Source organism: Giraffa tippelskirchi, chromosome 13 (assembly GCF_054371585.1).
Source record: "Giraffa tippelskirchi isolate mGirTip1 chromosome 13, T2T-mGirTip1v1.2.pri, whole genome shotgun sequence".
Taxonomy (NCBI): domain Eukaryota; kingdom Metazoa; phylum Chordata; class Mammalia; order Artiodactyla; family Giraffidae; genus Giraffa; species Giraffa tippelskirchi.
Window position 1 is genome coordinate 100,508,056 of NC_137287.1, and position 121,896 is coordinate 100,629,951.

The 121,896-nt window shown below is 51.4% G+C and overlaps 1 protein-coding gene and 1 long non-coding RNA gene across 12 annotated transcripts; both read left to right on the top strand.

Moving 5' to 3' along the window:
- Positions 1-62,896: 62,896 nt before the first annotated feature.
- Positions 62,897-117,964, top strand: PMEPA1 (prostate transmembrane protein, androgen induced 1). 11 transcript variants are annotated; one of them, XM_081552927.1, is made up of 4 exons: positions 62,897-63,168; positions 113,375-113,529; positions 116,472-116,525; positions 117,026-117,964. In XM_081552927.1, the coding sequence occupies exons 2-4, from the start codon at positions 113,419-113,421 to the stop codon at positions 117,572-117,574; spliced, it is 714 nt and encodes a 237-aa protein (XP_081409053.1). In that variant the 5' UTR covers positions 62,897-63,168; positions 113,375-113,418; the 3' UTR covers positions 117,575-117,964. The 11 variants fall into 11 exon arrangements, with proteins under 11 accessions (XP_081409053.1, XP_081409061.1, XP_081409051.1 ...); XM_081552935.1 differs by lacking the exon at positions 62,897-63,168 and adding an exon at positions 63,825-64,156; XM_081552925.1 differs by lacking the exon at positions 62,897-63,168 and adding an exon at positions 64,018-64,196.
- A 515-nt stretch (positions 117,965-118,479) lies between these two features.
- On the top strand, positions 118,480-121,183 carry LOC145531167 (uncharacterized). Its single transcript, XR_014072246.1, has 2 exons — positions 118,480-118,732; positions 118,822-121,183. It is a non-coding gene; the product is annotated as an uncharacterized LOC145531167 (long non-coding RNA).
- The last annotated feature ends 713 nt before the right edge of the window (positions 121,184-121,896 follow it).

A 121,896-nucleotide genomic window follows, 5' to 3' on the forward strand; every position in this document is an offset into this window, starting at 1 on the left:
ACATTCACACACACTGACACACACACACACACACATTCTCACACACAAACTCCAACTCCTACAGAGACACACACTCACACAGATGCGCACACACTTATATACACTCCCACACACATACACCATGCGTGAAGAGATGGATGAATGAAATGCTCGCTTACCACCAATTGCACATTCTTGATTTCACATGCCTGGATCTCTGTCCCAGAGGGGACCAGGCTGGCTGCTGAGAAAAGAAGGACTCTCTGGTCCTAACCACGCTTTGATTTACTCCGTGACCTTGGCTGCCCCTGTTCCTGACCAAGGCCTGTTTTTCTGTTAGTCAGGGGGTGGACCATATGTCCACCTCTTTCTGGCAGATGTGTTCATAACTTAGAACAAGCCCAGACCGCAGAGGCAGGCAGACAGCACAGCACCCATCAGCTGTGTGACTCCAGCTGGACCACTCCATCTCCCTGAGCCTCAGTCTCCTTAACTGTAAACGAGCATAGTAATGACTTCCTCATAGGTCTGCATGTTGTTGTTGAGTCTCTAAGTCCTGTCTGGCTCTTTGCAACCCCATGGACTGTAGCCGGCCAGGCTCCTCTGTTCATGGGATTCTCCAGGCAAGAATACTGGAATGGGTTACCATTTCCTTCTCCAGGGGATCTTCCTGACCCAGGGATCTGAGGTGGAGCTGATGCAATAATAATAGAAATAAAGTGCACAATAAGTGTCAAGCCCTTGAATCATCCCGAAACCACCCCCACCCTGGTCTGGGGAAGAATTGTCTTCCATGAAACCAGCCCCTGGTGCCAAAAAGGTCTGCATGACGTTTGCATACAAGTTTCTGGGAGAAAGCACAGACCCAGCCCCTATCATTGGGCAAGCATCTGATTTTTGCCTAGGGTACCCCAAACACAGAGCCTGAGACAAGGATTTCGGTGCAAGTAGTTTAGGGGAGGTAGCCCAGAAGGGGAAGGAGTGGGAACCAAGGCAGTGAAGCAGGTAAATCAATACAAGGTATGATAGAGTAGTCACTCTGTGGTGTGGGACCCGCTTAGAGACTATATAGGACATTGTCCCACCAATGGCCTTCTAGCTCCTTTCTGTTGTTGACTGAAGCTGCCCCTGGGGAGGAGAAAGGGGGATGTCTTAACTCCCCAGCACTCTTGCTCTGTTTCTATACTCGGGTTCAGAACACTCCTCCTGTGGACAGAGAAATCCTGTGGTTGCCGAAATGCAGGAAGCCATCAGCAGTCACCAACCTCCAGGGTGGACCATTGGCAGCATCTGCTACAGCTGCTAACACCACTGTCATCATCATCACCAGTATCATCAGCATCACTGTTATCACTATCACCAGCATCATCAGCATCATCACTGTCATCATTTTCACCAGCATCATCAGTATCATGGTCATATCAACAGCAGCAGCATCATGGTGATGATCATCGTCATTGTCATCATCATTTCCATCATTTGCCAAAATATCAACCCAAACAAAGACCTTCACTTTTCACTAAAATTACCTCAAATGGGATCATAGACCTAAATGTAAAATGCAAAGCTATGAAACTTTGGGGAGGAAGCAGGAAAAATTCTAGGTGACCCTGGACTTTTTAAGTATAGTTATTAGGTTATGGCCATGAGTTATTAGGTATAGCACTGAAAATGTGATCCATGAAAGAAATAATCGATATGCTGGACTTGGTTAGTATTAGAAACTTCTGCTCTGTCAAAGACGCTGTCAAGAAAATGAGAAGACGAGCCACAGACTGAAAGAAAACACTCCCAAAGGACACATCTGATAATGGACTGTCACCCAAAATATATGAAGAACTCTTAAAACTCAGCAATAAGACAACAAACAATTCCATTTAAAAATGGGTCAAAATCTTAACAGATACCTCACCAAAAGATATATAGATGGTACATAAGCTTATGAAAGATGCTCCACATTATATATCATCAAAGAAATGCAAATTAAAACTATAAGATGCCACCACACACCTATTAGAATTGCCAAATCCAGAACACTGACAACATCAAAAGCTGGTGAGAGTGTGTAGCAATAGGAAATCTCTCATTCAGTGCTGCTGGGGATGCAACCTGGTACAGCCACTTTGGAAGACAGTCTGAAAGTTGTGAAACCAAACTCTTCTCGTGGGATCTGGCCATTGAACTCCTTGGTATTTATCCAAAACAGCTGAAAACATGTCCACACAAATACCTGCACTTGAATGTTAATAGCAGCTTTAGTCATAATAGCCAAAACTTGGAAACACCAAGATGTCCTTCAGTAGGTGGATAGATAAACAAATAAACCATGGTGCCTCCAGACAGTGGGATGTTACTCAGCATTAACAAGAAATGAGCTCTCAAGCCACGAAAAGACATGGAGGAGACTCAAATGCATGTTATTAAGTGAAAGGACCCAATCTGAAAATGCTACTTATTATAGGATTACAACTATATGATATTCTGGAAAAAGCAAAATAATGGGGAAGTAGAAAGACTGGTGGTTGTCAGAGGTGGAGGGAGAGGGCAGTGAAAATAATCTGTATGATACTAAAATGATCATTTTTTGTTGTTCAGCCGCTCAGTCATGTCCAACTCTTTGCGACCTCATGGACTCCAGCATGCCAGGCTTCCCTGTCCCTGGAGCTTGCTCAAACCCATGTCCATTGAGTGGACGATGCCATCCAACTATTTTGTCGTCCCCTTCTCCTCCAGCCCTCAATCTTTCCCAGCATCAGGGTCTTTTCCAATGAGTTGGCTCTTCACATCAGGTGGCCAAAGTATTGGAGCTTCAACTTCAGCATCAGTCCTTCCAGTGAATATTCAGGGTTGATTCCCTTTAGGACTGACTGGTTTGATCTCCTTGCAGTCCAAGGAGATCTTATGTCATACATATAACATCATGCTGCTGCTGCTACTGCTAAGTCGCTTCAGTCGTGTCTGACTCTGTGTGACCCCACAGACAGCAGCCCACTAGGCTCCTCTGTCTTTGGGATTCTCCAGGCAAGAATACTGGAGTGGGTTGCCATTTCCCTCTCCAATGCATGCATACATGCATACTAAGTCGCTTCAGTCGTGTCCAACTCTGTGTGACCCTATGGACAGCAGCCCACCATTCTCTAGGCAAGCATACTGGAGTGGGTTGCCATTTCCTTCTCCAATATAACATTATATATTTGTCCAAACCCAGCTGCCTGCCAGTGTAGGAGATGTAAGATGTTCAATCCCCGGGTCAGGAGGATCCCCTGCAAGAGGTCATGGCAACCCACTCGAGTATTCTTGCTTGGAGAGTCCCATGGACAGAGGAGCCTGGCAGGCTACAGACCATAGGATCTTACAGAGTCGAACATGACTGAAGCGACTTAGCATGCACGCATAGAATTTACAGCACCAGAGTGAACCTTTGATTACAAAATAGAATGGTCAGGGAAGAACTGGTCCAGAAGACGTTTGAGCAAAGACTTGAAGTGGCCAGCGTCTGCACAAAGAGCATGCCAAGCAGAGGGAACAATCAGAGCAAAGGTCCCGAGGCCAGAGTGCCTGGCACATTCCCACCTCTGCAAGGAAGCTGATGGGGCTGGATGTCGTGAGCAAGGGAGGTGTAGAAGGAGGCGAGTTTGGACAGGTGGCACAGGTTTCATGAAGACAGTTAGAGTACGTCCCTAAGACCATAATATTAAGAGTTTAGGATTTTACTGTGAATAAAGTAGGAAAATTGCAGGGCTTTGAACAGAGGCTGGTCACGTGCGGACCTATAATTTAGAGCATATGGGGTGGGGACAGAAGGAGAGAGATTAGGGAGGGGGCCACAGCCACAGTCCAGGCTTCAGAGGCTGTTGGGGTGGTGGCCATGGGATTGGCAGGCTTGGGAAATAGAACCAACCGGATTTCCTGACTGGGTGGAGAGGGTCTTTTCCACGGGGCGGGATCTTAGGGAACCTGCGGCATGACCTTGGGGAGCTTGCATTTCCCAGGAAGGTCCCAGCTGGGCAGGTTCCCTCTGTATCAGTGTCCAAGGTCTGGCACCCTTGGGAGGCCGTCCAGGGAAGAGAATATGTTCCCTGGAGGGGATGATACTTTCCCACATGGAGCCCCTGACCCAGAACAAAGCTCCAAGAAAGGAGAGAGGCTGGCATTCTTTTGTCCCGAGGAGAACGTTCTGTGGCCATGAATCTTCATTCAGCCATCCGCAAGTGACAAACATCTCCCACCTCCGAGCTGCAGCAGCCCGGCAATCGCTCTGTTTACAGGATGTCTAGACAGTTTGGGGGGGGAGGGGTTGGGGAGTAGAGTCCCACGGCGGTTCTCAGACTGGGCACAGGGCTGTTTCTGCAGAGAAGAACTAAGCCAAGGGGCAGAAAGCTGCCTCTGTCTGGAGAGTTCGTTAAAGAGGAATATGCCTAATTCTTTTTTTTTTTTTTAACCAGTTGACAGCTTCCAACAGATAAAGCTTATTTTATTTAAGCTTTCACATGCTCAGAGAGATAAATATCCCTGAATTCCAATCTTCACAGAGAAAAAAACTTTAAAAAAAACGGACAAAATCAGAATCTTGAGTAGGTTTCTCGAAACTTGCGCAAGGGTGGAGCCACGTGACTGAAGCTGTGGTGAGCATGGCGGGGTGGACAGGTCCCTGGAAAGGACAGAAGAGAACCTACCAGTGGAGGCCCTTCTAGGGAGGATACTTCCTGGCTTTCTTCCCAGAGGATGGGGAGGGAGAGGGAGAAGGGGCCACAGGTTCAGTCCTGGCCCGACCACTATGAACCGCCAAGTGTGTGCAGGTCACTTCGCCCCCTGTGCCTGGTATTCTGCGAGCTCACTGACAGAACGTGAGAGCAAGTGCCTGGCCCAGAGAAGGTGAGCATGCACTGTGGCCTCCCTGTGCTCTGAGGAAAGAGATCAGGGGTGGAGCTCTGCCTATGAGTAGCACCTGGGCCTTGATTTTGGCTTCCAGTCTGAGCCCCGGAGACCCCTCACAAGGCCCAAGCCCCTCTGAGCTCTGCACAGAGATGGGGGGCCACGTGATGGAGAAGTGGAAGCTCTAAGGAGCAGCAGCAGACACTGACGCTAAACTCAGCAGAGAAGGAGCTTGTCCATAGGAGCCCGGGGACTCGCAGGACTTGCAGAACCACCCGGGTGGAAGGAGATGTGGGCTCCAAAGGGGGTGGGACAGATAGGGGTGGGGTTAGGGCAGTGGGAGGTGAGGTGGTGAGGGAACCTGCCAAATGAGGCCAGTGCTTGTGGCTGCCAGCGCTGGACCGGGACCTCTGCTCCCATCCAGAATTCTTCGGGCTGGACCCAGGACCACTCCCACCCCCCCACCCTGCTCACCTCCTGGGCTCCCAAGGAAGCACCCAGGACCTCAAACTCACACCCTGGGCTGACAGAGCTGGGCCCTGGACCCCTGGCTCATGCCCAGTCTCTAACTACAGGTCCTGGGACCACCCCCTCTGCCCCACCTCCAGCTCACACCCAGAAGTGAGCCCTGGACACGGAGTCCAACCACTTCCATGGTGAATTCCCCAGATCCCAGCTGCTTTGTGTCATATCTCCTGATCCCCAGCCTATTTTGAGAGGGGGGTGATGTCTGACCAAAAAGGTGGGCAAGGCCTGCAGGGGCTGCAGAAACTGCCACAGCCCCATGAGCTCACTTGCTCCTGACCCACTTGGAGTTTTGCATAAAATCAACTGAAAAAAAATTGCTTTAAAAAAATAGTACAAGGGAGGGAATAACAGGACAACTCAGGGTCCTTTGTGGTATTGAGGGGGCTTGGTGTCTGGGCTGAGCTGGTGCATTTAGGATTGTGCACAGGGGTCAGGATGACATCAACACATAAAAGGAGCGTGTGGAAACCAGGAAGCACCATGAGTGTGGGACTTCTCTGCTGGTCCAGTGGCTAAAACTCTGAGTTCTCAATGCAGGGGGCCCAGGTTCAATCCCTGGTCAGGGAACTAGATCCTACATACCACAGCTAAAAGATTTCACGTGCCGAAACCAAGACCCCATGCAGCTAAATAAGTTAAATAAATAAAAATAAATATTCTTAAAAAGAAAGCATGATGGGTTCATCTTGGTTGTGATGCCTATCATTGGGCAGAAACCCTGCAAAACTGCACAAAGGATTTCTCTGGGTTGTTTATTACAGTTGCATTTGGATCTATAATGAGCTCAGAAAAAAAAAATATATATATAAACATGTTTTAAAATGAAGACCCCCCCGAAGTAGATAACTTTGGAAGCTTTCAAGCACTTATTAATTTATTCCAAAGATTCAAACTTTTATCCAAAAAATATACATTAAGCACCACATTAGTCAGTGGGCTGCCACAACAAGATACCACAGACTGGGGGCCTTGATACATGATCTACATCACAGGAAAAATCCAACCTGAGAAGTTCAGGACCAGAAGATTTCAGAAAAGAGGAAACTGCAGGGCGTGGGTTGTGAGGTAGGAATAAGCCAGCCCGTTGGAGGTCAGCAAACACCAGGGTAGAGAAAGACCTGCATACGAGGAAGGCGGTGGGGGCTAGACTCAGACAGAGCTGAGGGACCCACATAGCACAGGTGAGTCAGTGGCCTTTGTGCCTGGTGATATGAGGCGTCCCCAGAGTGTTCTGGGTGGGGGTGTGACATGTGAGCTTTTAGAAGATCATTCTGGGGGCTTCCCTGGTGGTTCAGTGGTAAAGAGTCCACCTGCCAATGCAGAGGACACGGGTTTGATCCCCGGTCCAGGAAGATTCCTTATGCTGAGGGACAGCTAAGCCCATGTGCCACAACTACCAAGCTGATGTGCTGTGACTACTGAAGCCCACGTGCCTAGAGCTGGTGCTCTACAACAGAGAAACTATGGCACTGAGAAGTCTGTGCGCCGCAACTAGAGAGTAGTTCCTGCTCACCGCAACTGAAGAAGGCCAGTGAGCAGCAACGAAGACCCAGGGCAGCCAAAAATAAATAAATAAATCTTTAAAAAAGAAAAAAAAAGATCATCCTAGCTCCAAATCCCTTCCTGCCCACAGTCTGCAGTGCTAACTGGTATTTGTAAAGTGTCTACTGTGTGTCCAGTCAGAGCTAGGTGTGGTCAGACCCAGGAGAGGCCCAGCCTCTGACCCATCTAGCATCTTGTTGTTGAGACTGGACATCAATAATGGTCAATGCAAAGGGAAATGTGAGTGCCCAGGGCTCCCACAAGTCCCGGCAGAGGGTCAGTGACTCAGCTCCCGGGAGGTAACACTAGCCAATGGTCCACCCACGAGCACCCAGGCCCTGTCTACCCACCTCCCACCCAGGTCCATAAATAATCCCACCTCCCAGGGACAGGCACAACTGTGGCATCTTGATCCACGCGGCACCCCTGCCACGGGAAGGAGTCACCCACAAGCTGAGAGCCAACGATGGGGCCAGGCCGAGGAAGGTGGCCCCCAGCTTTCCCCACCTTTCACGGGTGTTCCGGGCCGGGGCACCCGCCTCCCGAGAGGCCCAGGGCTCACTCCTTGGCGGAGAATTCCCAAAGTCATCTGTTGGCAGCCGGATCAAAAGCAGCACAGAATTCAGACAGCTTTTCGTACACGGCTTATTTCTAATTAATTCCTCGCTGGCACATGCAGAATCTGCACTTTCTCTCCCTCCCGGCTCTCCCAACCCCATACATATTTAAGAGCTTGACAGCTTTCCTCGTGCTAAATATAAATCACGTTTTAAGCCGGGAGTTCAGGATGAGTCGGTGGTCTCCGCCCGAGCATCTGAGGGTGTATCTGCCCTGCTACTTTCTGCTGACCAGGCGTGTGGGCACCCTCCACTCAACCATCGTCGCCCAGTCCATCCATAGACTCAAACGGCAGTGGGCATGTGTCTTTTTGTCTGTCCAGCACTGTCCCTTCTCCTCTGGGAACAGCGCCCCATTTTTCCTCTGGAGAGTAGAGCTAATACCACTTGTGAGTCTAAGGGTGGTGCCTGACACAGATTTGGCCAATCAGAACACTGGTTCCCTCCAGCCACAGTGACTGGCTCAGGGATGTGCCCATCATTCAAAAGAGGCCAATGAGAGGCTTCTCTGGGACTTCCGCCAGAATCCCTAGACTAGAGGTGTTCTCTTTTCACTTAAACCATTATGTGAATCAGAGGAAATCCTCAAGTTTCGGGCAGCCTTCTTGTCACCAGGAGGGGAAAGCTGGACTGTGACTGAGACCAACAAAGAGAAAAGCAGAGATAGTGAGAGAGACTGAGTCATAGCTGCATTGTTTAAGGCCCTTGATGCAACCACTCCTGAAGCTTAATCTAGTTAGATAAGCCACTTTATAGGAGTAAATTCCTTTTCTTGCTTAAACTAGTTTGAAACAGAAGCTAAAATTATGCCAGTGGTTGTTTCCAATTAATAAGATTCCTGGTAGTTTTCATTTTCTTCTTATGGCTTTTTAAATGTCTGTTTGTTTTTGTTTTTTAAGATGAGCATACCTTATTTTCATATCTAAAAGCTTTTCAGGGGCTTCCTTGGAGGTCCAGTTGTCCAACTGAAGACTCCATGCTTCCAATACAGGGGACACAGGTTCAATCCCTGGTCAGGGAGCTATGATCTCACATGCCACGTGGTGCAGTATACTCACAAAAAAACCAGCTTTTCAGACATTTCCATTCTACAATAAAATTACAAAAACAGCTACATTTGCTTTTGTTTCTCATCTATTTCCCAAGCCCCCTCACCCAAATCAGGTCATCAAACTCTCCTCTAAACACACACACTCGCGCGCGTACACACACACACACACACACACACACACACACACACACACACTCATAGGTTTATTTCCTGACCCCGTCAACTCTCTATTTCAGTTCTATTTATTTATTCACAGGATTTGAACAAGACCCAGCAAACAGCTGGGGGCTCCCACGCCGAGGGACAAAGCCAGAACCATTTCACAGAGCACAGGGTGGAGAGGGAGAGGCAGACAAGATGGCCACAGGCCTGCAAAATAAATAGGGAGCGATCTCCTCCAGACAGAAAGCAAAATCAAGTCCAAAACCGTGACAGCTGTGTTCCAGAAACTAATCACAATGGTAGCTTACTTTAAAAATAGGAAAACAACTTTTCTAGGTCAAAGTGAAGAGAAGCTTCCCCTCAACACTCAGCCATCATAGATGGAGTCAGAGGGAGAGACACAGAGAGATGTCTGGCTATCTGTCTCATCTAATCCTCACCACAAATAAGCAAATTATATTAGAATCCTGATTTTTCAAAAACCCGTAGGAGACAACATGAATATGGTACTTAATACGTGCCAGAACTAGTCTAGTGTTTTAAAATATGATAATGCTTCTAATCTGAACAAACATGATTGTTCTTAATGTATAGATAAGCAAGCTAGGGACAGAGAGCTTTAGAAACTTCCCAAGGTCACACAGCAGCTGAACAGTGAAGCCAGAATTTGGCCTTTGTCCACATCCCTGGAGCCACCACTGATCCACACTGCCCCCACTGTCCTGGGGAAGGAAAAATGGCATGAAGATAATTTACAAAGCTTGCTCAAGGTCTCAGAGCTGCTGGTTCCTAGGGCAAAGAGGTAAACCCAGGACTGTCTTACCCAAGGACACTACCCACCTGCCACATTATCCCCTCTTGCTGGTTCTAGGTCCTTCCTCTGTAAAATGGTGATGACAAGACCAGTTCACTGCATAGGTGCACACAGCACCCTGGGATGTATTTGGAATTGAGATCACTCTGTTTTATACTCCCTTCCTCTATTGCAACAGTACTGAAGAAAATCTGTCTTTACAACTTTTAAGTAGGGTCAGCCTCTGTTTATCTTTGGCAGGGCCCAGCAGCTTTGAGTGCTTCCCTTTTTTCTTTTCCTGAAGGGAAAACTCTTTGGACAGCTCATTGTCCTGTCCACCATAGATACATTGGAATTTAATCACCCAACAAGTAGGCAACCTCCTTGAGAGCAAAAGACTGGAGTTCACCTTGCCTCCCTGGTCTGAGAAACTGGTTACCAATGGACAAGTGAATGGACCACACTGAGGCCAGAGCAGATGGGACTTTTAGAATGGCATCATTCACCCACCTGACCCAGTGCCATGGCCACTGGCCCACGGTGGAAGGCCGAGAAACTTGTCCTGTTCTGTCTGCCCCTCTTGGCCCTTCAAACTCGATGCCTGAGTCTGTCTCTCCATCAGAGAAGGCAGCAAAGCCCTAAAGGAGATTTGAACAGTTCTTTGTCATCAACTGGCCAGGTGGAGCATGAACACATGAAGACCCACCCTCCTAAGACCCACCCTGAGCTCCAAGGGTGTCCCACTGGGACAGAACCTGGGGGAATAGAGAGGCAGCCAGAGGCACAAACTAGAAAAGCCCACAACTACAGCTGCACAAATTCAAATGTGAACTGCAGAGCTGCTGCCCAAGAGCCTTCACCTCAGCTCACCGCTCTGAGCCTCTGTTGCACATGCAGGATGCAAGTCCAGACAGCTGGGCACATGTGTCCCACCCCAGCGCCCACACCTCCTGGCCACTGATCCCTGGAAACCCCTGTACTGTTCAGGCCTTTGGATCCCAGTATTTGAGCTAGCAGCGTCAGCATCACCTGGGAATTTGACAGAAAACACAAATTCTCAGGACCCACCCTAGACGTCCTGAATCAGAAGCTTGCCTCTGGTCAGGCCTGGAAGGATTCCGGGACCCACCGTATCGTCTCTGAAAGGAGGCTGGGATGTGGAGGCAGGCTCTGCTCCTTCCCACTTTAGCCTATATCAGCACCCCAGTACTTTTCACAGCCTTGCTGTTTCTCAGCACACCGTGCTGTTGGAATCACAGACTCCACGTCTCAGTGCTTACTCCTTTTTGTTGCTCCCCACACGTGTGTGTCCTGTGCACCCAATCATCTCCTGGGCCCAGCACATAGCAGGATCAATATTTGCTCATTGAACTATTAATAGAGAAACAAAATAAAGAGGTTTTCAAATCTCCACGTAGCAGGGAGTGAGTGCCATAGCCAATAAATTAGGCCACATCGTGGGCTCCAATGGCCGTGGATCCCCACCCCCTCCCAGGCAAGCCTGGCCCCAGCCCCCTCGGTTGTGAATAAGCCCTCCTCCTCAGCCTATTTCTGAGTGGAGTCGGCTGGAAAGCATTGCACTCCGGCCCCTCCCAGTGACTGACATTGGAATCACTTTGGCCTTAGAGTTTTGAAAGAGGTTGATTCTGATCAACTGACCTGAATGTTAACAGCATGGGAGTTTAATTTGTATTCAGACGGGAAGAGAACCAGCCACTCGGAGGAGATGGTGCTGTTTAATTAGGTCTAGTAGTTAACTCAGAATAAAGGCAACGTGCAGCCGGAACCAGCAAGGGAAAGGCAGTCTCCCGGGAACTCGCAGACTTCAGAGTTGCTGCAAAATAAGGAGCTGGTGGTTTAGAAATGATGGATTCTCTTCCTGAAACAAGTAGGTTCTCTGTCCAGTGCTGAGGGTGCTTGCCCTCTTGGCTCCTGATTCAGCCAAAACTGAGAAGGAGAAAATAACTAAAAGATGTGCAGGTCAAGACTCAGGTGTGTATGCAGAACAGATGGGTCCAGTTTTTAATACAAGCAAGACAAACTCCTTCTAATGTTGATGGTAGCACATTTGGTTTATAACAGTCAAAAAACTGGGAGCAACTCAAATGCCCACTCACAACAGAATGGATGAATCATACAGTGGACTACTACGCAGCCATGAAAAAGAACAAACTCCCATCATGCATGAAAACGTGGACAAAATGCAGACAAATCATGATGAGTGAAAAGGATGGCACTAAAGGTCATGACGCACTGTGTGGTTCCATTAATACAAAGACAGGAAAAATAAGACAAAGTTATCTACAGGGATAACTGTAGGTGAAAAGCCTTTACCTTAGTAGGGAGCAAGAATAGGTTTGAAGGTGCTCTATATCTTGGTCATGGTGGAGGTGAGACAGGCATGCATGTGTGCAAAAATTCAAAGTGGCTATGTAATAGGTGCAAGAATGTGTTGAGCAGCGTGTTTGGTAAGACTTGAGCACTTTGCTGTATGGATATGAAACCACCATTTAAATACGTGTATATTTAAAGAAAACCCTATTCTGAGTAACACGGCAGCTAAGGCGGACTTCTCCGCCACGGCTCTGCTTGGTGTCACACTTCTGACACGTGCGAGCTCGGCACCCGCCTTCCTCCCTGTGCAGCCGACAAGCACGGCTCGAGTAATGGGAGCGATTATCCTCACAATTATAGGTTGAATTCTTTGCAGTTGTCTCTCCAGTTTACAAAATAAATTATACATCTTTTCTGCACTCTCTTTGCCCACATGGTTTAATCAAGTGGGGAGACTTGGCACTTCTTGCTTTTACTTCAGGGCTCCAAGGGGCAGGAAGACACGAAGACACTGCCGATTATGAACTGATTTGCTCCTCATGAAATTATACAGTAAGTGTGAAGCTGTCCCCACGGCCACGCAGGCGCAGGAAGGGGACGTGAATTATGCTGCAAAGTCAGAAGATGTGAAAATTGATTCGGGAGTGCTAGCTGTTTTCAATTTTATATTACCATTTATTTTAAGAATGCCTGGGCTCCCCCAAACAGGAGTTTATAGGCAGATAGGAAAACATAATTAACACCTAAACTGACACTCCGGGTCTCGGGGAGGTGGCTGCTGACGCTCTGATTTGCAGAGCCAAGGCAAATGGGATTCCAACCAGCCTTGAACGGGGAAATTCTGAACAGTGAACAATCAATAAAACATTAAAAATCCATTGCCTTTTTTCAGTTTCTCCACCCTATCCTGTCTCTCTCCGAGATTTTATGCGGAAACTTGTCTGAGAGGGGAAGGAAATAGTTGGTGAGATGATTCCAAGGATATTTAGATTCAATGTTTGAGAGGAACTGGATCTTGAGACGCTAAAGAGCCCAAGAGAAATGATTTTGAGGACAAGTCTGCAAAATGAGAGCACAGGGTGGTGGGGAGATCGTGGGGTTAAAGACAGAGATCTGCAACCCAGTATCAGCTTGGCCACATTCCAGCTTGCACACAGCTCCCCATTTCTTGAGCCTCAGTTTCTTCATCTGGAAATTGGGGTTAATAGCAGTACCTGCTTCCTAGGGTTGTTGGGAGGATTAAATGAAGTGATTCATGCTAAACCATAGCAGGGCGTTGGGAAGAGCAGCCACACTGGATCTTGTCATCATCACACCCTGTTGTCTAGTTTCCAACAGCAAGCAGATCGGGGGGCCATAAAACCAGGGCCCTGCTTCTCAGCTGGAGAAGAGCAGCTACAGAATTTGTGGGAGCCGGTAAATAATCCACCTGCCATGCAGGAAACACGGGAGACCCATGTTTCATCCTTGGGTTGAGAAGATCCCCTGGAGAAGGAAATGGCTACCCACTCCAGTACTTTTGCCTGGAGAATCCCATGGACAGAGGACTCTGGTGGGTTACAGTCCATTGGGTCACAAAGAATCAGATATGACTGAACAACTAAGCATGTTGAAAAGAAAAACGTGGGACCCCTTGCACAAAAAGCAGGGGGAAACGCCACTAAAATTACTAAGCTATCATCCTTTTTCCTTCCCTCTGCTGTCTATTGACTGGTCGTAGTGTTTTCTAGCTGCCGTTCAAAGTCATCCTAAGTAAAGCAAAAAATGTTAAATTGTCAGCATGTGTTAGTTGCTCAGTCAGGTCCAATTCTTTGCAACCCATGGACTGTAGCCCACCAGGCTCCTCTGTCCATGGAATTCTCCAGGCAAGAATGTCAGCATGAATTTTATCATTTACCTTTGTATTACACAATGTCAGTTTTAAATACAAATATAAGATTGTTTAGCTTACAGGTGGCATCATTGACATGACACAATTGGTATTTTGTAGTTTGTACAGCACACGTGTTTTGTTCTTAACAGAACAGGAGAAACACCACACACAATGGGAGAAACACTGCACACAATGGGAGAAACTCCACACACAACTTGACTGTTTTTGTTTTCCTTCTCGGTATGTGTGCATTCTGCAGACACCTTGTCTCTGACTCACTGATGAGAAAGGAGCTGGAGTTGCCTGCTCTCTCCTCTCTCTCTGTAGCCCAGTTTCCAGCCTGTGGGTCTGCCTGGTGCAGGGAAGCAGTGGGAGAAAGGCTGTGATGGGTTGTTGGTGGCTCTCAGAACCACGTTGCCTTCTCTCTGTGTCAGGAGTAGTTCCTGGTTCAGAGAGAGAGCCTTGCTGTGGACGGAGCTTGCTCCCCTTGAACTTGCTGAGTCTCGCTGAGTCCCCCTGCATCCTAGGCCCCCAGAATTCTGCCCTGTGTGGGGGGCATCATGAAGGCTCCGTGTGAACCGGACCTCAGGGACTAAGGACTCATGTACTGTGTGCGTCCCCTCTGCTCACCCACACTCTCCACTGCCCCACGGACTTTACTTACAAAACACAAGTTCAAAGATAAAGTGATTCCACATGTCGAGATGGCAACGACAGCAGAGCATTGATCCAGGGTGTGATCACAAGGGGCCCCCACCCCTGAAGGCAAAAGCCTTGGGCAAAAGCCTCAGACTTCAGGGCATTGAAGGGTGTGGATGCTCATTCCAAGGGCCAGGCTCTGGGGCCAAGGTGGGTATAATCACTATTTCCAATTTACAGATGAGCAAAAACAAAGACCCTGCAGGTTATCTTGCTTAAAGCCCCACCTTCAAGAGGGATGGGCTTCCCTGGTGGCTCAGTGGTAAAGAATCTGCCTGTAACGTGGGAGACAAAAGTCGGTATGTTTGTGAGTTCAATCCCTAGGTTGGGAAAGGGCAACCCTGAAGAAGGAAATGGCAACCCACTCCAGTATTCCTGCCTGGAGAATCCCCAGGGACAGAGGAGCCTGGCAGGTTACTGTCCATGGGGTCGGAAAAGAGTTGGACACAACTGAGCGACTTTCACTCACTCAAGAGGGATAGAAACTGAACTGGAACCGCGTGTGTCCAGAGGCCCTGCTGCACTCCCCTGGCCTCCTTCTTCACATTTGAGGAGACATCTTGAAAGGCCCGAGGTCAAAAGATGTGCCTCCTCCCTCCCTCTCTCCCAGCTTCCTCCTTCTCTTGCTTCCTTCCTTCTTGGGTCAGGATCTGGTGGGGCTAAGGGAAGGGAACAGAGCGATGCCACAAGGGGCCTCAGCCATCCTGTCCCCAGGGACCCACTGATTCATGTTTACATGGCCCTGGGTCCACTCCTCCAGGCCTGGTTTTGCATCTCCTTTTCTCCTGCACCTCCTGTATGTGGGTGAGAGGCTGAAAGACGTGGAACCTCACCCCCTGTGTTGTGTATGTTTAGTTGCTCAATTGTGTCCGACTTTTGTGACAGTTTGGACTATGTAGCCCGCCAGGCTCCTCTGTCCATTGGGATTTTTTTAGGCAAGAAACTAGAGTGGGTTGCCATTTCCTCCTCCGGGGGATCTTCCTAACCCAGGGATCAAACTCACATCTCCTGTGTCTTCTGCATTGCAAATGGATTCTTTACCCACTGAGCCATCAGGGAACCTCACCCCCTGCCCTCTGCTAGCTCCCCGGGGACCCCTGCTGCCCTTGTCTGGGGAAGGGGCAGAGCCTGCAGGACGAATCTTAGGGCCCCCTGTACCTCCCCCACTTGCCTGGACCCCTCCCATGTATCTCCCAGCTCAGAAGAGGAAGGGGGCTGAGGCTTGAGCTCCCAGAAAACAAGCCCAGAGAGGTTACACCTTCGGTAGGCTGTTCTCAGTGAACCAGCTACGGACCCCCAAGTCAGTGCTCACTGTCAACCCCATGGCACCCCCCACCACTCCTGCCGCTGCCCTCTGGGGTGAATATGATAAGCTGGGCCTGCCTCAGCCGTTCACCTCCACAACGAGCTCTCGTGGACACAGATTCTGTTTCCACTCAACAGAGCGGGAAGCTGAGATCCAGAGGGTGAAGTCCGGTCCAGAAGCTCACAGCCGGGAAGTAGTGACGGGAGGCTCCAAGCCGCTCTCTCCAACCCCTCGTGTCTCTGCTCCGCATCAACAGAGGAGCACGGATCCGCTTTCTTTTCTACACCACATGGTGCTCCTACTTTACCTGACTTGAAAAGTCCTAAAATCCTGTTGTCATAATTTCCTGTTGGCTGTTCCTTTTGCTCATCTGTTTTGAGGCTGTATTAGAAAAAGAAACCCTTTTCATCAAAGGACTGCTATCCAGAATGCATATAAAGAAATTGAGCCAATAAGAAAAAGTCAAGCAATTTGGGAAAAAATGGGCACAATGTTTGGACACACGGTTCACCAGAGAAGATATACAATTGACCAGAGTTAACAGCCCCTGTTCCCTTCTGTGAAGCAGGGAGCTGGCTTCTGGGACACCCATCATGCGGTCACACAGGGCCCCAAGATAGGGACCCACATACTTTACACACTTGGTTTAATGCTCAGCTGCTACTGTCTTGAAGTTATAAATAATTTTTGAGCAAGGTCCCCACTGTTTCATTTTGCACTGGTCTCTGCAAACTCGGTAGCTGTAGGTGTGGCAGGCTGTCCACAGTGGGAAAGACCTCCGTTCTTATCTGTGTGGGGAACAGCCACAGTAATAATGATCTCTGCCCCTGACCAAGTCATAACAGCTTCCATCTATTGGACTCACCACCTACCAGGCCCTGTGCCAATAGTCCTATAAAATCAATTGCTGCATTCTCACAGCATCTCTGGGATAGATGGTACCCTTACTTATAGGTCAGGAAACTGAGTCTAGGAGGGGTGAGTAACTTGCCCAAGGTCACAAGGCCCAAGAGGTAGCAGGCAAGATTGGAACTTAGGTCTGGTTCAAATACGACAGGATTTAGGGTTCTGTTTGTATTCCATCACACCATCAACATTCCTGATGAGATACTGAAAATTAAAAAACAGGACACACAGTGCAGGAATCAGCAAAGGAGTCCAGTGAGAGTGGGGAGGCAATCCCTGGAAGCCTGATCAAGCCATTCCTGAACTCCCACTCACACAAATTAGGCCCTAGGAGGCTCACCAGTCTTATTCCTCAGAAAAATTGTTCCCAGGCTCTCACAAAGGAAGCTGACAGGGACAGACGAGTAACTCATCATGCTGGCTGGCACATGCTGGGCTCAGCCTCAAGCTCAACCCAGAGCCCAGGGCTCATGCCTTTATTTGAGGAGCACAGGGGAGAATTGCAGAGAAGGCCGGAGCCTGGGTCTGAAGCTGGCATAACCAGGGTTTGCATTTTGGCTTTAGACTTGAGTCTGTGGCTTGGGAAAGTTCCTTTACCTCTTGGAGCCTCAGCTTCCTCATCCATAAAATGCACTCAATCTTCCCTCATGGATCCTTTGGGGAGATGAAAAGATTATAAACAAAGCCCTCAGCTCCTGTCTACCAAATTCTGATCTTTCAATCCTATGCAAGCGCCTCCCTGGGCCATGGGAGCCATGTTATTCTCATAGGAGTGGTGGGGGGCAAAGTTTCTCAAAATGGGAATGTGACACACCACGTCCCTGATGACTGACAGCACTTTCCTGCTGACAGAAAAGATCAATTCAAGGCTCCAGGTGGCTCTTTACACATTAGGATTCTTTTGTTTTTCTCTGCTGAGGAATATTTCACTTTCCTTTCTCTCTCCCGGGGGCAAACCCACTTCCCTCTCCACATCACAGGCCACAAAACAGGAGGGAAGAGAGAAGCATGCCTGGTCCTGAGGGGTCTGCTGTAAACGCATGATTTAATTATCTCCAGTTGATAACTAGAAAGCTGTCTAGGATCTTCCTGCACAGACTGCCTGTTGGTTTCCTTTGCTGAATGTTAATGATGTTTTGGGAATCCTTTAAGCAATGCTCCCAAGGAGAAAATGTCTCCATGTGGAGGGGAGAGAAGAGGGGAGGGCTCCCTGGACAATGATGGCTGCAGGCACCACTACGGGGTCTATGTCCTGACCCTGGCTGAGCACTCATTGCCTGCAAGGCCCTATCTCCATTCCTGTGTGTCCCAAGCACCTTCCCACCCCAGGGCCTTTGCATGCACTGTTCACATGGATACAGTACTCTGTCTCCAGATGTTCTCAGAGAAATTCATCCTCACCTCCTTGGGGAAGCCTTTCCCAAACACCCTCTCTAACGATGACTCCCCTGGCCCCACCAACATGTTTGTTTGTTTGTTTCCTGCAAAGCCCTTAGCTCAACCTGCAATGATTGCATGTGTTTGGCCTGTTTCTCTGTCTCATCTGCTAGACGGTAAGTCTATAAGGTCAGGGCAGGGTATCAGCCTCATGCCACTCCCCTGAAGCCAGCACAGTGCCCAGGTGGCAGCAGGTGCCCAATGAATGAATGAAAGTTGAATGAACGAACAGAGGGGCTCAGTGTTTGGGAAAGGGAGCCAGGAGACCAGGAGAGATTGGGTCCCATCTCCAGATCTCAGTGTCCCCTGGGCTCACCTGCTTTGAGCCAGTGACTAGATTCCATGCCAGCGTCTTCTGTTCCTGAAGCAAACATCCTCACCCCCCTCTCCCCAGAGTGTGGCTGGATGGGCAGTTTGGTGGATCTGGGGAGGGGCAGGGGCACCTGAGTGGATACTGGCTGCCCCTTTCTGGACTTGGCTTTCACTGGAGGAGCTGGGCACCTCTGAGCCCAGGACAGTCACCCAGCAGACGTCTCCCGGCCCTCAGCAGCAGCCCATGCTCCCTCCTCGCCTCACTGCAGCCCTGCTCTTGCCAGGACATGCTTCTACCCTCGTTGTTTCCTTGCTGTGATTTAATGTCAGTATCTCCTCCAGGAGCCTTTCTCTTGCCTGGGCCGAGCCCCAGACAGCTCGACTGGGAAGGGCAGCCTCTGGGTTTCCCTGCTGGAGCCGGGCAGAGAGGAGCACTGTCAGGCCCTCCAGGCCCTTTGAGGCCGTCCCTGGGTTCCTGGTTCTCACTTCTCATGCCAGAAACCCAGAGACGGTTTTCCCCTCCTAAGTGCTCAGTTGTGTCCAGCTCTTTTGTGACCCCGTGGACTGTAGCCCTCCAGATTCCTCTGTCCATGGAATTTTCCAGGCAAGAATACTGGATTGGGTTGCCATTTCCTTCTCCAGGGGATCTTTCTGATCCAGGGATTAAAAAAAGGTGTGTGCTTGCTCAGTCGTGTCTGACTCTTTACGATGCCATGAACTGTAGCCTGCCAGGCTCCTCTGTCCATGGGATACAGGCAAGCACAATTTCTGAGAGAGCAATCTGGCTGTGGGCAGGGCTCAGTGATGTGACTTTGGGCTGTGAAGTTCTCTTTGGGAAGCTGTGAGTGAAGCATGCTTGTCAGCTGAGTTATGCCTCAGTGTGAACTCTTTCTCCTAGATTTTGTTCTCATCTTTGCAAAAACGTTGAGATTTTTCCCTTTCCTGTTACAATCAAATAAAACCTTGGCTTCTGTTTTGCATTTTATGCATCTGATCTCCTGTGCTTGGTCACTTTCTTCAAGCTTATGTCAGCTGTAAGGGTACTAGGGGGACAAGACCGGCATTCCCCCTCTTTGTGGTGTTATACTCAAGAGTCATGGATCCACAGGTGGTACCCATAGGTACCCCAGGCGAGAGGCTTTCCTGCCTCTGAGAAAGTACTTGGAACCCCAGAACAGTGCCGTGCGTGTGCTCAGCAGTATGTCCTTTCCAATCTGCTATCCCTGTCAACTCATCTGCATCTCACTGCAGCCCAGAGAGGGAGGAGGGACATTACACATGAGGGACACTTGGGGGCTGGAGGACAGGCAGGAAGCGTTTACACCTACTGTGCACTGGCCCGCCATGCGTCCGCACCTTTGTGGAGTCATTGGTTCCTCTTGTCACCCAGCCTTCACGAAGCATCAGTTGTGCTCCCAGCCTGCCTGCCTGGTGCCGAGAACATAGCGGTGAGCAGAACAGACAGGATGAGAGTCCCACCCTGTGAGTGTTCAGTCTCCAATGGTGAACAAACCAGGAATAATAGGAGGAGTTCCAGCAAATCAACAAAAATAAAGAAAAAAATTCCAATGGGAAAGCAGACAGAAGATGTGAACAGGCAATTTACAGAAAAGGAGACTCAAAAACTGATAAGCCCAGGAAGAGATATTTAAATTCATTAGCTATGAGAGCTCTGCAGATGAAAGCAAGGTCTGAGAGAGAATTTACCAGGCAGCCAAGGGCTGGAGGGGCACACAGGGAGGCCCCAGGGCACAGGGTGTCTGATACACTTGCTGGCATTTCAGCAATTCTGGATGTAAACACCAGAGAAATGCCCACTAAAGTCAGAGAATGGGTGTTTCATCACTGGGTCAGTGCGGGGACCCTGCTGACCAGCTGACATCCTTCTTGAAGGATGAGGCCCTGGAACGGATAGGAAACATTTAGAAGCAGCAGCCCAGATGCACACATAATAACACAGATGGGCTTTAAAACAGGATGGTGAGAAAGAAAAGAAACTGTGGGACCTATAAGGCTTCTGTCATCTCCACAAAATAAAACACACACAGAACAGCAAAGGACACACATCAACAATGAATGGCTACAGGAGGTGTGAGTTGGGAACGTGGACTAATGGAAATAAAAAGAGAATGACACAGGTGTGAGTTACTGGTCCACATGCACTCAGAGCTGGTCCAGGGCGTCAACTCACCTGTCTCCAAGGGGTGGGCTTTCTAGAAAACCTTGACTTTAATGAGGAGAAATTGAGGTGGCAGGGGGCATTCTCCCCACCTCAGCCAGGCTTTGAGGGGCTGCACTGGGAGCCTTGGGAAAAGAAGAGAAGCCCCCTCCGCTTCCCATCCAGCGTGACCCACCTGATGGCAGCAAGTCCCCAAGCATCTTTCCTCGGTCCCCTCCTCTGTTCCATCTTTCCTCTTTCCTCAGGCCCCGGCACACTGGAGTGGTGCATGAAATCATATGTGTGGACCAGCCAGGCCTGGAGTCAAACGGCCCCCAAGCCTCCTGCCTCAGACTCGAATCATCACCTCCCTGCTCTGCCATTCAGACACAGAGTCTCACCTCCCGCCACCAGCTCCAGGGATCCCGAGGTCTCTCCGTTTCCCCTTTGGTGCATCTCTTCCTTCCTTCTCCACTGACCGAGGGCTGAGTCACTGTTCATCAGGCTCTGTCTCCACCCCAGCCTCACACAGCCCACACTCACTGAGCCCTGCTCTGTACCCCGGAAGCCTGACAATCGGCGTGCTGCTCTCACTCTGGGAGGTTCTTGCATAATGATGCCCACTTGGCAGATGAGAAACTGGGGTCAGGGGAGTACAGAAACAACCCCAGTTCACACAGCTGTGCAGAGGGGAGGCACAGCCTCTGTCATCTTCTGCTGCAGGCTACCTACCGGTGGAGGGAGTTTGTGGGGCCAGTGTGGAACTTTCCAGAAAAGCAGTCTCTTCTTCAGAGCAACATCCTGACAGAGCAACTCTGTCCTTTCCTGGCATCCCCTCCACCACCCTCTCTGACCGATTCCACGTCTGAGCCACAAAAACCAGCTCACATTCAGAGGATCTGAGGTTTTCCAAACACCCCTCTGGCCAGAACGCCTTAAAGACCAGCCTGTGTCTCAGTTCCCTTTCTGTCTCCCCACAGACAGGCCTGAGCAGAGGCAGGTGTCCGGCCTGGAGTCAGACAGGCTGGGTTGAAATCCACCCCCCACGTTGTGTGACGTGGAACAGGCCCCCTTACCACTCTGAGCCTCCCAGGTCATAGGTGTCATAACCTCTGCCACTTACCCGCCCCCAGCTGGTGCCCACGTCGCACTTGTCCGTACAGATTGGACGTCACTCTGGAAGGTACCTGCAGATGTTTATTCATCCTAGACCAATAGCCTCTTGGAGAAAGGAAGGGAAGGACAGGAGTGACATCTCCCACACCGGCTGGGGTCCTTGGGGCCTGTGGTCTCAGTGAACTGGCAGGACAATGCCCCTGAGGAGGGAGGGTGAAGCTGGGAAGGGGGCATGATGGTCCAGGGAAGAGAAATCCTAATTACACCAGGCGCCGCAGACCCGGTGAATGTCCCTCTTCTCCCAGTGACCCTGGTCCTCTCTGCAGGGTTCAGTTTCTTTTAATTAGTCAGATTATTTCTACCACCAGCCCTGGAGGTCAAGAGAGCTGAGTTCCTATCACAAACAGGCCGAGAGGGATTAGGTCCAGTCTGGCTGGAGTCACACAGCGTGAGCAGAGCAGAAGCCAGGCCCCCAAGTTCAGCTCGGCCTGGCACCCTGCAGGCCCCATGCCCACAGCCCCGAACTCCGGAGATGAGCTTGGTCGGTGCTGACCAAGAACCTGGCACCATGAGGAGCGGGTCGGGGGAGGGGGCAGGCAGACAGAGAATTAGCAGGGGGGGTTCCCTGCCCTCACCCTCTCAGTCCAAGTTTGAGCAAGAGGATGGTTGATGATCAAGAGGCCTGGTTAGTTGTAAGAGGAGGGAGTCTTCCTAGAAGGAGACCCTGGGGTGAGGGGAGATTTGAGGCCCAGACTATGAGAAGGCAACAGACAGAGAGAGGGAGGAGAGCACTCCAGGCAGAGAGGGCAGTGAGTGCAAAGGCCCTGGGGTGGGTGGGCCCAGCCTGCTGAGAGAAGGGAAGGAGGCCAGCATGCGGGAACGTGAGTGATGAGAGGAGAATGTGCTGTTGGAGAGAAGGTCCACGGGGACCAATCACACAGACCTCCTAAGCTGCAAGGAGGAATTTGCATTTACCCCCAAGTGCCCTTGGAACCCACTGGAGGGTCGCAAGCCCAGCTGCAACATGGTGTGAGTCTCCAAGGGCCAGAGTCTGAGCTGTGACAACCCAGGATGGAGACGACTCTCCCCCTAGGCTCTCCACATCCACCCCCGCCAACTAGGGTCCCAGATGAGCCGGAGATGAATCAGCTGGGCTCCAAGGCCTTCAGCTCACAGCTGGGATGGCGGGCTGAAGATTTGGGCAGTTTTTATCTTTTCCAGACTCTTCTTCATTGCTCCCATAGGACTTTAAGCTCATCATAAATTCTGAAGGCCATTCCTGTTCTATGTTCAGTTCAGTAATAACTCCAGTTCCTCAGCTGCTTTTGTGGGCTCTGAGAGGCTCAAATGAAATATTGGATGATGATAATGATAGTGGTGATGCTGATGATGGCAGTGATGATGGTGGTGGAGGTGGTGGTTATGATGATGGTGGTGGTGGTGGTAGTGGTGACAATGGTGGTGATGGTGGTGGTAGTGGTGATGATGGTGCTGGTGGTGGTGGTAGAGGTGATGATGGTGGTGGTAGTAGTGATGATGCTGGTGGTGGTGGTAGAGGTGATGGTGGTGGCGATGGTAGTGGTGGTGAAGGTGGTGATGCTGGTCACAACAATGATGATGATGGGAGTTTCAGTGTGGTGGCTATTCCTCTGCCCCGACCCCCATCACTGACTAGGGGCATCCACCCCCTGCTTCTGTGTGTAGGTGCTGGCTCTTAATGGTTCCCAGTTAACGCCAGTTTCTGAAGTGACACCTTTCAAAGGGGCCAGAAATATGCAAGCAAAACCTGACTGACACCACTCCCTTGCCTCAGGGGAGCCAGCCCTGTCGCACAATACACTCTAGGTTCCCCGAGGGATCCAGCTGAGGCTGGACTCAAGCTGAGACCACACCCATGCTCACCAACTTCCTCACCATCTTGCAGCACTCTCCCCCTTTCCTCAGCGAGCAGCCCAAGCCCTATCTCAGGACCTGCTTCTAGGACCTGGGCCTGAAACAAACTCTATGGAACATGGACGCTTATCTCACAAAACATGTCCCAGAATGAGAGTCCTCAGGCTTGGAAAAAGCCTCTGCTTTCTCTGCCTGCTCATCTCTGTGGCTGTGTGATCAGGTGTAGCAGCCATCGGAGCAGGCCCGCTGACCAGCTGAGACCAAGTGGCCCATGAAGCCTAAACAGTCACAGTCTGGCTTTCACTGGAAAGTGATGGCTGATCCCCTGCTGCATACCCACACCCTCCCAGCCTTCTGATCATGAGGGAGGGAAAGGGGCAAAGGGTAGTGACTGAGGATCTACTGTACCTGGAGACTTTCATCAATGCTTTAATCCCCACACAGTTTCATGGAGGAGGGCACTAATGTTATCCTCATTTTATAAATGAGGAAAGTGAGTCTCAAGAGTCAGGATCTGAGCACAGGACTCTCTTGACTGAGCAGATCATGCCGACAGGAGGCTGACTTTCACTTCAGGAGCCTCAGGGAGAGACACCCCACCCCACTCTTGCAGCCTGGGGACAGGCCCTCTGAAAACTCTTCCCTGGAGTGGATGACTCATTTTTTAATCACGAAAACAGACTGGGTGTAAGGTGTTTGTCTGGGTCCAGCAGCACCCTGGGGGAGGGGCAGGGCAAGGAGAGGATGATGCTCTTGGGGCCTGAGGCGAGGGTCCTGGCCTGGCTGCTCTGTCCCCCTGCATCCTGCCACCCAGGCACCACTTCCCTCCCACCCAGACAGCCAGAGAGGTTTCTTCTCCAGGGTTTTCTAGTCCCTGGAGCAAAGTTGGCCGTGAGAAGCTCCTCGACACGACGAGCCTTGGCCAACCAGGGAGAGTCTCCACCTGGCTTCCCGCTGCCCTGGTCCACTCCAACTGTGTGCCCACAGCAGGCACCTGATCTTCCCAACATGTGGCCTGGGTCGTGCTGCTCCCAGCTTCTACCCCTGGGTCTGAAAATAAATTCCTTGTGTGGTCTGCAAGGCTCTACACATAGGATTGCTAGATAAAATACCAGATGTCCTGTTTAATTAGAATTTCAGATAATAATGAATATTTTTTAGTATAAGCTTGTCCCACACAGTGGGGCTTCCCAGGTGACGCTAGTGGTAGAGAACTCGCTTGTCAATGCAGGAGATGTAAGAGACACAGATTTGATCCCTGGGTCGGTAAGATCCCCTGGAGAATGTCATGGCAACCCACTCCAGTATTCTAGCCTGAAGAATCATAGGGTCGCAAAGAGTAAGACACAACTGAGGCAACTTAGCCTGCACAAGCCCATGTCCCATACAATACTTGGGATATACTTATATTTTTTAAATGTATTTGGCATTTATCTGAAATTCAAAGGTATCTGTGCATCTTCTAGTTTTACTTGCTAAGTCTCAACCATATTGCACACATCTCTAACAAACCTTCCCAAACCCTTGCAGCATCTCTCCCCACCCCAACCCCGTATCTGTTCTGGAACTTACCATGCTCTGCCCACCACCTGTGCACAAGCTGGTTCAGCCTCCTCCCACTTGGCTTCACTCTTGTTAAATTCCACTCATCCTTCAGACTTCAGCTGAAATGTTACTTCCCCAGAGCAGTCCACTGCCTTCCCGAGCAAATCAAGTCCCTGTCTTCTGCACACACACAGATTTGCAGCCTATCCACACCCTTCGCACATCTGTGCTTTATACATGGGGATGTGATGCTTGAACTCATGTCTAGTTCTCTGACCAGACATCCATCTGTACAGACAGGATCATGTTGGCCTTGTTTGCGGCTGTCACCCTGGCATCTAGCATAGTGACAGACACTCAGTGAAAAGTGTGCAAAACACAAATGAACCAGGTGGAGGAAGTCAAGTGAAAGCCCACCTAGGTTCAGTGTCAGATTCTGTTGTCACCTCGTCCTGCACAGGCACCACGGTTTTATGCCAACGGGCATCTAGCACCCCTTCTTTGTGTGGACAGTATCTCTGGGGCAGCAAGTGTCTATGTAACAGAGCTGGTTTGGGGAAATAGAAGGTGAAAATTCTGAATTACAACAAATTATGAATTACTGCAATGCATCATTTTTAAGTTTTCTTTTTCTGGCAGGAAAGAAAGATGCCTTTCCCAGAATTAATTTGGAGGAACTGACGGGCCTTGAAAAACTGGCCAGCGCCAACTTTGTGTTCTTCTTCAAGAGCAACAGAGAGATGCTTGTGAAAAATAACCACGAGAACAACCTTGGCCATGGCACTGTAAAAACATACATTTTCTCGTTTATCCAATGGTCCTGTAGTGTAGGGCTCACAGATGAGGAAATCCCCGGAGACATGAAGCTAAGAAGTCTGAGAACCGGTGAGAATCCAGTGCTGGAAACATCCTCTCTTCCAAAAAGCAGGTAGGAGAGGAAGGACATCAACATTCAACCTGGTGCCAGGGACCAGAGCCCAGCTCTGCACCTCCAAACGGGACAAACCCAGAGGCACGGTCTACACTGCAGCCTCCTGAGCATCAGGGGGCTGGTCCTCCCCTGAGGTTGCGCATTTACACCTTGCTTGGCTTCTCCTCCTGCCGGTCCTACTGTCCCCACTCATCACAGTCCCTCCTGGGAGCACGTTCCTAATAAATCACATTCACGTGTATCCCTCCCACCTAAACCCAGGTAAGTAGAAATGAAAGATCAAGAACCTCCCTCTGCAATGCAGTCATTACTAGGCACATGTGGCCATTCACGCTTACATATAAATGACTCAGCATTGCATGAAACTAAATCTTGGGTTCTCAGCTGCACTACTGTGCATGTGTGTGTGTGTGTGTTAGCTACTCAGTTGTGTCCAACTCTTTGAGACCTTATGGGCTATAGCTGGCTAGTCTCCTCTGTCCGTAGGATTTTCCAGGCAAGAACACTGGAGTGGGTAGCCATTTCCTTCTACAGGGGATCTTCCCAAAACAGAGATTGAACCCAGGTCTCCTGCCTTGCAGGTGGATTCTTTACCATCTGAGCCACCAGGGAAACCCCCAGCTGCACTACTACAAGTCCTTAATAGCCCCCCTGGCTGGTAGCGAGAGTATCAGAGAAGAAAGAAGAGTTTCACTGTCAGAAGGTTCTATTGGGCAGCATCATTCTAGCACTCAGGAAAGACGTCATGGCTGGGAGTAGGAAGGGGGTAGTCAGCGGGTTCGGTAGATGGAGAATGAAGCCAAAGAGACAGCCTGAGTTCCCAAATGCGCACAGCAAAGCACTGGTTGTCCCAGGTCATTCTGGACGCCTGGTCCATCCACAGCACACCTTTCTCTCTGGGAGCTTGGAACTCCCGCTTGTTGCCAAGATAAAACAGACCACCGGATGCTCCATGGAGAACCAGGAGGGAAGATTTATCATTTCCCCCTTCAGTCTGTCAATCACATCATTAATATAGATGCAGTGAATGAAGGCAACCTCTTTCTTGTTGCCTGTGAACTGCTCAAGGGCGCACCCGCAAGCTGACAAGCAAGTGATCGCCCCCTACCCCATCTCTACATCCTGCTGATGCTGTCAATCATCACCCAGTCATAGCTCCAGCTGACGGATGATGGGCCAGAGCTGGAGTCTCAGTGTTTGCTGATCTGTATCCGGCAGCAGTTAGAAGCCCAGGGCCAGGGTCCAAGGCAAGCCGGACACAGGTCAGCAGCTACAATGCCGTGGGCTGATCGTTCTGGACCAGGCGTCCAGAATGACCAGGGACAACCAGTGCTTTGCTGTGCGATGCCTGAAGCCTTCAAGATTCAGTTTCTACTTCTCCAACAGGAGAGAGGGAGTGGTTCTAGAAATCCCTGTGAGGATGATGAGATGAGATGATGCGGGGAAAATGGTCTCAGCGCCTCGTGCAATGCAAGCCCTTAAACAGTCATTGTTGTTGATATTGTTTAAATAAGGCAGATGCTCCACACATGGCCTGTCCCCTCCCAATCCCCCAAAATTAGAAATGTAACAACGTTACTTTGAATCAACACTTTGAAATCTTGTAGGAGATTTTCCCTCTACCCACTAGTTGCCAGTAGTGTCCTCTTTCCAGTTGTGACGATCAAAACTGTCTCCAGACATTGTCCAATGTCCCCTGGAGGCCAAACCACCCCTCGTTGAGAAGTACTGTTGTAGACAATAAAAAGAAAGAAGGAAGGAAGCTCAGAAGGGAGGGAGAAGGTGCAATACTACATTCAAACACAAAACACATCTCCAAAGCGTTGTGTTGAGTAAAAAAGAAAGAAAAAAAAAAGCTAGACAAAAAAAAGTGCCCAGAACGCATGTGGTTCCACACACATGAAGTTCAAGAACAGGCAAAATTAACCAATAGTGATCCCATCAGAGCAGTGGTTATCTAGGGAGAGGTTGCTGCCAGATGGGTTCTGGGAGCTGCTTATACAGTGGACACACATGTAAAAATTCATCTAGCTGTACAAATAAGAGTAATTAAGTTTACTCTAGGTTTGTTAGATCTCAGCTGGAAAGTACTTAAAAAATAGATGAGGCAGCCCCAGCCCTCTGTCTCCTGGGGCCTCCTCGCCCTTCCCAAGCCCGCTCCCTGGCAGAAAACCCAGGCATCACCACCATCACTCCTCTCTGCTGCTCCTCCTCTCCCCCTTCCTCACTCCCATCTCCATCCAGACACAGCAGCTTAGGGCTCCCACAGACACAGGTCTCGCAGCAGAGAGTGGACCACTCTCTGGTCCACTCGCATTGCAACTCAGGCTGTAATTCTCTCCCAAGAACCTAACAATCTCTATAGAGCCCACCTTGGGCCTCCAGTTCCAATCTGCCCTCCTTTTTCATGTCTAGGGTTTTTTTTCTTTTTTTACTCAACACAATGCTTTGGAGATGTGTTTTGTGTTTGCATGTAGTATTGCAAATGCTACTTTGAATTAACATGTTCAAGAGGAATTTCTCCTCTCATTTCATAGTTCCAGACCAGTCCACAGCTGACTCTGACCCTGGTGGGATTCAGCAGTGTTGGCAGAGCCCCAAACTGTGGCCTGGGGGTCAGCAAGCAAGATGGGCCCTTTGGTTAACCAAGGTGCTCCCACAGAGTCTGGAATGAAGGGCAGATGGCTCTGTAACAAGACTCAGTCTCCCTGGAATGTGCTTGGACGCCTGGAGCCACAGGAAGATGTGTATCCACAAGGAGCCTGGTGCGGACAGAGTACCAAGAAGAGCTCCAGTTTACACTCCCATCATTTGGGCTTCCCTGGTGGCTCAGTGGTAAAGAATCCACCTGCCAGTGCAGGAGATGTACAAGATGTGGATTCAATCCTTGGGTTGATCCCTGGGTTGGGAAGATCCCCTGGAGGAGGAAATGGCAACCCACTCCAGTATTCCCTGTCTGGAAAATCTCATAGACAGAGGAGCCTGGAGGGCTACAGTCCATGGGGTCACAGAGTGGGGCATGACTGAGTGACCGAGCACGCACACACCCTTCATTCAGCTGAGAGGCGTGGAGTCTGAGTCCATATCAGTCTCTGTCGGAGGTGCTGTGACTGCAAAATCAGGAACCTCTCCAAGGTCAGGATGCAAATAGCCAGTGAGCAAATGAAAAGATGCTCCATGTCGTTAGTCATTAGGTTAATGCAAATCAAAACCACAGTGAGATACCACTTTAATCCCACTAGGATGGCTAAAATCAGAAAAATGGACAAGAATATGTGTTGGTGACCATGTGGAGAAATCAGAACTCATATGCAACACTGGTGGGAATGGAAAATAGTTCGACTGGTACGAAAAACAGCGTGGCGATTCCTCAAAAAGTTAGACATAGGATTGCCACAGGATCCAGGAACTCCACTCCTAAGTATGTATCCAAAAGAACTGAAATGGGGACTCAAACATGTATGTGTACACCGACATTTATAACTTCATTATTCATGACAGTCAAAGGGTGGAAACAACCTAAATGTCCATCAGAAGAACAGAGAAGCAAAACGTGGTGAACACACACAACGGAATATTCTTCAGCCACAGAATAGCTATGAAGTACCGACCCAGGCTACGTATGGAAGATCCTCAAGCACATTATGCCAAGTCAAAAAGCCAGCCACTAAAGACCACGTCGTGTGATTCCATGGATATGTCCTTGTGTTCAGTCGCTCAGTCATGTCCAACTCTTTGCGACCCAATGGACTGTAGCCCGCCAGGCTTCTCTCTCCGTAGGGATTCTCCAGGCAAGGATACTGGAGTGGGTTGCCATGCCCTCCTCCAGGGAATCTTCCCAAACCTGGAATTAAACCCAGGTGTCCCACATTGCAAGCGGATTCTTTACCATCTGAGCCACTAGGGAAGCCTTCCATTGATATGAAATGCCCCAAACTGGCAAATCCTAGTGACAGAAAGTAGATTGGTGGTGGCAGGGAGAGGGAGAAATGGGGAGTGAGTGCCTTCATTTGGAAGTGATGAGAATGTCTGGGAATGTATTAGAGGCGGTGATTGTACAACATTGGGAATGTATGAAATGCTGCTGACTCGTAGGATTAAAATGGTTAATATTATATTATGTCTATTTTGCCTCTGTTTTTAAAAATCAATGAGATAATTCTTGTTCTGAAAAATCCCGGAGGAGGCCTACTATTTGGAAGGCAAGGACACATAAAAGCACATTATTCTGATTATTTATTACTGAATAACAAATTCTCCAAAATCCAGAGACTTCAGCCCACTTTATTTTGCTATCAATTTACGGGTCAGAAACTTGGACAGGGCACAGCAGAGATTGTCTCTGCTCCACTATGTCCTGGGAGTCCGCTGAGAAGACTCAGACAGCCAGAGAGTCTTCTGGATGCCTCTTTGCGCACCTGTCTGGGACCTGTGTGTGCATGCTCAGCCACTCAGTCGTGTCTGACTCTTTGCAACTTCATGGACTATAGCCCGCCAGCCTCCTCTGTTCATGGGATTCTCCAGGCAAGAATGCTAAAGTGGGTTGTCATTTCCTTCTCCAGGGGATCTTTTCAACCCAGGGATCAAACCCATGTCTCCCGCGGCTCCTGCACTGGCAGGTGGATTATTTACCACTGAGCCACTTGGGAAGTCTGCCACGCAGGTCAGAGAGATTTGTAGGTTGTGCTCAGCAGGGACCCAGAACACCATCACTGGACCATTATATGTGACTTGGGCTTCCTCCCAGCATGGCAGCCTCAGAGCCTGGGCAAACCAGGCAGAAACACTCTAGACACTTTTAACCCACCATGTTGTCAGATAGTATCACTCCTGCCATACGCTATTGGTTGAGGCAGTTACAAACCCACCCACCTTCGAGGGAGGGAACATAGACCTTATCTCTCAGTGGGAGGAATGTCAGAGAATTTAGGGATGTGCAATGAAATCTCCACACCCATTACTAGGGTGTTAAATAACTCATGCTCGTCTATATAATGAAATCTGGCTTCCCTGGTGGCTCAGTTGGGAAAGAATCCACGTGCAATTCAGTAGACCCAGGTTTGATCCCTGGGTCGGGAAGATCGTCTGGAGAAAGAAATGGCAACCCATTCCAGTATTATTGCCTGGGAAATCCCATGGACAGAGGAGCCTGGTGGGCTACAGCCCAAGGGATCACAAGAGTCAAACACGACTTAGCGACTAAATCACCACCACCATATAATGGAATACTAAGCACCCGTCAGAAAGAATGAGGCAGCTGCATGATGCACTCATAAGGATGCTCATTTGAGGTACAGATTTAAGTGAAAATAGGCAAGGGGTAGAGAAGAGTGCAAAGAAAAGGGGAATGTGGTTATAGTAACAGCTTATACACACACAGACTGTCTGTGAGGATGCACAGGAAATTAGTGACAGGCTTGCTTCTGGGGAGGCGAAATGGGGGCTGGGGATGCTGTCAGGAAATGGAGACATGTCATTTCACTTTCTATCATTTTGCACAACTTTTTTTTACTGTGTGTCTATATCACCAGTTCAAGGGAAATATTTATAAAAACTGAAAATAAAGGAATAAGTTAGACAAGCACTGCTGTGGAAAGATGCCAAGGCATTGTTTTGAAATTCACTTGTTTTGCTTCATAATGCATAGCACAATCACATTTATAGACAAAACAAAAGGATACATATATACACACTCACAATTACCCTCATAAAGGTCAGGAAGGACACGCACAAAACTGGAAGGATTAGGTGGGGGTAAGACTGCCTCTTTTTACTCCCTTTGCTTCTGGATTTCTTTTATCTTTTATAATAAGAATGTTTGAAAACTATTTATGAAGATGTTCTAAGTAAAGTTTACAACTTTAGATAAGAGACATCACCATACAGCATGATGTGTATGAAGAAGGGAGCCAAGAACAGTAGAAGGATACAGGAGGGCAGCTAAAAGGATCTGGCAGTCAGGGAAGGCTTCCTGGAGAAGGAGGCATCTGAGCGCTCAGAGCCTATTGTTTCTCCCTGAGTCAATGGAGGAACAGTCCTAGAGAGAGCCCCTCTTCTTGGTCTCACCTGCTTCTTGGTCTCACCTTCTTCTTGGTCTCTTCTTGGTCTCACCTGCTTAATCCAAGAGGAATAAGTCCTGGTAGGACCTGCCTCACCCTCCTCTGTTCAATGCCATGAGCATGTGCTGAGCCAAGACAGAATAACTATAAGTGTGGGAGCCCCTGCTTCTCTTTTCTCTCTTTCCTCTGAATTTTAAACTCAGATCAATTAATTAAGAATCACCACTTTGAGCCAGCTATTGCTGAAACACTTTGTCTTAACTTAGAGATGAGTACTATTATGATCAGTGTTCCAATTTTACAGATAGGAAAATGGAGGCACAGAGGGGTTAAGTGACTTACCCAAGGTCACACACAGCTGGAAAGTGGCAGAACTGGGATTCTGAACTCTCAAAGTCTGGCTTCTCAATCCAGACCCTTATCCTCTCATTGGCGTGCCTGGCCTTTCGGGTGCTCTCTCTGCCCCCAGTAGCCCCCAAGTCTCTCTTCATCCAGTAGGTTTCTCCCTCTCTCCTTTCCTCTGCCCCCATCTCCCCTCCCTCATTTCTGCAGCCAGGGTGGCCTTGAGGAAGGTCAGCTTCTTTCGCAGACACAGTGCATTTCAGCCAGCTCCGGTTGCTGAAGGCACCTCCTAAACTCTTTAAAATTTATTTATCTAATTAAAAACCTCTCAGCAGCCCAACACACTGGAAGATTTCATATTTAACCTACACACACAGTCAACCCAACCTGTCCGGTCAGGGCAGTCCCATCCCAGGAGCATCACCCCCCCCCACCCCCCGCTGGGCCTTGGGAGGCCCGGATGACCAGAACAGCCATCTCCGCCCACAGAGTCAGCGCCAGCCAGCTGCGTTTCCGGCCAGTGAACCTGCCACTCAAAGCCCCCTTTTTAATTAGCTCCATATCTCAGGCGGCCGGAGCACGTGGGCAAACTTCTGTCTGACTTCACTGCGAAGCCCAAGCACATCCCAGTTTGCTTTCTAAGAATAGAAGCGGGGCTGGGGGAGGGAGGAGGCTGGGATCTAAAAATGAATTTGCAACCCAGAGCAAAACAACCCAGCCGAGGAGAGGGGAGAGAAAGCAACACACATGCCCGCAGCCCGGCCCGGTGGGGGCTGTCTGCTGCCATCCCGGGTGTGAATCGCGGGCCTGGCAGTCTGCCCAACTGTCTGGCAGGGACGGGGGTGGGGGGCGGCACGGCTCATGCCAGGAGCAGGCAGCTGGGGACACCCATGGGAGTCTGGATGTTTTCTGGGCTGCTTGGTTTTCCCCAGTAGACAGCAGTGACTCACGGGCTTGCAGGCTGGGCTCAGGGGTTCAGGAGAACCTCAGATGTCACATGAGGTTTCAGGCACTCAGGAGCCAGATGCCTGGGGGGCAAGGGGCGAGATTCCACCATCAGGGATACCCTCACCCCCGTCGTGCTCCACTTAAGAATTGATGGGGGTGGCAAATTTACCTGCTAAATATAACAAAATCAGTAACAACAAGAATAATAATAACAGCTCCTGTTCATTGAGATTTCACTCTGCCCATCACTGCTCTAAACACTTAGCCTGAAATATCTGATCTGAGCTTCATGACAACCCTGTGGGGGGGGTGAGCTACTCTTGACCCCCTTCTACTGATGAAGAAACTGAGGCCTGGGAGTTTGTCCCATGTCCAAGGTCAGTCACACGCTCAGGAAAAGGTACCCAAGGATCGGAACCCAGGTGAGCGTCCGGTGTGGCCTGGGCCCTTCACATCTTAGCAGCAGCATCTCAGTCCTACCCTGAGTGTTGCAGCACCAGCCCAGAGGGCACTGCTGTAGGCCGGGGACCACCAGAGGCCGACGACTGTCAGGGAGATGCTGCTGCTGAGACGTGAAGGGCCCAGGCCACGCTGGACGCTCACCTGGGTTCCGATCCTTGGGTACCTTTTCCTGAGCGTGTGACCTTGGACAAACCCCCAAGCCTCAGTTTCTTCATCAGAAGAAGGGCGTCAAGAGTAGCTCATCCCCAGTGAGGCTGTCAGAGGTCCCCGGACCCAGCATCAGGTAAAAGACTACACAGAGCGGGCTCTTCCCTTTCCATCGTCTCTCGTCTTTTCTAGTGAGATCCGTCATGGAAACAGTCTCCGTGGAGTGCTAGCTTGTGGCTTGTCTTGAACACCACCCCACCCAGCCCTTACTAGGCTCCCTCCGGGACCAAGAGAGCAGGCTAGCACCCCCTAGATGTTTATGACACTTTATTTTCTTTGTGTTTCTTTTTCCATCTTTACAGAGAGTGACCCAAAATTTCCTCTTAAGGTCTTGATACGAAAGTTTGCTTTTAAGATAAACTCAGTTTTGAAAGCAAGCCTGATGTTTTAAAGACAGATACTGAAATATTTATGGATAAAATGACATGATGTTTGGGATTCACTTCAAAATAACTGGTCATGAGGGTAGACTCTGAGTAAAGGTACACAAAGATTGGCCATGAGCTGAAGTTTTTTGATGCTAAGCTAAAAGGGTAGGATAGTATATTAAGTATAATTCTAAAAATGTTTTATATATAATTTTAGATAAAATTTATTAAAAATTTAATGTACTATCTAGGCTTCCCTGATAGCTCAGTTGGTAAAGAAACAGCCTGCAATGCAGGAGACCCTGGTTTGATTCCTGGGTCTGGAAGATCCGCTGGAGAAGGGATAGACAACCCACTCCAGTATTTATAGTGATATAATATAATATTTATAGTATGCTAATATATTTATTATAACATGTAAAATTATATATTATAATATATAATATACTAATATAGTACATTATAAATTATATATAAAACATTGAGTTGTGTTATTGATTATATAATTAATAATTGTATTATATAACTGTGCCAAGTCACTTCAGTTATGTCAGGCTCTTTGTGATCCTACGGACTATAGCCTGCCAGGCTCCTCTGTTCGTGTGATTCTCCAGGCAAGAATACTAGAGTGCATAGCCACTTCATTTTCCAGGTATATAACTGTATTCATTCTACATAATATGTTATGTTACATATAGTTTATATTTTATGGATTATATATTATGAGTATCTTATACAATGTTACTCAGGCTACTTTTATAAGTATTTAAAATTTTCCACAAATACAAATGATTTTTTAATACTATATAAAAAATGTTTTTAACTAAGTTGTTTTAAAGAAGAAGTTAAGTAAGAGGTACCCAGAGATGGGACTTCCTAGGTGGTACTAGTGGTAAAGAACACCCCTGCCAATTCAGGAGACTTTTGAAGAGACGTGGGTTCAATCCCTGAGTGGGAAAGATCCCCTGGAGGAGGGCACGGCAACCCGCTCCAGTATTGGGTGGAGAATCCCATGGACAGAGGAGCCTGGTGGGCTACACAGTCTGTAGGGTTGCAAAGAGTAGGACACAGCTGAAGCAATTTGGCACGCACTCACTAAGAAATGACAAAAACTATGACCGGGAAGAGCAAATGAGCAAGGCGTGCAGGACAGTGGCACACAACTTGTTTCTAATGTGTGCAAGTTTATTTTCCTTCCCAGGAAATGGGGAGAGGGAGTGTACTCCTCCACCTCCCCCAGGACTTTCTCCTTCTGGCTGCAGAGTCGTGGGCTCCTGGTGAGGCTGGTGGTCCGATGTCATCTTTGCAGATCTTGAGAGAAAGGGCAGGAAGGAAAGCACTGCCTTTTTTTATCTTTCCCTTTCAACAATATAAAAGTGCAATATTGCTAAAATGATCCCATCTGGAAATCCAAACACAGAAGCAAACAGGCCTGGCCCAGGGAGGGGGAGTGTGGCGGGGCTCTGTGCCGAGGGCATTCACAGGCCACGCTGCAGGCCCTACTCAGAGGACCTCAGCTCAAAGCTCGAGGGGAACAGGCTGTCTGGGCCACCCAGAGCCTTGCCCCAGGGAGGGTACACCCCCTCAGCAGAGCCAGCCAGACCCTGAGCAGCTCTGGGCTCTGTGAGTCAGCCCAGAGAGACCTCACAGTGCAGAGACCGTGAGCCCAACAGACAAAAGCAGGAGAGGCCATCCAGGCAACCTGTGGCTCATTCCTTGCAAGTGTGTAAAGGGAAAGTGTTTGTCGTGCAGTTGTGTTCAACATTTTGTGACCCCATGAACTATAGCCCACCAGGCTCCTCTGTCCATGGAATTCTCCAGGCAAGAATACTGGAGTGGGTTGTCATTCCCTTTTCCAGGGGATCTTCCCAGCCCAGATATTGAACCCAGGTCTCCTGCATTGCAGGTAGATTTTCACTGTCTGAGCCACCAGGGAAACCCACTCATTCCTTGGGTAAAGGGAAATGAAGAGGCTTAATTGGGAGCAGTTTATGATAGGCAGGAAGATTATTCAGGCACTTAAGAGGTTATTAACACCTTTTATGAACCTCATTGTTTAAAAGCCCGCCATGCTTAATCATTTTAGCACCGTTAAATCAGTATTAACAACAACCCCACGACTTGCTCTCCGAAATATCACCGTTTGGTAACACTCATGAAACACAATGCCAAGGGAAATCTGGGCAGAACAAGTGAGCGCTCAGCTTGCCTGTGAACTGTGTCTTCAGCTTGGTAGGCTCCAAGCTAAAAGGGGATGCCCCTGTTACTCAGGCACTTAGAATCTGTCCCCAGCCCAGCTGCTTCCCAGTCTTTCCCCCCATCTCGCGAGCAGGCCTGGGATCCTTCCCAGAGACCTCCCCAGCAGTCATCCATGAGCCCCACTCAGAAGAACACCCTGGGAGCTAGGAGAGAGCCTGAGATGCAGAGGGTACCTGATAGGAATTGTGTGAATTAAGTCACATTTTTGTCTTTTCCCTGCTTGCCCAGTGATATATACTTATGTAAAGTAAGAAGTGTTTGCCCTTCTCTCTCACACTTGAATCCCAGCTCTGCTACTCAAGTCCCTGATGGCCAGCGGTAAAGAGACCGCCTGCAATGCAGGAGATAAGGGTTTAATCCCTGGGTCAGGAAGATCCCCTGGAGGAGGAAATGGCAACCCATGCCAGTATTCCTGCCTGGGAAATCCCACGGACAGAGAAGGTGAGCTACAGTCCACGGGGTCACAAAGAGTTGGATATGACTGAGCGACTAAGCATGCTACTCGAGAGCTGTGTGACCTTGGGCAAGCAATTTCACCTCTCTGTGCCTTCGTTTTCTCATCTGTAAAAAGGGCATCAGGATAGCCCCTACCTCCTAGTCTTGTTGTAAGATTAAGTGACAGACTCTATGCCTTCAGCATAGTGCTTACCTAGTTAACACTCAATAAAGTACACAACCTCTTAAATTCCAGAGGTAACATTGTCAGTAGATAGGAATATCTCCTTTCAGACTTCTGTGCACCCATAAAATACTTGTGCATGCCCTGCCCTGTGCTGTGCTCAGTTGTGTGCGACTCTCTGCGACCCCAAGGACTGTAGCCCGTCAGGTTCCTCTGTCCCTGGGACTCTCCAGGCAAGAATACTGGAGTGGGTTGCCATGCCCTCCTCCAGGGGATCTTCCCAACCCAGGGGTGGAACCCAGGTCTCCCACATTGCAAGTGGACTCTTCACCGTCTGAGCCACCAGGGAAGCCCACATATGCATGCATGTTTCTATAATTTTTGTTGTTTCATTGTTCTTTCACTCTTCTTTACAGAACTAAAATCATTCTATCTATGCTGTGGTGCATCTCAGTTCAGGGCTTCCCAGGCGGCACTAATGGTAAAGAACCCGCTTGCCAATGCAGGAGATATAAGAGATACAGGTTCCATCCTTGGGTCGGGAAGATCCCCTGGAGGAAGGCATGGTAATCCACTCCAGTATTCTTGCCTGGAGAATCCTATGGACAGAGGAGCCTGGCGGGCTACAGTCCATAGGGTCACAAAGAGTAGGATATGACTGAAGTGACTTAGCATGCACGAATGCACACATCTCAGTTTAGGTATTTTTCTCACATGACGGTAAGTCCTGGAGAGACTTCCACCCTGTTTTTGTTTTTGTTTTTGTTTTATGTAGCAAAGTTTTTCTGAAAAATGGTCAAATAGTAAATATTGTAGGTTTTGCAGGCCATGTGGTCTCCATGGCAACTACCCAACTCGGCTATTGCAGCTTGAAAGCTGTCACAGACAATATGTAAATAAATGGCATGTTCCAATAAAACTTTATTTACAAAAACAGGAAGCTCACCATCCTTGGCCCTAGGGCTATAATGAGCAGAGCCTGGCTTCAGCCCCACCCTTGTGGATAGCTCCCTACAGTATCCAGGTATCACGGAGCGGCTGTACTGTTACGTACTCAGTTCCCTCTTATAGGGAATTTAGGTTATTTCCAAGTCTGACTTTTCAAACGATGCTCCACGTCTCACTCCCAGATCCCTGGGGCACCTGTAGCTGGAGGCTGCATTCCTCCCACTGGGAATGCTGGGTGATGCAGGAGGCGTTCCTTGAATGTTACCAAGTACAGGTAGCATTTTAAATGCATGAAGCACACCCTTGGACTGTAAGCACATCAAGGGATCAATTGTTCCTACTCTATTGTTTTCTGAACAAAACTAGGGCTATTCTAAAAACATGGCTTCTTTAAGGTCACCAAGCAAGATGATGGGAGTTAGGTGATAGGAACCACCTTTCATGAGAGGGAATGACCTGGGCTGCCGCACACAGCTCCCTCTTGGAGCTCTCACTCAGATGACTGACCTCTAAAAATCTCGCAAGGTAGGGACCGGTGTCGTCAGCTAACAGCATGTTTCCTCCCTTCTGTTGTTCCAGAGCAGGCCTCTCCAGTTTCTCAAACTCACCAAGGTCTTGCCCTTACATGGGCACGACAGTTCCTGGCAACCCCAGCCTCTTTCCAAAGAGAACTCCTTCTTATCTGGTCTTTCTGACCTCAGCACAGAGATCTCATCCCCAGGGAGGCGCTCCCAGACCTGCAGATCCCAAAGCAGGTCCCTGGCTCCTCCTGCTCCCTTCTCATTCCCCCAGGAGTACCAGAATCTGCCATCATTCAGGGTCATTCGCTTGTTTGCTCCTTTACTCCGTGTCTCCCTCCACGTTCCCCACCCTCTGGATGAACACTCATTCAGCCACTCAGCACAGAGTCGGGATTTGAACACAGGTTCCTCCAACCACAGCAGTTCTCCTTTCTAATCCCAAGCATGCCTCTCCAGCATCAGGGTAGTGATGGAGGCTCCAGAACCATGCCACTGTGGAGTCCCAGTTAGTTCATCTTCCTCCAGCTGTCAGTGGGCACTGGCACCCAGGTCCTGGGCTCCTCTGGGCATTAGATGAGTTCGAACAGTGCGCTGTGCAGGAAACACCCACAGTGTCAGCTGTCACTATGGTACTATGATTCTCCACTTCTAGGAAGGTGCCAATGTCCCCAGAACACCTTTCCAAGGGCAAATTCAAGGTGGTTCTGGCTTCCCCAAGGGGCCAGCCAACACAAATCCTCAGTACTCTCCAACTCATGGACCACTCCTAGCAGCTCCAGCAGCTTCAGTTGTTGTTCAGTCATGTCTCTTTGCTACTCCATTGCCTGCAGCACACCAGGCTTCCCTGTCCTTCACTATATCCCAGAGTTTGCTCAAATTCATGTCCATTGAGTCGGTGATGCCATCCAACCATCTCATCCTCTGTCACTGCCTTCCCCTCCTACTCTCAATCTTTCCCAGCATCAGGGTCTTTTCCTATGAGTCAGCTCTTCACATCAGGTGGCCAAAGTATTGGAGCTTCAGCTTCAGCATGAGTTCTTCCAATGAATATTCAGGGTTGATTTCCTTTAGAATTGACTGGTTTGATTTCCTTACAGTCCAAGGGACTCTCAAGAGTCTTCTCCAGCACCACAGTTTAAAAGTTATAATTATTACATTCAGTTATAATTCCAATTTTAGAGATGAGGAGACAGATGCACCGAGAGGTTAAGGAACATGATCCAGATAAAATGGTTGATGAGGGGAAGAGCGCAGATTTACCCTCATGCCCTTGATTCCAGGACCCATTGTTATACTCATACATACACAAGGCAATCCCTCTTCTGAATACAAACACCCTCTTCCAACAACACAAGAGAAGACTCTATACATGGAAGTCACCAGATGGTCAACACTGAAATCAGACTGATTATACTCTTTGCAGCCAAAGATGGAGAAGCTCTATACAGTCAGCAAAAACAAGACCAGGAGCTGACTGTGGCTCAGATAATGAACTCCTTATTGCCAAATTCAGACTTATATTGAAGAAAGTAGGGAAGACCACTAGACCATTCAGGTATGACCTAAATCAAATTCCTTACGACTATACAGTGGAAGTAACAAATAGGTTCAAGGGATTAGATCTGATAGACAGAGTGCCTGAAGAACTATGGATGGAGGTTCATGACAATGTACAGGAGGCAGTGATCAAGACCATCCCCAAGAAAAAGAAATGCAAAAAGGCAAGATGGTTGTCTGAGGAGGCCTTACAAATAGCTGTGAAAAGAAGAGAAGTGAAAGGCAAAGGAGAAAAGGAAAGATATACCCATCTGAATGCAGAGTTCCAAAGAATAGCCAGGTGAGATAAGAAAGCCTTCCTCAGTGATCAGTGCAAAGAAATAGAGGAAAACAACAGAATGGGAAAGACTAGAGATCTCTTCAAGAAAATTAGAGATACCAAGAGAACATTTCATGCAAAGATGGGCACAATGAAGGACAGAAATTGTATGGACCTAACAGAAGCAGAATATATAAACATGAGGTGTCAAGAATACACAGAAGAACTATACAAAAAAGATCTTCATGACCCAGATAACCACGATGGTATGATCACTCATCTAAAACCAGACATCCTGGAATGCAAAGTCAAGTGGGCCTTAGGAAGCATCACTACGAACAAAGCTAGTGGAGGTGATGGAATTCCAGTTGAGCTATTTCAAATCCTCAAAGATGATGCTGTGAAAATGCTGCACTCAATATGTCAGCAGTTTTTGGAAAACTCAGCAGTGGACACAGGACTGGAAAAGATCAGTTTTCATTCCAACCCCAAAGAAAGACAATGCCAAAGAATGCTCAAACTACAACACAGTGGCACTCACCTCACATGCTAGCAAAGTAATGCTCAAAATTCTCCAAGCCAGGCTTCAACAGTATGTGAACCATGAACTTCCAGATGTTCAAGCTTGATTTAGAAAAGGCAGAGGGACCAGAGATCAAATTGCCAACATCTGTTGGATCATTGAAAATGCTAGAGCGTTCCAGAAAAACATATATTTCTGCTTTATTGACTATGACAAAGCCTTTGACTGTGTGGACCACAACAAACTCTGGAAAATTCTTAAACAGATGGGAATACCAGACCACCTGACCTGCCTCCTGAGATATCTGTATGCAGGTCAAGAAGCAACAGTTAGCACTCGACGTGGAACGACAGACTGGTTCCAAATCGGGAAAGGAGTACGTCAAGGCTGTATATTGTCACCCTGCTTATTTAACTTATATGCAGAGTACATCATGAGAAACGCTGGACTGGAAGAAGCACAAGCTGGAATCAAGATTGCCAGGAGAAATATCTATAACCTCAGATATGCAAATGACACCACTCTTAAGGCAGAAAGCAAAGAAGAACTAAAGAGCCTTTTGATGAAAGTGAAAGAGGAGAGTGAAAAAGTTGCTTAAAACTCAACATTCAGAAAACTAAGATCATGGCATCTGGTCCCATCACTTCATGCCAAATAGATGGGGAAACAATGGAAGCAGGGACAGGCTTTATTTTGGGGGGCTCCAAAATCACTGCAGATGGTGACTGCAGCCATGAAATTAAAAGACGCTTGCTCCTTGGGAGAAAAGTTATGACCAAGCTAGACAGCGTCTTAAAAAGCAGAGACATTACTTTGCCAACAAAGGTGCATCGAGTCAAAGCTATGGTTTTTCCAGTAGTCATGTATGGATGTGAGAGTTGGACTATAAAGAAGGCTGACGATGCTTTTGAACTGTGGTGTTGGCGAAGACTCTTGAGAATCCCTTGGACAGCAAGGAGATCCAGTCAGTCCATCCTAAAGGAAATCAGTCCGGAATATTCATTGGAAGGATTGATGCTGAAGCTGAAACTCCAATATTTGGCCACCTGATGTGAAGAACTGACTCATTGGAAAAGACTCTGATGCTGGGAAAGATTGAAGGAGGGAGGAGAAGGGGATGACAGAGGATGAGATGGTTGGATGGCATCACCAACTCAAAGGACATGAGTTTGAGTAAACTCCAGGAGTTGGTGATGGACAGGGAAGCCTGGTGTACTACAGTCCATGGGGTCACAAAGAGTCGGACACGACTGAGCGACTGAACTGAATTGAACTGGACTTCTGAATACCCTTTGAGGTAGCAATTTCATGGGTTGGGAGTTATCCTGAGACAAGAATCAGATAACTACACAGAGGATAATGTTTTCCACAGCATCAGGTACACAGTAATAAAAAAAAAAAAAACAACAGAAGCAACTTGAATGTCCATCCACTGGGGATTGCTCAAATCACATATAATGCACCCAAGCCTGGATGCTCTGCTGCCATGAAAGATGATGAGAAATCTATGTTCATTAGCATGGAAAGCTGTGACAGCTAAGTAGAAAAAAGCAAGCCACTCAAGAGCACTCGTAGTGTGAGTCTATTTTTGCTTCAATATATATTTAAGTATATATTAAATATATATATATATCTGTGTGTGCAAATATGCATAGAAATGAGATTGGAAGAAAATGCATCAAAACGTTCGAAGTAGTGTTTCTGGGCAGTAAGATTCTGGACCCTTTCCACTTTCTTTCTCCTTATAATTTTCTGTTTTCTCTATTTTCTGCCATGAGCATGTATTGCTTTTATAATTGGGGGCGGGTGGAGATGTAAAACCCGATTTAGCTCTTTTTCATTTGGAAAAATGTACAACTTGCTTTCTGTACTTCAAGATAAATCGTGTGGGCACCTCTCTGGACCCACAGATGGAAATGAAAGACTTCTTTATGATTGCTGCATTTGCTCTGGAGTTTGGAGGGATTGCTACTCACCCAACCCTTCCCATAGGGACAGTCAGTGGATGGGGTGTCAGCCCTGTGATGGCACACGGCAAAGCTGAGGGCGTGCTGCTGCCATGCTTACGTTGTGCTCTGAGCACAGTCTTGCTATAAACAGACTCCCTCCAAATGCTTGGTTCCCTCACGGTCTTTGAAGAAGCAAACAGCTCTGGGTACCACAGTCACAAGGGAATTGGTTCCACCAATAGCCTGAAGGAGCCCCGAAGCTGATTCTTTCCCAGTCTCAACCCTTGATTTCAGGTGAGACCACAGCCCCAGTCAATACCTTGATCTCAGCCAGGTGAGACCCTGACACAGAGTCCAGCTAAGTCATACCCGGCTCCTGACGCAGAGGAACTGTGAGATGATAAAAGAGGACTGTTTTTTAAAGTATAGCTGATTTACAATAGTTTATTAATTAGTTTCAGGTGTACAACATTGTGCTTCAGTATTTTTACAGATTACACTCCATTAAACATTCTTGCAGGATGATGACTGTCATTCCCTGTGCTGTACAGTGTATCCTTGTATGTATCTATTTTATACATGGTAGTGTGAATGTGGATTGTCCTGTACTGCTGTTTATGGTAAAATGTTATGCGGTAAAAGAGAACTAAAACAAACCGGGTAATTCATTCACCCCACTCAGCTCTGCCAGACAGGGTTGTCTGATTTTAGCAAACAAAACATGGGATGCTCAATCAAGTTTGGATTTCAGTTAAACAATGAAGAATTTTGTGCTATGAATTTGTCTTCTGTCATACTGGGGGCAGATGTACACTAATAAATCATTCACTGTTGAACTGAAATGCAAATTTGCTGAATGTCCTTTCTTTTATCTGGCGCCCCTACTACAGACCCCAACAGTGGAGAGCTGGGTGTATACTCTTATCTTCTGCTGGAAAGGCCTGCACAGCAAACCCAGGAACACTCTGAGAACAGCCCTAAAAGGTCAGACAGGTAAAGTCTTTACAAGGACCTAACCCCAAGTTCCTCTTTCATAACCCCAGATGTTCAACATCACATTGCTGTTTCTAAAGTGAAGCGCCCCTGTGTGTCTGCATGCCAGTTCTCCCCAGCCAGAACATACCTGGAACATGCATCCAGGGCTCCCAGCCACAACTATGAGGGCTGGTGTTTCACATGCAATGCCCTCTCGGGCAGTGGGGATAGCCCGACCCCCATGTAACATGACTGAGGGTCTGTGACTCTTGGCACCAAGTTACAAAGGTAAGTGAGATATAGTCCTACCCCTCAAGGGGGTTGTGGCCTAAGAGGCAGAGAGGAAGAGAGAAAAAAGGAGGCAGGGAAAGAGAGGAGGACGGGAGGAAGGAGGAAGGGGGTAGGAAGGGAAGGAGGGAGGAAAGGGATTCACATGAGCAAAGCTGGATGCGGATGCATCGTTCATAATGGCCGATTGCTGGAAACATCCCCGCGAGCTTCACAAGAGAAGGGACACACACTGCGGTGTATTCACACGCTGGAGGGCTACTCAGCAACAGAAGGAACAAACTGCTGACACAAAGACAAGGACAGGCTTTGATCATAATGTCGACTGAGAAAGCCAGAGACACAGAAAAGAACATCTTGTAGGATCCATTCACATGAAGCTCCAGCACCATCAGCTTATCTATGTGTCCAGAACAGGCTGGGACCCCTTGGATGGGGGGCAGGGGTCTTCCAGGCTGGGGCTCCTGTCCTGCTTCTTCATCTGGGTATTAGCTGCACAGGCGTGTTCACCGTGAAAATTCACTCATCTGGTCAAGTAGGATGTGTACACCTTTCCGTATGTATTTTGTGTGGTGCTGTGCTCAGTCACTTCAGTGGTGTCTGACTCTTTGCGACCTATGGACTGCAGCCCACCAGGTTCCTCTGTCCATGGGATTTTCCAGGCAAGAATACTGGAATGGGTTGCCATGCCCTCCTCCAGGGGATCTTCCCAACCCAATTGAACCCGTATCTCTGGCATCTCCTGCATTGCAGGGAGGTTCTTTACCCACTGAGCCACCTGAGAAGCCCCGTATATATATATGTTATATGTCAGTAAATAATCACATTGTAAAAAGACATAGGTTGATCAGCAGGTGAATGGAGATCAGTCTGTCCACATGATGGAATATGTACCCAGAAAGAAAAAGCAGTGAACTATCGCTCTACACAGCGACATGCCTGAATCTCAGGCTAATCCTGTTGAGTGAAAAAAGCCAGACCCAAAAAAGCACATACTGTATGATTCCGTTTATATAAAACTCTAGAAAAATGCAAAGTAATCTATGGTGGTAGAATCAGATCAGTGGCTGCAGAGCAGGAAGGGGGTGAGAGGGATGACCAGGAACTTCTCAGGGGACAGAGATGTTTCATGACTGTGATGATGGTGTCACCAGCGGGGTCCCTCGGTCAAAATGGGTCAAGCTGCACATTTCAAATATTTGAAGTGTACTGTTTGTCAACAACGACTCAGTAAAGCTACTTTTTAGAATAGAGGTAGAAATGCAGGATTTTCCATAGACTGGATGTGGGGATAAGGGATGAGAGGGAGGTATCAGAGTGACCCCAGACTCGTGGATCTGGAATGGAGGAGGTGAAGCTCCCCAGGACAAACAGTTTTCTGGCCCCAGATGTCAACAGTGACAGACCCCAGTCTAGAGGTAGACCTCTGTGTGTGTGTGCGTGTGACTGCTAAGTCACTTCAGTCGTGTCTGACTCTGTGCGACCCTATGGACTGTAGCCCACCAGGCTCCTCTGTCCATGGGATTCTCCAGGGCAACAATACTGGAGTGGGTTTCCATGCCCTCCTCCAGGGGATCTTCCTGACCCAGGGATCAAACCCATGTCTTTTATGTCTCATGCATTGGCAGGCAGGTTCTTTAATACTAGTGCCACCTGGGAAGTCCCCTGGGGGTTGAAATTCTGGATCTGCCCCTTCGGAGTGAGAAGAGACAACAGAGGGAGACATGGGTCAGCTTGTGCCTCCCCTGGGAAGCTCACAGACCAGGAAAAGAGAGCACACCTGCCCCCTCAACCCCAAAAGAACAGGCACATTGTCACGTGCCCTGAACGTGTGTGTCTGCCGGTCAAGCTTGTCAGGAGGGTGTGTAACATGATACACAGGGGTCTAAAAATAAATAAATAACTGGAGAGGCCCGAATTAGCTGTCTGATGGTTTTAGCATGGAGATTTGGTACAGCTTGCTCCAAGCATCCTGGTTTCCTTGGATACGTTGGCCACGCATTAGCTGTCTCAGGCCAAAAATAAAAGATTTGCGAGAAAGAAGCCACGGGACATTGTCGCTGCCACTGCTGCTGTCAGGATCACTCGTCATCTTAAAAGACATGACACCCCAGGCTCCTGGGACAGACAAGTGCCTCATTCTCTCTTTGTCCTGATGGCAGGACAGTGTAGCAGCTAACGAGGCTGGATGGGTCGGAATTCCAATCCTGACCCCAGCACAGCTTTTAAGTGCACTATCTGACCTCCTTGAGCCCCTGAGAAGTTGCCTTCTCTGCTCAGCAAAAGGGAAGATGCTCCCACCTCATAAGGTGGCATGGGGTGTCGGCACAGAGCGAGGCTCCAAATCTAGAAACTGCTTGCATCATCTCCAGAGTATCCAGGCATCGGCGGCGAGCACACAGACTTGGCACCATTAGACGTGCTGCTGGCCAGGAGACACATCCTGAGCCAGCACACCCCCATGCCCACCCTGGCTGGAGCCAAGGGAGCTGCCCCTTATACTGGCCTGCCCTCCCCCACTGCCCCAGGGCCCAGACTCTCCCGGGAAGCTGGTGCTGGTCACAATTATTTGTGCAGTGACTCAGGTAGAGACCTGAGAACAGTGCTCAGCATGTAGCAGGAACACAGACTGAATTCACAGTTGATATTGTTGCAACTATAAGCCAGCCCGTCCAACTGCAGACCCCACACTCTTTCCACGATGCCATCTGCTCTTCTCTCTCCCTCTCTCCCAAGTCCATGTGACCAAAGGATGTCAGGACCCACAGGCCGGAGCAACAGACTGTCCTTGGCCATGAACCGAGGAGCACTGACTGGCCCTGTGGGCAGACACAGTACGGATTCTACATTGACCAACTGAGACCTTCCCCAAAAGGAACCAGACCCTCCAGCAAAAGGAAGCCCGGGCCACCTGCCTGTGCAGAACCAAAGGGAAAAAAAAAGCCCCCAGTTGTCCAACCAAGAAGCAGTTTGTCTGCTGGTTGGATTCTAGACTTAGAAGCCTTCCAGGACTAATGGGCAAGGCTGGTTCCCTGCTGACCTCAGACCGGTGTTTCCCATCCCCCTACACAAGCCTCCCCAGTCACTTTGCACCCTGAGACCTCACCAAAGTGGCCACAGCAAATGGCATTCCAAACAGGATGACCCATCCCCACGGGAGAAGGTAGAAGGCTCAGACATTCCCTCCGAGGCCAGTTTGCCTCCTCCCAAGTTCAGCTGACACACAGTCATTTGGCAGCTCTGCTGGGCCTTCTCCATGCCCAGCAGGAAGTTGGGATCATGCAGCAAACAAGGCTGACAGGTCCTTTACAGTAGGCTTATGGTGTGACACAAAGATATGAACAGCAACCAAATACACACATCAACACTCAGGGGTTCTTGCTGGCGGCCCAAGGGAAACAGGGTGATGGGGTAAGACATGACAGGAGGCCGGGGGAAAGCTTCCAAGAGGAGGTGATGTTTGAGCTGAACCCCTGAATGACAAGAAGGAGCTGGCCATGAGAAGGCCATGCTCATCAGAGGGAACACAAGAGCCAAGATCCTGGGTTGGGGTGGGGGTTTGGGGGTCATGTCCAAGGTCATGTAGCTTTGGATACTCAGCAAGAAGCAGCAGGAGGAAACCAGGCAGGGCAGGTGACGGGGCAGGTCACGGGCAGCTTGAGTGCCCAGCTCCGGATGCAGGCTTCGTAGAAATGCAAGAGGAAGTGTCTAAACACTGCAGCAGCCTCTCCCAGGTGACTCCTCACCTGCTGCTCCTGGAGGCCCCTGGCGGACAGGAGGCTTCATCTGTCTCCCAAGATTCAATCTGGGGTGGGAGAAAGGTGATCTTCTTGTCCACAGGCAACGCGTTTGGAATCTGATTGTGTTGTCGGGCTTTGGGTGAGGAGGAAAGGGTGTAAGATTTGAAATCTGGTCCAGAATGGGCATTTGTGTTTTTGTCTGTTTCCCTGACGACATCTGCTCTCGGAGGCATGAGCAGAGTCGGGGGAACTCAGGAGTCCTTTCTGATCGCTGGACCATGGGTTACATGAGGTCAGAGACTGCATCTGCTCCATTTAGAACCAAATCAGCAGAGACCCGAACATGGATGAACAAACGAATGGAGGAACAGTGGATTCTGGTGTCTGCTGTGGCCGTGCAGGTGGTCTTCAAAACAAACTCACAGAAGCTTTCCCAGGGAGCGAGCTACATGCCATGGATCCAAGAACACCTTCTCCAGGAAAGGGAGCCCTGCGTGACAGTGCATAGCCACTGCTACTTGTGTTCCATTTCAGAAACCGAGGCCTGGATCTCTTAAGAGAACTGGGTGGTATTAGGTAGAATGCTGCTGCTGCTGCTAAGTCACTTCAGTCATGTCCGACTCTGTGCGACCCCATAGATGGCAGCCCACCAGGCTCCCCTGTCCCTAGGATTCTGCAGGCAAGAACACTGGAGTGGGTTGCCATTTCCTTCTCCAATGCATAAAAGCGAAAAGTGTAAGTGAAGACGCTCAGTCGTGTCCGACTCTTAGTGACCCCATGGACTGCAGCCTACCAGGCCCCTCCGTTCATGGGATTTTCCAGGCAAGAGCACTAGAGTTGGGTGCCATTGCCTTCTCCAACCAGGTTGAATGGTGGCCCCAAATTCATGTCCACCTGCAATCTCAGAATGTGACCATATTTGGAAATATGGTCTTTTCAGATCTTATTAGCTAAGATGAAGTCCTACTGGATTAGGAAAGATTATGAGCTCATTTGTGTCTGACTCTTTGTAACCCCATGTACTGTAGCCTGCCAGGTTTCTCTGCCCATGGGATTCTCCAGGCAAGAATACTGGAGTGGGTTGCCATTACCTCCTCCAGGGGATCTTCCTGACCCAGGTTAGGGTGAGTCCTAAATCAGATGACTGGTGTCCTTATAAGACCACTTTGGGACTTCCCTTGTGGTCCAGCGGTTAAGGCTCCCCACATCCACTGCAGTGGGCACAGGTTTGATCCCTGGCCAGCAAATAAATAAATACTCAGATAACATTTTTTTAAATCCCTTAAAAAAAAAAAAAAAGGCCACCTGAAGACAGCAGAGATTGGCACGGCTTCTATAAACCAAGGATGCCAAGGGCTGTCGGCAGTCACCAGAAGCCGGGATAAAGGCCCCTGAGCCCCAGAAGTACTCCACTGCTGATGTCCTGATCCTGATCTTCTGGCCTCCAAAGCCATGAGAAAATACATTTCGGTTGCTTTCAGTCCCCAGAAGCAAGGACCCTTTTGCACGCCCTCACTCCTGCCCACAGCGGCTGATGAAATACAGAGCCATGTGGTCCAGCATTGGAGAAACAGCATTCCAAACCTTTCACATTCATTTCCCAGGGCTGCCTGAACAAATTATCACAAATTTGGTGGCTTCCAGTAAAATAAATTCTTCCTCTCACTGCCCTGGGGACCAGAAGTCTGAAATCAGTAAGTGTCACAGGGCTGAAACCAAAGGGTCCTGGGAGCCGGGCTCCCTCCAGAGCCTTGGGCAAACGGGTTCCTGCCCTTCCATCTTCTGGTTGCCATGCCGTGCCGCAGCTTTTGTCCCAATCACTTCAATCTCTGCCTCTGAGGTCACATGCCTTCTCTCTGAATGTCACCTCTCCCTCTGCCTCTTGTGACACCTGTGATTATGCTGGGCCTCCCTGGATAACCCACATTAACTGTCCCATCTTGAGATCCTTAACTTCATCATGTATGCAAAGAGTGGATGGTTAAGTGACATGATTTCCAAGGTGCATGGCTGGCATCCCTAATCAGATGACCATCCTGGAATCCCCCGCGACCACATTCTAGGACAGATCTGTGAGGGCTCCTGCCCCAAAGGCCCAGAAAAAAAGTGATTCCCGGGAGCCAGCAAAGGTCCACTTGGAATAGAGCTCACTCCCATCTTCCACCAGGAGATCCGAGGGGCCCTGGGAACTTGGGGAGTGGGAAACACGAGGCAAGCTAGGCCTCCTCGCCCCTAGGACACAGCACCTGCTCAGCTCTTACCCAGGATGGTCTGATCTTTTGATTTATCAGGAAGAGTCAGAAATGCAGGTTTGTTAAGGTGAAATATCCTCACTATTAAATACATAACTAACTTAAAAAATTTAAAGCATTCTGTAGATCAAGCAAGACACATCCAATAGGTAGCCAGTTCCCAATGTCTCCTGTTGAGACACTGTCTATTAGAAACCAGCCAGCGTTTAGGAAGGTCTTCTCTGGAGCAGTCCAGGAGGAGGGTTAATAGCTGAGGCCTTGGAGACAGATGGATTCAGGTTCAAATCCATCCTTCACCAGCTGTGTGAACCTCAGGCAAGCTACAATTTCCAAGCCTCAGTGTTCTTATCCATAATATGGGGTGATAAAATCAACCTCCCCTGGATTGGGATTAACATATACTCACTATTATATATAAAATAGGTAACTAATAAGGGCCTACTGGGTAGCACAGGGAACTCTACTCAATACTCTGTAATGGCCTAAGTGGGGAAAGAATCTTAAAAAAAGAGTTGATATATTTTTATGTATAACTGATTCACTTTGCTATACAGCAGAAACTAACACAACACTGCAAAGCAGCTATACTCCAATAAAAAGTTTTTAAATAAAAAAATAAAAATTAATTAAAAAATTAAATCAACCTCCCTGGGCTGTTGGAAAGCTCACATTGATATGGTACAGGTATAAAGCCCCCAGCACAGGGCCTCCCACAGTGAATGTGCTATAACGATTAGGAGTAATTGTTGTTGTGTTTCTGAGATGCATTCGTTTGCATATTTTAATCATTCATACCCTGGGTCAGGAAGATCCCCTGGAGGAGGAAATGGCAACCCGCTCCAGTATTCTTGCCTGGGAAATCCCATTGACGGTGGAGCCTGGCGGGCTACAGTCCAGCAGGTGGCAAAAAGTAGGACACAACTGAGCAACTGAGCACATACACAATCATTCACACATTTGGCTGCAACCTACAATCACTGTGTACATTTAACATCTGATCTGAACCTCTCCACCCCCTCAAAGATGTTCTTCAATAGTTTGTGTGATTTTAAAAAGATCGGATACCTTCCTGTTCAAGATGTGGAGATGACGATCATGTTGGGAAAGATCAAGGACTTAAGACCCAGTTGGGGAAAGGAGTGTCCAGGAAGAAGCCAGGGCTTTCCCTGCTCTGAGATCTGTCCGGTTCAGAGTCTCAACAGTCACTCAGATAAAGTCTGTGCTTGTGGAATCTGCAAGTGATCCCAAGGGGGAGGGGAGCTCTGGGGCTGGTGTGTGAGCGTCTAGGGTTCAATGTCAGTGGTCAGAAAGGAATAGCAACTGTGAGTTCTGGCACTCAACTTCCTTAGGTCAGTTCCAAAAGTCAAGTGTGATGTCATTAGGAGAGTGCAATTAAAACAGCGGCAATGTGGAGTGTCAGCGAGGCTGTGAAATCCCGGCAAGACTCATGTGACTGCTGCTGGGAGTACACATTGGTACAACCAGCTCAGGAGACTGTTTGGCAATAAACACAGGCCCACCTCTGACCCACATCCCCACTCCTGGCAATGACCCCAGGTTAATGAGTGCATGTGTGCGGTGAGCACACCAGGACAGTTGCAGTTCCCCACAGGAGCCCTGCCTGTAATGCCAACAACTGAAGACAGCCAAAATGAACAGGAGAATCAACGTGAGAACCATGGTGCATTACAACTGCTACAGAGCAATGAAAAGGAGCAAACCACGATTACACCAATGAGGATGAGGCTCCCAGACTTTATGGTGAGTGAAAAGGTCAGACACAAAAGAGTGTGTACTGTAGGTTCCTGTTTATATGATGTCTGAAAACAAGTGAAGCATATCCTCAGAGGAAGAAGGCAGAATGACCACTACCTCTGCAACAGGGTGGGGTGGGTGGTAACCAGGATGGGACTGAAGGAAACTTTCTGGACTGGTGGGTGGTGGTTACATGAGTGTGCATGCTCAGTCTTTAAGTCGAGTCCAACTCTTTGTGACCCCTTGGACTGTAGCCCACCAGGCTCTTCTGTCCACGGAATTTCCCAGGCAAGAATACTAGAGTGGGTTGCCATGCCCTCCCAGGGGATCATCTCAGATCAGGGGTTGAACTCCCGTCTCCTACAGATTCTTTACTACTGGGCCACTGGGGAAGCCAGTGATTACATAGGTGTACACAACATAAAAGGTCATTCAGCTATAGACTTTGGATCCGTGCACTTTGCTCTAGATATATGTTCTGTCATAACAGACAAAAAGTCAAGTGTGGAGAGCCAGCAGATAGATGTAGGGCAGGTGGCTGGGCAGGATCTGTGAACCAGGACTCCCAAGGAAGTATAGAACATGCCTGTGGGTGCCTTCCCCTGGGTGCAGCTAGAAACTGTCCTCACTCTGTCCTGGTCCAGGCAGACCTCCTACTGCAACATGCAGATCTGCAGGACATTACAGGACTGGGGACCACCCATGAGAGCAGGGCCCACCCCATGGGGTGTGACATGTGCAGTCAGAAGGAGTTTTTGAACTCTGCAGTCATCCCCTTGACACTCTTACTAATTTTTGAACCAGGGGCCCTACATTTTTAGTTTGCACTGGGCTCGACAAATTATGTAGCAGGTCTTGAATGAGAAGCTGTGATGTGTATCTGGGTCCTTGATTTTTGAAGGGCTGTTCCATGGAAAGAGAAGCACACATTTGGTGTCAGGAGCATGAAGTTAAGGAAGTTATAGAGCAGCTGAGACTCAGTTTGGTGTAAGGAAGAACTTCCTGCCGGTGCCAGTGCCTCCTAAAGAAAGATCAGCAGCCCGTTTGATGAGCACTTACTGAGTGCCAAGCATCTTCCCTGCATTATCTGACTCTTCACAATAACCCTGTGACCAGGGACTATTGTTATCCCCATTCTGCAGAAGAGGAAACAAAAGCAGGTTCTTATGGCCGAGTATCACTCAGCTGGTTGGCAGTGAAGCTGGGATTCAAATCCAGGGTTAACTAAGCCAGCGTTGGCATCCACCGCCAGAGTTTTCAGAAATCCCAGCTGAGGGCTGCACAACCTTGGAGCCAGAGGAGGGCCTTTCAGCTTTGGGAGGTGCGGAACTTCAGGGCTCAAGGTGGAAATTCTCACCTGAGTGCCAGTCCCAAGGAGGCTGGTCTTCAGGTGTGGGGCCTCACCTGGGGCCTGCCTTCATGGTTAAACAAGGGGCTAGAGATACTCAGATGCTGGTAGGGACATGTTAATAAAGGCAGACACGTGTGATACAATAGAGAGGGGTGGACACCATGGCAATTTAGAAAATTTTAGAAAAATTGTAACAAACATTAGGCAGGCAAAACCTAAAGCACTTCTGCAGGCTGCCCACAGGTCACCAGTTAGTGGTTGCTGGTTTAGACTACCAGCCCCATAAGGGTCTGTCATGTTCATCAATGTACCCATGGCCCAGACCAGCACAGGGCCTGACATGCCCCAAAGGCAGCCTCTCTGTTCACCCCTCTCTGACCTCTGCTACACAGCAAAGCTGGGCAATTCTGTGCATGGCAGGATGCCAGCTCACCTGGCTATGCCATGCCCACATGATTCCTACTTCCTCCCTTTTCTCTGGATTCCCAGGAGCACAGGGATGATTTATGAGAATTTTTTTAGGAAAGAAAGACAAGTACTGGATAAATATTGGGATGGCACAGTGGTTAAGATCAGGGCCTCTTGAATCTAACCCTATCACCTCCTAGCTATAGGATCTTTGAAAATACCTGGCCTCCAATTGCCTTGGTTTCCCATATCTGTAAAATGGGAATAATAATGGTACTTAACCTACTTTTTTTGTGATTATTAAATTACATAAAACATGTCATTTTGTAACCATTAAATGAAATAATACACAGCTAGTGCCCAGAACACATTTAGTAGTCATTTAATCAATGCTAAAATCAATTGTTCTTTATTCCACAAATAGCTACCATTTGTCAAACCTACTACACGGCAAGCACTGTGCTAAAAACTGGTCTTTGAATTGATTATTCCACAAGTACAGATTTAACATGAACGTGGGGCGGACCCTTCACAAGGCACAGGGTATCTCCTCATCACTCACTGTCCCGTGAAGCTCACATCTTCTTAGAGGAGCAGAGTAAAAGCTATAGAGAAGAGCAGCATGGAGATAGCGATAAACCACTTGCTGGAAGTTACACAGAAGCGTGGATTCTCTGGGTGTCTTTCATGGGCCCTGCCTGGCAACACGGTAGATGGTAGCAAACATCAGTCCAGTGAACGAATGCCACTGGATACTCACAAGATTCTATAAGGTACCTGCTGATACAAACAGCTGCGGTGAGGCTGAGCACCTGGCCCACGACGCAGGAGGCGTGGAGGATGGCATCCATGCACACCCTCCAGGGTAGAGAGCCCTCTCCCCTAGGGCGCAGTCGCCGCCACCGCCCTTCCCTTCTGCCACCACGTGGATTTAAAACCCACGCGGCCACCCGGCTCCTGCCCCTCTTCCGCCATTGGGCAAGGCAGCCCGCACTCGTGTCCAATCGAATAGCTGCTTCCAGAATGCAAACTTGGGATTGGCTCGTCCGCTGTGTCATTTCGGGCTGCTTCTGACGTCAGCGGTGTCTGGCACCCCTGCCTCTTCCGCGTCTTAACTGGAGTTAAAGGAGCCGCACCGGAGAAGACGTGCATGTTGCTTCAGAGGAACTTTCAAGTAACCTTTAAATGTTTTTTTTTTTAAATAACGTTCATTGTAAAAAATACAGCAAACCATACAAGAGAAATGTTAATTTCACTTAATTCACTACATAAAACTAGCTGCTGTTAACATTTTGGCATGTATCATTTAGTCTTTTTTTCTAATAATATAATTTTATTTGTACAAAACTGTGATCAGTTCTGAAGCCCATTTTAAAATTTACTTTATGAAGGACTTCTTTCTATATTGTCAAATAATCTTTGAAAACATGTTTTAAACAGTTGCATTATACTTGACCTTCCTGATTCAACCAATCCCTTATATTTTTTTCTAAATTTCATTGAATTTTGCTTTTCCAAATGAAAATAAATAGGATCAAGCTCTCTGATTATTTCCTTAAAATATGTTGTAGAAATGGAACTAGAGGGTGAGGACATTCATCCTTTAAGGCCTGATGCATATTGCAAAATTGTGTTGCATACATTCATTCAACAGGTATGTACTGAGCTATTATACCTACCAGTTTCTGCTGAGGATACAGTAAAGAACATGTGTAACTCACACCTCTTTCAAAAGTACTGTGCCAGTTTCATCACCTCTGAAGCAAGCATTGTGTTCCTAAGCCATGTGTCTGAGCCCAGGGTCCCCTGTGCAGAGGGGAAGAGGTTCTGTCTCCAGCTTCAGCACAGGGTCTGCAAATGGAAGGTTTAGAGCATTTTCTGGGTGCCACACCCTTGGGTGGTGGAGGGCTGTTGGGATATCATGATGCCCCATTCCTCTGGATTCCAACAGCTCCTGTCTGGTGTTCTGGAGGTCTTGGGGACCTCTGAGCATCCCTTCCTGGGACCAAACATGGGGGACATGCAGGGACAGTCCAGTGAGAGACACCGAACAAAGCAACTCACAAATTCATTTAAAAATTACAATTTGGGCTAACTTCTCCAAAGGGAAGGAGGGTATTATAGGGTTCACAGGGGTTTTGTATGGAACGGGGAGTTCCTGCAGCACAGAGCATGAAGTAATAACAACAATTAACTTTGGGGGACTTCCCTGGCAGTCCAGGGGTTAAGACTTTGCCTTCCAATGCAAGGGGTATAGGTATGATCCCTGGTTGGGGAGCTAAGATCTCACATGCCTTGTGGTGAAAAACCCCCCAAAAAACATAAAACAAGCAATATTGTAAGAAATTCTCAATAAAGACTTAAAAAAATGGTCCACATTAAAAAAACAATAATAATAAACTTTTTTCAAGAGCCTCTTCCCAGCCAAGCCTGGGAGTTTTCTTATTTAATCCTCCCAATAGTGTTATAAGTTCCTTGATGGTCTCCGTTTTAAAGGTGAGGAAACAGGCCTGGATTCATTAAGTAATGTTTCCAATCAAAGCCTTGCAGTTAGCAGCGGTGGCCTATACTTAATGTGACCCCAGTTTTGGGAATGCAGAGTCCAGTCCTTGGGGAATGAATCACTGAATGATTGAGCCCCCAGAGGGTAAACTCTGCCCAGGCAGAGCCTGGCTTGCCATGGGCACCTTGTGGCATGGTCTCTGTGTGCCAGGTAGGGTGCCCATCATCAGCCCAGCCCAGCCAGGCAGACACAGTCTTCCCAGCACCCTCTGCAACTAGCCTGGCCGGTACCCTCATACCTGCCTCCTTCTTCACCAGCCCCCCCAAACCGAGCAGCAGAGTGCCACCACCCAACCTGGCACAAAGGCCTTTTATGCCACCAAGCATCACAGGTTTACATTATTAATCACTCCTGACAACAGCAAAATGTATCACTCTTGAGAACAGAGACACAGAACATTTCTGCTCTGGTATTTCTGGTCCATGAAATCAACTTGAATGACAAACAGTTCTTTCTGGAAGTGTTTCAGACATGAGTTGAACATCTGGAATCTTACAAACCCCTTTCAGGCACAGCCTGCGGCAGGGAAGTCCGTATACTAAGCTATTTAAGGTAACCAAAGGTTCTGCAGGGCTGGGAGTAGGGAGCAGGATGCTGGCTCAACCTGGCCTTGCTCCAGCAGCTTGCCCTTAGCCAAGTCATGTCCCTGCCTGGGCCTCAGTTTACCCACCTATCAGAAGACACAGTTTAACTCAAATGTTTCCTTCTGTCCTTTCCTTCAAGCCCACACCTCATCTTCTTGCCTTGGTCCCAAAGCGCTGCCTTCTCTATGGAAACTAGTTCCCTGTGGCAAATGAGAAACTGGACAGGAGAGAAAGAAGTGACTCCTCTAGTTGCCTCTGTGACCAGTTGAGCAGGGCTCCTTTGACTTGTTGCTTGAGAGCTCAATGATGGGACATATGTCCAGGAGCTGAACTCCTCTATCAGCAGCTAAGCACACAAACCACAACCAACAAAACATATAACACACACATACTCCTCCCAGCACGAGTATGCACAGGGATACACCCCACACATGTGTAACAAATGCAAACATGCACAACACACAGACCACACTGACACACACACATGCTCCTCACATCTTTTTTTTTTATCTTTATTTTTTTATTTGACTGTATCAAGTCTTAATTGTGACACGCAGGATCTTTGTTGAGACATGGGGCTTGTCTCTAGTTGTAGTGCACAGGCTCCAGAGCATGCAGACTCAGTAGTTATGACACTCAGGCTTAGCTGCCTTGTGGATTGTGGGGTCTTAGTTTCTCAACCAGGGATGGAACCTGTGCCCCCCTCATTGGAAGGCAGTCCCTTAACCACTGGACCACCAAGGAAGTCCCTTTACATCTTTATGGTTACCACGCTTGGCTCTGGTACCAGGCAAGCACTCTTTCTTGGTAGGCACAGACCAGTTTCTGGCTTCCGGATACTAAAGTTTGTCAGTAGGTGGGCAACAGGAGACTGGGAATGGAGCAGGTGAGCAAGCTGAGGAAACAGCCTGTCAGGAAGGGGGCCTCAAGTGTGACTTAACTGTTTACATCTGCAGCTGTGTGCGTGCGAGCTAAGTCAATTCAGTCATGTCTGACTCTTTGTGACCTTATGGACTGTGGCCCTCCAGGCTCCTCTGTCCATGGGATTCTCCAGGCAAGAATAGTGGAGTGGATTGCCAAGCCTTCCTCTGGGGGATCTTCCTGACTCGGGGATCAAACCTGAGTCTAGTCTCCTGCATTGGCAGGTGGATTCTTTACCTAGTGCCACCTGGGAAGCCCCACAGGTGCAGGTACTGCTCCTTTACTCTGCAGAGGTTTGCCAGCTGCCCACTGCATGCCAGACCCTGACCAATGGACTCACCGGAGTCACATGGGCGACAAGCCAGAATGTTCTGCCTGTGTGGCATTGCCAGTGAACAGTGAACAGTTGCCAGACAGTGAACATGCAAACACATGTCCAATGCTGCTGGTCACTGTGCTGAGGCCTTGAAACACTCCCTGGACGGCTATCCTATGAAATCCTGTTCCTGCCCCCCTTAGGGACAAATGAAACATGGCTTCAGTGAGGAGGTGTGGGCTGCAAAGTTCATCCAAGTGGGATTTCAGCAGCAGGCAAAGGAAGCTTGTATGAAGCCCAGGGAGCCGTGCTGACCCAGTCCAGCAGGAGAGGCAGGGCAGACCCAGGCAGAGGTAATGAGGATGGGGCAGGGGAGCAGAAACACCACCTGCTGAGTCCACGGGCTCTGGGGCCAAAGTCCCTGAATCCACCTCCCTCCTGGGTCCACGAGCCTCAGTGTCCCCACCCGCCCAATGGGAATGCCATTAGGGACTGCCGTGGGGACCCAGAGAACTGAGCCCTGGCTCCCTGTAGGATCCTGATGCATATTTGTTGAGTGATTAAATGGACAAATATGAAGTGGCCAGAAGAGGTCCTGGCACACAGGCAGTGTCCAATAAATGCTCTTATTAGTGTTTAAAAGCAAAACAAGACCAAAAAAATCATAAAAATACTAAGTCCCAAAATGCTAACTTGGGAACATCAACAGGCCCCTTAAACCACCAGCGGGACTAGGGGGCAGGGAGCTGGGGGAAAAAGTGACTCAGCCCGGAAGGGGTTTCCAAAGGTGGTGAGTTGGGAGTAGAAGTGGTTAAACCACTTCAGGCCGTAGGAGACTGCTTCTGAAAAGGCAGCTCTGTCCCACAGGCCTGGGGGTGGCAGGAGGTGAGAGGGCAGAGCTGGACCGCAGAGGCTGGGATCTGCCTTGTCCTCTCTGTCCGCTGTCAAAGCAGGCCCCGGCAGGCACAGTCAGGACACGGCCAGCCACCCTCAGCCCCAGCCAAAACCCACGCTGGCTTCCTTGGTCCCCGACTGGCTGCCAACCGGGGCCTGGCACCTAAGCAGGATGTCTGCAGGATTTGCCGGGCCCTTTGTTCAAAAATGATCAATTATGAAGAATTTCAAGATGGTGACAATAGAACATCAAACCAAGCGCGGGGCCTTTCTGAGCATGAGACACTGGCAGCTGGCTGGGTTGCACATCCGTGAAGCTGTGTGCACAGAGCCCAGCCCTGCAGTAGGAGCGAGGCCTCCTTACTGGCCTAGACCACACGGTTTCTATCTGAAGATCTCCTTGTGGCGGATCCAGCCCCTGCTCAGGGCAGACAGTAGCATGTGCTGTTTGGAGGCCCTGAAACACCTGTGCCCAGTGGCTGTCTGGGAACACACACCCATTTCACAATCCCACCACCTGTAACTGGGTTGGGAAATGTGTTCTAAGTCCCAGATTTCCTTTAGTTCCTCTTCCACCAAGGACTTTGGTCTGGGAACCTGCTGCCCCCAGCCTGGGGCTCCTTCCCTGCTGTCCCACTCTGCAGAGGGGCCACCTGACCCCTTGGGATCCAGCTGCATCCAGGCTGGGTCGCTTTGTTCCTTTCCAACTGTTGTCCCTCTGAAACCATCGCCTGGACTTATATGTTTACGAATCTGTTGTCTCACATGCAAGCATTTGAGCCTCAGGAGGCCCCTAGGAAGATGCTCCATAAAGATGAGTTGAATGAAACTCCTTCTCCTCTGAGTGGGCTACCCTGATTACTAACCCAACCTCTATCTGATTGTTACTGTGTCTGATGTAACTTAGTTTAGGGATGGGTTTGCATGCCTGTCGATAGTCTCTCTTGCCCACCCACCACGATGTCACATGAGGGTGGGGAATTTGTTTTTCTATTTATTTATGGCTGTGCTGGGTCTTTGTTGCTGTGTGAGCTTTTCTCTAGTTGCAGCGAGTGGGGGCTACTCTTAGTTGCAGTGTGCAGGCTTCTCATTGCGGTGGCTTCTCTTGTTACGGAGCACAGCCTCAAGGGTAAGTGGGCTCAATAGTTTCGGGTCCCAGGCTTTAGAGCACAGGCTCAATAATTGTGGTGCTTGGGCTCAGTTGCTCCATGGCATGTGGGATCTTCCCAGACCAGGGATTGAATCAGAGTTCCTTGCATTGCAAGGTGGAGTCTTTACCCCCAAGCCACCTGGGAAGCCCCTGGAGTTTGTTTGGGTTGCTGCCCTGTGTCTACTAGACCCAGCACAGTGCCTGGCACTGAAGAGGGACACAAAGGAAGGAAATTCTTTCCCCAGCTTTCAGTCTCCTTCCCACGGACTCAGGCTGGTCCCACAGAGGTGGGCCACTTCCCGCTTCCAAGAGGGCGAGTTCTCCCACCCCGCCCACATCACCTCATCCCCTGCCTGGTCTGACAGTGAGCTCTGCCCTTCCTCATCACTGAATTCCCAGCATCACACAGGGCTGTGCCTGGCACACATAAGATTGCCAGATTTAGCAAATAAAAACACAAGCCATCCAGTTAAATTTAAATTTCAGATAAGCAACACATAAATGTTTAGTGTAAGTATGTCCCAAATACTGCACAAGATACACTTATACAACAAGCTGTTCATGGTTTGTCTGACATTCACATTGATCTGGCAGCCCCACGCACACATGAACTTCCATGAGTGTGGGTAGTCAGGTGCCTGCTTCTTCCAGAGCACTTCTGTCCTTTCCTGCTTCCTACTTAGCCAGGGGCCCTAACATCGTGGGAAGACTTTCCAGTTGTCAGTGCCCTTATCTGTAAAAGAGAAAATAATATCATACCAGTTCCTCCCTCTCCCAAGATTCTGTGAGGATTAACTAGCCTAACTGCTAATATATAGAGTTCTGGTGGCTCAGACAGTAAAAAATCTGCCTGCAATGCAGGAGACCTGGGTTCGATCCGTGGATTGGGAAGATCCCCTGGAGAAGGAAATGGCAACCCACTCCAGTATTCTTGCCTGGAGAATCCCATGGACAGAGGAGCCTGGCGGGCTACAGTCCATGGGGTCGCAAAGAGTCGGACATGACTGAAGTGACTGAGCATGCATGGACGCTAATATACATTCAGCCCTCTTCTTATCTACTTCCAAGGCACTGCCTCCTTCACCTCTTCGGATCACCCCAGGCAAAGACACTATTAGCATTCCCATTTTGAAGAGAAGGAAACTGAGTTCAGAGAGGTGAAAGTACTCACCGAGGTCACATGACTGTGTCCCACTCATCTTTGGAGGTGCAGTTGCCACCACTACACTGACACCCTGCATTAGGCCTCCAGGCAAAACTCACTTTGGAAAATGAGTGTGATCACATCACATCAAAACATCCCATCAAAACAGTGTGATCACAGTGTAGGTGCTCATTAAATGTTCCCAGTGCTGTTGTCCCAGACAGATCAACCAGAGGTTGATACTGTGGGTTTGTTTGTTTCATCCACTGAATTAGCTGGTTATTTTTGCCGGCCAGTGGTTTAACCTGGATTGTGTAAATGCTGCCCCATTTCCAAGACAATCAACCTGTGTGATTTTTGTGGCCAAACAGGCCAGATCAGCTGCAAGAGACTTCAGGAGGGTAGAGACAGCCGCTCCTGGCCTCAGCCCATTCCTGGCACTCAGGGCTCACTACAGCTCAGGGAATGCCTGTTGTTGGAATGACTTAAGGAAAGGCTGAAAGGAGGGGAAATGCTGGTGACCCCCTGTGGCCTGGGACGTGAATGGGGCTCAAGGTCATCCCCATTCTCACTCCCCCACCTCCCAGCCCTGCCCCCAAGGAATGCTCAAGACTCTCCTGCTTTTCTTCCAAACTGCTGAAGTTAGATCTTCCCCCTTCTTCCTTAGGCATGTTGGTGAGACCTGCCTCTTCTTAAGGGAGGGGCTGAGACTGCCAAGAGTTTGTGACAGGGGTCCCCTCCATGGTAGGTCCTGAGCAGGCCCTCCCTTCCAGGGCCCTGGGCTTGGCTTCCTCACCAGCAAGTCACCCGGAGCTTGAACCCTCTAGAAAAAGCTTTCGGCTTGTGCTGAGGAAGCAAGTGGCATCACTGTGCCCAGTTGCAGAAGAGACCTCACCACTTCCTGGGCTGGCTTTCTCTGAGTTCTGTGAGATACAGCTCTGGTTCCATAACTTTTAAGCCTCCCCCCCCACCGCTGCTCACCCTCTCCCCGCCCCACCCAATGCAAAAGTAGTCTCTGCCTATTAGGAAAATTCCAGGCAGTACAGGGATATGTGGAGGATATTTCAAGAACTAAAAATATTTGGGGTAGGGGGTCTGACCTGGGTTCAGCTTAGAATTCCTCCATTGTGTGACACCCCCACCCCGCCAGTTTCCCTGTCTGTAAAATGGGAATAATAATATACCTGCCCCGCAGAGTAGGTGTCAGATTGCCTTCTTGTTTGGTAAGTTTCTGGCACAAGGTAGTAACTACTTGTTAAATAAATAGAGACTCAGGGCAGGGTCTAGGAGAGGACACACCGAATTGTTGAGAGGATGATGTGCCAGGGAGGGGGGCCTCTTACATAATATTTTAATATCTTTTTAATTCAAGGAGAATGTGTTCTTGTAGCACTTGTGTAATTAAAACTTGAAATAAAAGTACACCCCCGCACTTCCTCCCCCGTCTTTAGAACTCCGGAGCCGCTGCTCCCCCCTCGCCCACCGCAGGCCAGCGGCCCTCTGGGCAGCAGACATAGGGGGTGGATTCGCCCCGGGCCTCGGCGGCTGGGACAGTACAAGTCCCCGACACGTATTTACATGACAAGGGTTCCCGAGCGTTTCTCGGAGCAGTCCGGGGCGTTTCTACAGGAGTTCTAGTTTTCCGCAGTCGACCTCCTCTAGGTCGAGATAAATTGCGCGGGGGGCGCAGTGGGCTTGGGGCCTCTTGGAGCTGCAGATCTGGAATCGGGGAGTTGACTGCGAAATCAGGTAACGGATGACCTGAAGGACTCCCCGCCTTTTCCTAATTTCCCCTGCTCCGAGTCCGAAGGACCTCGTGCTCCTTTGAAGAGGGACAAGCTTCCCCCCAAAGCCTCGGTCAAGGACCCCGAGGCCCGGGTTGGGGGGAACGCACCCACAAAGGCTGGGACCCAATCCCGTTCTCCAGGGCCTGGCCTGCGCCGGGCAGAGCTTCCAAACTGACCGCCGTTTGGGAGGGGACGCGGCACCCTTCTTTCGTCGCGCAGGTCCCGGGTCTACGCGGACCGCCTTTCTCTGGCCCTTTAAGAGCCCGCCCCCTTCCCCGTCACCCCGCCCCGCGGCCCGGGGAGGGGGTGCGGGAGAACCTCGGCGGGGATTGGCGCAGCGCGCGCCCCCTCCCCGGCCCCCGCGCGGTGGGAACCGGCAGCCCCGTCTAGCGCTGACGTCAGACCGTCTGCCTGCCTCCGACCGCGGTCTCGGAGCGAAACCCGATCTCCTTGGACTTGAATGAGGAGGAGGAGGCGGCGGCGGCGGAGGCGCTCGGCTGGGGGAAGCTAGCAGCAGAGGCTCAGCCCCGCCGGCAGCGCGCGCCCCGGCTGCCAGCCCATTTCCCGGACGCCACCCGCGGGCACTGCGGACGCCCCCGGGGCTGCGGAGGGGCAGCCGGGGGGGGGGAGGAGGTGGGCGCAGAGGAGCGCGGCCCCGAGCTCTGAGTCCCGCGGCGCCCCGGTAACTTGGCAGCGCCCGGAGCCCGGCGAGCCGGGGCGCGCCTTCCCCGCCGCGCGCCTCCTGCATGCGGGGCCCGAGCGCCGGGCGCCGGCCGGAGCCCCCCCCGGCCGCCCCCGAGCCCCCTGCGCCCCGCGCCGCGCCGCCGCGCCGTCCATGCACCGCTTGATGGGGGTCAACAGCACCGCCGCCGCCGCCGCCGCCGCCGGGCAGCCCAATGTCTCCTGCACGTGCAACTGCAAACGCTCTTTGTTCCAGAGCATGGAGATCAGTGAGTGACCCCGCGCCCCCCTCCCCGGAGGCCCCGTCAGGTTCGGACCCCGAATCGAGATGCAGATGCTGGCGGGGGCCTGGGCCGTGCGCGCCCCCTCGGGCTGTGCGCCCTGCGCCCCGGCTGCGCCCGCCGCGCCCCGGGCGCGCCCTCCCGGCTCGCGGCAGCTGGCGGCCGGCCCGGCTTTGTCCCGCGGCGCTGAGAGCCTGGCACGGCCCCCGCTGCCCGCGCCCCGCCCGCCGGGACTCGGACCCGGGGCCGAGCGGCGCAGAGGGCGGCAGGGCGCCGTGCGCGGGAGGGCTGGGGCGGATGGATCCGTGAAGTTTCCATTTTATTTCCCTAAGGGGCAGTCGCAATGGAGCAATTAGGCCGGCTCTTTATCAACTTTGGCTTGGGGGCAGGGGGGGGGAGTCGGGCGTGTGAGACACTGTCTGGCCTGCGCGGTGTCTGGAGCTCCGGGTGTGTGTCTGGAGTGTGCGTGGCGCTGTGGGTCTCGGTCTATGTGAGTGGGTTTCCTTGCCTTCCGTGGAGTATGCTGTGACTGTGTGTCTCTGTCTGGATCTCGGCTTCCCTCTCTGTGTGTCTGGCTGCCCCAGAAATGTGTGCCCGAGTCTTCTTGGTCTCTGGGTCCCTCTGTGTCGGGGTCTGGGTGCCTCTTTCGAGTGTGTGCGTCTCTCTGAGGGTCTGGGGACCATTAGTGTCCAGGTTTCTCAGTCCAGGGCTCAGCGCTGGCAAGACGTGGATCCTGAGTGTGTGTCATTGTGTGAGTGTCTGTGTCCCCGACGCACCTATAAATAGCCTCTGTCTGGACAGCTTGGCTCAGTCTGGCTGGGACGGTGGTTACAAATGAGTCAAAGTTTGGGGCTGTCTGTATTTGGGACTGCCTTGCTCCGAAAGGGGGAGGTAGACTTAGGGTGGGGAGGAGAGTGTTTGAAGCTTGGCGCTGACTTGCCGTGCACTCGGAGAAGTTGAGAGGGGAATAAGCCTGGAGTCCCAATAGCCGTAGCCCACCCAGGTGGGCTTTGGTCTAGGTGGTGAATTGACTGCCACCCCCCAGGGGACTGCCTTCTAGCCTATACCCCTTTCCCCCGCCCATCCTTTTGGGGACCTCTTGCCTCTCTGAGCTTCAGATTCCCGGTCTTTGCCCCCAGTCACCGCAGGCAGGGGTGGCACACAGCCCTTCCCTGCAAGGGCCAGCCTTCCAGCTAGGACCAGGAGTCCAGAGGCAGCCGCCACCAAGGCAAGGGCAGTCACTGGGTGACTCATAAGCCAGTTTCCGCAGGCGGCTGCCACAGTTTTCGGCCCCTGAGCCTGTACAGTGAAGCGCAAGAGGTAAAAATAACCCGTGACCGGCCGGCTGGGGCAGGCTGGCTGGCTTTGGTGGTGGGTCCTTCCATCTGCTGGTGCCCCCCATCCCGCCCCGCCCTCCAGTCCTGGAATTGAAAGCCTTGCTCCCCCCCCCCACCCCTCCCAGCTGCCCTGCTCCAGGCCAGCAAGATGCCAGGAGAACCTGCCCAAAGCCAGCGTTTGCGGAATTGAGTTGCACTAAACCAGATTGCTTCCAAAGGCCCTTTGTGAACTCGAGAGGCTAATGAAATGCACGAGGATATTATTAAAATACGTTCACACATGTTTGGAGAGCCTTGTCCCTCGGTGGTCCCCCTCCTGTAAAGCTGCCTTAGGGAGCTCCCTCCTCCCCACCAGGGGTCAGCGTTGGCAGCCAGAACTTATCCATTATGAGGGCTGGGCACAGTCAGACATTCCACTCTTCTTCCTTTGTGTTCGGGACTTTTTAAAAAATTCATTTTTATCTCTGTGCCTTCTTGGGCTAACCAGCCCTGACAGTGTCTTGGCTGACACAGAGGGGCCATTAATTCTGTTGCCTGTTGTGACTGCTGTGCATCGGCATCCGAGAGGGACCCTTGAGGTTAGCGCCTGGAACCCGGGCCTGCTCCAGCTGGCCCCGAGGTGGCCCATTAGTCACCATGTTCCATGTATTTTTTACACACGGCCCCTGCTTCCTGGAAGAAAGCCCAGGGCTGGGAGGGAAGCGGTCTGTAAAGCACAGGTATAATATAACAGTTTGTTGCAAGTGCTAATCAGGTTTCCCGGAAATGGTCTGATGAGGAAGCCTTTAAGGCCTGGAGTTTCTTTATACAAAAAGAAGGAAGGAAGGATGAAAGGAAGGAAAGAAATGGACAGTGGCCACTGTGCATTTCCTGTGGTCTGAGTTAGGGGTTCAAGTAGGTCAGAGTTGGGATTTGGAGGTGGACAGAAGGGCAGTGTCCAGGTGGCTCCTCTTCTAGAGAAGAAGAGATGGCGCTTGGTAGTCCCTTAAGTCTTCTGGGCCTCAGTTCTCTCATCTGAAAAAGGAGACCGTGATGGTTGAAAACAAACAAACAAACAAACTCTACCATCTTTCAAGATGAGACCTCTCCCCTCCAATGTCTGGCTTGAATAGTGCTGGGCCCTGGTGTGGACTTCAGTGGCACCAGATTTCATACCCAGGGTTCATACCCTCGATTTAGAGATGCAGGGAATTGACATGAAAAGCTTTGCCCAGGCCCCCAGTCAATGCTTAGATGTAGGTACTCATGGAATGCACAGACCATCTTGAATATGGAATGGGGGTCCCAGAGTAGGGGTCCACCTTCACCTTGCGGGCTGGAGATCAGCAGCATCTCCTTTGCCCCCCGAGAGACTGGGAACTGGGTGGGCTCTGAGGATCATCTTGACTTTGACAAGACACTGCCCAGACTCTCTAGGGGCCCCATCTTTTCTGAGCCTCGAGGGGTGAGGGCTGCTTTCTGATGGGAATTCACTGTTCCCAGAACACATCCCTTGAAAAAATACACCCGTTTTTGTAAACGAGCCAGGGGTCTTGGAATCAGACACAGCCAGCTCAAGTGACAGCCCACCGGAGATGATCGCTGAGGAGTCGGATACGCTGACTTTTGAGGAAAGGATTCCTCCTGGCACACGTTTGCATTTTTCTTGGCATTCTTTGACCTCTTTTTAGTTCTTCTGTGTCTGTTAGAAATCACCCCCTTTCTCCTCCAGCTTCTGCTTGTGACTTTTGGGGGCAGACAGGTGCTCACTCTGCTTTCAGGACAGGCTGAACTGTGGGGCCAGACAATAACCAGCTGTTGGTTCTGGTGGCAGTATTTCGGGAGGATCCTGGGAGGTGCGGCTGTGCTAGCCGTGCCCTGCACCTCTGCAGCAGTGTCTAATGTGGGAGCTTTTTTTTTTTTTTGGTAAAACACTGGCATCATGAGCCTCTGATTCCTCTTCTCTGACCTCTCCTCTGATCCCGAAGATCTTCTTGGGCACTAGAGACTCAGAAACTCATAGGACAACCCAATTTTCTGGCAGTTTGTGTGGCACGTGTGCTGTGCATGTGTAACACTTGAATCCCGGGGGATGACAACCCAGGCTCTAGGATGCCTGGGCCAGACAGTTCCTTGCTGGGACGAAGGGGACGATTGTCTTGGATGTTGGCGTTTTACCCAGCATCCTGGCCTCTACCCTCGAGAGATCAGGAATAGGATTGTCCTCCCCCCAACAAGTTGTAACAACCAAGAATGTCTCCAGACTTTGGCAGGTGCCCTCTTGAGAGGCACATTGTCCCTGGCTGACAACCGCTGTTTTAATCAGTTACTGGCTTTTCCAAGGGGACTGGGTGGGGGAGGAGGGCAGAGATGACCATCAGTTCCCTTCCGAAATCAGTCCCCGTGAAGCCCAAGTTGGCACCTGCCACTCATCCACGTAGCCTTTACTGAGCACCGTTGTATGCCACACGGGGAAGATTGGAGCTCCTTTTTGAGGAAATTTCCAGTTTTTGCCTTGAATTTGCTTTTACCACCAGGAAAGACGCAGGCACCCGTGAAAACAGATATTTCAGGTTTCTGGTTAACCTAGTGATTCAACACCAGCTTTTACACCCGTGGGCCCTCTCAGTTGGGACTTTTAACCCACATGTTTTCTGTCTGGGTTTTAGGTTGAGGTGCTGTAAGAGGCTGAGTTTTGACTGGATCTCAGGTCAGGCCCTTGGCCATGGCTTCCCAGGAGGCCTGGGTCAAGCCAGCTACGTCGCCCAGTGTGACCTGAGGTTAGGGGTGAGCTTAGTGTTTGTCAAAACAGAATAACTAGTGGCTCTTGTGCACACATGCATACACAGGCACACACGTGCGTGTGCACACACACCCCTCGACATGGAAATACACACGCACACATATGGGTTCACATAGTCAGCTGCTACCACTTTCTGCCTTTCCTGCCAGCTTCTCTTGGGGTTGGGAATGGTTACAGCTTCTTCTGGGCATGTGAGAAAAATAAAAAGGAAAAAAGTTCACACACTCTTCCTCCCCGATGAGTTGTGCAAATATATGCACTCTCCGTTTAAAAGAGAAGGGAGATGGAGCTGTGGGTGAGGCTGCAGGGGAGAGGAGGCTGGCAGCGGGGAGTGGGGAGGGGCACTTCTTATGTTTGGGACTGCAAGATGCGAAAGATGCATTTGCACCCCAGTAATCCCAGAGCAATGGCACCCCACTCCAGTACCCTTGCCTGGAAAATCCCATGGACGGAGGAGCCTGGTAGGCTACAGTCCATGGGGTCGCTAAGAGTCAGACACGACTGAGCGGCTTCACTTTCAGTTTTCCCTTTCATACACTGGAGAAGGACATGGCAACCCACTCCAGTATTCTTGCCTGGAGAATCCCAGGGACGGCGGAGCCCGGTGGGCTGCCGTCTATGGGTTTGCACAGAGTCGGACATGACTGAAGCGACTTAGCAGCAGCAGCAGCAATCCCAGAGCAACCAGCTCAGGTGTGCCTAGGTACCCGCCTCCATGTACCTGCCCCACCTCGTCTAGCCCAGGGCCAGGGTTTTTAAATGCTTATGGTTCCAGCAATTGTCAAAACATTAAGAAAGTGTTGGAGAGGAGGGTGCTGGTGGTGGACCCCCACCAGGAGGGCCCGCATGGCCTTGTCGCCTCCCGTGTTATCACCCAGGGAGAAGTTGGCAGGCAGCTTGGCACCTGGGATCCTGAACAAAGAGAAGGAGCTCTGACAGGTTGAGTGCTGGAGGCTCTACTCCTGCCTGCCTTGGGCTCTTGTGTGGCGCACATGCTGAGTAGCAGATCAAGGCTGAGGACCCATTCTGTGCTTTTTAAAAGTTGTTGTATGCACATGTGCCTGTGTGTGCGTGTGAGGTACCCTTGGTTGGGATAGGGCTGGGTGCTGTGTGTGCCACACGCCCCTTCATCTTTGTGTGCCCGTGGAGCAGAAAGGATGTACCCGCTGCTTGGGGGCTTCCCGAGGCCCCAAGAGCACGGCTCAGGGGGGCAAACTTGTTGTCCTTGGGGAGGGGGGAAGCTGCAGAGAACCAAGGGCAGAAGTGCCACCGAAAGGAACATGGGCCCTATGAGGCCAGATCTCCCAGTTTCAGGGGACTGAGCTAGATTCTGTTGTAAAACTCCTGAATTTTAAGTACAAGCAATTCCTTGTTTTTTCACCTGCTTGCAGACCCTTTCCATCCCGAGGACCACAGTGGGTTCAGAGCCAGAGGAATGAAAGCTCCACCCCCGTATCAGCATGCTGGCTATGTCACCGCTCACAGTCCCTTGTCCCTTGACCCATCTGTCAGGCTGGGTGACAACAGCTCCCATGTGCTGGGGTGTTGTGAGGATTCTCGAGGAGTCTGGCCTGCTGTTTGCACCCTGTGTTCCTGAGGGTCAGCGGTGACAGTGGGTGAACTTGGCCCATTGACCTACTTGTCCTGTCCCCTAGCAGTCACACTGGCCCTTCATCCATTGAGAAGACCTTCAGAAGAGGGTTTTCCCACTCTGAGCCTGGGGTGCCAGAATTGGCTGGGAATGTTGGAATGAACAGGTCCATGCGGGACCATGACCTTGAGAGTGGAGGTGACTGAATATTTGTGTATTTCATTGTCCCTGGCTGGCAAACCCCCAGCACATCCGCCCTTGGTCTAGAAGCTCCAGACATCTGTTAGGGTCCCCTGCTGGGTTCCTGGAGCCCACAGCCCACTTTGGAGGCAGAAGCTGGGCACTGGGGCTGTGTGCGGCCCTGAAGTCAGCACCACCCTGACCTCAGATACCCACTGGATCCATTCCTTAAGATGGGAGCTCATAGCTCAGAGACTCGGAATGGTGTGAGACTTGTTTTGAAAATTCGTTTCCTTTTTTAACAAGTGAGTGTACAGGGGTCGTGAGGTGGCCATCATAAAGATACTCCAGTCTTCTTTTTTTTGGGGGGGGTCTCACATCTCAGCCTCTGAGCCACCTGCATCTGAAGTCACGTCAACTTCTCTTTCTTTGGGTGACAGCACAAAGCCAAACCCTGACACCGTGGGGTCTCGCCAGGGCCTCCTCAGGCACCAGTGAGGTGTCTGTCGGCAAGCTGGGAAAGGGCCCAGAATGGCTTGCCAACAGGAGCCGGGGCTTCAGCACCCCAGGAGAGGCTGAGAAAGGTTTGGGGCATCCCCAGGCTTTCCCAGAGCCACAGAGCAGCTTCTGTCTTCTGTTTCCAGGGTGACTGATGGATTTTTGTTTCCACTCCCTTTCCTAGCTGGATATGGAGAGCTTATTATGTGCCAGGCACTAGTGACGCATTTTTCTTCATCTTCAAAACAACTCTGTAAGAGAGCTGTTGCTGTCACCAATTTGCAGATGCAAACAGTGGGGATCAGAGAGGGTAAGACACTTGCTCCAGGTCACACAGCCAGGAACTGATGTTCTGCTGGGATTCACATCTCAGTTCCCTGACCCTGCAGCCCATGCTCTTGTGATTTCTTCCCCATGACACCACACCAACTCCCATTCATTAGGGAGAAGCACCAACAAATCTCAGGGCACATAGTTATGTCCTTTTCACTCTGACAGTGCACCGGCTGACTGTTCGTGGGAAAGGCCTCATCAAACACATGTCCTGCATCAGGCTAGCTCTGTCTCCAGCTCCTTCCCCCACCTCCAAATCACCACCGTCCGATCTGGTGTCAGGGGCTTGGAAAGTCACCCAGGACTGTCCCTGGAGGGGCCATATCCTGACTTTTCCAGGATTTCCAGATCGTCTGGGGTCTGGGCATGCCAGCCTTCTGGCCAGGGTGAAATGATGAGTATCTAGACTTTATAGGGGACCTGTGTGGAGCAGAGCATCCCAGACTAGTCATTCCTGTTTGGGCTCCAAGAGCCGTCTGTGGGTCTCTCCTTCCAGACCTGTCTGTAGTGTTGAATATTGTGTAATGAGTTGTGTCATCTCTCTCTCTTCTGGTTACCAAGTGCTGAGAGGTTGGAGATGCTATCACTTGTGTTCATTATATCTTGAACCTGGTTGGTACCTTGTGTATGAGGGGGGATGGAAGGGAGCGGGGCTGGACAGGCAGACTCCTAAAAGATTCCAGGCAGGACAGGATGTGGTCAGGATATAGACCTGCAAGACCATCCTTTTGGGGCTCCATCCTGGGCCTCTGCTTGGCCCTCTGCAGAACATAGGGGAGGTTAACACCCACTTCAGAAATTGTCAAGATAGTCGCCCAGCAATCAAAAACACCTCTGGCACAAAATGCCGTTTTGAATACTAGAGAGATTTTCACTGTTTGTTGGGGGGAAAGCTGTGCCCCCTCCCATCCTCCTCCCACCATCTCTCCTGAAGACCTCAGAGCTGCACGTAGGGGCAGGTGCAGAAGCCCACGCAGACACGCCCCTGCCACCGCTGCCTTGGCCAGGGAGGTTGGGGGTCTCTTAGTGTCACTTTAGTGCCACTAGACTTCCCTGGTGGTGCAGTGGTAAAGAATCTGCCTGCCAATGCAGGAGACTCAGGTTCAATCCTTGGGTCAGGAAGATCCCCTGGAGAAGGAAATGGCAACCCACTCCAGTATTCTTGCCTAGAGAATCCCATGAACAGAGGAGCCTGGCGGGCTACAGTTCATGGGGTCACAAAAGAGTTGGACACGACTGAGCGCCTGCACAAGAGCTTAGAGGTGACAAAGGCATGTCACCAGGACCTGCCCCACGTCCCCAGAAGGAGGATTTCTAGGGCAACTCTTTTCTGCACACATTTGCTTCAGACTTGGGGTGTTTTTCGGTTGCCCTTTCCGTTTGGCGTTAGCTCTGACGTGACTGTGAAACCCGTAGATTGGAAGGGGTGAGGCAGCTACTGTGAGGTTCCAGGTAGTTATTGGATCCTCCTAATTTTCCCGCAGAGTCTGATAATGTATTTGTTTTTCATTGGGGTAGGGGTGGGAGGAAGAAGGGGTAAGTCTCTGGACTTACTGTCGAAGCCTCTGCCATGCGCTTGCTCCGATGTTGGAAGCATCAGGAAATGTGGAGTCTGATTTTCTCTTCTTTCCCTTTAGATGTATTTATGGAAAGAAAAAGTGAAAGTGTTTGTCACTCAGTCGTGTCTGACTCTTTTGTGACCCCATGCACTGTAGCCCACCAGGCTTCTCTGTCCATGGGATTCTCCAGGCAAGAATGCTGGAGTGGGTTACCATTCCCTTCCCCAGGAAATCTTCCTGACCCAGGGATCAAACCTGGGTCTCCTGCATTGCAGGCAGATTTTTTATCATCTAAGCCACCAGGGGGGCCCTCAGATGTATTCCTAACTACAGTCATGTACTGTTGTATCAGTGGGCTTGGGAAATGGCTCTCCTGGCAGAAAAGAGAGCTTCACTTATTTGGTAACGAGTGTAAAATCCGAGTGACTCTGACCTCCACAAGCCAGCTCTTAATGTCCCACTGTCCACCGTCCTCTAGAAACACCTCCTGGTGCTCCATGCATGGCACCAGTGCTCGGCTCCCCGGAGCTGGACAGATACAACTGAACCATTAGGCAGTCATGTGGGTTTGAGACACCAGTTTCCCTTTGATGTTTGGAGAAGTGGTCCCGTATCTTTTGTCCCTGATATGGACTTTGGTGGTGATGGGGGCTGGCAGCAGTGCCACATTCTACGTGGGATGGATACAACTTCTGCATGATACTGGCACAGAGTAGATGTTCAATAAACAGTGAAACAGTGGGTGAAAGAGTGGATTGTGGTGTTCCTTCATTTCCTCCGGGGCCACTGGGAGCACACGGTGAGGTTCTGTAAACTCCTGGCCCTTGGCCTGCCTGCCAACCTTGACCATACAGATGGGGAAACATATGCAGGTCACGTCAGGCTTTAGGGACAGAAGAGTCTCTGTTGGTCCTTAAGATCTACAGGAGCTGGTGTTTCCATCCCTGGCTTTGCAGGTGGGGACAAAAGTGACACATTCAGCCATGAATCTGTTTGGGTGTCAGTGGTTAAGGATACAGAAATATATACTTTAATATATAAAACCATGTTCATGCATGTGTGTTTAGTTGCTTCAGTTGTGGCTGCCGCTTTTTGACCCTGTGGACAGTAGCTATCCAGGCTCCTCTGTTCGTGGGATTCTCCAGGCAAGAATACTGGAGTTGGTTGCCATGCCCTCCTCCAGGGAACCTTCCTGATCCAGGGATCGAACCCACATCTCCTATGTCTCCTGCATTGTAGGCGGATTCTTTACCAAGGGAAAGCCCATAAAACCATGTGTCATTGGATATAAGAAATATACATACATATATTTATAGTATAAAACATGCAGAAAATTTTAAGATGGGTGCATTCCACCCAAGACTAGGAGACATCTCTGAGGTCCCTCTACTCAAGGCTGTGGGGGAACCTCCCCACCTCTCCCTGCACGTATGCTCAGGACTGAACCTGAGGCTTTCCTTGGCTTTGCCCTGGGCTCCCTCGGAGATGAAATCAGGACTCTCAGGCTCTGTCTTTGGAAGCAATAGAAGTGGGCTCTAAGTCTGTTTTCCTGCACATGTGTGGCAAAGAAACTGCCCTTTCTCTAAAGAGGTTTTCTCAGCCCCACTCGTCTTGGGTACCTGGTTGCCAACTACTCATCCAGAGTGGATTTTGCAGGACGGCCCCGCTGCCCCCTTGTCCTGCATTGCCCGAGATGGTCCAGGCAGCTGCCTGTAAGAAGGGCTGCCGCCCGAGAGTATCAGCCAGGGGCGAGCTCAGGTTTGTTCTCACTCATGGGACTTTGCCCACCAGCGTCAGACATTGCTGAGGGGGATGCTTTCTACTGTGCTCAAGCTGCCCCATGAGGTTCAGATGCTTGGCCCACAAGCGTCAAGTCTCGGGTTCAATCCCTGGGTCAGGAAGATCCCCTGGAGAAGGAAATGGCCACCCACTCCAGTATTCTTGCCTGGAGAATCCCACAGACAGAGGAGCCTGGCAGGGAGCCACAGTCCATGGGGTCGAAAAAGAGTCAGACACGACTTATCAACTAAAGAACAACAACAAAAGCTGCCCCGTAAGGTTCAGATGCCTGGTCAACAAGCATCAACCCACGCCCTGTGGGGTGATTGGTCCCAGAGGCCACACTCCCACTAGGGAAGCTTAGAATTTGCACGTGGCCACCACAAACTGTTTCTGAATCAACCTAAATTTTATAGCAGGTAGAGTAGCTGATATTCCTCCAGTGGATGTCAGTTGAGATATGGCAGGAGAGTTTGGTGACTGTAGGTCATGTGTTTCAAAACCCTGATCAGGGAAAGGAGAATGTGTATGGTCTGTTGTGGCTGCTACACGTAGATCAATGAAATAAACGTTAATACCAAGACATTTGGTAAGACTCAGTGCATATGTGCTTACTTCCAGACATTGCTCATGTGGCTATACATTTTAAGGTCTTAAATAACTGTCCAAAAGAAAGTAGAAAGGGAAGCGGGGGCAGGGAGGGTCCTTTCAGCCTGGAGAGCCCTGCAGGAATTTGATGACTGCCAGGGTCCCCGTTTTGCAAATTCCCAAGTATGAGAATTCAGGCTGGTCATAGGTCTAATTGCCTTCCTGAAAACAGTTTAGTCGGTAATAATTCTGTAAACCTATGAATCAACTTTGCGCAAACACCCTGAGTAATTTCTTTGTTCTTTTCTTTCTCCTTTGTAATTGGTGTCTGTAAAAGCCAAAGGTTTGGTCTGGGGAAGGTATGATTCATTTATTGGTGTCTGTGCCGCCCCGTTATCGTGCATTTCAGAATGCCGTCGCGGTGAGCCCAGGGTGATTCATAAGGGGCTGAGCTGAGCAGCCGACAGAGGTCACAGCCATAGGGAAACGATTTTTCCTAATCTGTTTATGGTATGGGAGAGGGAGGTGGCTGTATTGAGGTGATGGGAAGAGTGTCAATTACATTGGTGAGTATAACCGATTAAATAACACTGGCCAGCCCTTTGAGCATCCCTGCATTTGCCACTGTTGATGGTCCTTGATGGACCACAGCTAAATGCACTCCTATCTCGGATATATCTCTCCCACATTTATGGATGCCGATCTCTTGAGCAGGCTGACATGTAGGGACAACCCCATCAAGCCTCGAGCAGAGTTTCAACCCAAAAGCCGCAAAGGCAGAGAATGTTGCCTTTTTAAAAAGTCTCTGCACTGGGTCCACCATGGGACAGTTGAAATATCCAGGTTTAAGGGGCTTCCTGGGTGGCTCAAGTGGTAAAGAATCTGCCTGCCAGTGTAAGAGAAGCAAGCTCGATCCCTGGGTCAGGAAGATCCCCTGGAGAAGGAAATGGTAACCCATTCCAGTATTCTTGCCTGGAGAATCCCATGGACAGAAGAGCCTGACAGGCTACAGTCCATGGGGTCGCAAAGAGTCAGACACGACTGAGTGACTGAATACACACAATACGCATGCAAGGGCCAGGGGCCACTCCTACCCCCTGTCCATTTCTCTAACAAGGATAGTTATTAGATGTTTGCAGTTGTCAAGACTTTGCAGTAACCTTTAGTATGTGGAGACTTAAACACGTGGAGCCGCTATTTTGTCTAGTTTTATTAGTTACTTTTGGCCCTAAATAAAAATGTCACCGTCCTCCCATCCGGCGAGTGATTAGAGTCACCTGCTACATGGCCTAGAGGTACAATTATGATTCCAACCTCCAATCATCCACATAAATCTAGGTCCTGCCTGCTAGTGCATAATCCAGAAGTTGGTCTGTTGAGATAAGGAATGTTTCTTCTTGCGGCCCTTTCTCCTGATGTCCTCTTGTCTGGTTTATTCTGTCCGTGTGACTTGCTCCATTGTTTCCTGTCCTCTTCATCAGCTCAGGTGTCTGTGGATTCCCAGCTCCTCTGTGTCTTTAACATAGTTAGAAGAGAATCTAGCTGGTACTTACTGAGCTGCTTTGTGACTTTCACAGTGGGGATCAAGAATGTGGACATGGCATTTGAGCCAGCACTCCCCTTGTTGCCCATGACAGACATTGCTAATCGATCCCAGCATGGGGGAGCAGCAAGGGCTCCAGAAGTCCTGGAAGAGGAGGAATCAATCCTGCATGCAGCCACCGAGACTCCCCATCTGCTCGGCCTGTCACACGGAGGCCATTGGGCTGCCTGACAAGTCAGGAACCGCCCCTACTGTCAGATCTAAGGCTGTGCCGCCACCTCGATGTGACCCAGATCCCGGCTTCAGCTGTCAGGCCTGGGTTCCTTACAGTTCTCCGGACTTGTTCCTGGTGAGATCTGGAATAAGACCCCTACCCATGTTACTCTTGCCCCCCAGACAGTACTTCAGTTGTCTTTCTTTATAGTCGGGGTCACCAACTCAAACGTCACAGAAACCTCTGTTTTCACCTTGAATGTGCATTGTGGCATTCCTTTACACTCTAGTAAGAATGAGCTCTGGACCCTTCCCTGGAATAGACTCAGGAGATGGGTATGGAATTCAGAAAAAAGACCAGGAGAGGAGACAAGCTGGGCAGTCAGTATCTGGGGACTGAGCCTCCAGTGACTTTGTTTGTTTTGTTTTCTTGGCGATCGCCTTAGTGGCTTTGTGGCTTTTCGAACCCTAGCTAGTCTTGCTGATGGTCTCGGTTGCTCACCGAGCATCATGCACGCCCTTGTGGCAGCCTCATTGGCATGGAGGAGGTGGAGCCGGGGCACGTGCCAGGGTGCAGAGATCGACAGCCAGGAGCAGAGCAGGACTTGATCTTGGGCCGCGGGGCTCCAGAGTCTCTCCCCCCAGCTTCACAACCACCTGTCACCCGTGTGCTGGTGTGGCCGACTCCAGGCCTCCCGCCTTTGCCCTCCGGCTTTTGCAGCTGGCCTGGCATCCTGTTCCTCCCTCCTCCGCACACTCTTCTTCTTGGAATGGTCATGGGCAGCCGTCCGGGGCTTGGGGCCAGCAGGAACAGGGCTCTGTCCTGGGTCAGATTGCCGCTGATGGGAGAAAGGTGTCATGATGACCTGTGGGATGCTGGACTCCTGGTGTGGTTGCCTCGGCAGAGGGGTGAGAAGAGGGTCCAGAGACCATTCCCACTGAAGACCCTCTCCAGTCCCTTTCTCAACCCTGCCTTTCTCCATTCTGCTGTCTGTGGAAGCCACAGCTGCAGCGCCTCTGCAACCCTGACCCTCAGACGCACCCCAGGGCGGGAGCAGGGCTTCTTAAAACTCCCCAGGGAATTCCAGGGTGCAGTTGGGGTTAAACCCCGCTGGGCTGGGCCCCCACCTGGCAGTGCTTGCAGATAGAGAAACTGAGATCCAGTTGAAGAAGTACAGGAAATCTGGGCACGAAACCCTTCTGTGGCTGATGGGAGCACTGCCACTAATAATGTCATCACTGTGAGGACAGCGGGCTGGCGGGACTCCTCGCGAGCCGGGCTGGAGCAACACTTGCAAGCGGCACTCTGAGTCAGGCAGCCGGGCCCATGGGGCCCGGGCCTCGCCTTCCAGCACCCGTCTGGCGTTCCGGGCCAGGTGCTTGAACAGCCGAGCAACGCTTGAGGCCTCTGCCTGCCATGGTGCAGGGGGATGGTCTGGGGCCTGGTGGCTGGAGTGGTAGCCAGGGGCTGTATGTTACTGTCTATTGGGTGGGGCACCTGGTTTCGCCAGGATGAGGACGAGCACCCAGTGTCGTGGCTTCCTCTTCTACTCCCTGTGGCTGCCAGACACAGCCTGAAACCTGGCGTTCGACTGGATCTGCCCCCTCCTTTTGCCTCCTGCATTCTTGGTTTACCTCTGTGTGGCTTTCTGCTTCATTGGGGGTGGCACCTTGCTTCTTGAAGGGGCGTCACACAGAGGCAGGAATAGGGCACTGGTGGGCTTGTAGCCGAAGGCAGAATGTTCCAGACATAAGGTTTTCCCATCACTGAAGCCCCCGATGAGCCCTGCTTATACCTCTGTCCCCTACCATCTCTCCCCATCTCCTCCCTTCTTAATTTTGTTCTCTGTAAAACAGGCTTAATTGAAACCCGGGGTTCTTGTGAGAAGGAAGACACTGAAAAGGCCCAGTCAGATCTCACCAGCTGCCCCTTCTTGTCCCTCCAGTTGTTAAACTTCCTCTTGAAATCTGTGTTTTCCCCTGCTGTGGTGTGTTTATTGAGGTATAATTTATAGGCATAAAGTGCACAGACGTTAAGTGGACACTGTGATGAGTTTTGGCAAGTGTCTGTGTCTTTGACAACCATCCAGGTCAAGAGGAAGGTCCTTCTGGCTCCCCATAAGCCCCTCTGCCCCTTGCCCCTTTGCACCTGCCCCCTGAGGCAGTCACTGCAGATTCCATCACCAGAGATTAAATGTTCCAAGTGGAGAGCTTTGCATAAATGGAGTCACACCGTATGTTCTTTTTGTTTGCTTTCTTTCACTCAGCCTCCTGACTTTGAGGTCCGTCCGTGTTGTGTGTCTCAGTTGTGGTTCCTTTTTATTTCTGAGCAGCTCGCCATTGTATGGATCAACCACGGGGCTGCTGTTCACACAGGGGAAAGCCTAGTCAAAGGCACATGAACCCAAAGGAATGACTGTTTAACGGTGGAATTCCAGGAGCCTCCATGGGGAAGAGGTTTTATAACCTGAATCTGAGCCCCATAAATGGGCATCGAGGACCTGGGTGTCTATTCAGCTCCAGCACGGGGGGCTCAGGATGGTGGCAGAGGCATTGGAAACTTAGCAGGCCATACTTCTGCCGCTGCCTAGCACGATTGCACCAGCCGCAGAGGCCAGTCCTCCAGCCTGCCTCACCTGGCCCGCATTCCTCTGCAAGGAATGAGGATGTGGGTGACCCCAGACAGGTGTGAATCATGTCTGGGGAGGTGGTTACTCAGAGGCAGAGAGCACTGAGGCTGAGTTCCTGCTGGCTGATGCTGACAGATAGCTCGGACCTTGGGATGGAGCTGTGTGTCCTGGGGGTTGGGCATGCCTCATTGGGGAGTGTGGAGCTGGCAGAAGGGGTCCTCGACACTTGGATTCGAGTGTTGCCTGAAGAAGGAAAGGACCCTCGCAGAGTGGCTTTAGAGATAGAGTGCCAGTTTAGAATCACAGCTCTGTCACTCCCCAGGCCTCAGTTCTTCATCTGTAAAATGGGGGTGCTAGTAAGTGTGCTGACTCTCTGGGCTGCATGTGACAATGCACAGCTCACTTACAGGTATTTACTGAATGCCAGGCACCATGCTACATGCAGCTTTGCAGGAGCTGCTGTTACTAGACTTGTTTTTCAGATGGGCAGACAGACCGAGGCTCAGAGGACAGGAGTCACTTGCCCAAGGGCACACGAGGATAATTGGCTGAGTTAGATCTGGGACCCCTTGACACCACTTGAGTCATAACCTTCTGCCCTTGTAAGTTCAGAGAAATTGACAGACCCAAAGCCAACTGGCAGCCCGTGAGAAAACCTCAGATGGCATGTGGATGGGCATTTTAGATTTAATAGTTATGTTCTTAGGTTAAAAGATGTTGAATGTAAATTAGGAAGGATGGGACAAGCAAAGTGCATCATTGATTTCATGAGTGTTGCTTAAAACAAGGCTACGTAGTCAAAGGGATTGAATATTTACTTTTTTTAAATATCAAGAAATTTGAATTCCTACAACAGGTTATTTGGAAATGGTAAAAGTCAGGAAGGCTGGTTGAAGTGATGTTTAAGGTGCACTTCCCAAGGAGTCCTCGGGGGTCTTTAATAAGCAATTATAGGCTCACAGCACTTTGCTCTTTGCCCCTCTAGGGTCAGCTGGCCATTTGAAGGTCGGGGTCAACTCAGTTCTAATGAGATCAAGGTCGCAGGGTCATGTCAGAGGAGGGAAGCCAAGGGGATAGTTCATGGGCAGGGAGTTATGGATGGAGCGAGAAGCCCTCGTCCTTCCCCTAGCCACACAGCTCCAAGCAGCTTCCTGCAGGTGACAGGCTCTGGCTTTATGCTCAGGAAGGTGGGGAGAAGCCAACCCATTGCCCTGGCGTCTGTGACCTGCTCCGCACAGCTGTGTGTCCTCGGATCTCTGTATGTGTTGGAATCAAGATTTCTGTGTTCTTTCTTTGTAAAAGAAAAAAAAAATCTCCCTAGCTTAATTGCCCTCCAGTGCCTGGAATGATGTGGTATTTTGCAGAATAGACCTGATCTATTGTGTAGGCGCCTAATGCACCTTTTTGGCTTTGGGGAGAGGCAGGCACAAGGGAAGTACAGAGCCCCATGGGTCCCAGCTCCGTCCTGGGCCTTGCAGTGGGGCATGGGCTCCTGACCAGCCATCTGCTACACTGCCCCCACCATCCCCTGATGATGTCTGGGACACGCCCCTACGTTGGGGGAAGTCCTGCCGCCTGTCTGACTTGGGGGTTGGCAGAGCTGTGTTTGTTTCAACTATTTTCAAAAAAGTCAAAGCATGTGACAGACGGTGGAGGGAGCTGTTTGAAGACCCCTTCTGAGGCTGGCATTGAGCGTCTCAGCGGTGTTACAGCTCCCTGGTGGGCCCCACTGGAGAGGCTGGTCTGATGGGGAGAACTGGGCTTCCTTCCAAAGAGCCTCAGACTCAGGGACCTTCCTGCCCCTGCACCCCCAGTCTCAGATCCCAGGCCTGGGGCCAGCCCAAAAGATCTGAGAGGAAAGGGCAAAGAGGCCGCTCTTTCAACCCACTGGCCTTACTTGTGGGACCACACAGCCCCGGCTCCCCTGCCCTCTGCTCATCCGGGCCTGCCGCCTCCCTGACTACCTGTCTAGGAATTTTTATTGCAGCCCACAGAGGCATTGCAGCTTGGCTGGAATGTGGAAGATCCTGGGCGTGTGGCAGGCATCAGACCTATGGGTCCTGGCCCCTGTGTGGGAATGCAGGCTCGGTGGCCCCTGGCCTGCTCACTGGTGACCAGGGCCTGCTCACTGGTGACCCGGGCCAACGCAGTTCCACTGCCCCAGGGCCCGTCTGGCCTTTGCACTCCCTGGTCCCACCTCCTTGTAGAGGTCCCACCTCTGGGTAGATTTTGGTCTGACTACTTCCCCTGAGACCTTAACCCATGCCAGGGGCTGAATCAGGAGCTGATTGTGATCAGGTGTGAAAGCAGGAAACTAGTCCTGAGAGTAAGAGCTCTTACCCAGCCGCACTGTGTCCCAGACAGGGCCAGGACTCTCGCTGTAATGTGGAGTCCTCCTGGCGCCCCTGGCAGGACTGTGATCACTAGGTCCCTTGTATAGACACGCACACGCTGAGGCTGGGAGGGTGCTGCCTGAGGGCTCATGGCTGGTGAGTGGTGGGCCGGGCCCTGAACCCCAGCAGTCTGGCTCCTACACTTATCTGTGTGGGCTACGGGCTTGGCCAGGGAAGAGTTATGGTCCTTGTGGATCTGATCAGCCTTGCCATTCAGCGCCAGGAGGGACCGGCCTGGCCAGTCCAGGGTGGCCTGGGGTCGCAGAGCTCTGCCCTTTCTCTCGACTCTGAAGAGTGTCCAGGTGAGGTGGCAGTGGGCAGAGGGGCCCCAGACTCCAGGCTGACTGATTCCAGCTTCCATGGGTCACCCCGTCAGTGGGTTTCAAGCCAGCGGTGCCAGCCGGCGTGGGAGAGCCGTCCTGCCTCTTCTCCATCTGGCAGCCTCAGCCCTCGAGGAATTCTTCTGCGATCAGGAGTGGCCATGTCCATCCCTTGCCGGCCTCAGGCCACATGGACACCCAGCTTCCCTGAAGGAGCAGAGGAGGGGGGCTTCTGGGGGAGGGACCAGGCCCTTGCTGCTGGGAGCCCCGTGGGTATCAGTCCCACCCTGAGGTTCCAGGGGCACATCTGATGTGCACTGAAAGGGAGCAGCCTTCAGAGTTCTTGTTGAGGCCAGGCCAGGCCTGGTGCGCAGGGAATGAGCAGGCATAGGACCCAGATCCAAGAAGAAATCCAGACTCCGACCTCTGAAGCTTAGAAGAATGTCCTTGGGGCGGCTGCCTCTGCTCTCTGAGCTTCTGTTTCCTCCTCTGCAAAATAGGGGTGGTGAGAGCCACCCACGTTATGGGGTCATAGTGAGGACTGCGGGAGAGAAGACCTGCTCAATTGAGTGACGGGTGCCTCGTAGATGCTCCACCAGTGCGGCCTCTCCTATGGTTAAGACGTGGCCAGTACTGAGGGAGAGATGGCTTTGGGAACCGTAGGACCTGCCCATGAGAAGGGAGGGAAGAGTGGTGTGGAAGCCCTTGGCTCCAGTGGGGAAAGTTAGACAAGGCTTTGAGGCATGAGTAGGAGTTCTACCCAGGGAAAGTTTTCTCCCGTGAGGTTAGAGGTACCAGCCCCTCCCAGGCACATTCAGGGTTCTCTTCACCCCGTTGTCCACAGGAACACAGTGGGGGTGGCATTAGTACTGAGGCTGTGGGTACCAGCGAGGTGGTCTGAGCCACCTGTTGTAGGTATGTCATGAACAAGACCTAGATCGGGATGGTGGACCTGGCCTCAGCCTCTCTCTAGCCTCAGGCCGGTGTCTTCCCTGCTCAGGGAGGGATGAGGGTGCTGGCATCTACCAGTCTCCACTCTGACCCATTTCATTTTCCACCGCAGAGGAGTGCTTTCTTTGGGGGAAATTTCCCTCTCCCCTCCCCCCAGAGGCCAGGAGAAGAGTTCTGAGGAATGGGAGCTGCTGCCTAACAGGGGGCCTCCCTGCAGACCCTACCCGTGGGCCTGCTTCCCTGGGCTTCCTGGGCACCTCCTTCACCCTTGTCTCATCCTTCCCAAGAGACCCTGGTGACCCTGTGGCACAGCGAGGGACCTTGACCCCCGTGAATCTGCCCCTCCCCCTTCAGAGCCTAGCCTAGGCCCCTGCCCACCCACACCCCCCCCCCCCAACTCAAACCCCTTCTGTGGATGCAAGAAAGGAGCCCTTAGTCCATCCTAACTAACGGGTGTGCTGGAAGGCTGGGGTGGGTGTGTCATCTATTATTTTGTGCTCATGTAGGAGCCTCACTAATGGGTAGTTTGCCTCAGTATTTCATTCGTGAATTCAACACATTTACTGAGCACATTTACTTCCCACGTGGCTCAGCTGATAAAGAAACTGCCTGCTAATACAGGAGACCTGGGTTCGATCCCTGGGTCAGGAAGACCCTCTGGAGAAAAGAACAGCTACCCACTCCAGTATGCTTGCTTGAAAAATCCCATGGACAGAGGAGCCTGGCGGGCTGTAGTCTGTGGGGTCGCAGAGAGTCGGATGTGACTGAGCTCGCACACACAAGGTACCACACTGAGTACCTACTGTGTGTTGGGCCTAGTGCCCTGGAAGTTCACAGCCATGAGAAAGGCAGCCCCACTTGAGTGGGCAGACAGGAAGTAAGGAAACCAGGGAACGTGAAACAGCTTTCCCCAAGTCCCACAGGAAGAGACTGGAGAGAGGCGGGCGTGGAGGCTTGGGCTGGCTTTCTCTGTTTCCTCTGCTTTTCCATCAGCCTTGTAACGGGGGTGTCCCGGGGGACAAATGCAACCCGTTTTATCAGATGCATGGGTTCTTAACTCAGGCATGGAACTGAAAAAGAGGAACTTCTGGACTTGCCCACTGGGGCACTGATCTGGAAACTGAGGGTGTGCCAAGAGTAAGCATTTTTATATTTTCTTGTAGGATATACAGATTCGAGAACCCTCGGTCTTGGATTCTGATGAGCGGGGTCCCCAGTGATGCCGGCGTCCAAGGCCCACCCCCAGGGATTGTGGTGGGTCAGGGCTGGCCTTGAAGCCCTTGTCCCCTCTCTGAGAATTTCCTAGGACAGAGGCCCAGCAGAGGAGTCACTGGCTAGCCCAGCCGTGTGCTTGCTTTTCAGGCTTCTGCCTTTTCCATGAAGACCTCTTGGCATGCCTGTAGCAATGTTTACCCGCCTAAAGAGATAATGATAATTTCACAGTGAAAATAGCCTGATTCTTCTGATAGAAAAAAGTGATACATGCTCCTTATTTAAGAAAAATTCAAAGAATTTGATAAATGACAAAGACAAACATCTAAACGCTCACAGCCCCGTCATATGGAGATCAGTTCTTTCCACAGGCCTGTCTCCAGGCATCTGCAGTGCAGGCTGATAAAGGGGGGATAGCAGTGGTTGAAGAGATGGGTGCAGGGCCCCCACCATGCCCCAGCAGTTTTGGGGAAGGGGAGGGAGACGTCCCCTCTGGGTGGCCTGTGTCCTGTCTCCTCCCTGAGACATGGGGTCTGAGGCTGGCGTGGGGACCTCCTGCTCATCCTGTCCGCCTGGGTAGCAGCCTGTGCCTTTACGTTTCAAACGGGCTGATGTCCATTGGAGAGGCTGGGCCAGTGCCCATAACGAAGAAGGTGTCTGGTGGACCCCAGCTATGGGGGGTGGTTGTGCAGTCTCTTACCTCCAGGCCTCACACTGGCCAAGCAGATCTATCCATTCGATAGATCGATGCTCAGACTTCCATTTAATCAGAGGTCTTCCTGGTAAAACATAGTCTGAGAAACCACAGATCTCACTCTAGCTTCTTTTTACAAAGGTGTCCTAGAGGCCCAGAGAGGGTGAGTAGAAAGCTGGAGTCACACAGCCAGTATTTGCTGCTCAGATGTCTAAGAACACATCCCCTCTGCTACTCGAAGCAAGGCCTTCCAGATGTAGGAAGACACTCCTCACCTCCAGGATCCCTGCTAGGGACTCCCCAGCCTGGTCACCTCAGCCCAGAACACACTTGAAGCTTCTAAACTGGTCATGATAAAAAGCTGACATTTATGTGTGTGTGTGTGTGCATGCTCAGTCGCTTTGGTCATGTCTGACTCTGCAACCCTACAGGCTGTAGCCCACTGGGCTCCTCTGTCCATGGGATTTTCCAGGCGAGAATACTGCAGTGGGTGCCATGCCTTCCTCCAGAGGAGCTTCCTGACCCGGGGATCGAACTTGTGTCTGCCTGTGTCTCCTGCATTGGCAGGCGGATTCTTTACCCACTGAATCACCTGGGAAGCCCCTGACATTTCTGTACGCGCCCGCATTCAGGCACTGCTCCTAGGGCTTCCTGTGAATTAGTTCCTCGAGTGAATTAGATTTTTAGCGACGGGCTGAGGGATTCCCTGCATTTCATTTGGAGATGGCACATCCAACCTTGGCAGCCACCCAAGCCGGATCCTCGGGGCTGGGCTCTGGCCACGTCCCTGTCCCCCAGGAGGGCAGGCAGAGCCTGGGACCCCAGAGGTGTCGGGCCCTCACACACCCCTCCTGGCCCCTGCTGTGCCCCGACCTTTCCACCGGGGAAGCCAGGCCTCCGTCCTGGTTATACAATGCCCTCTTCTCACGTTCAGACCGATGGTCTAGACGCTCACGCTCCCTTTTGTTCTGGAGGGTCAGGGGTTGGAGAGAGGCCCCAGCGAGAGGGACTTCGGCCGAGGCAGGAAGAGATCTTCCCCCAGAGAAGAAAGGGGAGGGGAAGGGTGAAGGGACACCCATTTCAAAGGAGGCAGCCCATTGTCTCCCCTCCGCCAGTGACCAGCCTCCCAGCAAAACACGGGCTGATTTGTAATGCTGGAGGCCGCTCCCAGCGGAGACGCGCGGTGAAACCCGATGGAGCTACGCCCACTTGGGCCTGTGTGCCCAGAGCTGCCCAGCGGACACCATCTAAATAAAACCCTGCAGGCCGTGCCAGGAGATCTGGGCCAGGCTGCCAGCCGGATCCCAAGGGTAGCACTTGGCCCGGCCCGAGCCCAGGAAATCCCGTGGGAAGAGACGCGTCCGTACCACATCCCCCAGCCTCCAGCCTCTGTCTACCCCGTATTCTCCCCATGTCTGGGTGCTTCATCTGGGGTAGGGTAGACCAAAATGTCCCTAAGACGCCTAGTCTGTGACCGTTGGTGACAGGAAGCTCAGGGCGTCTCTGCCTGGGAGCTGGTGCTGACCAAGGAGAGAGACAGTTGGAAGCTCTGATTCTAGGCCTGATTCTTAACTAGTGAGGTCTATAGGCACTAAGAGCCTTAGCTGCCTCATCTGTAAATTGGGGCAAACATGAGATAACCCACACTCCCTGAGTGCCATCCCTCTTGACGTTGGTAATTGTGACATTGCTCATCTTGGGATAGAGCCCCCCACCCCCACTGGTATTCAGAGCCAGTAGACAACCTGGGCAGAGGCCATGGCAGTCAGGAAGAGAAGCATCTTAGGGTGCAGGATGGCATTGTGGGGTGGAGGCGGCTGGGGAAGCCTGGGGCTGAGTTGGGGGTGATGTGACCAAGATGGGAATCAGCCCAGTGGGGCTGGGCCCTGCCAAGGACTTGCTGTGTGATGCAGCCAGTCGCTTGCTCTGAATGACCCCTCCCAGCTCTGCTGTGCTGTGGAGAAGCTCCTAGAATTGGGATGCCACATGGTACCCATCACCCATTCAGGCCACAATACCTGTTGGTACAGCCTTGGGGAAGGAGAAGCAAGATTTCATCCCAGGGATGAAGAGTTCCCGCAGAGGTCAGAGAACCTGTGCATTGCCTTTGGGACCTTCAAAGCCACCAGGATGGCTGGAGCTGAGGGGTGAAGCGGGGAGTCTTAGAGCTCAGAGGATGGGGTCTGATCTCACCAGGTTTCAGGGGAGTTTGGAGTTGATGCTGGGGTACAGGAGAGCCGTGCAAAGGTTTAGAGCTGGGGGGGAGGGGCAACAGGGTCCAGTGGACACCCATCTCCAGCTGCAGCGTGAAGAACGGGCTTGAGACAGGGCAGAGGTGGTCCTGCCATGTTCCAGGGTACCAGGGACAGCAGTTAGACCTGGTGTAAGGGGAGGGAGGGTAGGGTCAAGGTTATGGTGAAGGCCTTGGACCACCAGCTTGACCTCAAGGTGGTCACAGCTGAGAGCAAGACAGAGAGACAGAGGACCTGGGATGGTCAGGGTCAGAGGCCGTGGTGAGCGGAACTGGGCTTCTATCCCTTGGACACTTTCCTCCAATCATGAGAAGAGCTGCTCCCACTTCTCAGGAGCTGTCTGGGAGGCCCTGGGGGTCTGAGATGTGTCTGGGAAAGCAGGACAGGATGGAGAGGCAGGCAGAGCAGGAGCCTGTGTGGGCAAAGGTGCGGAGAGATGTGTCTGTGGTTGTTTGTGATAATCCCTGGGGTCCGTCCATCAGTGGTCCTCCCAGCTGCCCTAGACCTTGTCCTTCAGGACTTCTCCTAGTTCCTCCCCATATTTTATCATTTCCTTTCAAAGACTCCCCACGTCTATGTTTGGAGAAGAGTTTGCAGAAAAATGTTTCAGTTAACTTCCTGGGACTCTGGGGACAAGAATCTCCCCAAGGCCTGAGCTGGGCTGGCGGGGAAGGTGCAGTCGTTGATTAGTAATGTCTGCTGTGGTTGCCAGATGAGGCTGGCAGCAGATGTGTGTAGGAGGAACTCACAAGTGCAGGAAGCGTCTGGGTTCTCTCTAGTCCTGGATAGCTCACCTGGCCAAGTTGCATCGCCAGTAGCCTTGGAGTCCAGCTGTTAGCAGTGCTGACCAAGGGCTGGCCCTGCCCCTGGCACAGGAGACCATGGGCTCCCATTTCCCATTGCTCCGGTTGAACCCTTGACCAGAGAGAACACTGTTCTAAACCCTGGTGTCATATCCCCACAACAGTGGGTGTCTTCCAGAACCTTCACATCCGTGTGTCTGGGTGAAACCAGGGGTTCTGCCCACAGACGGCGGAGCCCGTGGGCTGTTCGCTGTGGGAGGAGCAGAGATTAGAAACAGCCTCTTAAAGCAGTTATTAAAGATGAGTCTGGAAACCAAAAACAGAACGGGGGGAAGTGCTTGTCATGAGTCCTCTGACATGTAGCCCACAATCAAACCCCCCCCTTTATTTGAGTGGATTGGGGTCCCTGTAAGGACCAGCGGGGGAGGCCACTGAGGCTTTATGTCATCCACACACTACCCTCCCCAGTGGATGGTGTAGACTGTGGGCCCCCCGATCCTGGGGGTATTCTGTGTGTTCCCACTTCCTCCCCCTCTCTGCCTGTGAGCAAGGCTGTACTCACTTCCCAGGTGAGGGCAGCGAGACCCAGACCGGGGAGTGGGCCTGCAGGGTGTGGGGCGGGTGGCGGGGGCATTTAATACTCACGACGGCCCTTTGGGTCAGGTGGCCAGGACCCCCTTTCAGAGGTGGGGAGACTGAGACTCAAAGAGACCAAACCCCAGCACCCTGGCAGAGAAGGCAGTGAGGGTTGATGGAAAGAATGACTCTGTTGGGCACCCAGCGAGTGCCAGGCTTTCCTCTAGAAGTTGGCAAATCTGAATGGAAGAGACCAGAGAACCCATGTCGAGGACCCCACCCCCACCCCACATTGGGCACCCCACCCCCCACCCCACGTCGCGCCCCCCAGGTCCTGCCCACACCCTGGGCGGGGGCCCCCAACCTCGGATACAGTGTCTCCTCCCTCTGATGTGGCCTGGCCCAGTAGAGGCACATCCCCTGGTTTCTGGAGGTGTTTGGAGTACCCTGTGTGCCGGGCATGCGCCCCTGTGGCTAGCCCAGCCCCAGCCCCATCCCAGCATGGGAAGGGAGGACGTTTTGCCTTTGCCTGTTTCGTGCCGGATCTGCGGTGGGGCAAGGGCACACTGCACGGTGCACTCAGAAGTGACTGCAGATCCCCTCTCCCCCTACTTCTTCTCAGTGCCCCCCAGAGGCAGGTGGAGACAGGTTCTCATGCCACCCCCCAGCCCCGCCCGGGCATTTCCACGTTACCCTTTCTGCCACCCCTTCAAGCGCACAGAACCTGCCCAGCCTGGGTGTTAGACACATTTTAGCAGCCGCCTCCTTCAAACAAGAAGATCGAGAATCGTTTGCCAGTGGGCCGCGGACAGTCAAACAGTCCTCTTTTTTGCGCAACCTGGAGGACGGCCCAATCAGACAGGATGCGTTTTCTATTTCTCCAGGGGCAGCCTGACCCCGCTCCCCACCCCGTCCACCCGCAGACCCCGAACCAGACCGTTAACTTAGCATTTCCATTGAAGTCCATCTGACAAATGGTTTCGACGGAGAAAGCAACACTGCATCTTTAAATGGCGACTTTGTCAGCGCGTCTCTGGGCGCCGTAAAAAGTCCTTTGTTATCTGTGTCTAGACAGCACGCCAGCGGGATATTTGGTCTGCGTGAGGGAGAGAGATCTGACAAGGTTGAATTCATTTACTGGCTTATTTAAAGCAGAATTTCAAAACACTTGCTCATAAACTGTTTTCGGCCCAGACTCCTCCCCACCCCCCCACTCGCCCGGGCCTCCCCGTCGCCCACGCTGGCTTTTCTTGTTTTTATAATTTTTCGCCTGTTTGGGCAGTGAGCGGGCTGCAGTCGGGTGCCCTGGAGAGGAGGAGGCGAGGGGTGACTGGGGCTTGCAGCTTTTTTCTTTCTTTAATTGTCCTCTTTATGACCGTCTAGACGCCCTGCAGATGTGCGCTCCCCTGGGGAATGGCTTTTCCCTCTGGTTATGGGACGCTGAGTAGGAAGGTTGTAGACACCACCCCCTCCCACCATCTGACCGCCCTTCTCCCCCCTATCCCCCCAACCCCCTGCCCAGAACCTTCTTCTTCCGCCATCTTCCCTCTCTTGAATTAAGGCACTTCGCCTTCTGGCAGCGTCTTTGTGTTTATAACACATTTACTTGACTGTGCTAATTTTATACCATCACCAAAAAAAGAGAGAAAGTGACATCCAGGTTTTCTCCTCTTTGAAGAGTGAGCGGAGACCCCTCCCAACCCCTCCCTACAACTTCCCCCACTTCTTACCACTCTTTTGCATTCTTTTTTTTTTTTTTTGGTGGCACATATAGACTAATGAAACATCAGAGGTTAGCTTTTTGAGGATGAAGACGTTAATATCAGAGCAACTTGAATGGGGTCCCGGGTTTTAGTTATTCGAAATAGATGCATGCATTAACCTCGTTGCCATAGTGACTAGGTGATTGTTGCCTCGGTGAAGCGGGGGCAGCCTGTGCGGCTGGAGGGTCTTCGACCCCCAGACACCAATCGCCAGCCCTGTAGGACCTGAACCTGCAAATAGACATTGTCCTGCCAGTGATTTGCAAGTGGCCTCTCTGGTTTCCTAACTCTGCAGTGCGAGTCGGGGTGTGTTTTGGGGAGTCTTCTCAAACTCTTCTCCCCTTTGGGGCAGCCACAAGGCCCAGGAGTTAGAAAATGGAGTGGAACTGCCATCCAGCTGAAAGTTAGGCTGGGAGGGAGGCAGACTCCAGAGCTCCTCTAGAGTGGGAGCTGCAGGATGGAGAGCCCGCTGCCCTGCCTCCCGCCCCTCCCCCATCCAAATCCAACTCCCCCCACCTCCAGAGCTATTGTCATCACTGTTGACCTGGCTGCCAAGCTGTAAATTTTCACCCTCCACCCCGCACTCATCAATCTGCCCTCTGGGTTTTACATGTAGGGGGCACAAAAGGAGGGGGTTGAGGGCGGCCAGCCGACCAGATGTCTCCTGGGATCCCTAAACTGCATCTCATTTTTTGCCAGGCCAAGCAGATCAGTACATCAATCTACTTCTTTGGGCGGGCAGGGGAGGGGGCAGTGGGTGGGCTTGGACATTTCATCTGCAAGAGATGGGAGATCTGGCTTCTTGGCCCAACCCTTTTATTTCTTCCCCCAAACAGACAAAACCCACAGGCAGGGGTGGCCCATGACACGGCATCTCCCATTGTGCCTGGCACTGGTTTATTACCAGCTTTGTGGGGGCAGGCAAACAGTGCCGAAGGAGAACAGGAGGGCGGTCTGTCCTGTTTGTCATCTCAGCCTGAAAATCTCTGAGTCCTGATCTGTAAGTTCTGATTTGTGACTGAATTGTAATATTTTGAGTTATACAGTCACTGGAGTCTCTACCTGCTCCCACATTACTATAACATCCATCTTGAAGGAGAAAGATCCAAAAGGAAGGTCCGGGGCCTCTTTTAAAAATAAGAGAGAGAGCTCAGAACAGCATCACCAAGTCTGTACTGCCTGCGAGCACACTGCTGGCCCCACTCCCCTTACCAAGCTCCTGAGCAGGGATGGTCCTTAAAGAAGGATGGGCTGTTAAATATCAGATCCTTGGGCTGGCAGACATGTCTGCACTTAATTGGGTCTGTCTTGGAGTAATTAAAGGAAAATGATGATATTAACCCAGTCACCAAGCCAGCGTGGCATAGAGAAACGAGTGCCACCGCTATTGATGTGAGCTCCAAAAATTGGCCTTTTTCAGCACATCAAAAATGCACTCTTGGCTTGAGTTTGGGGGAACTTTTTTGTTGCATTTTTATATTTGATCATATGTCTCCTGGTCTTCTTTTTCTTTTTAAAGAACAGCGGGAACCCCATTCCCTCTAATATAAGCAGCTTCTGTTCACACTGGGAGATGTGAGCTTTGAAAGCCGAGTTTAAGGATGTGCGCGTGGCTCAGATGCCCCAAGAGCCTGCAACTTGAGAGACGAGATTGAAAAAAGTCTCGTGTCGGAGTCTCAAATCTGGGAGGCTTGGCCTTTTTTTTTTCTTTTTCTTGGGGAAGCTGGAGTTTCAAGACTGCCTTGGTGCACGGCTTTATTTAGGAGGCAAATCGCTGCTCATTTGTCAGGCAAAACAGATGTGGCTGGGAGACAACATCTATTTTCATAATTCGAAACAAATCTGGTGGGCCGCCTTCCTTTTCAGTGGGGCCTGCTCAGCCAGAGCCCAGCTCCCCGGCAGAATTGAACAGAAATATTTATAGCTTGTCAATTGAACTTTTCTTCTTCCAGGATAAGTTGGTTTCTCCTGGCGACTGGCAACACTGACTCTTGCAAGCAGTGGGTACTTTGTAGGGATTTTTTTTTTTAATGCAGGATGGGGGGGGGGTGCCAGCCTGGCAGAGCAGCTGTGCTTCACCCCATCATCGGGTCTTCTCAGAGTGGGCTGTTTGTTAAGGAGCCCCGCTTCCTGTCGCTGTTTGCACCTTTTTGTCACAAGGGGCAGTTGGAGGCTGGTCTTGGGGGACCCATCTAGGCAAGCAACTGGCATTAATATGAAGACCTAGGACCTGGACCTTGTACCAGTAGGGAGTTCATGCTTAGGTTTGCGAGGGAACATGGGTGTCCTTTCCCCATTTTATGGATGAGAACGCTGAGGCTTAGAGAGAAGTAGCCTGCCCAAGGTCAGGTGGTAAATTGATGGTGGAGCTGGTCCCCTGGCTCTGGGGAAATGACCCAGATGGTTCAGACTCTACTCAAGCATTCATTCTCAACTTCAGCCTTCCACATACCATTACTCCCAGCTAAACATAGCCTGGTGCCTGTGTCCATGTGGCTTGTGGAGGGAGAAGGGAGGGACCCCAGTATCTGGGGAACTGAATGCTGTGTGTTCATCCATCAGATGGTCGAGCTCCTACTGTGTGTGCCCCTGAGGCAGCTATAGATGGACAGTGGTGACTGAAAAGTGTCTGTGCCGATCCTCAGCGGAACTCAGGCTCTAGTCGGAGAGCAGCAAGTAGTCATGAAATGTCTGAAAGACAGTGGTAATGCCAGGGGGGAACTAAAGCAGGGTCACATGACCATGCCAGAAATTGTGCTGGACGGGAGTTGAGAGGCCTCTCAGAGGGGCTGACACACGTGCTAGGACTTGAAGGATGGGACTCAGCCAGCAATGGAAAGACGTGAAGCAGAGAATCTCAGGGAAGGGGTGATGGTGAGGGCACGGGGGTCTTCTGGCTGTGAAACCTGGATTGAGGAGGAATCAGGTTTTAGTCCTTGGTCTGTAAAACAAGGATAGACTAAAAAGTAGGGAAGTTTCTGATTCACTTGGGAAAGCCACAAGTGATGCAGTTTTATAGGATGCTACGAAAAGACAAAAAGATAGGGCACCAGAAGATGAACCCCCCTAGGTCGAAAGGTGTCCAATATGTTACTGGGAAAGAGCGGAGGGCAATTACTAATAGTTCCAGAAAGAATGAAGTGGCTGGGCCAAAGCAGAAACAACGCTATGTTGTGAATGTGTCTGGTGGTGAAAGTAAAGTCCAATGCTGGAAAGAACGATATTGCATAGGAACCTGGCAACTTGGGAGATAGTGGAGGACAGAGAAGCCTTGGGTGCTGCAGTCCATGGGGTTGCAAAGAGTTGGACAGGACTTGGCGACTGAACAACAACAATGACCACTGAGGACACCTGGAAGAAGGGTGTAGGGAGATCTCTTTATAGGATGTAAATCTGCAGTTATCTCCAAATAAAAATTTTGTCCTAAACAGTGAAAGGCCTGGGAGGACCCCTTCCCTTCTCATTGCTGAGACCACCCTGGTGCAAGTCCCTTAGTGTCCTTATCACTGTGGCTCAAGAAGAAGGAAAAAAAAACTTCTCTTATGTTCACCTGCAAATTGCAGAGTCTGGAACTAGGGGCTCAGGGCAGCTTGCCCCTGCCCATTACTGCCCTGGCAGGAAGGAGACCCATGCCAAGGTCAGGGTGCCCTTTGGGTCTCAGGTAGGCAGCAGGTTTGGAGGGCATAGTAGATCCCAATGAGGCAGGGTTTCTTGTAACCACCAGAAGTTGGCAGCACACATGTCTCTTGTCTGTCCTGCTGGTACCTGGGGCAGACATCACTAATCGATCGCGGCACAGTTTGTTGTAGGCCTGGACACAGCCTCACCCCATCGGTGGTAGAACCTGGGGTAGATGAGGAGGAGCTCAAGGCTCAGGAGGACTGACCATGAAGATGGCCATGCCGAGTTCCCCAGCCATCAGGGGGCCCTGCTTTACATCTGAAGGCAACACCCAGGGCCACCCGGGGCATTGCAGCTCTCTGTCAAAACTGAATGAAGACTCTGGGTTTCTTAGAGGCACCTGGGCTTACAGTCTCTCTGTGTATGGGTAAAAGGGCTCTCAGATAGTGATTGCTGTTTGCGTAAAAGGCAGAAGCCAGACGTTTTCAGAAACCCAGGTTTTCCTACAGGTTGACATCTCATCTAGAGATCCTCTTTGTCACTGATATGGGCTCCACACATGGTTGGTTCATTCTCCATCCTCCAGAGAAGAGCCTGGAAACAACACAGGCTACTCTCTCTCATTCTCCCTCATGTACTCTTTCACAGGGCTTCCCAGGTGGCTCAGTGGTGAAGAATCTACCTGCCAATGCAGGTGATGTGGGTTCGATCCCTGGAGGAGGACATGGCAACCCACTCCAGTATTCTTTCCTGGAGAATCTCATGAGATCACAAAGAGTTGGACACAACTGAGCACACATGCATTTTTCACAAGCATTTATGAAGCACCTACTGTGTGCCGAGGACAAGAGAGAGTTGCTCTATCTCTAACCCTCAGAAACATATAATCCAGGTGTTCAGTAAACAAGTGCTTTTCCGTCATTTGTCTATTTTCACATCGGATTTACAGACTAAGCTGTTGTTAGTCCTTAAACCAGCCACATGTAACTCATGTCCTTGCCACTGTCTCCGTGTTGAGCCTAAATGAGGACTCTCATGCTGCCCAATTGCTGTTTAGGGAGCAGGTTTTATGTACCAGGCACTGTGACTCCAGAGTCTCTGAACCTTGGCACTAGCAGCATTGGGCAGGATAATCCCTCTCTGAGGGGCTGTTCTGTGTGCTGTGGGGTACTCAGCAGCATCCCCGGCCCCTTTCCCCCCATGATGCTAGCAGTACCCTTTCCAGGTGGGACGACTAGAGTGTCTGCAGGCATCGCCAGAGGTCCCTCTGTGGCAGAATCGTCCCCAGTGAGAACTGTGGCCTTTACCCTCAGAGCCTGCCCTCAAGGTAGTGCATGAGTGTGGGCAGGCTGGCAGTCTCTGCATCTGTCCAGGTGGGCAATGACAGAGGACATGTGGCTCGTTGGGAGCCTTGATTGGCAGATAGACGATAGATGAATAATAGAGATAGATGATAGATGAATAAAAGATATAGACATGATAGATAGATGATAGATGAACAATAGATATATATAGATAATTAATTGATAACTAGGTAGATAGATGAATGATAGATAGCTTGCACTTAAAGCTTATAGCACAGCCCAGCCAAGTCATAGAAGGTGAAACGCTCCCCACTGGTGTGTCTGATGGTTGGAAGTCATGCCTACCATTTATTCATCACACCAGGCTTCCTTGGGGCTTTCAGTGACTATGAGACAGGCTCATGGAAGGACAGGCAGGGTCATGTCCCTTATTCTCTGGAGTGGTGCATCGTGCTGGCCCCGGCCAAGTATGCCAGTGTGGGCAGCTGGTATCTAAGGGACTGGGAGGCCTCTGCTGGCCCCACCCCCAGCCTTGCCCAGGTAGCTATGTGACTCTGAGCAACCCTCCTCCCTCTGTGGTCCATCATTTCTGTGTCTGACCATATTGGGGATTTCCAAGCTGCTGCCTCCCCTAGAGGCCCAGCATCTCATAGGCTTGTTTTCGGCCAGCCTCATTCATGACCCCCATTGCTGCAAAGTTCTCTGAACCACTTAGGTGTCCACCTCTTCCTCTCCCTGTCATCATAATTAAATATTGTGTACTCAGACCCATAGACTATAGCCTGCCAGAATCCTCTGTCTGTGGACATTTCCAGGTGAGAGTACTGGAGTGTTCTAGCTTCTCCAGAACTACCACAGGGCTGGGCTGAACCCCAGGTGAAGAGGGACCAGTGCTCATGACAGGTCAACTCCAGATCCAGTCAAGTTTCCAGAGAAGATAGGTGAACAGTATTTGAGAGGACACTCAGGTGTCTCCCAAGATGCCCATGTTGTTCACAGACCCCTGTAGTTCCTGACTCTTCTGTGCCTGAGGTGGTGACTGGCAGCAGAGCTTGCAGGTACTTCATCATTGGCGACGCATTGACACTTAGCAGTGATGCTTTACTTTGGGGACATGTGACACTTTGACCTGCAGAATTGGAGTCCTGGGTTCTATTGGGGATGTGGTGATACTTTGGGGAACTCCAGCTGCTCTCCCTCCCTTTGGGAAAGAAGTAGGAGGTGCTTTGCTCTTTGCTGGGGGGAAGACAGGGCTTAGAGGTTACTTAAAATCTTCTTTCTTCATTTCTAAATTTTAAATGGCATGTTTAGAATTTAATCTTCAAACCTGGGAGCCAGACCTGCAAGTTGAAAGATGACAGCCGAGAGATGGTTTCGTTTGGCTGGCTGCAACAGCCAGATGGCAGATGCTGTGAGCGGGAGACGGAGGGAGGCTGGCGGGGTGGGGGGAGCGGCTTCTGTTTCGGCTCCTACCCACCACCCACAACTAAACCACTCGCCCAGCACCAGGCCTGGGCTGTGCACACTCCGGGGGTCACTTGAAATAGCTGGTATTGCCCTCTACTAGACGGGGCCCCCATACGCCTCACTTTTCTTGTTAAACTTTTTATTTTGAGATAATTGTAGATTCGTGTGCAGTTTTGAGTAATGATACAGGGAGAACTCTTATATGTATCCTCTGGCTTCTCCCGGTGCTGGCGTCTTCCATAGTAATAGTTCAGTATCCCAACCAGGAACTGACATGCACTGACCTTGTTCCAGTTTCCCCCGTTTACATGCATTCATCCGAGTGAGTGAGCATGTGTGCGCGTGCATTTGTGTGTGCCTGTGTGCATGCTTAGTTCTATGCAATTTTATCAGATGAACCACTGGCAACCAGTAATCTGTTCATCTCTATAATTTTGTCATTTTGAGACTGTTATATAAATGAAATCATACCATATGTAACCTTTTGAGATGGAGTTTTTTTTCCACTTGGCATGACTCTAAAGATCCACCCAGGTCGTTTGATGTATCAATAGTTCATTCCTTTCTGTTGTTTCTGTGCCACGGAGACGCTCACGGTAAGTTTGACCACTCACCTGCGCAAGAGCGTCTGGGCTGCTTCCAGTTTGGGGCTGAGACAAATAAAGACCCCGTGAACATTCACGCACAGTTTTTTGTGTGAACATAAGTTTTCGTTTCTCTGGGCTAAAAGCCCGGGAGCGTAATTGCTGGGTCGTATGGTAGTTGCAGATTTCGTTTTGTGAAAAGACCCTCCACGTTTCAACAACACTCATCTATCCCCTGGCCTCTGGAGGAGAGATGTGAGTCCTGGAGAGTGGACTTTGGACGTGAATTCCTTGCTCCTTCAGTTATTGATTGGCGGCAGCATACTGTGCCAAGCATGGTGTTGCCCTCCAGGGATTCAGTGAGAACGAGATAGACAAGGGTCTTTGCGTGGAGCTTTCCTGCTGCTGAGGTGAGATCAGCAGTCAGCAGGCAACAAGTCAGTAAAGACAGTTACTCTTATCAGGCACTGTCCTACATGCTGGGCACTCTGCAGGTACATTACAGTCCTCGAGCAGACCAGGGAGGGAATGTCCTTTGCCCCTAGAGCCATGGGTGCATGCGTATGTTCCCAGTCATATCCAACTCTGCAATCTCATGGACAGGGGAGTGTGGCGGGCTACAATCCATGGGGTTGCAGAGTCGGATGGACTGTAGCTCGCCACACTCCCCTGTCCATGGGATTCTCCAGGCAAGAATACTGGGGGTGGGTTTCCATTCCCTTCTCCGGGGGATCTTCCTGAGTCAGGGATCGAACCCGTGTCTCCTGCATCGGCAGGCAGCTTTTTTACCACTGAGCCACCTGGGAAGCCCTATGGGACAGAGCAGACAATCCAGGTTCCTGACTTACACTGCATTGACCCTTGTGGCCAAGGCTGGCCATCGGGGGATGCAGAGTGGGTGAGAGGTGAGTATATTTGGGATGGGGCCACTGGGAGGCTTCTCTGAGGTGGTAGTGTTGTTGTTGTTCAGTCACTAAGTCGTGTCTGACTCTTTGTTGACCCCATGGACTGCAGCACGCCAGACTTCCCTGTCCTTCACCATCTCCTGGAGTTTGCTCAAAATGTCAGAATTTGCTGACAAAACATGGTCCACTGGAGAAGGAAATGGCAAACCGCTTCAGTATGCTTGCCTTGAGAATCCCATGAACACTGGCTCAGGTAATCCTCAGTAATCCTGGCAGGTGATGCTGTTACTGATCCGTGCTTTACGGTAGGGAAGCAGAGCCAGGGGCCAAGGTCACACATACAGGAAGTGGGATGTCTGGACTCAAGTCTGAAACCAGGATGCTTGCCTCCCACGACCCTGCTGGTCCACATCTCAGTCCTACCATGAGCCTCTGCGTCCCTTAGAGAACCTTGTTCTTTCCATTGTTTGGAATTTCTCTGCTGCTGGAAGATATTCAAGAGGAAATGAAACAAGGGCTAGAGTAGCCTCACCCGTGGGGTGGAGACCAGGGAGCGGCAAACCGCTTTCGGGGAGGTGTCTGGGAGGCTTGTCACTGCCCTCTGGGGATTTGTTTCGTTCATCAAACGAAAAGGAGAGAGGAAGGGACTCATGAGCATCACAGGGAAAGACTGGACTGATTTAGACACCAGACAATCTCAAACACACACACAAACACATGTGCACACGGGCACCCACAGGAGACTCTCAGAAAGACAGACAGCTCAAAGAGAAGGACATATGGACACAGGAAGTCAACAGTGGGAGACAGATGCACAGACACCCTCAGACAAACCCTGACCTGCAGGCCCTTGGAGAGAGACAGAGACAGACAGTGATGCTCCCACCTGCTGGGGTGTGGAGGGCGGGGTTCTGCAGGGGTGAGGTCACCCCCACCCTGCCTGAGCTCCTCCCAGCCAGGGGGTCCATGCAGTGGCCAACTGTCAGTATATCCCTCCTTGGTTCCTAGAGCCCCCACTCAACCCCCCAAGCCTGTAAATAAACTCTTGGTCAAGAATTCCTCCTCCTGGGTCCGGACTCTTCCTTGGACCTGTATCTCACATCCAGGCGATGAGCCATCCCACCTCTCCGGCCAGCACGTGGTGCGTATGTCACCTTATGGTCCAGTCTGGCCCCTGGTGGATCAGCCTTTGCAGGCTGCTGCTCTTGCTACGAGACAAGAGGAAGTGAGCCAGAGGGAGGGACCATTTCAGCTGGGGCTGCTGGGAGGCGGTGGCTTGTGCTGTGGCTTTGTGTTGAGTTTCTGGTCCAGAGGACAGCAGTCAGGATGCCAGGCCCCACGTAGAGATCTGTGTGAGTCCCAAATCTCAGGTTCCCTGTCGGTGTAACAAGGGTGCCACAGGACTAAGCCCCCCAACCCTGGAGCTGCTGGGAAAGGTCCATGAGATGATAACTCAGACATGGGAAGCCCTGGGAGCTGGGGCCATGCCTGTTGTAGGCGTGTTGTTAGAATGAATGGCCTTGGGAGAGTCCAGACCGTCAGTCATCTGTCCCAGAAATAAATTTAGCCAGGTTTCTGGCAGCACAGGTCTGAACCTTTTTGCTGTGGAGAGTAGGATTTATTTATCACCCTGGGAAACCTCAGCTCCCCAGAGTCTGGGCCCAGCACATAGCAGGTGCTTGGTGAATGCGCTGCTGGAATGATCATGTGGGACAGCAGAGTCCCTGAGGTTGGAAGGATACCACAGAAGAGAACATCCCTCGTGGGAAATAAGATCACACAGACCCTGGGCGTCGTGCATGGGGTTGTGGGCAGGCTGCTGCTGTTCGCACAGGTGCACTTGTGTCTCCACAGACCCACCCCACCCCTCCCCTGCCATCTGCCCCCCTCCGCCCCTAGGGCAGGTTTCCCACTTCCACAGCTTGCAGCCAGCCAGTCTCCCTACATCAGCTCCTACTATTCAAGATGTGTTAGTGAGTGCATGTCTAAGTTCAAGGTGCCCGTGAATTGGGTTCTGGTGAGGGTTCTTCCTCAGTCATACACGGCCGCCTTCTTGCTGTGTCCTCAGATGGGCTTTCCCTGGCATATGTGCAGAGAAAGTGAGCTCTGTGGTCTCTCTTCCTTTTTGTTTTTTCTGTTGGCTGCACTGTGCAGCTTGCAGGATCTTAGTTCCCCAGTGCAATTCACAGTTCAGTCGCTCAGTTGTGTCTGACTCTTTGCGACCCCATGGACTGCAGCACACCAGGCTTCCTTGTTCATCACTAATTCCCGGAGCTTGCTCATACTCAGGGATTAAACCCAGGCCCCAGCAGGGAAAGCTCTGAGTCCTAACCACTGAACCACCAGTGAATTCCCTTTGATGTCTCTTTTCATGAGGACACTAATCCTATAGGACCAGGGCTCCACCCTTGTGACCCCAGTTATCCTTAATCACTTACTTGGAGGCCCCATCTCCAAATATAGCCACATTTGGGAGTTACGGCTTCAATGTATTATTTTTAGGGGGACACAGATTCAGTGCATAATACAAAGTACCCTTCTGCTCCAAGCAGAGGATTTGGGGAGGCAGGTGAGAACTGCCTTGTTCGCAACCAACTCCTTGTTGGTTTATCTTAGCACCAGCCCCCCACTGTAGGTCTACATCTCGAGCTCCTGCACTGCTGTGGAGGTTCCAGGCTCCTGGCTGCTTGCCTGACTGTGTGTTGAACAATGCAAGCTTCTTTGCTGCCTGAGTACCAGGGTAGGCCAGATACCAGGGAGAGACCAGTAAAGGGGATGCCTTCTTCCTTGGAGCTGGGAGTCCCACATGGTGATGGCCAGGGTTTGGCACTGTAATAGGATGTAAAAGTTGCTCTGGAGCAACCATAGCTGGGCTTTGAGGGTTGAAGAGGAGTCCTTAAAAGACTGGGCAGAAAGGCTCCTGCTTGCCAGTCTCATGTTGGCTGTGGGGAAGCTGCAGGACAAGGAGACTGCATGCTGATGGGCAGACAGACAGTGACAGTAAGACACAGACCAAGGGATGGCTAAGTCATGACACATGCATTTTCTTGGAAGTCATAGCAGATAACCTGGGTGCTATTTACAAAAGAAACCTCCAGTTACATGGGAGAGCTTACAACTGCCAGAGAAAGCCAGAGAAGGAAGTGGCCGCAGGGGCAGTTGGAACTGGGGTCAGAAGCTGGATTAGGAGGAAGAGGAGGCGAGAGGGCGTCTTGGGCAGGTGGATCAGCCTGGGCAAAGACCCCACCAGAGGGAAGCAGAGGTTCTGCTCAGAGGGCAGCTCAGATGCTGCCGGGCGGAGAGGACCGTGCAGGCTGTCAGGAGGCAATTGGCATGAAAAGTGGGAGGCCAGGGTCCCAGGAGAGTCACGCAAGTCCTTGTGAATAACAGCTGATGCTTACGGGCTACTTGACATGTACTGGGCGCTTGATAAGGAATTTAGCCATGTCCTCAGGTCACACGTCTGGCCATGGGTAGATCTGGGGTTTGGGTCCAGGCAGCCAGCTCCAGGGCTTCTGCTCACCCTGCTCCTGTTGTTTGCTGACTCCAATTCAGTTCCAGAGAGCCCAGGGGTGCAGGAGAACCCATTCTGCCCTCATAGTTTCTCCGGCCTCTCCTGCCATGTGACCTTGACCATCATTGCATCTCCTGCCTCTGCTCTGGATGAGACCTAGAATAGCTGAGCCCCTCGTGGTCCTAATGGAAAGGGGCACCCCCGGCAGGTGCTGAGACCCCTCCTGACCAAACCGGTCCCGCTGACCCTGAAGGCCCACAGCACGCGGCCGCCGTTTTGATGGAGGAGCTATTGAGAAGTGGCTCAATCCCCGCCGCATTGTGGGCCGATTCAGAGCTGAGCTCTTTGTCAGAGAGGCTTGGAGACTGAGCCCCCTTCACTTCCCCTCTCCTGGCGCTGCCCCCAAGCCCCTCCGAGCTCATGTTGGGAAACATCAGGCTCTTGAAAATCAGTAATTGAGAGAAACACTGCTGGTTTCCAAGGAGCACACGGTGACTCCCGAGTGGCGAGGGCAAGCCAGAGTCACATTGTTACCACGTTCAGAAACACACACACACACAAGCGCACGCACCCCAGTCTCTTTGGTATGTAAATTAGGATTGGTGAAACTAAAGCTGTCCATGTTTGTTATAAAAATGCAAACAATATAGAAATACAAAAAGTATAAAGGATAGATGCCTTCTTTCAGTAGTAGTCATCATGAACAATTTAATTTTTATCCTCGTTTTTGCTATAAAAATGGGTGCATATTATAGATCTGTTCCAGTTTCATTATTTCTGCTTGGCAATAATTGCAAAAATAGCCATCCATCCTCAAACCTATATAGGTCAGCTGTTCTCAGCCAGGCATGGTTCTGTGCTCCCCAGGAGACACTGGGCAATGTTGGCAGACACTTTTGGTTGTCACAACTTGACCATGATGGTGCTACTGGTTTCTAGTGGGCAGAGGCCAGGGATGTTGCTAAACATTCTACAGTACACAGGCCCCACCACAGAGAATTATCCAGCCCCCAAATCTCAGGAGCACCAAGGCTGGGAAACGCCACTGTGGGATTTACCTGTCTTTTTTTTTGTGTTGGAGTTTAGTTGCTTTACAATGTTGTTAGTTTCTATTGTACAGAAAAGGGAATCAGTTATACCGATACATATATCCACTCTTTTAGATTTCCTTCCCATGGAGGTCACCACAGATCATTGAGTAGAGTTCCCTGTGCTAAATAAATAGTAGGTTCTCATTAGTCATCTGTTTTATACATAGTGTATATATGTCCATCCCAATCTCCCAATTCATCCCACTCCTCTTCCCACCTTGGAACACATAAGTTTGTTCTCTACAGCTGTGACTGTGTTTCTGCTTTGCCAGTACGTTCATCTGTACCATTTTTCTATATTTGACATATAAGTGATATGGGCTTCCCAGGTGGCACAGTGGCAAAGAATCCACCTGCCAATGCAGGAGACGCAAGAGACACGGGTTTGATCCTTGGGTTGGAAAGATCCCCTGGAGGAGGAAATCGCAATCCACTCCAGTATTCTTGCCTGGAAAATTCCTTGGACAGAGGAGCCTGGCGGGTTACAGTCCATGGGTTTGCAAAGAGACATGATTGAGCATGCATGCATGCATAAGTGATATTTCTTTTTCTCTTTCTGACTTACTTCACTTTGTTTGACAGTCTCTAGGTTCATCCAAGTCTCTGCAGATGGCACTATACTGTTCCTTTTTTATGGCCAAGTAATATTCCATTGTGTGTATGTATCATGTCTTGTTTATCTATTTCTCTGTCAATGGACATGCTTCTATGTCCTGGCTGTTGTAAATAGTGCTACAGTGAACATTGGGGTGCATGCATCCTTTTGAATTATGGTTTTCTCTGGATATATGCTCAGGAATGGGATTGTTGGGTCATATAATGGCAAGACAGAGAGATACATATATACAAGGGTTAGTTTAGTGGAATTTAGATGGTCTCTGGTTGTTCACAGCCACAAAAACCCCTGCAGAAGTGTCCTCATACAAGTATGCTCTCAGGTCCTTCTGCGGATTTTTCTGTTGGATACAATCTTGGAAGTTAAAATTGCAAGCTAAAAAGGTAGCGTGCCTTTTAGATTTTGATAGGTCCTGCCACGACGCCCTCCAAGCTGATTACGGTCATTGACGCTGCCACTGCAGACAGCTCACTCACCCACGCCTCCTCTCCTCAATTAACAAAGCGCATTTGATTATTTTAAATAACTTTCCGTTGCACCTCTGTGTCCATTGACAGAAACCGCTCTCTCTCACTGCAAATTCACTCCATTCTGCCAATAACTCTCGAACGTGATTGATATTTTGCTGACAGTGGGTGTTTAAAGATGTTCGATGTCGGTGACAATAGGGAAAAAAAATCCCATTAGTTCTTTCCATTTGGGTAATAGCAAGAAAGATAAAAGACACGGCTTTGTCTTTCCTTATTGAAGGAGCGTTTAATCACGAGACTCTAAAATGATTACACAGGCCCTCTGCTCGCCCTGGAGTTGATTTTACCTCTCCATTCCCACACACACTTTGAGACTCAGGGCTCACCCATCACCCAGCTGCACCCTCTCCCACAGGGTGACCTCCCACAGGGTGACCTCGGGATGTGTGGGCTGAAGCCCAAAAATGAGTGAAGTGCTGCACACTTTGCCACTTGGGTTCAAGAAGGCAGTTCGCCTACATGCAGGACTAGGTGTCTTACTAGTTAAAGGAGATGCACAACATAGAAGGGTATGTGGGATTGATGACTTATCATTCACATCCTTTAAACCTGACCCTGTATTTGTTGGCTAATTAGTGCACCTTGACTGTATGGTCCCCTGGGCTTCCAAATGCTTCCACCGACACTGGGACAGACCAGCGTGGAGCCTTCTCGGTTAGACTACAGAGCTGAGATCTGGTGCTCCCATCCTGAGATGCTCTTGAGCAGAGTGGGGTAGACAAGAGTTGAGAGAGTGATGCCTGCATGCTGGGGAGCTCAGGGAGGGATCGGGGGAGGCCCAGCAGGAAAGTGTGTGTGTGTTCATGCATACTCGTGTACGCAGGTGCAGTCCAGCAGGGGAAGAGGGAAGGGAGGGAAGGAGTCAGCCAGGCGAGGAAAGGCTGGAGGTGGCTCAGGTGGACGGAAGGAGTGGTGTGAGTGTGGCCTGTCTTCTGTCGTCCCATTTGCTCTACAATACAACACTTTCATCCCCAGAGTGGCCGTCAGTTCAGCCGGTGCTGGAGAGAGACGGGAGACACAGTCTCACAGGACAGCTTTGTGTTCAGCCACACTTGTCTCCCCTTTCCAGGCGAAGGGACTAGACGACCACCTGGGACCTGGGTATCACCTTGGGCTCCTCAGCCAGGGCACCATGGAGGGGCGGTCAGGCCCTCGCCTGCCCCACAAAGAGCATCCCTAGCTCAGCACCTAAACTCCCAGGGCCCATGAGAGGCACCCGAGGCCAGGGCTCCACTGGCCTCGATCCCAGGCTGAGGGGCTTGACCTAGCCTCCCCCCAGCCCCTGAGAAGTGCTGCCAAACCCAAGATGACAGCATCTTTGCCAGGAGACCTCTGGGAAGCCCCATTCCGGGGATCAGCCGCCTGGTTTGGAGACCGACAGACGCTTCTGTCTCTTTTACTGTGAATGTAATTGTATGTGCTCGAAGGTTAGTGTGCAGGAGTGTGTATTACAAGGAAGGAGCCATCCCCTCTTGGGCACCCCCAGGGTCACCATGCCTGGCCCTTGGGCCATGTAGATGCATGTAGTCACTCACAGAAATTAGTGTGCATCATCCGAATCACTTTTATTTTAAAATACACGCGTCTGTGCTTTCTTAAACAAGGATGGTCTCATCTCATGGGATAGCTTCGCTTGCTCAGGGAGAAGCACAAATCTGTGTACAATTTGTCGTTGTACACAAATCTGCTGGCAGTGCCTTCCTAGGTTGTGTCAGCCCCTTGGAGGGGGGGTGTTTAAGTGGTTCCCAGGAATTTTGCCTTTTCACCTGCAGTGGGCCTTCCTGTGCTTCTCTTTATACTTGAGAACACTGTGATCCTTTATGCCATGCATTTCTTGTGTGCCTGCTCTGGGGAAGGTGCTGGGAACACAGAGAATAAGCGATGGACACTGGCTTTCTGGGAGGGAGAGGCACAAGCCCCTGATGAAAGCTACAGGGAACGGTGAAGCAGGCTTGGGGCATGGGTCCCAGGGCCCAGGGCAGACACTGATGCTGACAGGATGCTCAGCATGCTTCCTGAGTAAGTGACACTGGAATGGAGACCAGGAAGGAGGTAAGGGGGGAGCAAGCACAGGCTCGTGGGTAAGATCATTCCAGACAGAAGGAGGGGCTCATGCAAAGGCCCTGGGGTGGGCTGTGTTTGGGCCTCTTACGGAGAACAGGGGCTTCCCTCCCTGCCTGGTGGCTCAGACAGTGAAGAATCTGCCTGCAATGCAGGAGATACTCGTTCCATCCCTGGTCGGGAAGGTCCCCTGGGGAAGGGAATGGCAACCCACTCCAGTACTCTTGCCTGGAGAATCCCATGGACAGAGGAGCCTGGCGGACAACAGTCCATGGGGTCGCAAAGAGTTGGACATGACTGAGCGACTCACACTTTCACTTTTTTTCACAGAGCACAGAACAAAATTCTCACTAGAGCAAAGAGAGCTAATGGCAGAGAATCCCAGGAAACCTGTATGTGGAGATAAATACCGAGGAGGTGATTTGTCTGGTCGGGGGTTCTCGCTTCAAAGTTTTGAGAGATTGTTACTTTGCTTTTCAGAGATGCTCCCAGCTTGCACTGTCCGTCAGCTATGGTGCTGACAGAGGGACCTGCCTTGCTGGGTCTTCTCTAGCCACTGTGATTCCACCGCCCAGCTCAGGTCTGTGTGGGGCAGAGGACAGGTGTGGCCCAGAGCCTGGGGTTCTGGGTTCCACATAATGAGGCTTCCCGGGTGTTCTCCTTGCAGAGGTGCTGCCAACCTGAGTCTGTGGCTGCAAACTGACCCATACAGTTCTCACCACAGCCACATGGTATGGGGACTGGGTCAGCCCTCCTTGTTTTCTCCCCCAAATGAGGACACTAAGTGATGTGCCTTGAGGTCACAGTTAAAGTGGCAAAGTTGGGATTTGAACCCAGGAATCTTGGGGGCGCACTTTGTGTTCTGAATCAGTGCCCTGAATTCTGCCTTGAGCAGCAATGTGGGGAGCCCCGGGCTCCAGTGCAAGGCTTGCCCCCACCCCCCTACACCCAACACTGGACAGCGTCGTGGACAGTATCTCATGGTTATGTGCTCCGCTGTCAGGCGCCTGGCGCCCAGCTGCATGCTTGGCACAGAGTAGGGGCTGGGTAAGCGTACAGTCTGTCTTTAAAAATGAGAAAACTGGCCTAGATTTCTGCCCACCTCCCGAACCTTAAGAGAAAGATCCGTTCCTTTACTTACAAACGGTCTTACCCTAAGAAATCAATGTGCTGTCAGGGGTGTTTGAAATGGCACCAGGAGTGATCAGAAAGTTATTCCTTTGACGTCTGGCTCAATTTTATTTGAAATTCCTGGAGGGGGAAAGGAGCTGGGTTCTTATTCAAATGCGGTGGGGGAGAGGGGCAGTAAATGAAGTGGCAGGAACCCCAGGCTGGCTGGGGCTCCTCAGAATGACAATGAGGCCTGCCCGGGCCAGTCTCATCCAGGCAGGCCTAACGAGATTAGATTTTCATAAATTTCAGACAGTGCCAATTCCTAATTCCTCAGTGTGCGGCCAGGAGGCCAGACAGGGCCGCCTGCACGGACTGCTTGTTAACCAGGGAGCATGCCGGCTGCCCCTCCGCCCAGAGCAGACACAGGGCGGGGGACAGTTGGGGGGGTCGTCTGGTCTGGAAACCTCCTGTGGGCTGGCAGGAGCTGGGTGGACTCTGGCCCAGCTCTCCAGCCAAGGAAAGAGAAAAGATCTCCAGCATCCGGCTGCTTCTCCGATGATTAACTGAAAACCCAGTGTTGTGCCCACACGTTGCATGGCAAATTCTGCACCAGCCCCTCTCCCCATTTACAGCCAGGAAGCAGCCGAATAGGAGTTGGAACTGAGGCTCCTGCGTTTGGTTTAGGTCTGGCTCCATCACTCAGAACAGGGAGGCATAAACTTGGTTGCAAAAGAATTGCATCTTTACCTTAACCACCCCTAACAGGAACACGGGTACCAAACCACAGGGCATCAGCAGCTACTTGCAATCCGGTCGCCAGTAGAAACCACAGACTTCCTATTCATGGAAACCTGCCGGGTCACATTTAATGTGATAGTATCCCAGGTCACTTGTGTGATCCTGTATGTTCTTCCTATATCGAAAGTCTGGTTGAGAGTTTGAGAACTATATTTTGATAGAGTTGGGTTCCTTTTAAAGCCTCACATGAATTTTTATGCAGTTTAATTTCATTTTAAAATACGCATTCTGAGAGCTCATCCTGGCTCCCCCAGCTGCCGGGGAAGGAAGCCATGGGGTCAGGACTGCTCTCTGACTCCTGGCCTGACAGAACCAACACTGCCCCTCGGGGGTTTGTGGGAACTAAGTGGGGAGGGATGTCCTGTCCTGGGCAGGCGCTTGGCACTCAGATAGAGACAGAGGAGAAGGCAGCTGTGTCTTTATGCAGTTTCATGGGAGGTGCCCAGAGCTCTCCCAAATGCATAGCACGAGGCCTTTCTAACAACCATCCTGTAACTTTCCTCTGTGTTGGTGGGGAGGTGGGGACCACTGGCCAAGATACTGGCTTCATGGACCACATGGCAAGTGATGCTCTAGGCAGTCTCGACCTAGCCTGGCAACCAGTCCCATTCCACACGAGCGCCTGACTTGAACCAACACTGTTCCTGACATTCTGGGACCATGGTACCCAGGGCCATTGGGTGTGGGGCTGTCAGCCTAACCCATCCCTGAAAGAACAGGCTTGGGGGTCTGGCTTGAACTGTCTGGGCTTTGGCCAGTCATCTTCCCTCTTGCAGCCTCAGTTTCCTCATCTGTAAAGTTGGCGGCGGGGGTCATATTAGTGTCTATTTCACAGAATGCCGCTGAGGGTTCAATAAGATGATACCCAAAGAGATTCGGGCCACACCTGGCCCTGAGGGGGCTCCCAGACGCTACGCCTCACTAGTGTCAGGCGATCTGGGAAGGGACCAGAGACGCCTGTATGCTCATCTCAAAGTGACTGCATCCATCTCTGGAGGAGGAGACACAAAAGCAGAGTCAGGCTGCTCCAATGAGGCGGACGAAGCTGTTAATTTGAAGTTATTCACGAGGAAAGAAGACGCTCAATTAAATTAGAGTGACCTTACTTTGCATGTGGAAGCTGGGCTTGGCTACCCCCAGAGAACCTGCCATATCCATCACCCACCCCAAGGGGGAAATTACCAAGGAAAATGACAGGACTACTCCCCCATGGTAAGCAGACCTGATGCCCAGAACAGAATGAGGGAAGTGTGATGTTTCCTCCCCAAAGACTCCTGTTCTCTGCACAGGTCCTCGAAGCAAGGACCGGTGCCCATAAGTCCACCTGCCACCTGGGTGACCTTTTCTGACTGACTCTGGGACAGAGGCCTGTGAAAGCATGCTCAGCATTTCCAGGGCATCAGCCTGGATGAGGGGTGTCTGCTGTCCCAAAGGCATGTTGAGGGTTGCTGACAGTGGATCACCCGCTGTCTCCTGCCCTGTTCTGAGCCCTTGACATATACTTTTTCATCTTTCCTGGAGCTCTCAGGGGTGCATATGCCCAGGGTCACACAGCCAGCAGCTGGCAGATGCAGGATTAGGCATCTTCTGAGGTGTTCCCACATAGGAGGGGGAACTGACAGATACTTCAGGAAAGCTGGGAGTGTTTAGCAGGAGATAAAGGCCCATTCCCCTCTCGCTCCCTCAAGGAGGCTCTGGATTTGGCACTGGCCCTGCCCTTTGATCTGGAGCAACTTCTGTCTGTGCCTTGGTTGGCTCATCTGCATGGCGATGGCTCTCATAGATCTGGTGGAGGTGGGCTCAGTGCAGGGCCATGTGTGTGTTGTACATGTTAGCATCCTGACTAGTCCCAGTGAGTGGTTGCTATGACAACAGGGAGTTTGGGCTGGGGACCAGCCCGCCACCCCCTCCTGTGAGGCCTGTGAGACTGAGGACGCTGAGGCAGGATCAGTGTGGCTCTGCATCTTGGGGGCTCCTCTCTTGGCTGGAAGTCTAGAAGCCACCCATCCTGCAGACTTTGGCTGCTCGTTGCTTTTAAAACTCTTTGAATATGCTGCCAGCATTAAAGGCCAGGTGGCTTCACCAACAGCTTCTAGGTTCTGGAGAGATGAAGAGTTGTGGCTGCACTGGCCCAGCCTGCCTGAGGCCTGTCTGGTCTGCTGGGGTTTCAGCTAGCAGTGCATGTCTGGAGCACCCTGTGGACCTGATGAGGAGGAGCTCTTGCTTGATTAGTGATGCCTGCAGTGGGAGCAGGAGTGAGGAACTGGGCATGAAGATCCACAGGGGCCAGGCAGGTGAGGTCAAGCAGAACTAGGGCCCAGGTGGAGCTTGGGGCAAGTGGACAGCACAACCTGTGTTAAAAGGGTGGCCACCCACAGCTCTGTTCGTTACTTTGGGTGGGGACAGGACTGTGGATGAAAATGCCCTCAGGCCTCCCATTTGCCCCCTGTTCCAGAAGATGCTTTCTGAAGTATGTCCCAGAGAGGTGGGTTCATGTTCCCTGAAGGCAGAATCTCCAGGAAGGAGCACCCTGAATGTGAACATTCATTGTACTTTCCGGGGAACCAGAGTGCCCTCACCCCATAGCCAAGGTCAAGACACCCAGCCTAGACTTATTTTTACCTTATTGGTTGGGATGAATCACCTGCTGGCCGGGGGGCCTCTCCTGACCCCCTCAATCCCCCTGTCCCCGTGCCTCCCTGTCTTTGTGCATGCTCAGTTGCTCAGTTGTGTCTGACTCTGTGCGACCCCATGAACTATAGCCCGCCAGGCTCCTCTGTCCATGGGATTCTCCAGGCAAGAATACTGGAGTGGGTTGCCATGCCTTCCTCCAGGGGATCTTCCTGATCCAGTGGTCGAACCCATCACTTATGTCTCCTGCATGGGCAGGTGGGGTCTTTACCACTAACACCACCTGGAAAGCCCCCATGTCTTTGCACACTCTGAAATATCCAGCTAGGTCCTGCTTGACCCTCTCTCTTTAGGCGTATGGGTTTGGACTGTCCTTGTTTGCTTTGGCTGGTGTGATGGGGAGCCCCTACTAACCATGGTTACCTTGAGGGAGTATTCCCTGAGTGCTGGCCATGTGGGCCCCCACACGGCCTCCCCCTTTCACGTGGGGAAACCGGGATGGACTCAGAGTGAGTGAGGGTCACAGAGCCATCCTGGGCGTCCCCAAGGAGTGTTGTGCCGGCCCCGGAGCAGCCTCAGGGACTCTGCAACCCTTAGGAGTCTCCCTTCCCTTCTGGCCACGACTCTAGGCCTCTGACTTCCAGAATAGAGCCTGGAAGTGCTTCGTGCTCTCCTGAGAATTTTGCTCCGCTGTCCCCCATGTGTATTTGTGTGGGGTTGTGGCCTAGAAACCAGTGCGGTCGCGTTAGTGCCTTCAGCACCCTGGGCTCCTTTCTGGGGGTGATGCTCTCACTCTGACACTGCACCCCAGAAAACCGGTCCTCCTGCCCTTTAGGGGTCGGGAGAGCTGTGGGCTTTGTTCACACCCACTCGGCCTGTAGGGCCTCATCTGTTGCCCCATCTGGGTGCCTCCAGACCTGTTGCCTCAGCCACCGGATGTTACCTGGAGGAGGGCAGCGGCCTGGCTGGGAGCCTGCAGGCCGCCAGGCCTGGGACGGAGACACAGGCAGCGCACACCTCCCTTGCTGCAGGCCAGGCGTGGGCAGGGCGTCTGGAGACGGGCGGAGGAGGGCAAGTGTGCCTACCCCCAGGTCCGGGCCGGGGTGAAGAGTGCACGGTGTTGGGGGAGGGGATGCAGGCCCCTCTGAGGAGGGGGTGTGGGTGTTGCACAAAGCCAGCCTGTGTGTCCCCTGAATGGGCAGCTTTATCCCAGGCCCTAGCGCACAGGCCCCAGACCAGCCTGTCTGGGGAGGCAGGAGGTGTGGCCACAGCCACTGGGTTCCAGGCCAACAAGTCCTCGCCTTTGCCAGCTCAGGCCCCGCACCCTCCTGGCGGGAAAGTGAAAGAGTCCCTCGGAGGGTTTGAGGCTTGTCCGATTTCCTGCCACGCAGGGCCCAGCCTTCTCGGGCATCAGGAAGGACTCACCAAAGTCCCTGGCTACTTCATCGTCCCTCCTGGTCCCTCCCAGGGCAAGATAAGGATGTGGCTCCCACCCCCACCCCTAGGCTGGAGCCAGGACCCAGGCTTCAGATGGAACTCTGGGTGCAGCGGTGGACATCCAGTGAGGGAGTCACCAGTGAGGAGTCTGTCACATGACCTGAACCTGGGTCCCCTCACCTGTGAGACGGGATGATGAAAAAGCACCCATATATACACTCAGCCCTGCACAGAGATGCTCAGCCCTGGCACATTCTTTGTCCCTATGGTCCTGTGGACCATAGGATATTAAGCAGCACCTTGGCTCTCACCCTCTCGATTCCGGGAGGGCCCTTGGTTGTGTCACTAGTGTGTCACTAGTATCACCAGTCTGAGCCACTAGTGTCCTCAGACATTGCCACGTGTCCCCTAGGGGGCAGACCCACTCAACTAACAGCATCAGGCAGACTTTGGCACGTCTGGACAAAAAGGCTTAACATGGTGGGAGAAGGTGGGTGTCCCGCAGAGCCTGGGTAGGAAGAAGGGGTGGCCCGGGCTCCAGAGAGGGCTGTGGGCGGGCTGTGTGCGGAGGGGTTCTGCTGAACCAGCAGGAATGTCCACCCGGACGCGTCGATCTCCCGCTGGAAGCGGAGGCTGGTGGCAGGAGGGGCTGCCCTCGCAGGGTCTGGCCGAGCCCTGGGTGCGTGGCACATGGCACACGATGACACAGCGCACCTCTACTGCCTGCCTTCCAGGCCCCACCTTTGCCCGCCCCCACTGCTCCAGCTTCCTTGTTTCTGTCTGAGAAGAGGAAGCGCTGAGTCAGTGGCCCTGAGCTTGAACCTGTACCCCTGGGGAGACCTCGGCTAATTGCTTGTCAGTGCCGGGGGGCAGGGCGGGGTCTTCCTGCCTGCCCTCTGGGATCTGGGGAGGCACATTTCCTGGCTCGTCCGTGGGCAGCCTCAGACCAGGGGAGGCTGGCTGGCTGTGCCCCCCCCCCGCCCCCTATCAGCCAGGTCACTGCCCGGGCCCCCAGCCTCTCACCCGCCACTGCTGGGGGCTCTGCTGGCATGGCACATGGCCAGCTGCCAATCGGTCCTGACACAGACCCGCTCGAGTCAGCAGAAACCGCCCCGACTCTGGCAGGATCAAAATAACCTCTTTCCTTTTCCAGCACTTGAGGGTTTTTCCGCTTTCTGGGGGAAAAAAACAAAACAACCCGAAAAAAAGAAATGAGAGTTGCAGTGTTTGCAACCTCCCGGAATGTGGTTTTTTTGAGGCCTCTTCCTGGAGGTGGGGGTGGCCCTCATACCCTCCCATCCTGTCGAGGGTGGTGTCTCTGTGCGTCTTGTGTGTGTGATAAATATGTCTGTGCGTGGGTGTGTTATCTGTGTTTGTGTGTATGGGTGTGTCAGAGTGTTGGGGGTGTACAGGGATGTTCGGGTGTGTGTGTGTTGGGGTGTGTATATTGGGGTGTGTGGGTGCTCAGGAAAGCTGGCCCTGAGCCCCTGCCTGCTCTGGGGTCCCCAAGGTCTCACGTGTCCCCTTGGTCTTGCAGCGGAGCTGGAGTTCGTTGAGATCACCATCATCGTGGTGGTGGTCATGGTGATGGTGGTGGTGATCACATGTCTGCTGAGCCACTACAAGCTGTCCGCTCGCTCCTTCATCGGCCGGCACAGCCAGGGCAGGAGGAGGGAAGACGCCCTGTCCTCGGTGAGTGCCTGAGCTTCCAGGGGCCTGGACGCCCCCATCAAGTGTGCGTGGTGTTGGGGTTAACTGCTCACAATTGGGGCAGACGGAGCAGCTCCCAGCAGGGTGGGACCTCGCCTTCCCCCAGATCTCAGCACCCACGCCCCTCCTCATTCACCTGCGCCTTCGGCCACCCCTGCCCGCCGGTGGGTGTTCCTCCGCAGATGGACCAGGAGGTGGTGCAGAGTCCATTACTAAACAGTTTCCATCTCCACACCTGTGAGGTGGAATATAACAACCTGAACAGGAGCAGCTGTGTGACTGGCAGGCTGCGGATCACAGAGAGGGCAGCCCTGGGGCTCTGTGGGGAGCACGTCCCTGAGCCTGTGTTAGCCAGGCATTGGGGGGACAGTGACAGAATCAGGCCGGGGCGGCCAGTGTGGCCTCTCAGCTCTGAGGGACATCTCTGGTGCCCAGAGTCTGTGGGACTGAGCCACGTCGGGCTGGCAGGCCTATTCCTGGCAGGTTTGGGCATCTCCGCTTGTGTCAGGCTTCAGTACGTCACCAGGCTGCCAGGGCAAGGAGCGTGTCTGCTCAGGCCCCTCGACCGGGAACACGGGGTGCCCCAACCCTGAGGCCCCGTGTGCCCGGAGGGCGCTGTGCTACTGCTCAGGAGCATCTGAGGCTCACCTGTGTGTTTATTTGCTGTTGCCCAAGTGACGGTGCCAGCAGCTGCACTGCCACATCTGTACTTAGTGATCTGCCCATCTTACAGAGGAGAAACTGGGGCTCGGAGAGGTGGGAACATTTGCCTGAAGCCACACAGCTTCTAAGCGACAGCTTGAGGGAGGCCTATTTTACCCCTCTCAGATCCTGCTGCAAAAGAGGGCACTTTGGACAAACGGGAAGACCGCAGCCCAGCAGCTGTGCTCCAGGGCGGGGCATCTCACCCCTCTGAGCCTCAGTGTGCGCACCTGTAAAATGGGAGGGGCTCGCCTCTCTCCTGCCCCCCCTGCACGGTCATAGGGAGGGTGATGTTAGTGGAGAGAGCTGGGGAGATGGCAGAGGTTCCCATGTGAGGGATCTTGGTCACCATGGAAAGGGGACAGCCGTGTGGGCAGCACTGGGACTTCACGCCCAGATGGAGGCCAGGATCCAGGTTCTGGTTCCTGAACATCTGAGGTTAAAAGAAAGTACCCCTTGACATCTACCAGCCACCTGCACGGGCCCCTGGGGATGCCCGGCTGGGTAAACAACAGACGCTTGTTAGACCTGAAATACCTGTGGCGGCTCCCCTGGGGCCCCTGCTAGACAGGCCACATTTGCAGAGTCTTGGGGCCCCATGACCTCCCAGAGAGACCCAGAGACAGCCATTGTCTGCTTGGCGCAGGGCCCACCCCTGGCATGGCTGTCCTCCTGTGGCCTCTTTTCAGGGTGACCCCTGGGAGTTCATTTCCTCATCTGTTCGAGGGTGGGGTTCACGTTCAGGTAAGCCCTGTGCCCTGAGACCACACGTCCCAGCTGGCGCTGCACCAGAGAAGCTAGAAAATACCGCATGATGACGACAACGGAGATGCCAGCCACTGCAGTGACAGACCGCAGCTCGAAGTCTGCAGTTGCGGGCAGGTCGGGGGTCACCTGGGTATAGATAGACCTGGGCCAGCTGCCCACTCTATCAGGTTCTCTTGGCTCATTCCCATGGACTCTTACTGTGGCTGCGTTCACCCAGCAGCAGCCTTGTTAGTGGCGTGACAGACCCCCTGGCCCTTGATGGAGTCAGCTTTCGGACCCCTGATCTAAATGGGGAAGCCATGGGCAGGCTGGACAGGCTCTCCAGGGATGTTTTTAGGAAGAGAAGGAGGTGTTGGGAAGTGGAGGGGGCGAGAGAAGGAGCTGCCAGAAGCAGCACGTGGGTCTGGCACTGGGACCCGGAAAGGTGTCAGGGCCATTCACTGAGTCAGGGAACAGGGTAAGTTAAGACTCAGCCGGTGGGCAGGTGCAGGGCAGCAAGCTGATGCCGGGTTACTCACAGCGGGGCTGGGCTGGGACAGGAGCGGAGATGCTGTGGGAGCCTGGGGAGGGGCCTCTGGTGGGTGGGTGGTCCTTGGAGGCCTCCCTGGAGGAGGAGGTGACCTCCAGGTGCACAAGTTGGGGTTAGTCAGGTGGCAAAGATGGCAGTGATTCTCGGGTCTGCAGTGGGGCCTCCCAGCATTGACTGGTGTATTCCTAAGCTCTCTGGTGGAGACTCCCTGGGCTAGGGGGTGGGCAGAGATGGTTTGAACCTTGGATGGAAGGCCTCCCAGAGGGGTTTTAGGCAAGTTCACATTTATCCAAGCTGACTTTGGCTGCTTGCACCCTTCTCCAGGGCTCCCAACTTGAATGGGGAGCAGGTGGGTGTGCCCTCATCTGTTTCTCTGATGCCCATGTAGGCTGTGCCAGGGGCCCATCTGGGGGCCACAGACCCTGCCAGGGCCGGCTTGAGTCCTAATGAGTGCGGAGGCAGCAGAAAAGGTTTGGATCCCAGCCCTGCCTCTTACCAGCTGGGCCGATGCCGTTCAGCTACACGGTGTTTTGTCAGGAGAGTTGAGTTCGTGCTTTAAAGAGCTGAGCACAGTGCCTGGCACCAAGGCATTCCTAACATCAGTACCGAAACGGCCCTGGGTGACCATATTAACAGTAACCGTATGTGTCTGCCCTCTGTATCCACACACGGGGAATAAACTAGACCCCAGTGAGTCTGTGCCCGGGAACTGCTTTCCTGATGGGATGGTTTTGCGACTCACAGAGCCCCCTAGCGGCCACATAGGAAATTGCAATCTTCCCGGCGACTTCCCCCGCTGCCCGCCCCCCCAAGACTGCAGGTGATAACCCTCTTACCTGGGGACCCTCAAGAATACAGGTCCCCAAGGAAACTTTGGGGTGATGGATATGTTCATTATCTTGACTGTGGCCTTCTACCCATACAGGAAGGATGCCTCTGGCCCTCAGAGAGCACGGTGTCAGGCAATGGAATTCCAGAGGTGAGTCCTAGCGCTGCCTACCCTCCATCACTCCCCCAAGTGATGGAGGGGGACTCCCTCCGTCCCCTGCTCCCGAGGCCGCTGTCGTGGACGCCCCTCTGCCCGGTAGCTTCCCTTCCCCAGGCCGGAGGCACCTCCCCTCGAGGAGTGCTCGACGGCCACTCCTACTCTTCTCTGAAGAACCCTCCTGGGCAGCCGGGATGGTCCCCGCCGAGACACTGCGCTCCCCACCCCCAGCAAGCAGCCCTCAATCTCTGCGACACCGAAGGACTCGGGCTGCCCCTCTCTCCACCGTGTGACGCCACTGTGTGACACTCCAGGGCTCTCCAGGCCTCAGGCGCTGGACTCCGGGCTCCGCTCCCTACCCCCATCCTCACTCCCCAGAGAGCAGAGTCATAGGCAGCCCCCCCCACCAACGCCCCAACACCCCCACCCCCACCTCCCCGGCTGGGCCCTGCTGCGCTTGGGAGAGGGGCCCTCACTTGGCTCTTGCCCTCCAGCCGCAGGTGTACGCCCCGCCCCGGGCCGCCGACCGCCTGGCTGTGCCCGCCTTCGCCCAGCGGGACCGCTTCCACCGCTTCCAGCCCACCTACCCGTACCTGCAGCACGAGATCGACCTGCCGCCCACCATCTCGCTGTCGGACGGGGAGGAGCCCCCGCCCTACCAGGGCCCCTGCACGCTCCAGCTGCGGGACCCCGAGCAGCAGCTGGAGCTGAACAGGGAGTCGGTGCGCGCGCCCCCGAACAGAACCATCTTCGACAGCGACCTGATGGAAAGTGCCATGCTGGGCGGCCCCTGCCCTCCCAGCAGTAACTCGGGCATCAGCGCCACGTGCTACGGGGGCGGCGGGCGCATGGAGGGGCCGCCCCCCACCTACAGCGAGGTCATCGGCCACTACCCCGGCTCCTCCACCTTCCAGCACCAGCAGGGCAGCGGGCCGGCCTCCTTGCTGGAGGGCACCCGGCTGCACCCCGCACACATCGCCCCCCTGGAGAGCACAGCGGCCTGGAGCAAAGAGAAGGATAAACAGAAGGGACACCCCCTCTAGGAGTCCCCAGGGCGGGCCGGGGCCGCAGTAGGTAAAACCGCAAATCACTCCGCACTTCTTGAAAGAAAAGAGAGAGGAGGCCGGGGCGACACACAGAAAATGCGACGCGTAACCATCCTCCCCCCCTCCCCCACCTCTCTGTGTATAAATATTTACGTGTTCTGTCTGGTCTGAATGCACAAGCTAAGAAAGCTTGCAAAAAAAAAAAAAGGCAAAAAAAAAAAAACAACCCACGTTTCTTTGTTGAGCTGTGTCTTGAAGGCAAAAGAGAAAAAAAAATATTCTACACTAGTCTTTTCTGTTTCTAGTTGAGCTGCGTGCGTGAATGCTTACTTTCTTTTGTTTGTTTATGATGATTTCACTTAACTTTAAAGACATATTTGCACAAAACCTTTGTTTAAAGATCTGCAATATTATATATATAAATATATATAAAATAAGAGAAACTGTATGTGCGAGGGCAGGAGTATTTTTGTATTAGAAGAGGCCTATTACAAAAAAAAAGTTGTTTTCTGAACTAGAAGAGAAAAAAAAAATGGCAATTTTTGAGTGCCAACTGAGAAAGTGTGTATTACCTTGTAAAGAAAAAAAAAACCTACAAAGCAGGGGTTTAGAGTTATTTATATAAATGTTGAGCTTTTGCACTATTTTTTAATATAAATATGTCAGTGCTTGTTTGATGGAAACTTCTATCCACGTGTGTCAAGACTTTTAAGGGAGAAATGTCGGAATTTCCCGGTCGACTTCAGGCAGAGCGTGGGCTCCACGCTGGGGCTGGGGAGAGGCTCCCCAGGGCTGACCTCCTGCAGAGTGGAAGCTTCATCTAGTGATAGGTTATTACCTCGGTCTACATTCCCTCCTGAAGGAGACGTGTTTAGCCCCTCTGGGCCAGGACAGCCTTTGGATCGCAAAGGAAATAGGAAAAGTTAACTGCAGGCCCCAAGTTCCAGGAAGGTGGGCTTTGCTCTTCCCGAAATGAAGATTTAACAGTTACTGAAGGAATCTTAGTTTCTGTGTTTTTTTTTCTCTTCTTTTTTGAACCATGAAGGTCCCCATAGGAAGGGGCTCACCAAGGTGCTCCCAGCCTGCATCGCCGGGGCCACGCCAGAGGCAGTTAGATGGCTCGGGTATGCAGGGCTCCAGACTGCACCAGCTGAGGTGGGTGCAGCCTGCTGGCGTGTAGGAAAGGCCCAAAAGACTAGCCGCGTGACCTCACCCCTGTCTTTATATCGGTTCTCACGTAACAGGCCCATAACCAGAAGACCAGAAACGAAAGAGCGGTATGCCCAGGTTTCTCCCAGGACACTGCGAAACGGTGAAAACGAGAAAAACCGTCAAACCAACACAAACTCAAGCTTTAGGACGTAGAAGCAGAATTCCTCCCCTTCTCCTCTCTTTTTGCATTTTCATTCCCTTCCCCGTGGAAACCATCGTTTTTGGTGTCTTTGTGTGTCTGTGTTTTCACAAGCGTCTTTGTCAGACACAACTCTTGTTTACCAGGATTTTACCGCTTAGATATTGGTGGGACCCCTCGCTGGTGGCGTGCGTATGTGCAGATGGAGATGATGGGGAGAGAGTTGAGCAAATGAGAATCCTTCCTTCCACCAAGGACGGGCTCATATTCCATGGGGTGACACCCCCGGCAAGAGAGTAGCACCCCCCCCGCCCCGCCCATCCCGCAGAGGTGTCTCTTCATTTTCAACAGAATGCCAACTAGCCAGTTAACAGAGAAGAAAAGGATAAGAGGCAATAACTATTGTTTTAAACAACCTTTTTTATTACTTGAAAAACTTGAGAACAGTTTCGAAGTTCTGACCATTTGAACCATTTCTATTATGTACCTTTTAAGAACATGGTGACCAATTTGTGACCGAGGTGTCTGAGTGCCCGCTCACCAGCCTGGCAGAAAGTTCTGGTCCCTTGACGATAAAACCTGCCTCTCGGTGGGGTCTTCGGCCTAACCTCTGCCTCTCTCTCGAAGATTCTTTGTAAAGATCATTCATGCAGAGACATCCCTAGAGTTTGTCCTGAAAGGTACAGGGACACATTTATAAAGTTTTTAAAAAAAAAAAAACGTATCTTTCCTTTATGTGAAGCGTCTCCCTAGTGCCTTACTGAGGAAGCGGTTGACCCCTTCTGTCCCCAGGCAGCAGCGTTCCTGGACAGTGCCCCCACTCACCCGGGCCTGCCTTTCCCACTCGTGGGCGACAGAGGTGACTGCTTTAAAAACACCCCATCACCCTCGTGCCGTGTCCCACCCGCCCTCCCTCCACTCTGGCTGTGCCTCCCTTGGTCAGGCCACCCCTCCAGCCTCCTGTCAGTACCTAACTCCCATCTGGGTCAAAAACCTAGATGCGGACCTTGTTTCTAGCATTAGATGAAGGCCAGGCCGAGGTGTCCCCGAGGTCCTTCCTCTTGAGCCAGCCAAAACTTGCATCTTGTTGCTGGGGTTGGCGGGGGTTGGGGGGGGTGATCTGCATTTGCCAGATGTAGAAAAGGAAGCAGGGGAGGGGGTTACTGACCTCAGCTGGCTTGAGGGCAGAGCATCCCCCTCCTTGTTGTGCCCCAGTATTGTAGTCCAGTCCTCGATGCCATAGCATCATGTCTGGGCTCCGTGCTCAGCAGATGACAGTTGCAGAAGTTCATGGTGGAGCAACTTGTCAGGGCCAGGGCACCTCCCAAGAAGACCACGGGTGTGTTTCTGCAGAGCTCTTGGTTTCCCTGCCGAACCCAGAGCCCTGAGGATACATTCTTCCTCTCCGTATTGGCTGTCATGCTCTTATTCTTGAAAAGCCTTTGAGCATCCCTCGGGAGGACCCCCTTTTCCAGGAGAAGGTTGAAAGGGAGGGGTCCTCGGCAGTGGCTGGTTGGAGGGGGACCAGGCTGGGCTCAGAAAAGGTGGCGGAGCTCAGCTTTTTCTACTCAACGTTATTTCCCTGTTCGTCCATCATCACATTTCCTCTGGAGGAAAGCTTTCCCCCACAAAGCCCAGGTCTACACAGACGGCCTTAGCAGAGTGCACTCAGAGCCGTCCGCATCCTCACGTTTTTGCCAGGAGCTGAAAGCGACTCCCCTCCACGTCTAGCGAACACTGGGGCAGGCCGAGGACTGAACCCATTCCCCTCCTTGTCTGTCTGCTCTGTGAATTGTACGTTTCAGAGAATTTTTTTTTTTCTACATGCAACACCAAGCTTCCAGATCCATAAAACATCCCGTAATAAAGGAAAGAAAAATGTTCAGTTTGGTTTTCCGGAAACTGCGCTTCAAATTTTGCTGTACTATAGAGCTCAGAAGGACCCGCTGCGCTCTCATTTGCCTGCCTGATTCCACGGTGGTTGTGCTGATGGCGACGCTTTTACGTTGCTCCCTTGGTGTTGGAACCGCTCTCTTTTGCAGCCCCGTTTCCCAAGTTCTGTTCAAGTTACATGTGTGTAAACTCCGTGGCACGCTGGGTGCAGTGCCCACGTTGCTGCTGCGTAAGACTCTGTATTTGGATGCCAATCCACAGGCCTGATGAAATCGCTTGTTGTGTATCAGTAATCATTAGTGGCAATGATGACATTCTGAAAAGCTGCAATACTTATACAATAAATTTTACAATTCTTTGGAGCCAGGCTCCTCCGCTTTCTTGAACTGCGTTGCTTTCCCCTGTCCCCTCCACGGCCCTCAGCACCAAATCCTGGATGCCTTTCGAGGGCAGGAAGCAAATTCCTTGGAGTGCTGTGTGGCCTTGAGCAATTCCATCAACCTCTCTGTTTTAGTTCAGGCAGCATTCAGGGCGCTCAGTGAAAAAGCACTTGCACAGGCAGGGGGTACATTGGGCCTCATCGGGCTAAAGAGTTTGTGAAACATTGTATATTTCCTCTTGGGATATCATCTGCCACGACATGATGAAAGCTCTGATAAGGGCTGCAAGAAACTGTCTCAGGTGGGGCTCTTCCCAGAGGCATGTACTTGTGTGAAGACACGTATCAAGGTTGTGCTCCCAAGGGAGACAATGAAGGGAGTGAGGAAAAGGGCAGAGGGAGAAGTTATGCAAGGGGGACTGTTTTAGGCAAAGCCCCAGCCTCAGGCTGATCCCCAGGGGATCTGTGGGATGCTCTGAGATGCGGATACATGCCCCCTCCACCCAGGAGAGGCAGGCTTTCAGATGCTCCCGGTTCTTCCTGCCTAAGAGTGGGGCAGAGAGGGGTCCCCCAGGTCCCAGGGTGGCCCCCTGAAGACGTTCCCAGGTGCAAGCCCTTAGCAGCCACTCACGTGGAAGCAGGGACGAGATGCCAGAGGGTCTGGGTGAGGCAGTGCCCACTACAGATGTTCTTATT

What these genes read in the sequence shown, in the direction of transcription:
- PMEPA1 (XM_081552935.1), top strand. Translation starts at nt 64,042, where the DNA reads ATGCACCGCTTGATGGGGGTCAACAGCACCGCCGCCGCCGCCGCCGCC. An exon ending in GTTCCAGAGCATGGAGATCA is followed by an intron (nt 64,157 to 113,374) that starts GTGAGTGACCCC and finishes TTGGTCTTGCAG; the next exon opens with CGGAGCTGGAGTTCGTTGAG. An exon ending in CAGGCAATGGAATTCCAGAG is followed by an intron (nt 116,526 to 117,025) that starts GTGAGTCCTAGC and finishes CTTGCCCTCCAG; the next exon opens with CCGCAGGTGTACGCCCCGCC.